Consider the following 144,179-nt stretch of genomic DNA (forward strand, 5'->3'; position numbering starts at 1 on the left):
AGGGGAGACTGGGTCTCAAGTTGTGCCGAGGTCTTTATCACCTCGGCACTTTAGCCCTTAGGCTCTGGGAGCGAATTCATAGTCCACTTTCCTTAATATTATCTGGCTAATGTGCGACCTAACCTTTCCGCCTACGCAGGTGGTCATTCTATAGTAACTTCTCATATGGTTGCTTCTACGTCATCCCGTGAGATTATCTTCTTGGTTGAGTACTTGTGAGACCACGACATACATGTTCTGCCCCCCTTGCAAGGGCATAATGTTGTTGTTGGTGTGAGTGGGCAGTTCAGGGCCATGGCTACACTGCAGCAACCTCGTAATGACACTGGTCGTCCACTCCTACAAGAAGCCATAGGGAGCTTGACCTGCGGGAGCAGGTCTACTAATTGTAGGTTGCCAACTCACTTGGGAGCCTTGAGGGGCTCGACCCGCAAGGGTGTTCGCATAGTTCGTTGGCCACTAACTCCCACGGGAGCCGCGAAGGGTTCAATCTGTAGGGGAGACCTCGCGAAGAGGACTGATGAGGCTTATCTGGGCTAAAATAAAGTTGGTAGAGCTGCTTGGTCTGTTGGCCATCAACTTCCTTTGGGAACCATGACTGGCTCGACCTGCGGGGATAGCTTTACTTCGACATTCTTGTTGCCAAACTGCTGGCTGTTAAGGTCGTTCTACCGTTGCCTATTCTACATCGACATGAATACGTCGAGCTGCTCCCATGCTCACATCTGAAAATGTATGCTTCATCTCATGGAACTGCCGCACTTCAATCCAACAGGAACTACTGATGGCTCTACCGTGGGGAGAGGGGCATTCACATGCAGTAGCAGGGTATTTATCTAGGGCACTAGGATGCTAAATTCAGCTTGAACTTGTCTGATTGTCATAGGGGAGTTCTCCAGGTTCATCACAAATGTTTTTGCCCCCTAGTAATCGGTATTTGTTCTGAATGTTGATGCTGCTCAAAAGTGCCTTTGAGTTCATAAAAAATGGAAATTAGAAAATGAGAATTTTAATTTCTAAAAGGTGAGATCTTAGCTTTCTAGAAGATAAGGACTTAGCTTTTTAGAGGTGAGAACTTACCTTCTTGTAGCGTTTCCCACAGACGATGCCAATTGATGAAGGGTTTTTTGGCAGCACCCTATTGTTCGGAATACTTCCAAGTGGCCGACGACTCAGAGCCCGAAGTGGAGGATTTTTGCTGGATGAGGACTTGGATGCCGAGCTGGGGGTAGATTGGGTGTTGAGTTGGGTTGATTGTTGAGATAGGTAGCTCTTCAAAGAAACCTGCAAGGAATCAATGTTAGAGGACCTGGGGTGGCTAACCTGGCGAGGTCACTTCGATGATTAAGTTAGTAATCTCGTAGTAGATCGCAAGCTAAAAAATCATAAAGTATGACAGGTAGAATGTGCTTACTTGCATCTCTCTTGTGTCATTGGGGTTGGTGCCTTTATATAGGCATTGTTTGATTTGGGCCAAATGCACATCATCCAAGATTTCCGAGAGGTCGTGCCTAACCGGTCCGAGATCCTCAGAGGTAACCGCCATGCACGTTGACCATCCTCCAGAACATTTGGCACATGGGCTAACTTCTGAGAATCCTGGGAGCGTCAAGATATGCGTGCCAAATTTGTTGGCAAGCACATCTCGCAGGTCACCGCTTGGTCCCCAGTCAGGTCAGCAAGCCCTCGAGGGAGGTCGCTCCTCGCATCAAGGTCACTTCAGCCAGTGACGAGGTGCTACAACCCGACCCTGGACAAAGTGCTACAAACTGACCTAAGTTGTGGTCGAGGTCGCTAGGTCGGCATAAAGGCAGGTCACCAAGTCAACGGTGAAGGCAGGTTGCCAGGTCGGCGGTAAAGACAGGTCACCAGGTCGGGGTAAAGACGAGCCACAATCTAGGATTTCAAATCATCACTTATGTGGTATCTAGGTGTCATCTAACTATTCTGATATGCCATCTATCACAATGTTGTTGGAGGGCCAAATCCGCCCTCATCACTTTTGTTTTAAATTCAACAAAACCATATACATTTGGCAATGGGGAACACCTTGATGGCTAAAAGAGAGTTTTAGAGGGGGCAGGGAGTATCTAAGGAGGGAAAATAGTTTTGGGTGGGAGGAAGAAAGTAGGTGGCTTAAGAATTGGAAACAAGTTAGGAGAGAGGTGGACTATAGTGGTTGGTAAAGTGGTAGAAAATAAATACAAAAAAAAGGAAAAAGTAAGGAAAAAAGGGTACGCAGACCTTGGGATGTAACGGGATCAAATTTAGAGTGGATCCAGCTACGTATGCATTTGGTTCTGTGGGCATTTATGGATAGGGCGTTTATTTGCACTTTTTCACTTTAAACGTTTCCTATTTTTGTTGTTTAGTTGAATTTCACTTTAAACGTTTTTTATTCTCCACCTCAGATTAATACCCATTAAAGTGTGCCACATCAACACTTGGTTTCAATAAACGCTGAGGCCTTGGGAGAAACAAGAATTTGACATTTCCCCAAGTGCTCCATGCACAAAAATCAAAACATTTCAGTTTTCTACCATTTATTTGATAATCAGTGAAACCAAACAATTGTTTTATTTTGCTTCATCTGCAATAAATGCCAACGCCTATATGGTGTTGATGTGGTGGCATTTTTTCAATAAACACTAATGAAACCAAACATCCCCTACATCTACATTCAATCTGATTATCAAATCTTTGGATCTGTGTTCAATATATTGCATTTGGATTTAATCCATATCTACCTTATTTTGTTTAAAATGACAAAAGATTTTAAAAAATTAATTACTTTTAATTTATACATGTATAATAAATATATATAAATATAAAATATTAAAGGTATGTTTGGTTCAAAATTGGAATTGGAATAATCTATTCCCAAAGTCTATTTGGTTTAGACAGTAATTGGAATAGGAATTAGAATCAACTGAAACGGGATTTCATCTCCAAGAGAAGGAGACAGAATGGCCATTCCCTCAAATGTGGGAATGACATTTTGGTTCCACCCAACCAAACAGTTGGATTCAGAATGACCCATTCCAATTCTAATTCTAAACCTCTATTTCTGCAAACCAAATGAACCCTAAACTCTTCATATATATACTCTAGGTAAAAGATTAATAACCTTAAAATTTTATCAACCCCTTTTTAAAAGAAAAATTAGTAAGTATTAAGAAAGGACATAGCCCACCTTACTCCTAAACCCAAGCTTACAAAGCCCTCCTTTTATCATCTCAGACTCGCTCAAAAAAATATAATTCCATTGAAAAACCAAACACAAACAACCATTAGGATCCAATATTTCAATATGATAATCTCTAAAGCTGTGATGGGTTTGAAGGAAAAAGTAGGGAAAAGGTAGGAAAACCTTCGTAAACTTTATATAGGTTTCCCTTTCATGCCTTTTTCCTTTAAACCAAGCATAGCCTAATTGTAAATGACTGATCGTTTCTTGATACAAGTATTTTCAGTGGATGAGTCAAATAGGTGCTCACGATAAGCTCATGTATACACTTATACACACTAAATCTTCCACGTGTGGATGATGTCATGCCAATGCGTACCAATCATGAGATGCATTCTCAACATGATGGTGATATCCACATGTATGAAGTTGATTTGGCATAACTTGATTGGCCCACTATTAAAAAATGTGGTTTTATAGATTGTAATGGCATTTGGCAAGTCTTTTTTTTTTTTTTGAAAGATCTGATGAAAAATCTTGACAGCCGATAGACCATTTGATTGAAAACGTGTTTTTTTGTGTAAAGACAAGACGAAAAGAGTCAAAAGGTTCCATTTGGATCTTCCCTAAAATATCTTAAAACAGACTTTTCACATCTTTTTGCAGCGAGTCTTTCGGCAGGTAAATCTTCCCCCCAACCAAACAGAAAAAAAAACAAGAACGTGGTACTACTGGACTTCTAAACAGCCAACAGCCAACGAGAGACACACCAAACAGGGCCTGCATCTACCTTGATTTTAAATTTAACCTCATCCGTCAGATTTGGATTTTTTAAGCCATAAAAATGGATGTTACATATCAAATGCAAATCTAAACCAGATACAAATTTTACACCCAGTTCAGTTTAACATCTATTTGTTTCTAATTTATAATCTTTGGCCGTGCAAATTGTGAATCTGAAAAACTGACGTAAAATTTTTACAAAATACATATGTTAACTTGAATCTTTAACTTAGCACACGTGCATAACAAGTGCCCTTACACCTCACCACTAAACAAATAACCCTCACACCATCTCCATTCTCTTGCATATTGCATAGATACAAGGTGGAGAGTCTGGAGACATCTTACTTCCTCTTTTTTCTCACAAATAAATAACAAAGTCAAAACTGAAGCAAAAGTAGACCGGAATTTAGACAGCAGCCCATTTGCACTCCATGCACATAAGCTTAATGCAAATGAAATTTGCACTGCAACCAGAATTGCAAGACTTTGAGCCAGAGAAAAACTTGAATTTAGGGGTGGCAAATGGGTGGGTTGGGTTCGGTGAGGGTTGAATACCAACCCAACATGACCCATCAATGCTTGTTGAAGGGTCAAAACCCACTCTAACCATGACCCACTCATATTGACCCACTTGGCCCATTCATATGACTCTTGCCCACCCTCACCTATACTAATCCACCTACCATCATATATAATTACATAAACGGGTCGACCCGACCTGTTTACCCTAAACAACAATTTTTAAGAGATTCAACTCTCCCGAGACTGTCAAGTGGTATACACGGGATGGATGACCCATGTACCTAGAATAGCATTTTTTATGAAACACCTCTCAATGATGCCACATGGAAGAAACGGGTCGTGTCAGCCCGTATACCCAAAAAATAACATCTTTTTGAGACAACTCTCCCGAGATTGCCGTGTGGTATAAACGGGTCAGGTTGACCCATATACCCAAATAACATAAAATACTAGAATATACAGAAATTAATCAGAAAATTCACGAAAATGCAGAAAATTGCAAAAAAAAATACAAGAAAATAGCAAAAAAATCAGAAAATAGCAAAACATAGCAGAAAATTGTAGAAAATTCAAAAAAATTGCGGAAAATTGCAGAAAATATCAGAAAATGCAGAAAATATCGAAAATTTTCAGAAAAAAAAAAGCAGAAAATTTCCACAAATAGCATAAAATTGCAAAAATCACAGGAAAATGCAGAAAATGCAAAAAAATCAGAAATTTGTAGAAATTTGCAAAGAAAATAGCAGAAATTTCAGAAAATACTAGTAAATTGCAAAAGTGCAGAAAATACAAGAAATTCCAGAAAATCACCAGAAAAATGCAGAAAAATAGCAGAAAATACTAGGAAGTTGCAGAAAATACCAGAAAATGCGGAAATTTTCAGAAATAGCAGATAATTACAAAAAATACCAAAAAGTAGCAAAAAATACAGAAAAATGCAAAAAATACCAACAAATGCAGAAAAATACCAGAAATTTGTATACCTAACTGTTGTTACACATTATCTTCTAGGGTTCTTTTCACAATATACTTTGTTCTGATAAATGGATTTCGCTGATTTTTTAGCTCAACATAGAAACATTAACCTCGAAAACGAACTTACAAAAACAAAAATGAACATCAATTTCAATTTCAGCTAGCAGAAACATATATTTAATGCTGCGCTTAATTTGATACAAATAAGAGAGACATATATTTAACCAAAAAAGTTCTTCACTGACTAAGATATGCCTAAACACGGCATTTAGTTATTTGGCTTCTAGTCTTTTCCTAAAGTTCAGCCTGTCACTTCAAACTCTTGTTGGTATCAGTCGGAATTTTGGTAGGCGAATAGTATCAAGCAGTTCAGGAATACCAGAAAAGAAACTTCAAATTTTTCTAAGTTGGAAGATACAAGTGGATCAGGAAGAACAACACCCAGATGCTTTGAACTGTTTAAATCCATTTACCAAGAAAGAAAAATGCACCCATCTAGTCACTAAACAGTCTTCAATGTTGAAGTACTACACTAGCTCTTTTCTAAGTTGGAAGATACAAGTGGATCAGGAAGAACAACACCCAGATGCTTTGAACTGTTTAAATCCATTTACCAAGAAAGAAAAATGCACCCATCTAGTCACTAAACAGTCTTCAATGTTGAAGTACTACACTAGCTCTTTTCAGACAATATACTTTAAATGAGACTGAAAGGGGAAAAGCCTGTTTCACAAACGAAGATATTCCAATGTTGGTCCCCTTGCAGACAATATACTTTTGTTCCACCCCTTGCAGAAATAGAAAACTTTAGCTATAAAAGGCCATTATTCAATGTTGGTCCCAGTGTTCTCATGCTTGTCAGATAAATTTCACTGTATTTCAGAAAAAAAAAAAACTGTGAATTATAATTGTAAGGTTATATATTAAGTGCTGTTGTAGAAACCAGTAAGATAACTATTGTCTAATAGGTAAAGCACTTCAGAGAAAATCTAGAATGCTGAAAGTGCCTTTTCTAAATCTTAAACCGTTTTTCTTCTCACTTGATAACACTCAATTGAACTTCTCCTCGATAATGGTTAAAATAATGCATATTTAGGTAGCCCCTACAAATGGATTTCAATGCCCATGGCAAGACCATATTCTTTTTGTACTTGTAAGTTAGGTCCAAGGAAACCACATGCAGAAATATAGTGTGGTCAGGATCAAACAGTTCTGCTCTGCATTGGTGTACATATTGGCAATACATCCATCTACTTATTTTATCAAGGAAAATGTAACAAATTGAGAAAATCGAAGCATAAACTCCTATCAACAATGATGTTTTTATTGTGAAGTAGGTGAGGGTGTATGTTTTGGTTGTACTTGTCCATGAAGCTGATCTTCTTAATTTTGACTAAAATATGGAGTATTTTGACTAAAACGAAGATATTCACAAACGAAGATATTCTTATTTTCAGGGGAAAGGAATAAAATGGAAAAGGGGGAGAAAAAGATTTCCTATTTTCATACACATTTCACATGTCTTGTTTTTCTAGAGCATATAAAACAATGATATAGCCTTTGTCTTAGCTTTTTTTGAGCTTCACTAGTGAAAGCATATGAATTCACATGTCTTGCTTCAATGGCGGAACTAACATGCTTCAATGTCAAGACTAGCAAAGCTTTAAAGAACTGCAAAAAAACTGATGGCGGAACTAACAGAGATTTACCTATCCAAAATCTCTTGGTTGCTTCAATGGCGGAACTAAACTGCGAAAAAATTGATGGCGGAACTAACAGAGATTTACCCATCCAAGATCTCTTGGTTGCTTCAATGGCGGATCTAACAGAGACTTGCGCTCCCCTTAGAACTGCAAAAATATTGGATGGCGAGTGGCTTGAAACCCTAACAACTTTCGACCTTGCACTTGATCTGATGACTGGAACAAAGAAAACCTTAAATGGATCTTTGATGGTGGAAGTTCATTCGACTGAGAACTGAGAAAAACCTAAGATGTTTGTTCGACAGCCGACTCTGCAACTCCACTATCGACCCTCTCCCCTTACCCTCTCCTCTTACTCTCTCTCTTGACCCTCTGCTCTTACTCTCTCTCAACCCTCTCCTTGACCCAAGTGACCCTAACCCTTTTGACCCAATGGTTACCCTCGACCCAACCCACCCTAACCCTCTTTTCCTTGACCCATATAACCCACTACTGAAATGGGTGAGTATGGGTGGGTTTTGAAGTGGGTGGGTTGGGTGGGTAAGAAGGGTCAGGGTCAAGATTGCCACCCCTACTTGAATTGATAATATTTTTGGACCAAAGGGTCCACCTTCCCTTTGTGATCGTTTGCCCAATGCTTTATCGTCTCCCTCTATTTATTCCTCTCTTCATTTTCTTTCTTTTCCTACATTAATATTGAATGAACATTGGAAAACACAAAGAACGTAACATAGAAAGGAGAAATAAATCTCCAAACAAGAGAAAGGGAGTGAAGGAACAAGGAAAGAGTTGAAAAATAAAAGGAAAGCAGGAGAACCATCAGCAGCTAGTCATGCTGCCACCATGCAACTCGTGCACTTGTTCTTGCCTGAGCCTCTGCTATTGAAAATGCCATGGCAAGCATCACCTGTTCCTCAAAAGTCTCTGGCAGAATTGGCGCCATGATGCTAGACTGATAATGGTCATCAACACCATCATGGAGAGGCAATGCACTGCCCCCTGCCTCCAAAGTGGCAACAGAGCTGGCATAGCTAGTCCCCATCTCAGCTACCTCCGAACCATTATCCATTCCCCATTCTCCATCCTCCCTTGACACCGCCCTCCCACTGTGTGCTGAGACATCAATCCAGTTCCCAGAAGGACCATTTTCTAATTCTCCCTCCTCTCTGTTGGGCAACCTACCAGACTCTGGAAGCATGGAAAAACCAGAAATGTTTCCCATGGTAGTGATGGTCAAATTCCCATCTATACGCTGGTGTTCGGCAAGTGCAGAAATTGCACAGGCAAGGCCACCAGAAGGGGATGAGGATTCAGATAATGGGACTTCAGTCAGAGAGGAATAGCGGTCTTCTGTCACAAATGGTTCCGAGTGTGCTGTATCACCATGAGCCGGAATTCTCTGGGCATCATTCTCCTGTTATTATTTTTTTTGGTTATCACACATGTGACTCAATCATGTAAATGAACAAAAAACTAAAAATGATAGAATCATAGCCTGTCAAGGAAAGTAACAGTAACTTTACAAGAAAAATTAACAATATGCCAAATCAATAAAATTTATTATAATTATAAAATATCACCTCCATACAGTATATCAACTACCGCAATCTTGCTGACTAGCTTTGTCAGTCAAAACAAGTTAACTTATCCTAAGCATTTTAAAACCTATATTGAAATACCATTTGGTCCCAGTGCATATTAACGAATAGAAAAGATTACCTTTCAGCAAGATGAAGACCCAAATTTTATGCAGGTTCAGACCCAAAATACACAGTTTTTCAGATTAGTTGAAATCAATAACCCCACCCACAGAAACTAAATAAATTAGTCAATTTGCAGAGAGAAAAGAGAAAATAACTGAAAAATATGCAGAGAGAAAGGAGAAAAGAAAACAAAGGGAATAGCAGGAAGACAGATTAGGAGGAAGAAGGGCCAGCAGATTAAAAAAGAAAAGACAACCACAAACTTCCAATGCACCTGTACAATTACACTAGAGAAACCTCTGGGCTTCATCCTATCCACCCCAACAGATGGATGGCAGCCAGGGTTTTTAATTTTCGTGTCCTTCAAATTATAAACCATAACACAAATCAAATATAAACTGCTAATTTAGTCTGTTAGAAGATCACCTGAATGGAAAGCCAGATTGCTTCCATGACCATTATGTCCTCAAGATCAAGGTCAAATTCATCTTCCCTGCAAATTGTAGTCATTCTTTCAGTAATCGTTGAATGAAAGTGGGAAAAAAAATTCAGATCATGTTTGCAGTGTCAAAAAAGATGCAGACGCAAAAGATGTCAAATAAATAAGAATCGATGTAATCACTATACATTATGAAAATCCACTTCAAAGAAAGAGGCAACCAAGTCGGTTTTTCCAAATGGCAAATCACAAACCATAGAATAAATGATAATTACTCCAGTAAGACTGAAAGTTACTTTGATACTGTCCACAAAATAGGAAAAAAAAAAAGGGAATGGTTATGTTTTCCCTAGCAAAGTTCCTTTCTTTCTTTTTTTTATATAAATTCTCTCCAGCCCCATAGACTAATTTGATTTACTGATATTTAGGTCATGTTTGGGAGTGCTTAAGTTAAAAATAAGTGCTTAAAAACAAGTGCTTATTCGAATAAAGACTTATTTGCATTTGACACCCAAGTTCTTCAAGTGCTTATTTTTTTTATTTTATATTGGACGTTTGGTAGCCTTTTTCTCTAATAAGCACTTAAATAAGCATTTGTGACTATTTTGTCCTTCATTTTTTTTTTCAAAATATACCCTTTGAAAGCACTTAATCTGGTCGGAAAGGAACAGAAGAGTCTTTAGCAACAAATCAAAGAGCACTGAGGAGATTGTGTGGCAGGCTGTCAGCAAGCTGATTCCTTGGGTGTCTGTAGCCCCTGATTTTAAAAATTTGAATGTTCCTGAGTTGTTTAGATCTGAATCCATTTGGGATCTGTATCCTGTCCTGTGATCTGAGTAGCCACTTGTGGTTAGCTCTCCGGTCGTAACGAGTCTTTTCTGAATGAATAAATTTCTTACTTTACCTTTCAAAAAAAAGCACTTTTATTAAATTACTTTTATAAAAACACTTTTATGAAAGTACTTTTATGAAGCAGTTTTATTTAAGTACTTTTACGAAATCACTTTTAAGAAAGTACCCTTACAAAAGCACTTTTACGAAAGTGCTTTCATAAAAGTACTTTTGTAAAAGTGCTTTCATAAAAGTGCTTTCATAAAAGTGCTTTCGTAAAAGTGTTTTTATAAAATTACTTTTATAAAATTCAACAAAGGATAATTTTATAAGTGGTATTTTAAAATTCAACTAGGGATAATTTTGGAAGAAAAAAATTTGAACAAGTGCTTGTTGTATAAGCACTTAAAAAAAGATGGAAATTTGGGCTTAAAAAATAAGTCCTTATTTATTTTTTATCAATAACAGTGCATTTTATTAAAATTTGAGAAAGTACAGAAATATGTAGCTAAAAAATAAGCCCTTATTTTTAAAATAAGCACTTGTTTCGGGGTTATTTCCCAAATACCAATAAGTGCTTAGTGGCCCAAATAAGCACTTATTTTTAATAAGCACTTATTTTTAAGCACTCCCAAATATGGCCTTAAAACGATTTCTTGTAAAACAGTAACATTTTCTTCCTTTGCTTTCTCATGCCAAGAGGTTAATTGTATTGATGCAGGATCTTTATGATTCAGAACTATATTTGCAACCCACTTAGGTCTAGATGTGTAGCGCACACAGAACTAAAAGAGAAAGAAGAGAAGAAGAGAGATGGAAATAAGAGGAAACCCTAGGCAATCACACCTAAGGGTGAGGGCAATCACACCCCCAAGTTGGCAATCACACCAAATTCTGTAGAGAACTTTCTTTCTTCATTAGCAAAAACTGTCCCCCAAATGAGCCTTACAAGTTTAATAAGAAGAGCTTCCAAAGGAAGAAACTTGCCCCCCAAGTTAAATTGCCCAACAAGCCACTTACAAAAACAAGCTAGATTAGACTAAGCCTGCCCCCAAACAATTACAAACATAAATCCAACAAAGGGAAATTACTAGACTAAGACCTGTTCCCAAACATGCCCCCCCCCCCAATGCAAAATTACAAAAATACCCTTACAGTCCAGAAACGTAAGAAAACTAAATAAGTCATGTCCAGCAGCAAGCTCATCCACACAAAGAGCACCTTAAGGTGGATTGAAGGCTCTAGGATCTTCCCAAGTTGACCCACTGCTAACCTAGCTCCCATGTGGGCCCCACGTATTAATAATGATGCTAAATGAGCATAGGAGCAGCTTTGGTTCTCTTTTGATCATATTCTAGAAAAGCCTCAATAACAAGAAAACCATTGGAATGACACCATAGGAATAGTTAGTCAACTACTCATGAATGTAATATTCAGGACCAAATTTGATGGGTAATTAACAACCTAGACAATGCTCTAATGTCAAAAGATATGCATTTTCCCTTATTTGTGTGCTCTTTGCCTAAAGAGTGGTAAGAATGCCAGCCACCTATTCCTGTCTTGACCTTTCACATCTAATGACATCAGCAATAGAAAACACAGCAAGAAAAAGAAAAAATAGCCTAGAATCACTTCAGTTTTTGGTAATCCTTAGGTTCAGCATATATCCATACCATTCTTGCAGTAGTAATAATCTCATAAACTCTGATTAATATTGAAAATCCCCCCCCAAAAAAAAATAAATAAATAATAGAGGAAAACGTGGAAGAGCACAAACTTGCACAAGTCCATAGTGCAGAATGGACTAAACAAGATCCAATCACTTGGACGTTTTCAGAAAACTAATAAACCAGAAAGTAAGAAACTCACATGCTGGACATGGAAATGTGAAGGCTTGGGAAAGGAGAGTCCCTCTACCACACAATTCCTGTGGTCTGTGACCATCTTTAGCTAACCTTGAAATGTGACCTGGCATAATTGATCCGGGTGCATGATCCCAGACGTGCAGATCTTTTGTTGTAACTAATAAAGTAACTCAAAAGAAAAGACAAAATGGGAACAACAATAAATAAAATCTTTTATCAGCTAGAAGTTCCAGAACTAATAATGGCCCAATAGAAGAGGAATATTTATCAGACACTTTCCATACAAGACAACAATCTCAGTCTCAAGTCTGGGAGAGTGAGAGCACTTTTCAAGAGAGAAACCCTAACGCTGTGTTTGGTTTGAAAGAAAAGAATTCTTTCAAACCAAACACTGCCTAACTGGTAACAGGCCTCTATTTAAGCTTTTACTGCTCAGCACACCTCCCTTTCAATACAGATTCAGGGGGAAACTCTTGCAATCTCTCCACTCAGTCTCCAACTTTCAAACCCTGACTGACCAAGCCAACCCTCATCCTCCCACAAAAGTGTTTTAGCAAGTATACTGCCACAAAATTAAAAGAAGGAAAATAAAGCTTAGCATTCTGGAAATGATCTCCTTTTTCATTCTCCTACTCCCTTGTCTTGGCATTACCAAACTTCCAAGGAACAAATCGAATGCCCTTTAACAAGATATTCTCATAAACTAGAAATGTTTTATACAGAAGCAGCCCTCATAACCACTAAAATAATGCCACATGCCACCTATATTAAAGAATAAAAACTTATTTAAGTAACATAATCCTACAAAATCAAAGACTCCGATTGTTGCACGTACTGAAACAAGGAAAGAATACATAGAAAAACTGAGAAACAAATCAGTTTTTCATTTTTTGATTGGAAACGGTGACTCTCATTAAATAGTAATTAATCACCATACACTGTCAACCACTGAATATGAGTATTGACCCCAATCAGTTTCAAAGAGTTACAATACAGCCCGAAAGAAGTTTTCCGTGAAAGCCCCCTGCTTTGCCAAACTATCAGCCACAGAGTTCGCTGACCTTGTTACCCATTTGAAAATTACCCCGGCATCCCTTGCTAAGCAAAGTATTCCCCTTAATTGTTGTCTAAAAGTCCATACGTCCAGATTTTTTTGTCTGCAGCAATCCTATTAACAGTTTAGAATCTCCCTCCACCTCAAAATTTTGAAATCCCCATTGCTTGGCTAATCTCAAGCCTTGTAGTAGAGTCATAATTTCAGCTCAGAGTGTCTCCCGCATCTATGGGACCAGAATATAGTGCCATTTTTTGAAGAGTAAAATATAAAATTTTATTAATTAAAAAACAGATACAAGCTGTTCACGTGTCAAGATGACACCTAACTAAAAGCAAAAAGCATACATCAAGAGCTTCAGTTCAGACAATCTATGTTTTGGGCTGTATTGTAGCTAGGAGAATGTTTCTGTTGGGTTACCTTTTGGGATGTGTTGTAATTAAAGGGATTGGTTTTGTTTCGGGCTGTGATGTACTTAGTGGACTAAGTGGAATGCTTGTCCACCACAACTTCTGGTGAACTTGAATTTCTAACTAATGAATTTTCTGTGTTGCTGATCAAAAAAAAAAGAAAAAAAAAAAGAAAAAAGATCTTCAGTTCAGACTGAACTGACTCATATTACATCTTTGAATCTCTAAGGTATCCCAAAAATTGTCAGCAAAGTCTGAAGGTCTAGTTTGCTCAAATTCTGGAAGGGACATAACCCGGCTTGTTATGAGTTTGCCAACCGAAGTCACAATCTCTTCAGTGCTCCGTTCCTTTCCTTCGAATAGGCTCCTATTTCTTTCCCCCCACAGATTCCATCATACTGCAAAAGGAATGCAACTCCAAACAATTTTAGCTCTCAAACTGCCTCTGATCTTTGGCCATAAGGAAAAGATCTCAGGCTCTCAGCTGAAGAAGAAGGTTGAAAGATGGACATTCCAAATAGGAAACAGTAGAAGCTCCAAATGAAATTTGCTATATGGCAGGAAAAAAACAAATGAATGAACAGTTTCCTCCTCCGACTTGCACATGTAGCAGTAGCTAGCCAAGCAAAACCCCTTCTTTTTAGGTTATCTGATGTCAGGATACTATCTATTGCAGCCAACCATGCAAAAGCTTCAATTCTTGGTGGAACTGGATTGCCTCATATTTCACACAGTCGATCACTAACTACCCAGTCCTTAATAAGGGCCATGTAAAATGATTTCACTGTAAACTTTCCATTCCTGCACTCCTTCCACCACTGACCATCTTTGCAAGCAGTAGAAATACTGGTCTGCTCCAATCTTTTCAGCAATAGAACACATTCATCCAGTTCTTGGTCACGCAGAGGTCTTCTAAACTTGGGGCCCCAAACCACCTTATCACCACTGACTTCATAGCATTGAGCCACAGTAACCTGATGATCTGTCAGCCTGTACAGTCTTGGGCACACACACAACTTCCTAGCCCCGCTCCATTCATCCCCCCAAAATCTCATTCTAGATCCAGCCCCTACATTGAAACTAACCAGCCCTCTAAAGTCCTAGTTAAAGCTCATTATCCCCTTCCACACACCCACCCCATAGGAGTTGGATACCTCCCTTGGTTCCCACCCAAATTTCACCACCCTGTACTTCCCTGCCACCACTCTTCTCCATAATGATTCCCTTTCCTTTTTCTAGTCCAAACCTCCATAACCATTTCCCCATCAGAGCTTTATTGAATAGTTTTATCCTTCCCTTAAAGCTTTCGGCCTACAAACTTTATCCAATCTTACTAGAAGAAACTTCCTTGAGCCCTTTGCCCCTTCCCAAAGGAAATCCCTCTGAATTTTTTCTATCTTATCAGCTGCAGAAGTTGGTACTTTCAGCAGTGCGAGATAACAAGTGGGTAGACTTTGAAGCACACTTCTTAGTAAGGTAATTCTACCCCCCAAAAGAAAGATATCTCGCCTTCCAGTTTTCCAATCTCATTTCCACTCTCTATGAGAGGTCTCCAAGTGCCATCAATCTACCCTCCCCATCCCTAAAGACTCCCCCATCTCCAAAGGGTCCTGGATTACCCAAGGAGCTTCCGTCAAAGTTTGATTTTACCCTTTTTTGTGCTGCAGGTGTCCAATAAGGCTGAAACACAGACTGTCTAGTTAAAGAATTTGCAAATGCTGACCACCCCCTTAGTATATCATCCATTGAAAAGTCTTTGAACAAGTCAGTAACTTTCAGCCACTGTATAACTTAAATGGCTATGCAGTCAATGGCTTGTTATTTTGATCTTTCTACCCCTTGGAAAATTCTGTTGTTCCTTTCCTCCCATAAAGACCAAAGGATGTCTGCTCTTGTTGTCTTCCACATCACTTTACTCTTTTTCTTTGGTAGTGTGAAGAACTTGAGTGAAAAAGGCTTGCCACATCCATGGGAGAGGTCCACCTACAGCCAAATAGGGAAGAAAACCAATTCCACACAAAAGAAACAAATGGACAAGATGGCAATAGATGTGTAATTGTCTCACTATTTCCCAAGCAAAGGCAACAAGCATGAGGAGAGAGACAGCAACCCAGTCTCCCTTTTTTGTAAATAATCCATAGTATTGATTTTCTGGAGAACCACCTCCTAGCAAAAGGCTCATATTTTTGGGGTACAACATTACACCAAACTTCCTTTGTAGGGAAGGAACCTACCAGGTGTGAGGACTGAAGGAGGGCAACGTAAAAGGAAGCATAAGTAAAAGAGCCAGAAGGGGACACCAAACAAATTCTAATGTCCCGACAAGAAGAGTCCAAGAAAGCACTACTAAGAAGGGAAACGAGATTATTGTAAGTATTCTTGTGATATTTTAATAAAATTGCTGAAGTTGTTATTGATGAAAAAAAAAAAAAAGGAAATGAGATCATCTACTAGGCCCATTTCAGATTCCCTTAACCCTCTCCTTAATCCCAGACCTTAGGAGTTTTCATTAGCATGCACAGAAGAAATCACTCTCCCTCTACTGAGGGACAAAGAATAGATAGGTGGAAATTTGTCTTTAAGAGGTGTATCCCCAAGCCAAACATCATACCTAATATACGAAAGGAAAGAAGGTGGCAAGTTGTGGATTGCTTTCCAAGGAGAAGCTCGTGATGCCCTAGGATCAAGACCAGCATCCCATTCGTTGTTTGCCATGCCATGAATGCTTACAATTACATTATGCCACAAGTTGTCTTGTTCCAAAGGAAACCTCCATAACCACTTACCCAACAATGCCAAGTTCCTAAGTTTAATATTGTGTGTTGAATGTTGTATTCAAAGTAGAGAAGTGAAGAAGAAAACCACTGGTATGCTGGAAATGTCGAACTGTACTATTCAGTCGACCAGCAATGATTTATATTAGAATGAAGTACAATGGTACAAGAATTTACTAGAATGCCCCTAATTAGTGATGGGACACCCAGTTAACTTAAAAACATTAAACAGGCTTAGGCCCATTAACCCAGGCCCAGTTACAGGATGATTTAACTTAAGTATGGGCTAATAAGACTCTTATCAGTCGAACACTCATACAAAGAGACTTCATTCTAACATTCTAACACTCCCCCTCAAGCTAAGCATGGATATCAATCATGTTTAGCTTGCCAAGTAGGTCTCTGAACTTTGTTGCTGTCAGTCCTTTAGTCAATACATCTACAATTTGCATCTCAAATGGTGTATAGGGTACACAGAGTTCTCCTGAAACAATTCTCTCTCTGACAAAGTGTCAGTCAATTTCAATATGTTTTGTCCGGTCATGTTGCACAGGATTGTTGGCTATGTTGATAGCTGCTTTATTATCACAATACAGCCTGAGAGGGCCCTCAGCCTTAATACCAAGCTCGTTAAGAAGAGTTCTGAGCCATATGAGTTCAGCAACCCCGTGTGCCATAGCTCGGTATTCTGCTTCTGCACTTGATCTAGCCACCACATTCTGCTTCTTACGCCATGTGACCAGGTTCCCTCCTAAGAATGTAAAGTAACCTGAGGTTGACTTCCTGTCTCCAATAGAACCTGCCCAATCTGCATCAGTGTATGCTTCAATTTCAAATTTGTTGCTTTTCCTGAATAAGATTCCTTTCCCTGGGCAAGTCTTTAAGTACCTGAGAATTCTTTCCACTGCTCTCATATGAGGGGTCTTTGGCGAGTGCATGAATTGGCTGACAACATGCACTGCATAAGCAATGTCTGGTCGAGTAAGGGATAAGTATATCAGCTTTCCTACCAATTTTTGTTACCTCTCTTTATCACAGTATTCCCCATCCATTGATTCTTGTAGTCCGTGGTTTGGTTCTATTGGATTGTCTGCTGGCCTGCATCCCATCATGCCTGTTTCCTATAGGAGATCTAACACATATTTCCGTTGACATATGTAGATTCCTTCTCTTGATCTAGCAACTTCAATCCCAAGAAAATATCTCAAATTTCCTAGGTCTTTGATCTCAAATTCTGAAGCTATGAACTCTTTCAGCCTCTTCATCTCTTCCAAGTCATTTCCGGTGATCACCATGTCATCCACATAAACAATGAGTGTTGTAAGTTTGTCATCCTGTCTCCTTGTAAAAAATGTGTGATCTGCACTACTTTGAGTGTACCCCACTTTCTTCATAGCCATACAAAGTCTCTCGAACCATGCCCAGGGAGACTGCTTCAAACCATATAATGCTTTCCTTAGTTTACATACCTTCTTTCCAACATCATAGCCTGATGGGGGTTCCATGAATACCTCTTCACGAAGATCATCATTTAGGAAGGCATTCTTCACATCCAGCTGATGAAGTTCCCAAGATAAATTTGCTGCTAGTCATAGTAGGACCCGGATTGTGTTGAGCTTTACTACTGGGGCAAAGGTTTCTTTGCAGTCAATTCCTTCCTTTTGTGTAAATCCCTTTGCCACAAGTCTAGCCTTATACCTTTCGATTGACCCACCTTCCCTGTGCTTTACTGTGAATACCCACTTACACCCAACAATGCCTTTCCCCTCTGGCAGGTCAACCAATTCCCACGTTCTTGCTTTCATTAGGGCTTTCATCTCTTCATTCATGGCTTCTTTCCACCTTGGATCAGATGTTGCCTCTGAGTACCTGGAAGAGACACGAACAGAGGAAAGAGATAAGTGTGAGTAAGAAACAAAATCAGCTATGGGATGCCAGGTAGTACAAGAACGAACAGGCTTACGGAGAGCAATAGGAATATCCAAATCTGAAGTGTGAGGGTCAGAATTACCTTGGATTGCAGAGACAGATTGATCTGAGTTCAATTAGTTGTAATCATGAGATTGAGGGCCCTTCTTTCTTCTGTTGTATGTAAGTATCTCTTTCTCTTGCTTGCTGGAGCCTTCAGGAGCATCTGTTGTATCAAGGGATGTAACTGGCACAATGGGAGCCTCACTAGATTGACCCGAAATGTCACGGCTAGGAATGGTGGAAGGTGATGAAAGGGGAACAGAAAAGAAAGGAGGATGAGAATCCTCTTCCACCCCATTTGTCTCCCCCTAAAGAGGATTCTGAGAAGACTAGAAATAGGGTTGAGACTCAAAAAAAACTACACCTCTAGTGACATACTTTCTCTTGGAGACAGGATCATAACACTTGCACCCCTTTTGTATAGAAGAGTACCCCAGAAATATTCCCTTTGTAGCCTTGGGATCCAGCTTGGTTTTCTTTGGATCCTTCACATGTATGAAGCATGTACAACCAAAAACCCGTGGGGGGAGAGGAAATTCGGGAAGAGTGGGACACAAAACAGAGAAAGGGGTCTCTATACCCAATACCTTAGATGGTATCCGATTTATCAGGTATGATGCAATGAGTATAGCTTGAGACCAATATTGCTTGGGCACTTTGTGCTGAAAGAGTAGAGCTCGAGCTGTCTCCAAGAGGTGCCTGTTCTTGCGCTCAGCAACCCCATTTTGCTGAGGGGTGTTAGCACAAGAAGATTGGTGTAATATGCCTGCATCTTCTATGAATGTGTTCAAAGATCTTTCAAAGTATTCAGTCGCATTGTCTGACCAGAATTGCTTAATCTTCTTGTCAAATTATGTTTCAATCATCTTGCAAAAGGCCATAGTTATCCGTGGCACTTCATCTTGTCCTTTTAACAGATAAATCCATGTACAACAAGAATAATGATCAATAAAACTGATAAAGCAACGGAAGCCATCAATGAAGACAATGGGTGAAGGACCCCAAACATCAGAATGCACTAAATAAAAAAGAGCTCGAATTTCATTACTGGAAGTTGGATACACACTTCTACATTGTTTTGACATCTGACACACATCACAAATTAGACTCTGACTTGGAATTCCCTTAAACAATTCGGGTAACAACATTGCTAAAGAAGAAAAAGGCACATGACCTAGCCTAGCATGCCACAGGTGCAGCCTAACTATTGACTCCACACTTTCTAGACTAGTAGTAGCAGAAGCTTGTAAGGCTAAGCTGATGTCTGCATCAAAATAGTAGAGGCCCCCATACTCACGACCACTCCCAATCGTTCTCCTCGTCAATCTGTCTTAAAAGACAATGAGAAGGAAAAAAGGTTATACTGCAGTTCAAATTTTTTGTAAGTTTTGAAACAGACAAAAGATTTGAGGTAAGAAGAGGAACATGTAGGACAGATTTAAGAGAGAGGCCCTTGCTTAGGTCAACCACCCCCTTTCCAGAGATGGTGGAGAGAGACCCATCAGCCACTCTCAACTTATCCTGCCCAGACAACAAATGGTATGAAGAGAATAAGGAGGACATATGTGTCATATGGTCAGTTGCTCCAGAATCAATCACCCATGAGGAGGAATCAATGAAACTAGTTGTACTGAAGGCAGAGACTATGACTGATTTGGCAAGAAAGGTGGAAGCTAAAGGGTTATTCTTCAGACGGGCTAATGCCCGACTGAGAATCTCTACCTCACTAGCTGAGAAGCCCAAGGTACATGGTCCAGAGGAGTCGGTGACCTGCCTTGTGATGGAAGAGGACACAATTGGAGTATTCTGTGATTTGTCACTGCTGTTGTTGGTGGCAAGATTCCCACTTGCTGTATGCCCCCTATGTTGTCTTTTGTCCTTTTTCAAAGCAGCTGGCTTCAGATGAGGATACAAGACCCAACATTTTTCCTTTGTGTGTTTCTCACCACCACAATGAGTACACTTGAGGGACTTCTTGTCTGGAAGTCTATTTCCCATAGTGGAGACTAGGGCTGAATGTTCTCCAGATAGTTCTATTAACTGTGTCTGGGAGTCAACTTGCATCTCCTTTCTACTTACTTCTTCATTCCTCACCAGGTAGTATACATGGTGGATCTCGGGTAATTCATCTCTCCCTAGAATCTGTGAACTTATACCTTCATATACTGGGTCTAGTCCAGCCAGAAACTTGAAGGCTCTGCTCTCCTCAATCCGCTTGCCATGCCTCTCCTTATCCCTGGCATTTTCCCAGTCCAAAATCAAGTGATGGTCAAGCTCTTCCCAGAGGCCTTCCAGTGTTGCAAAGTATGTTGCTACGGACATGTCTCATCCTGGTTCAGCCTGTAGATTCTAGCATTGTTCTTTTTCTGGCCGTATGTCTTGAATACTTTCTCCCAAATCTTAGCAGTTGTAGGGAAATGATGAACAGTTCTGGCCACCCGATGAGTCATGGAGGCCAGCAACCAAGACATGACTGTGGCATTTTCCTTGCGCCACACGATGTATTCAGGACTGCCAACATCTGGTTCTTTCTTGTCTCCATCCAAATAGCCTATGAGTTCACGAGAGGTAATGAACAGCCTTGCTGAGATGGACCACTCTCTGAAGTTATATTCATCCAACAATACGTTAGTGATTTGCAAATTGTGCAGATTAGGGTTTTCCAGGTTGGGTGACCTTGCGGCAGGTCTGATATCCCTAGAGGAAACTTCTCCGAATAGTGAATACATGCTGACTTCAATCTTAACTGGTCAAAGAGTTCAGTGCTGGGCAAACTAGAGCTCACAGCCCCCTAGGTAACTTCACTTAAGCTGAAGGAGCTCGGGTACAGCAGTGGTGAGGGGGTTTCAGACTGATAACCAACCTGAACTTGGAGCTGTTTACCACTGGTTTTGCTGGGGCTTCGAAGCTGCAGTTGTAGGGAAGCTCTCCCCCTTTCGGCTAGGGCTAGGACTGCAGAAATTAGTCCTCAACTAGGTCTGTCCTATACAGACCTCACTTAGTAGCCAAATAGATACTATCTTGCTGAAGGAGAAGCTAGTAGGACATCCACTTCTGGGCCTTACCTCCCCTGAGCCCTACAACCAAGGGAAACCCTAGGTTCAAATCTACCTTGTTCTCTTACAACCCTGTTTTTTTCAGCAACCCGGAGAAGAAGAAGAAATGAGAAAAGAGCAGCAAAAGAAGAGAGAGTAGAAGCTGGTGTGCCGGCTGAAACCCTAGGTTCGAATCAGCTCTGATACCATGTGTGCTGAATGCTGTATTCAAAGTAGAGAAGTGAAGAAGAAAACCACTGGTATGCTGGAAATGTCGAACTGTACTGTTCAGTCGACCAGCAATGATTTATATTAGAATGAAGTACAATGGTACAAGAATTTACTGGAATGCCCCTGATTAGTGATGGGACACCCAGTTAACTTAAAAACATTAAACAGGCTTAGGCCCATTAACCCAGCCCCAGTTACAGGATGATTTAACTTAAGTATGGGCTAATAAGACTCTTATCAGCCGAGCACTCATACAAAGAGACTCCGTTCTAACATTCTAACAAATATTTCCTATCCCTAAGCCTCCACTATCCCTACTCCTTGACACCACCTCCCACTTTACCAAATGATCCTTTTTTGCATCCCCTGGCTCCCACAAAAAATCCCTCATCAATTTCTCCATTTTATTGGCCACTTTTGTGTGGATCTGAAAGGTAGATAGATAACAATTGGCAAATTAGTCTTTTTTATCAATAATTGGCAAATTAGTCTTTTTTATCAATAATTGGCAAATTAGTCACGGTTGACTTTACTAGAATTATCCTACCCCCTAAAGAGATATAACTTCTCTTCCATCCTGCAAACCTTTTGTGAACCTTTCCACTATTGGATCCCAAAAGCTGTCAAAATTTGGGTTCCCCCCCACCCCCCAAGGGAGTCCCAGGTGTAAAGGCCAATCTCCTACCTCACAACCCAACATTCTAGCTAAGTTTTCTACCTCCCCTCTCTCTTATCTCAACCTACTATGCAACTCTTGTTCCAGTTTACTTTGAGATTGCAAACCCTCTCAAAGTGTGTTACCATCCTTTGTAGATTAGTCATTTCCTCCCTTTCCCCTTCACGAAAGATAACAATATCATCTACAAATTGTAGATGGATAACCACCACATTATTCTTCCGACTCTCCAACCTCGATGTGAGTTGTTAGCATCAACCCTTGAAATCAGGTCACTAAGCACATTTGCTATTAAAGTGAAGAGGAAGGGAGATAGGGGGTCACCTTTTCAAAGGTCCCTTTTAGCTGGAAAGATATCTCTAGCTACTCCATTGACCAATATGGATTATGGAATAATGATAGGAGGAAATACAACCCTTTATCCATTTACACTATCTCGCTCCAAAACCTCTCAATCTTAAAACTTCTCAAAGAAAATCCCAGTCCACTAAGTTATAGGCTTTCTCCAAGTCCAACATACAAACTAGACCCTTATCCTTTCTTCTTTTTTTGAACTCCAAACACTCATTAGCAATGAGGATTTGGTCTATTATTTGTCTTCCAAACACAAAATCCCCTTGATTTGGAGAGATTAAAGAGGGAAGGACTTTTTTTTATCCTCTCAACTAACACCTTGGAGACAATTTTATACATGCTACCCACAAGGCTTATAGGCCTAAAATCTTTTGGATGAGAAGCATCTGCTTTCTTAGCGATTAAGGCAATATAGTAGCATTTTCCCTTGAGTTGAATTTGCCCCTTTCAAAGAACTCATCAAATGCTTCTACTAGACCAACACTCACAATTTCCCAACAGTCTTGACGAAAAAAAAGCCATCGTAAAACCATCTGGGCTTGGGACTTTGGATCTCTCCATAGAAACTTCCTTAATTTCTTGGATTTCAAAAGCCTTTTCTAGGGTTTCCATCAAAGCCCTAGAGCCTCTTCTCCAAACGAGGTTTTCTAAAGATTCTCTGATTCCCCCTAAACAACAAAGATGGCTTTGAAATGATCCACAAAGGCTTGTGCAATATCCTCTTCCCTAGTTAGAGTTTGCCCATTCCACTCCAGTTGAGAGATAGTATTTCTTCTTTTCCTCCCATTTGCTACTAAGTGGAAAAAACTTGTACTGCCATCACCTTCCCTTAACCAACAACATCTAGACTTTTGTCTCCAACTTATCTCCCCTTTTCACAAAATCTCTTCCAACTCCTGCTTTAACCTCCATCTTTATAAATGTCTTAGTTTTATTAATTGTTTTCTAGTTGCAAGTGTCTCAAGGATAGGGTTTTAAGTTTTCTAGAAGTTTACTGTTATTTCAAAATTACTATTTATGGTAGCTTTTAACTTACTATTTATGGTAATTCCTGAAGCTTACTATTTTTAGTAATTTTTTGTGTCTTTACATTAAATTAGCTTTAGTAGGATTAGGAAAGTTGTTGGAAAATGTGGGGTTACTGGTGCAGATCTATATTTGGTAGTTGTGTAAAAATAGAATTGTATATATTCCTAGGATTGTGGAAGGATTGATTTAGAAAGTTTTCTTTCTATTCTTGTACTTTCTATTTTCTTTTCTTTCTATTTTGTTCTTCTTTCTATTTATTGCAACAGCTTATTGTATAAATATGCCGATTGGCAATAGAATGAAATACATCAGTATTCTACCATTCCAAAACATGGTATCAGAGCTCTAGGTTTGTCAACCTTGAGATGTTTTTTGGCCTTCATTGTCAGTTTTTCGTGTTTTTCTTCAGCCTTCAGTGTTGACCTGTAACCAAAAGTGTTCCTTTAATCCAGCTAGTTCTTCCCTCCTTTATTCTCCTTTCCTGCTGGCCTTATTTTTCCTCCATTAACAATGTCCAACATGACTGCAACAAGTGTTCCCGTCCAAACCAATGAAGGAGCAACAAATTCTCATCCTCACACTAGTGATTTGCAGAATATCCAGCCAACATATAGACTGAATAGCCAGAACTACCTAAAGTGGTCACAACTAGTGCGTACCTATTTGAAGGGAAAAGGAAAAATTAGTCACCTTCTTGGAACAGGGCCAAAGTTGGGCGAGCCAAATTTTGATGCTTGGGACGAAGAGGACTCCATGATTATGTCATGGTTGTAGAGTTCAATGACACCCAAGATCAGTGATACTTGTATGTTTCTTCCCGCTGCAAAGGCTATTTGGGATGCTGTCCGACAAACCTATTCCAAAGCCCATGACGCTGCTCGTGTCTACGAGGACAAAGTGAAGACAGTGGCGGCCAAACAAGGGAGCAGAAGTGTTACAGAGTATGCAAATCTGCTGCAAAATTTATGGCATGAGCTTGATCATTATCGGATTCTTGAGACAAAGTGCCCTGATGATGCTGTGATCTTGAAGAATTTTATTGAAAGAGATAGGGTGTATGATTTTTTTGTCGGACTGAATGCTGAATTTGATCAGGTCCGAATACAAATTCTTGGCAAATTCAAGGATGGACTGCAGCTCGTGCCTCTCGTTGGGATGATGTATGAACTCACTCTAAAGTTGCTTCTGAATCAATAAACTTAGTATTATTCATCAAAAAAAATACAAATTCTTGGCAAAGAAGAAGTGCCTCCATTAAATGAAGTCATAGCCCTTGTTAGAGCTGAGGAAAGCCGATGTGGAATCATGCTTGAGCCCAAAGATCCCGAAGGCTCAGCCATGGTGGCAAGGGGAGGAAGTTACAGTGGTTTAAAGGGTGAGAACAATCACAACTTGGCTCGTGACACAACTACCCATGACTCTACGATAAACTCTAGTGCACCTATTGCAAGAAGCCCAGACACACAAAAGATCAGTGCTGAAAACTTCATGGGAAACCTCCCACATCCAGCAAGGAATGGGGAAATCGAGGAGTTTCAAAAGAAGTTCAACAGGCCCATAATGTCTCCACAACCCCACAGCAAGAACACTCAAGTCAGGGACCATTTAATGATGAAATTGAAAGGCTAAGGAGCTTCCTAAAATCCTTGAAACCAAGAAGTGGTTCTACCTCTCTTGCTCTCTCAGGTGAGTCTTTATCTCTAGGATTACATGCCTCGGCTAGTGTTTTTCCATGGATTCTTGATTCTGGAGCTACTGACCACATGGCACCCTCTTCACTACATTTTCTCACCTATACACCCTGTCCTAGTAATAGAAAATTTTTTGTTGCTGATGGTTCTTTCACCACGGTGGCAGGGATTGGGAATATTCAAATTACTCCATCCCTATTGCTTAAAAATGTTCTTCATGTTCCTAAGTTATCCACTAGCCTTATCTCTATACATAAACTCACCCAGGATGTGAACTGCAATGTTGTGTTCTTTCCTTCTTACTGTGTATTTCAAGACCAGGTTTCGGGGAAGAAGATTGGACTTGCTAAGGAAAGGGATGGACTCTACTACCTTGAAGCAACCAGCAAACCATCTCACGTTGTTATGCATGTCACACGCGAGTCATTCTTATCTACCTCCAATAAAGATTTAATTTGGCGTCATCACTTCCGTTTCGGTCATCCTTCATTTCCTGTTTTAAAAACAATGCTTCCTTCCTTGTTTAAAGGAATTGATGTTGAAACATTTCATTGTGATGTTTGTGAACTTGTTAAGCACAAAAGGGTTTCTTTCCCAATCAGCAATAAAATATCTTCAACTCCTTTTTATTTGATTCATTCGGATATATGGGGCCCTTCTCAAATCCCCAACATTACTGGTTCTAGATGGTTTGTCACCTTTATTGATGATTGCACTAAGGTCACGTGGATCTTTCTTCTTAAGTCTAAATTTGATGTGGGTACCATTCTTCCCAACTTTCATAAAATGGTCCAAACTCAGTTTGGTGTGAGAATTAAAAGGTCTCGATCTGATAATGCTACAGATTATTTTAATCAAAATTTGTCCCCATTTTTTCAGAAAGAAGGCATTGTGCATGAATCCTCCTGTGTTAACACTCCCCGACAGAATGCGATAGCTGAGAGGAAAAATGGCCATCTTTTGCAAACCACCCGAGCCTCTCTTCCAAAACCGGGTGCCAAAACAATATTGGAGGGAAGTTGTCCTTACTGTTGCATACACCATAAATAGACTACCATCTAAAGTTCGAACCTCGAATAATCTCACACCAAGAATTTTTGGCTGCACTGCCTTTGTTCATGTCCATAATAAGGAAAAATTGGATCCACGAGCAATCAGGTGTCTTCTTGAGATATTCCCCAACTCAAAAAGGTTATAAATGTTATCATCCAGCCACTAGAAAATTCTACACCTCCATCGATGTCACATTTGAGGAGGGACAATCCTTTTTCACTCAACCTTATCTTCAGGGGGAGCCCTCATTAATGGAAGATAAGGCATCGGATCTACTCTCCTTAGATGTATTACCCTCCTCACAGTCATCCAACCGTCAAAAATCACATCCCTCTGAGTCACAATCCTCTGAGCCCCACATTCCCGAGTCTCAACAAGAGTCAAACAACCCGACCATTGAACCAAATTCAGACACTGTTAACCCCACCAATGATGTGCATGATGATGTGAGATATATGTAGGTTTACTCTAGGAAAAGAAATCCAGATCCTCAACTTGTGCAAGTCCAAGATTCAACTCCTAATCCTGGAACTAAGGGATATGCAGAACCTGAACCTGCACCTTCATAGTCTGTGTATGACCTACCTATTGCATTGAGAAAAGGAACCAAAGAATGTACCAAACGCCCATTGTACCCTTTAGCCAAATTTGTGTCGTTCCAAAGATTCTCTAAATCCCATAAAAGTTTTCTAGCCAGCCTTAACACCATTCAAATTCCTAATACTCTAACCGAGGCACTTTCTAATAAGGAGTGGAGAAAAGCCATGAGAGTGGAAATGGAGGCACTAGAAAAGAACAACACATGGAAAGTTGTGGATCTACCAAGAAACAAGAAGACTGTAGGTTGTAAATGGGTGTTCACAATTAAGTACAAATCTGATGGGTTGTTAGAAAGGTACAAAGCACAACTGGTAGCCAAGGGATATACACAGACTTATGGGGTAGATTATCAGGAAACTTTTGCCCCAGTAGCTTAAATGAATACAGTAAGGGTGTTGTTGTCTTTGCCTGCTAACTATAATTGGAATTTGCAACGGTTTGATGTAAAGAATGCATTTCTCCATGGTGATCTAGAAGAGGAGATATACATGGACATTCCACCGGGTTTTGGAGAAGGCATTAAGAGGAACAAAGTTTGTAGGTTGAAGAAAGCACTATACGGCCTCAAACAATCTCCGAGAGCATGGTTTGGAAGGTTTACAAAGGTGATGCTTAGTACAGGTTACAAGCAAAGTCAAGGTGACCACACATTGTTTATCAAACACACAGCCTCAAGGGGAGTTACTGCACTATTAGTCTATGTGGATGATATAATCGTTACTGGGAATGATAAAAAGGAGAAGGAAGCATTGAAAAACAGTCTTTCCAGAGAATTTGAGATAAAAGACTTGGGGAGACTAAAGTATTTTCTTGGAATTGAAATTGCGCATTCTAAACAAGGCATCTTTATCTCTCAACAAAAGTATGTTGTTGATCTTTTGAGAGAAACAGGAAATATGGCATGTAAACCAGCTTCCACGCCTATAGATCCCAATCATAAACTTGGAGAAGCCAACGAGAATGCAAGTGTAGACAAAGAGATGTTCCAAAGACTGGTTGAAAAACTCATTTATCTTGCACATACACGGCCAGATATTGCATACACTGTAAGTGTAATAAGTCAGTTTATGCATAATCCTAAAGAAGTTCATCTGCAGGCTGCTCATCGAATTCTGCACTATTTGAAAGCCAATCCAGGAAAAAGAATTTTATTCAGAAGAAATGGGGGACTGACTCTTGAAGCATATACAGATGTCGATTATGCAAGATCTCCAGTAGATAGATGGTCCACTTCCGGTTACTGTACCTTCTTGGGAAGAAACTTAGTCACTTGGAGGAGTAAGGAGCAAAATGTAGTGGCTCGGTCAAGTGTAGAGGCAGAATTCAGGGCTATGGCACAAGGAGTGTGTATTGAATTACTCTGGTTGAAGATAATTTTAGGAGACCTAAAGATTCCACGAGAAGAGTCTATGAAACTATATTGTGATAACAAGTCAGCCATCAATATTGCTCACAATCCTGTTCAACATGATAGGACGAAGCACATCGAAATTGACCGACACTTTATAAAAGAGAAACTGGACAGCAAGTTGATTTGCACTCCCTATGTGTCTACAAAAGGACAACTGGCCGACGTACTTACTAAAGGACTCAATAGTACAGACTTTCGAAGAATTATAGCCAAGTTGGGAATGGAGGATCTCTATTCACCAGCCTGAGGGGGAGTGTTGGAAAACGTGGGGTTACTGGTGCAGATCTATACTTGGTAGTTGTGTAAAAATAGAATTGTATATATTCCTAAGATTGTGGAAGAATTGATTTAGAAAGTTTTCTTTCTATTCTTGTACTTTCTATTTTCTTTTCTTTTTACTTTTTTCTTCTTTCTATTTATTGCAGCAGCTTACTGTATAAATATGTCGATTGGCAATAGAATGAAATACATCAGTATTCTACCATTCCAAAACAAAAGTGTTGCTTAGGAATTCAGAGTCCTTATTTGAGCTGTCCCTATTGGTTGCCTAGGAATATTTCTTGGTTCTAAGGCAATTAGAAGTCAACTCAGGTCAGTTTCCTAGAATCCTAGTGTAAGTTGGAGCTTGTACACGGTCATCCAAGTTCATAAGTTGAGTCCATAAATAGAGTCATTGTAGTTGTAAGTAGAGAAAGAGTTTATTTAATGAAATAAAGTTTGGCTTAGTGAATTCTGATTGTTGCTAGAAATTTTTCTTTTCCCCCCTCTATCTTACTAATTTCTTTTCTCATTTTTTTCCTAAGTTATTAATCATTCTTTGACAAAAAGCAAGCTGTCTACTTGCATTCCCACCCTTATTCTTCATCCTTGATTACCCAAAGCCCCTCCTTTACCCCCACAAAGCCCACCACCAGATCTGGAATTTGTAAGATTCCCACCCTGTCCTGCATCACTTTCCTTCAAATCAGTAATGCTTGTGATAGACTCCAAAGGAAACAAAACTTGATGCATTTCCCCACATGTGTGCATTCTTTGTCTCAAGAGTGGAGAAAGCCCTAATTACCTTTTTCTGAGTTGCCATTATACATACAGGTGCGGAACTGCTCTTACTTAATTATCGAAAAAAAATCTACCACTGTTTGGGGTGCCACAAAATATTAAGGATCTATTTGGGCTAAACTTTATGATCAGTCAAACAAGAAGAATGAAGCTGTTACGGCAGAGTACAAGGGCAGCCATCTTATGGAGCATTTGGGGAGAATGAAATGCTATAGTATTTGAAAATAAAGAACAAAGTCTGAAGGATGTGATTGGGTTTAACCAAGGTCCATAGTTGTCAAGGCGACGCCTAGGCGACAAGGCACCCTTGGAGGCTCGCCTCACTCAGTCACCTAGCAGTTTTGTGCACTGGGTTATAAAATACTTTTATATTTTTAATTTTTTGACATTATAATTATAAAATAGACATTATTAAACTAGAATATTCATTTTATGTGTTTATATACTAATTTCCTTTTATTATTTTCTTAGGGTTTAATCAATGCAACATTGCTAACTGTTGTATTGAACCCATGGTTCACAGTATTGATACACCTGTGTATTGGTAGAGGTGTATCGGTACTTATAACGATACTCCCCCTATTTTTTTATTTCTTTGGTTTTCAATTTCATTTTTAAATATATATACTATTTAAAAAAATGGGTCCCCCCAAAACACCTGTAAACAGTATCGGGACCCCAAAGATACAATACAATACACCCAATATGGGGCGTATCATATCAAAATTTTGATCCTTGATTGAACCCTCAAAAATTTCACCTATAAGCAAAGGAAGAACTTAAAATTTTGTCTAATCAACACATTTTCTTCTTCCATGTCTTCTTCTTCTTCTTCTTCCACCTTTTCTTTTCTCCTTTTTACTATAACAAAAGTAGGGGTTCAGCCCCTATATTTTTTGAATTTTTTTTACTTTGTTTTTTTTCTTCTCATAAAATGTTGATTTTCTAGACTTAAACATGAAACTTATGCTTTTCTTATAAAAATTATAAATAATTATTAAGGAAATATGGTTATGGTACCTAGGGAACTACCCTAGGATATATGGTTTTACTTAAAAAAAAAATCATCACCTAGGACTAGGTGCCCCCCTGTGCCTAGCCTCGCCTTGGCGCCTTGAAAACTATGCCAAGGTCCAAGGTGAGAATAGGACACTGGGTTTTGGCCTGTAAGAAATTTAAAGATGTTAAGTAGGATGATTTCGTGAGAGGATGGTCAATTGTGGCTGGTAGTACATAGTGATAGGACATTACCAAGATCTGTCAGCTGGGAACTGCCTCCAATAGGAAGTTCAAAACCAAACTTTGATGGCTGCTGTCTTGGTTTTGGGGCCCATGGAATTTGGAAATTCCTTTAGGGATGAGATTATAGCTGCAATTCAAGGACCGAAACAATCTAACCAGCGAAAGTGGAGAAATATGATTATAGAAAGTGACTGCCAAGTGGTTATTTTATGGCTTAGATCAGAAGAAATTCCACAGAAGATTTGCTTTTAGTGAGAAAATCTAGAAACTGAGGAAAAGAATCCAAATTGTTTGTTCATGTGGATTTCTAGGTCTGCAAATGGCTTTTCTGATAATCTAGCAAAAGCAGGTGTAACAAAGCAAGAACTTGAATGGGGTCTCCAGGGACTGAATTGTAATCTCTGTACAGTGTACACAAAACAAATATTGTTTTAGCATGAGAGCTAAATGCTGTTTTTGTATTGCGCATGTTGTCTGTTTCTGACATTATGGTACCTTTTCATCTTTTACTTTCATTAAAAGTGGAAGCCTCTGCTCAAAAAGCAGCAGGCAAAAGCAAAGTACAAATAGGCTTTCACGAAACAAAACAGCTCCCAGAGGCACAGAGCACTAACATCATGAAAACGTACGAGAAAAAAACAAATATTACAAATCATCACCCAGTCTTTTTCTCTACCCCAGCCCTAGATAAAGAGTCGGCCAGGCCATTAGCACTCCTAGGCACCCAATTGGATGAGGAATTCAATAAGGAACCCAGTGGAAATTTGCTGAATTAAAAAATATGAAAGAAAGTAGTTTCTTGAAGAGAGAAGGAAGAGAGAAGGAGAAGAGAAGTTGAAAGAAAAGAGAGCAAAACCTGGCCCCCTTCACTTATTATTTATACTAAAATAATAGAACAGTACAAAGACAATTATGCCCCTATAGGGCGGCAAAACATAAAACAGCATATATAACACTCAAAAAACATAATAAAATTTGGACTCATATAACTACTGTGGTCCCCACCTCCTATCTAACAACTAACATAAAACATATACTCAGAAAAACATCATAAAACTAATTAATCTTCAACACTCCCCCTCAAGTTGGGAGTAAATGTCACACATTCCCAACTTGCGTAGATCATGTTCAAGCTTGTTCCTTGCCACCCCTTTAGTGAGAACATCAGCCAACTGCAACTCTGAAGAGACATAAGGCAAACAAACTTCTCCGATTGTTACCCTATCTCTTATAAAGTGTCTATCAACTTCAATGTGTTTTGTCCTATCATGCTGAATTGGATTGTGGGCAATATTAATTGCAGCCTGATTGTCACAGTATAACATCATAGGTTCCTCTGCTTTCACCCCAATCTCACTCAAAAGAGATCTAATCCAAAGAAGTTCTGAGACACCATGAGCCATGGATTTATACTCAACCTCTACACTTGACCTTGCCACAACCGCTTGCTTTTTACTCTTCCAAGAGATCAAGTTTCCACCTACAAAGGTACACACTCCTGATGTAGACCTCATGTCATCTAAGCATCCTGCCCAGTCTGCATTTGTATAGGATTCTAGCTTCAAATTCTCATGATTTGAGAAAAGAATGCCTCTGCCAGGGTGCTTTTTCAGATATGCAAGTATTCTCTCAATAGCTTCCCAGTGTTGAACCCGAGGTGCATGCATTTACTAACTCACAACACTGACAGCATAAGAAATATTTGGTTGTGTCATACACAAATACAGCAGTCGGCCCACCATTCTTTGATATCTCCTCACATCCTTTACCAATTCACCATCCACACCATTAATTCTGTGATTTGGTCCCCAGCTTCCCAGTCTCTCGTAGTAGGTCAAGTACATACTTTCTCTGTGAAATGAAGATCCCATGCTTGGATCTTGCAACTTCAATCCCTAAGAAGTATTTGAGCTCACCAATATCTCTGATCTCAAATTCTTGCTGCAATGATTTTTGAGACCATCAATCTCCTCCAGATCATTTCCTGTCACCACTATATCATCCACATACACAATCAGAATTGACACCAAAGCATCTCTCCTCTTCACAAAGAGGGTGTGATCAGACTGTGTCTATGTGTATCCAAAACGGATGAGTGCCCCTCTAGACCTGTCAAACCAAGCCCTAGGTGATTGTTTCAGTCCATATAGAGATTTTCTGAGTCTGCACACCTTTCCTTTACCAACATTTTCATAAAAGCCTGCTAGAATGTCCATATATGCCTCCTCCTGTAAATCACCATTGAGGAAAGCATTTTTGACATCAAGCTGGAACAAGGGCCATGAATAGGTGGCTGCTAGAGATAAAAGGATACGAACTGAACTCATCTTAGCTACTGGTGCAAAGGTATCCAGATAATCAACACCATAGGTCTAAGTATACCCTTTTGCTACCAACCTTGCCTTGTACCTCTTTATCTTGCCATCGGCCTTATACCTCACTGTGAATGCCCATCGACATCCGACTGTCTCCTTGTCTGGGGGGAGATCAACTCCCAACTTTGGTTTTTGACCAAAGCATCCATCTCATCTTGCATGGTTGTTTTCCACTTAGGTTTGGAGAGAGCCTCAGTAACATTTATGGGTATAGACACAAAATCTAGGGAAGAAAGAAAAGCACAGTAGGAGGGTGATAAGGCACTATAGGAAATATGGTGTGAAATGCAGTGGGTTGTACACTTTCTCTTCCCCTTACGAAGTGCAATGGGAAGATCAAGGTCAGTGGGATCAACTGCAACCATGGTGTTAGGGGGCAAAAACATTATCATCAGAAAACATAACAGGCTCAGGCTCAAGAAGAATACATGGAACTGTATCTGCTGAATCTGGAGTTTTAGAAGGACTGACAGAGAGTGGTGTGGGTCGAGGATGTGTGGAGTCAACCATCATCTGTCAGCGTTGATATTGCTATGAGGTTGCCCGTAGTGGCTCAGGTAATGAAACTGGAGGTGCAGGTGATGGCTGAACTGATGGTGCAGGTGCTGAATGAACTGATGTAGATGCTGGCTAAATTGATGGAGGCACCACAGAAACAGGAAAAGAAACAAATGATGGGTCATAACATCCATAGTGACAAATCTACTCCTCGACACACGGTCATAACAGCAATACCCCTTTTGGTTCTGAGCATACCCAAGAAAAAAACATTTCTTGGCCTTAGGATCCAATTTCTTGCGATGAGGGCCAAGAATGTGAACAAAAGAAACACAGCCAAAAACCCTCAGAAGTATATGAAATATCTCTTCATCTAGAAAAAGGAGGCTAAATGGCACCTTAAACCCCAAAGTCCGTGAAGGAACACGGTTAATCACATGTACGGCTGTAAGAACTGCATCTCCCCAGAATTGCACAGGAACTGAAGCACACACCATAAGTGGATACAAGATTTGCAGTTGCATATGAACTACCTGTATGTGCAAAGGAAGTGGTGTAGTTGGCTCCTGCATTCTGTTGTCCATCTGGAAGGCTAGAGTTAGGTGAATCTTTCTTACTCATAAGCTGTCCAAACCTCTCCTTCTTTTCTCACTGCTGCTATTGCAATGGATTCCCAATCAGTTTGGGAGAGAGGGGCTGAAGAGTCTCCTGTAGTGGCTACATTTGCATTTCCCTTCTTGTTTCTTATCCGAGCAGGCATAAGATTTGTATGAAGCTTCCAACAAGTGTCCCTAGTATGCTTGGTCTTCTTGCAATACTCACACACCAAGTCTCTCTTATCTTCCCTTCTAGTCTCACTACTCCCCCTGTCTCCATTCGGCTTAGGTTTTGTTATACCAACCATAGCCGACTGGTCAATCCCAGGCTTTCTCAGCATTACACTCCTCCTGCGCTCCTCTCCAAAGACAAAAGCATTGGCCTGAGAGAGTGTCACACCCTCCCTAGAAAGAATATGCTGCCTAGCAATGTCAAATTCAAGGTTCAGCCCTGCCAAGAACTCAAAAACCCTATTCCTCTCTACCAGTTTGTGATAAGTTGCTGTTAGGGACTCTCTCATTCAGGAGGCAAGCTCCCTCGAAAGAGTCCCTGAGTTAGGCAATCCCTAACAAGTTGGTATCAGAGCCAAGATGCCAAGCACAAGGTCATCCGCAATGGAGAACAGAGTCGACAACATGGAAGGAGAAATGCAAAGAATATCGGCTAACGTTAAAGAAATCAAAGAAAGCTTCACATCCTTGCTTGAACGACTAGCACAAGCACCACCTGCACCGAATCAGGAAGAGTGTAGTGACACCAGTCACCGAAGCGGATCAAGAACAACAAGAATCGAGTTTCCCATCTTCGCAGGGGGAGATCCCACATCCTGGCTTCTGCAAACAGAAAGATACTTCGATTACCACGACACACAGAGATCTGATTGTGTCCCATTAGCTTCTGTACACATAGAAGGAGAGGCGATCGTCTGGTACCAGTGGTACTGGTGACGGCACCGAAGAGCCACATGGACAGACTTCACCGACACCTTAACCATGCGATCTGGAGTCTCAGCCTTTGAGAACTATGATGAAAGCCTCGCTAAGCTACGACAGACCAGCTCCGTCCAAGATTATCATATGGCATTCGAAAGATTAGCTGTGCGCATGCAAGGCTGGCTAGAAAACGCGCTTGTCGACAGTTTTGTTGGTGGACTCGGGGAAGAAGTGCGGCTAGAGGTAAAAGCCATGCAGCCTACCACCATTCTTGAAGCAGCAGCATTAGCTCGACTACATGAAGACAAACTGAATCGGGCAAGAAGGATTAATCAACCTCTGGGAGTTGCGATCATACCAGGTATACCGAACCCAAAACCAGGTACCTTGGGTAAACCGGAGCCCAGATCAGGAGTAGGAATCACAAGCAAGGACGCCAACTCTGGTTCAGGCCCCAGCTCATCCAAGAGGTTAACCTGGGCTGAGATGCAAGCCCGATGGCTAAAGGGCCTTTATTATGCATGTGGAGACAAATTCAGGCCGGGCCTTCGCTGTAAGACCCCTCAAGTTTTTTTCCTTCAACCTGAAACCGAATATGTCAAGCAATCAACAGACATTGAAGAGCTAATGGACAACCAAGAATGGGGGCAATGGACAAGGGAACACCTGGAAGTATCCCTACAAGCCTTGACCGGCCTTGCTTCTTCTCAAACTATGAGAGTAACCGGATTGGTACAAGGGCACCATGTGTCAGTTCTGATAGATAGTGGCAACACTCTCAATTTCATTACCCAAACATTGATCAGATAACTAGGGATTCCGGTTCAACCATGTACAGTCTTTCGGGTGCACGTAGCTAATGGGAGCAACCTGGTGTGCGACAGTATGTGCACAGAATTAAAGATGAAGATACAAGGACATGAGTTCGAGGAAGATCTGCACCCCCTAAAAATCAGTGGAGCAGATGTAGTTCTCGGAGTCCAATGGTTAAGGCAACTAGGGCTGGTGATATGTGATTAGGCCCGCCTCACCATGGATTTTCAAGTGAGTAGCTCACAGGTGCATATTCAAGGGCAGTCGTCCAAGTCCAGGACCCATTAGTCTCGCCTCCCTAAGGAAACAGGCAGCAGACCCAGCCCACATCATATTAATGCAGATAGACTCCCACGGGAACGGCCCCATTCTAGCCCAAGGAAGCAGATCCGAAGAAGGCCGCACACAACTACAGCAGCTACATCAGAAGTTCTCAGTGATCTTCCAAGAACCTCAGGAACAAATTTCAGGTGGATACGCAAAGGGAATCACATCGAACCAAAGGCATTGGTGGTATGGCCAGTTCTCCCAATTGAGGATGCAACTTGGGAACCTTACTTGGATTTACAAAATAGATTTCCACATCTTGACCTTGAGGGAAAAGTTGCTTTCAAGGGAGGAGGGACTGTTGAGACACAAATAAAAGGAATACAACTGTACAAGAAAAGGCCACGCCAGCCTTTAAAGAATGTAACTAACAGCCAACCACTAGAACAAACTAACTAACATACTGGACAAGTTGAGAGGCGGGTGGTATAACAGAATTGTAACAGTAGTATATAAATAAGGAAAGGAAGCTAGGAGGGGATTATCAATTTGGGAATACAATCTCTCTCTCTCTCTCTCTCTCTCTCTCAGGAGGCAGGCTCCCTCGAAAGAGTCCCTGAGTTAGGCAGTCTCTAACAGTTGTTGCATCATTTACACTTTCCCATACCACAGTTTCTAAGTGATCTATTTCCTGCCATAGGGTTTTCAGCATGGAGAAATACACAACAAGAGGTTTTTCTCCCTATTTCATACTTATCACCTGATTTCTTCACTAATAAGCTCTATCTTCATTTTTCTTCTAAGAGTAAGTTTTAGTCACTCCATCCCAAATCTCCTTAGCAGTATTAGCCCATAAGAAATTTTTTGCAATATGAGGTAACATAGAATTACACAACCAAGACGTTACCATGTAATTCTCTTGCACCCATCGGGAAGAGTCTGTATCAGGTTTCTTCTCCTCCCCAGTGAGATACCCTAATTTTCCACGGGCACCAATAGCCATCTTAGCTGATTGTGCCCACTCCAAAAAATGTGTACCATCAAGTTTTACTGTAGTAATGATCTCAAACCCAAAAATATCACTACTACCTCCAACACCCAGTCCCATAGTACTAGTAGATTTCATCTCGGTATTCCAACTCTCCATTTTACTTCAAACAGTTCAACAATAAGAAAAAATAGATTGGAGACCTTCAAAAAATAATTTAATACCATACATATAGAAATCAACCCTTCCAAAAGAAGAAAACCCTAGCTAGAGGGAAATCTCTCTCCTTTCCACGCCTCCCAACAGAGAAAAAAGTGAATCGATCACTCCGGGAGGCCTAGAAAATTTCAGAAACCAAACTGCCCTCTTCAAAAAATCAAAAGAAAACTAACAATACTTGGGCGCCCAAGATCAAATCAAAAACAAAGAGTCCAACTTTTCTAGGACTCTTCTCCGTACTCCAGTTCTTCCTGATTTTGATGCCGAACAGTAGATCACCTTTTTGATGTCTAGATCCCACCAAAACTCCAAGAACTGGGCAATCTATAGCAGACCAATCAGCCCTTTACTACTTCATGCAGTCGGCTGATCTAGGGCTGCATGAGAATGCTTCAAGAAATCCTAGTTGATGCTCTGATACCAAGTAGAAATCTGCTGAATTAAAAAATATGAAAGAAAGTAGTTTCTTAAAGAGAAGGAAGAGAAAAGGAGAATAAGAGAATAAGAGATGTTGAAAGAAAAGAGAGCAAAATCTGGCCGCCCCCTTCACTTATTATTTATACTAAAATAATAGAACAGTACAAAGACAACTATGCCCTTATAGGGCGGCAAAACATAAAACAACATATATAACACTTAAAAAACATAATAAAATTTGGACTCACATAACTACTGTAGTCCCCACCTTCTATCTAACAACTAACATAAAACATCTACTCAAAAAAACATCATAAAACTAATTAATCTTCAACAAAACCCAAGTGTTGTGCCTGTCTCACCAATGGCCTAACCTTCCAAGGTGTCAGATCCTATTTCTTCATCCAACAAATTAGAGTTTGACAATCACCTTCCACCTCCACGTTCTTTAGGTCCTTTAACCTCATCAGTTCCAGCCCCTGTAATAGAGCTTTCAATTCAGCCCTTAAAGAGTTACCATACCCAATACTGTCCAGCTATCTTTTTTTTTTTTTTATCAATAACTCGGAAAAGATTCCATTAATTAGAAAACTTTAGGATACAATACTGTCCAGCTATCTATGAATTTATGGTTAGAAGTTGTTTTTGGCCACTTCACTAATTCAAATTGGAGCCTATAAAAGGAGATCCCCAAGTCTTTATGTTGAAACTACAACTATTTTCTTTTGTAAATTGGCTAGTAGAGAATTGATTTATGAAATGAAAAGTTTATTTTGAAGTTTGGGTAGGACTCTAATCTTCTTTTCTTACTTTTTTTTTATAATTGATCTTCTTCTCTCTTTCCACTCTCCTTTTATCTCTACAAGTACAACCTTTTTTTCTCTTTTCTTAACTATTTCAGAAGTGAATATTTTTCTTTTCCTATATTCTTCTTCTTTATGCACCACATATATCTTTATGGGACTTCCCCTTTCCTGTCCAAAATCAGATGTGTATGATGATTTCAAGGGAAACTTTCCACTGAGACCAACCTTCCAAAGCATCACAACCCTTTAAATCTGGGAAAATAAGATATTTCTTCAACATACTTGCTCACCGAGCAGGAGACTTCTAAAAATAGGACTTCTAGCCTCCTTATCACCTTGGTATTGAAAGAATAGATAAATGGTCTAAACCACTTGCAAGAAGACTCCATAGAACCAAGGATACAACTCAAGAAGAATACTGGGAACATGATTCCTTCCAAAAATAGACTCCATAGGAACACTCTTCAGAGGAAAGTAGTTTTAAAGGCTCTCCCAAAATCTGATTCTGTTTCCTCCACCACCTTAAATCCTCGAGAAGCAATAAATCTTAAAGGCCCTTCATGATTCCCTCCAAAAGTTGATTCCATAGGAACTCTTCACAGGCCCAGATGCCCCAGCAGAAGGAGATTCTCCATACTCAGCTACTTACCATGGTATGACCTTCTAAGTTCAGAACAGTAGCCAGTTATATTTTGAAGGAATGAGTTAAAAGAAGTTCAGTAATTAAACACTTTTCTTGAAATATGAAAACTCATTAACAGAAAACAGAGGGTTTAAATCTTTGTAGAGCATCATCAGATCTGATTTGCAACTTACTTTGTAGTTTGTACAACATAAACACTAGAATTTTTAACTAGCAGAACTGAAGCAATGTCACTGATATAGAAGATATCAAGAGGGTGGGAATATCATATACCTGTTCTGCCTAGAGCGTGAGGATTGTATATTTATAGGCCCAGCACATGAGCTCTGAGAAGACATGATATTATCACCTTCTACAGGAAAGCTGAATGATGGTACTATGCAAACCAATGAAGACATATTAATTATACCCAAATGAGAGGCAAAAGAAGGAACAAATAAAGAAATATAAATCATACCAATGCCATTGCTTAAAGAAAATTGAGCATTAATAACAAAACCAGAACTTCAATGCAATCAAACCTGGTACAGAGATTTCTGATGTATCCTGATACTCAACTTCCCCTGATGTCATAACTCTGCTACAGGAACTCATCTCTCGTTTTTTCTGCATTCTCTCTTCTTCATCCTTAAGTTCTTGTTGTTGCATTCTTATTTTAGCTTCTATAACTCTCTGTTCTTCCTATAAACAAAGGCAGTAGAAATAAAAGCATGATCCATGGGCTGCACAGAGACTGAAGGAAAATTTTCATGCTTCCTACAAAAATACAAGAATCCATAGTAAAGAAGACCTACAACTTGTTCCATGCCCTTTTCCTCTTTTGACCTCACTCCACGATACTCCACATCATAATTTGATGTTTTACAAAAGGGGCACCTTTTATGGTCAAGGAATCAACAGAAGCAGCAAAGAATAAATGAAACAAACAATTCAATGGCCAACATGAACACTTATCAATCAAACAAACAATATAAACTCAATATGTGAAGGATACTGTGTGGGACGAGTAGTATGAAGTGGTTTCATCTGCAAAAAACACTCTGGCAAAGAACATACCATCAAAAAATATTGGCATAAACAAACCGTTTAGAATATGGGTGTTAATAAGTACCTGTACAAATGCCTTTCATGCAACATCTTGAGCGGTTGAGACTTCGATAATACTAAAAGAAGACAAATATGTTTAAAAATAGTACTATTAGTGCTGTCATACTGACACCCATACGAATTCCCAAATGCAAAACACCATCTAATTCAAGGTCTGCAAACCATGCTGAAGTATTCAGAAAAATAAATTGACAAATAGAAACATAAACAGAGTGATAACTGTATCTACTAACCAAGAAGCAGATGGGACATTCTTCAAGATCGAAAGCATATTCTTCATTTCCGGGATAACATGGAGCCAATTTCGAGTCAAGAATGAGCTTCCTTAACTTCTTATGATCCACATCTTTGTTCTGATACAATCCTTGAGGCCTTGTATACTTCTCATCCACCACCTGCCGCCTCCTTACCAACTTATTCCCCATCAAAGCAGCAATGAAAAATCAAATGAATAAACCCTTCAATCTTCCCTTCCTTATTCCTTGAATTTCAGCACTAACAATACACAACCATCCCTTCAATTGCTGATTTCTTTACTAAATCATCCAAAACACTCCATTAAAACAATGAAATCAACTGAAGCAATTCAAACCAAATCATCACACCACATACCCGAGAAAGAAGCAGCCATCAAGGCTTCAAAATAAACCCTAATTCTTACACCCCAACAAAGAACACCACAAACCCTCTTCTTGCACCTCCATGGATTAAAACCCACTACATCGAAACCAGAATATCGCCACAACCACAACAAAACCAACTCAGCAATTACATCTCTAGTCCTCTCTTTCCCTCTCAACCCAGTTTCACTAAAGCAAGAAAACAAAGAACCAAACTAAAAGATTAAACAAAAACCACCTCGCTGAGCTTCAAACCAAACGAGAAACGACCCACGAATCAAGCACGAAATCCAAGCAAAGAATGTACAACTACAGAAGGTCTTCGAACACCAAATTTCATCTTGAACCGTAATCAGAAACCAATTCCTGAGCGAGCTTTCTCGGTTCGAGAGAATCGAATAAGAGATGATTTCAACGATGGAGAGCACAGTACAACTGAAAAATGAATGGAGATTGTGATAATAATTTCCAACATTAAGTACAGAAGCAAGATCAGAACTTTCTCTGATACACGAGACGGTCTCCCTCTCCAGTTATTTTTTCCTTCCTTTTTTTATTTCACGATTCTCTCCTGTTTCTTTCGTTTCCGGCACTCGCTTCCTCGGACAGCTTAAAAAAATGGAGAGAGAGAGAGAGAGAGAGAGAGAGAGAGAGAGAGCAGGACTCAGTTAGTCAGGTGGCGAGAGAGATTGGTCCAAACTGTACCACTGACTCACTGAGTCTACTACTGTAGGCAACGTTGGAGTGGTCGACCACTCGACCCGGTAAGAATCCCGGGCGTTGAAGGGAAAATAGGACCTCGGAAACGATTTAATTACGAGAATGTCATCGTGCAAGTAAACCATCCACGTGGAAGGACGATACATCGATGAACCACGAAACGCAGGAGAGGTGTTTGGTTGTGGAGTTAAAGCTTGTTGGTGCTCATTTAATCATGATTCATGAACAAAATTGTAGAGGCGTTTGGCAGCAACCTGATAGCTGATAGTTATGTCACTTTGATCGAACAAATGGACCCCACACAATCACCGTTAGCCACCTATTCAATCTCCTATCCGCCTTAGCCCTCTATACTTGATTTATTATTAGTCTACTAATGGTATTCGTGTCATACACAAGTTTTGTTAAAAGAATTTGAGGCAAATGGAACTAGGGATGGGCTTAACTGAGTCTAATCCAGCTCAATTGAAGCTTTAAAGCTTTAGTTTTCAAATTTCAAGATGGGCTTGAGCTAATAAACTCACGCCTAACCTAAACTTAGGTTAGGTTTGGTTGAGGTATCAAATAGCCTAAATTGGACCTATTCAACCTGAGTCCATCCAACATTTTATGATACACATATTTACATATTATCAGTCTATTCTATTTGGAAATTGGATTACAAAGCTAAACATGCCCAAGCCCAATTTGAGATATTGGGTTAAACATAGGTTGGTGTTGAGTTGGTAAACTTGAGCTTAACCTTGAGTTGGGTCAAGCCTGAATTCAAAGTTTGAGACTTATGTTGGACTTGGGCTGACCCCCAACCTAACCCAACCCAGGCAACTTGCACCCCGAAGGAGCATCGTGACATTCCTAATGGAATAGAGGATTTTAAATTAATAATAATTAGGTTTAAAACTAATAATTTTGTTATTTTTTTAATTTCGTCAACAAATTCTTATTTTTTAAATGAAATTTAAATGGATGTCAAATTATAAGATTTTTTTAACTAAAATTTCCCCCTTTTGTTGTTTTATTAATAAATATGTTAGGTTTAAGTCAGGTAAAGTCACTAAAAAGCTTTTGTATAGTTGGGTTAGGCTCGAATTAGTATAATGCCAAGTTGGGTTTAAGTCCAAATAGACATGTTCATGGGCCAGGTGGCCCAACGGGCCAGCCTGGCCTGGCCTGACCCTCGGACGGGCTTGAACAGGCTTTTTGGCCCGTAGGCTTAACCACGGGCCAAAAAGCCTAGCCTGCATAAAATTCGAGCCGAGCTCAGGCTTTGCCAAAATAGCCCGGCCCATGAACAGGTCTAAGTCCAAATAACCTAGAGGCTAGTGCCAAACCCAACACCAAAAATTGAAAATATCCCATGGTTTTGGCTAGGGGTGTCAATTGGACTAGATTTTGTCCAATCCGATCTAGTCCAATGTGAGTCCATTATAAATAGACCAAGTGAATCCAATTTAATGAATATTTTGGAGTGATCCAATTCAATGTCTAGATCGTCCAATCTGTTCAAATTCATTTTGATTTAGATTGGTTTCAACCCAAACGCGGCCCATTGACACTTATATTCTCATCTTATATCAATGGACCAGATATTGGCTTAATCCAACCCAATACAATATAAATTTATTACAGATGGACCAAGTCCAATCCAATCTAATAAATATTTTGGACTGAATTGGTTCAGCCCAATATGTTTTGTGGGTCCGTCCAATTCATCTAAATTGATTTTGGATTGGACGGGGTCCAACCCAAAACCGGTCCATTAACACCTTAGTTTTGGCCCAAGCCCAACCTAAGGACCAAAAATAGTAGTCCAATCCATGCAAAAATGCAGGTTGGATTGGTTCAAACTCAAGTTAGGCTTGCCCAAGTTGCATTCATATTTCCTTGCATGGTAACTAGTAGGGGTGAGCATGGGTCGATTCGGTTTGGTTCCATGGCAGAATTTGGAATTTACCCTATAGGGGTCGGTTCCAAGTTTTTGGAATTGAAACCTACCTTGTGAAGGTCAGTTTTGGCCTTGGCAGTTTTTGGGTTGGTTCCAAGGTCTACCTATGGAACTTATTCCATCTTTACTCTTCCCTTTCAAGAAAAAAATGAAACATGTCCTTCAAAAAGTTGATTTGTGAATGATGATAATATATAGTTTAAAACTTATATTATCCTTATTGATTAAATTGAGTACTATATTAATATATGGTTGAAATTTTGTCATTATAATTTAAATTTTGTAAATAATACCTTTTACATTATTTATTATACACAAACAAATATTAAAATGAAAACAAATTATCAAATCACTTAAGTAACCTAATGGTCAAGTGAGACCATGGCTTATGTAGCCATGAATTCTTGGGCTCAAATCTTCACACCCTTAAAAGTATTTTGGGGTTTATTTCAAGGCTTCGGTTCCAAGGCCAGTTCATCAGGTGGGTAGACCTAGTCCCTAGAACCGACCTAGGTGGGGGTTGGTTCCAAGAATTTGGAACCATACCCTACCTTATAACAAATCAAGTACGGTTGGTTCAAGGCCAGTTTAAGGTCAGTTCCATTCGGTTCTAGGTAGAACCTACCCATTTGCTCACCCCTAGTAACTACATAGTATTATACACATATACAAGCCTTGTCTCATGCTATAGGGTAATTTGCAATTGGGTCACAACAATCACAAGGAACCTTAAGATATTCGCATTTGAGCCCAACCCAAAATTTTTTAAATGGAATCTAAATGGATTTTAAATTTTCATTCATTTTTATTTTTATATCATTGTTAACCGGTCCTTTGCTTTTATAAAAGTCTCTTATATGGTATGTGCACTACACAATAAAGGACCCAACTCATATAAATTATTAATTTTAATAACACTACTAATTCATTTAAAACGCATCAATACAAAGTTATCTAATAAAATAAAAAAAATAAGGGAAAATTCCCAATAATTACCCTATACTTTAGGTTAAGCGCCAATTTAATACTTAAACTTTAAAACACGATAATCTAGCATCCAAACTTTTAAAATGCAACAATTTAGTACCTACCCAATGGATTGTCAGTTATGTATATCACGTTACTTCATCTATGATTTAAGACTTTTAAAAATGTCAAAATTATCCTTAAAAATAAAACACATTGGTCATCATCTTCGCCCCAAACAATGACTCTCAGTCGTTTAGCATCTATTCGTACCTGAAACTTTGGTTCTGACAAAAGCCTTCTTAAATCTATTATGAGGATGTATCAAGTTGTTTCCTCCTTTGAGCAAAATTGTTGGTAGACTCTAAATTTTGGGTTTTTTTATTTTTTTCAACCGCAAATTCATCTTTGTGATTGCAGTTTGTGAGCTCCAAGGAAGTATCTCACACAAGATTTTAACATATTTAAATATATGATTCTACTTTGGTTGAATTTCATTTATTCCCTCCTGCCTTAATTGTTTAACGTAGGTTTACTTTGGTGTATGCTTGGACTTTCTTCTATTCACCCTACTGATTTTAGGTTTTCATATAGAGTAATTGTACAGACTATACCAAGCAAATATCTTGTAGGAATTCTCGTTTGCACATTTCTATTATCTTACAGTTGTGCACAATGGATTGGGTTTCCTGGAAAGCCACAGAGCCATGGTTGGAAGAAGTAATATATGTGCAAATGAAGCTTAAAATTTCTATCGTTGATGTTTAGCGAAAGTGTTTTTTTTTTTGTGATTATTTTTTAATTAAATGCATGGATGGGAGAGAAGCCATGGCGTTGTCTGCTCTACATGCAACAACGAGGGGTTGCAGGATCAGGGCCGGGAGCACAGACTGGGTTACATGGACCACCGGGCATTTGCCCGCTAACAAGTCCTATTATGCCAATGCAATCAAATATTGGTGGCAGTTCATTTGGATCAACATTCCAAGTAGAGCCTTCGTCTACGATTTCGCCTCATGGTGTTAATGTGAGTATGCCATCGGGGGCTCCAGCAACAACTGTTGAGACCAAATCTACTCCATGGATGATGTATACAGAAAAACAGAGGAGGTTCAACCAGTTTTTGCTTCGGGTGGTTCACCTCCGAGCAGATATAACCTTGTGGAAGATTACAGCCTCACAGGAGAAAAGGTGAGATGCAGCATTCCTTTGTATACCAAAGAAAAAAAATAGTAGTAGCAAAATGAATCTTCAGACTGTTGGGGATCTCAATGACAATAAAAGACTTTGTGAGTCCACAAATAGAGGATGTGAAACATGATAGGCTGAATGAAGAAATCCTCCATGTCTAGTTTGGTTTCTCTTTCTTTTCAGAATCCTGTTGCTTCAGACCTTTTTTTTTTCTCATTGATGTGGGCTGGCTTTCTTCTCTGTTGATTTTGTGTGATTAAAATGCTTTGAAGCTGTTTATGCAATTGTGCTTTGAACTGGTAATTTGTAGCCAGACTCTTCTCAATATCTTCCTTGGTCACTATAAGTTCAGTTTTCCTTGACTCTGCTGCAGCTATTTCTGAATTATTCAAATATCCATTGTTTCCATGAAGTTCTTCAAGGCATGACTTGAGCTAAAATATGAAATAAAGCAACCACCAAAACATTAATTCTTCCAAAATACAGTCTATCATCAGAGAGTGCTAATTATTCAATTAATCAGATCAGACATGCAAGTAAGAAAAATGAAAAAAAAATATTAATATACCAAATAAAATATGGAAACTATCATGGATTCTATCATAACATTAAGAATCTAATTTGGTTTACATAACCCACTTACATTTACTGCTGAATTTTTCCTTAGGAATCTATTACAATATATGAAAATGGGAGATTTGGTTACTTCTCTTATCCATCTCCTCCCAATAACATTTGTGCTTTTTCTCTCACATGCACTACCCTAATCATTGTTTGCTTTAGTCACAATGTAAGACTTGTTAATATTATGAGCAAAAGCAAAGTTTGCCCCAAATATTCATGGAAAACAATTGGGTTTAACATCTATGCTCAATATAACTATTAATCTTCTAATCTTTTGTTTTCTTTGGTTTTTTTTAAATGAATTTGTATTATTTTGAAATTAGACGAAAGAAGTGCTCATGAGAGAATATAGGATGACATACTAACATCTGAGCCTATAGTCCTATCCTATCCTCTGTCAAATAGTACAACTAACCAACCCAATCCTTGAAAGGAACTCCCAGGAATTTGGCTACAAAAAATTGCACTATCCAAGCCTAGGCTAGCTAAACCAACTAACTGTTGCATTCATCTCCATGCAATCCATCCAAAAATGCAAGAATTTCCTTAATTTTATTAAGATAATGAGCCTCCATTGGAGCTGTCAACAGACCAGATTTTGGTCCAATCTGATCCAGATCCAATAAGGACAACCCAATTCAGTCTGAATTCAAATCTAAAATCAAGAAATCCAATTTGGTCCATTTAAGTTAACTACAATCCAATCTAAGTGGTGCCTTTCTGTTACATGGTTCCTCCCATGACCTGATTAATGCCAATAGAAAACTTCAAATATGAATCCTATACCTGTGCATTTCCTCCAGATCATCTTTAAGACAATACCTTTGAATTGGAATTTCTCTCTTGTGATTTGATCATTGATGCACTTATATGATTGAGGCCCTACAAACTATAATCCAGCACAAACAGAATAAAATGATTCAAATCCAAAAAATTTTGAGAACTTAAAAAAGTTATTCATAACGTCATCAATAATGATGTTTTCTAGAAAACATGAGGGGGCATGTGTGCTTCCCTACCTTGATAGAAGAACCTCAATCCTCCTCAATGAGGTTTTCCTTCCCTCCATTCTAAGCACCTGAACATGGACTTAATAGCTTATATTTCATCTTTAATGGTGTTAAAGAAAAAAGGAAGTCAGAGTCTTTTCCTTTCAAAGCTCTACTTGAAAAATAGATTTCCTTATGCTTACAATGTGAGTAACATGGTATTTAATGAGTTTAGTGGGATCTGGTATGATAAAGGAACTCCACAAATTAAAAGGAATTAGGTGTATGATTTATTTTCTAATTGATAACAACAAAACATTAGAATTGAGCCAGATTATTAGCAGGTCCAAGTTGATATAGATCCAATCCAATAACATAATGAATTTGAGATCCAATCCAATATAAGAAGCATAATAGATGTCCAAAATCCAAATTAATTGAATTGGATTTGGATTGGATCCAATCCAAAAATGGTTTGTTGACAGTCCTAACTCCAATGCCCCTACCCAATCTTTTACTCAATCTGAAAGTGGTGGCTAAGCCATAACCCTTGCTTTGATTGCATCTAGATTCTAGAACACCAATGGGGCCACTGAAGGCCCACTAAAACGTTCTTATCCCTCTTAAAGAAAATTCCACAGAACTTAGCAATTAGCATATCTTGGATCCCTTGAGAGTTTCTACAAAAGTGTAATGTGAACTTCGCATCAAATGCTGGGGGATGTAGGCAGAAATACTTTATATTTGTTAGAAACAATCATATATGAACTAAGTAGAAATACAATTAGTCTCACTATTAATCATAATCAAGCCAGATCATTTTTGTTTTCCTTAATATGATCTTACCTTTGCATATTCATAAAATATTATGGTATAGATTCAAAAAAGGACCTTTCATAAATGGTGTAGCATGATCGAGCAATGCATCAACACACCAACGTTCTCCATCAAACTGAATGGATGGGTGGAAGAACATTTCAAATCTCATTTTGAACTCCGGAAATGGGACCCGCTCTCACCATATCTCTTCATCATAGGAATGAATGTCCTTTCCACAATGCTCCAAAAGGCATTAGAAAGAAATCAAATACATGGGATCAAAATCTCAAGGAAGGGAGAAGCACCAATTCATCTACTTTTTGCAGATGATTGTATACTGTTTAGCAAGGTTGATATTGACCATCTCCAAAACTTGAAGAGCCTCATAAGGGAATTTGAAGAGATGTCGGGGCAGAAGATAAATTGCAACAAATCGGGCATCTTCTTTAGCAAAAACATCCCAAGACTCCACTAGAAGCTCATAAGCAAGTATCTTGGAGTAAATGCCTTAAGCCTCAATGATAAATACCTAGGAGCCAAATTCTGGATTGGGAAAAATAAAAAAGAAGCTCACAAAGACATAGGTGATAGAATAGAGAAAATAATGGAATGATGGCAAGCACAAGCTCTCTCACAAGCTGAAAAGGCCAACCCTAATAAAAGCATTAGTACATGCCATACCTCAATACAGTATGATGGTGGACATCCTACCAAACAAAATCCACAAGAAAGTAGAGAAAACACAAAGAAGGTTTTGGTGGAAGCACGATGGAAAAGGAAATAACAACATCAGATGGGAAGACATATGCAAACAAAAACACCTAAGAGGCCTCGATTTTAGAAGAAGAGTGAAGGAAGCAAACAAATCCCTCTTTTCGATACATATCTGGAGATTCCTAACAAGCAAAGATAGCATGTGGGCCAAACAAACAAGAGATAAATACTTAACAAATAGCAAAAGCTTCTTTGCATGTAAAGCGGCACATGGCCACTCGGGATGGTGGAAGGCAGCCTTAAAACTCAAAGAAGAACTAGTCAAGAGCTTCTGCTAGTGCTTAGGAAACAGAAAGCAAATTGACATTCTTGAGGACCCTTGGGTACCATGGATCGAGGATCACAAACATTGGTTGAAGCAACAAACAACAATACTTCCAAATGAAAGAAAGGTAGAACACTTCATTAATCCAGATCGAACATGGAACCTTGAGAAGCTAAACCAATTCTTCGAAGAAAAAAGCGTGGCAGCCATCAGGAACATGCCAAATCCCACAACATAAGAAAGATGAGCTCCTATGGAAAGGAACACAGAATGGCTCCTTCTCGGTTAAGTCTACATACCAATAATTGATCCAGCAAAGAGGAACAGAGGATCGAACCTCCACCAAATGGTCCAGAATATGGAAAATCAAAAGCCCCTTCCGATGCCAATTGTTCTTGTGGAAATACATGAAAAGCAAAATAAAATGCAAGGCAAACATATGGCATATAAGGCAGTTAGATAACACTAACTTCTCCTTCTGTGATGAAGCTCCAGAAACATAGTAGCACCTCTTCCTAGAATGCCCTCTAACAAGAGTAGTATGGCTACCTCTTCCTCCTCTCTCTACTAACCCACTTAAATCAGGCCACCTGTCCCTATCCATCTCTCAATACATTTAACCTGTCCAACCTCCCAACAAAGGTCCAACAGAGGTTAACCCTTCGTTAATTATTAATCTTTTTTCAATGAGTAAATCAAAGTTTTCTTCTGAGAATCCTTCTTATTAATCCATTTTCAATGGAAACTGGCAAACTGCAATGCGGGAAGAATCAATGATTTCACTCTTTTTCATATATAATAGTATCAATTATTGATAGAAGAAATCAAATGTGAGAATCAGTAACTTTGTTGTTATTTGTTTGTGGGATGCTCTGCCATGTAAGTGATAATCAATGGAGATGAGAGGGATTTTATTTATGGAATTAAACGTGTGGTCCATCCCACCAGGTGGCTCCGCTGAGGGTTAACCTCTGTTGGACCTTTGTTGGGAGGTTGGACAGGTTAAATGTATTGAGAGATGGATAAGGATAGGCGGCATGATTTAAGTGGATTAATAGAGAAGAGAAGAGAAAGAGATGAGCAGGAAATTTGGCTTCTGGAGGATAATCCTTCGGGCCCAAACATACATGACAAACACCTTAGCCAGAGTCAAACATAGCTCCCCAAAATGACATGCCTTCAGATATTCAAGTCAAACTATTCACAGAAGGATAATGGGCTCCATCAACACGGTTAGCAGCTACAGGTCACCTCATACTCACAAATGATAATGATTTTGTCATTGCAGAGGGAGAACTGTTGGAAAAACGTGGGATTACTGGTGTAGATGTATATTTGGTAGTTAGCATTTATATTTGATAATTGTGTAAAAATAGAATTATGTGAATATGTATTCATAGGATTGTGGAAGAATATAATCCCTTAAATATGGGGATTAAAAAGGTTAGTCCCTTAATTATAGGGATTGATTCCCTTGATTATAAGGATTGATTTAGAAAGTTTTTTTTTTTTATTGAAGCAACTTACTGTATAAATATGCCGATTGGCAAGGAATGAAGCAGATCAGTTTTCTACCATTTCAAACAGGAACCATGCAAGCCACAACGTCAGCAGATGCTGAAAGTTGGGCTATTCTCAGAGGCTTGAGGATAGCAAAAGAAATGAGCTATATAAAGGTTGTGGTCTTCACAGACTTGTGCCAGGTAGCAAACCTTTTGAAACAAAGCCAATCGTCCATTGGACGGAGCATGAAGGGAATCATCGAAAAAATCAAGCAATTAGCTCTCTCTTTTGTAATTTTCAGTATATATTATGTAAAAAGATCATAAAACACCAAAGCTGATCTCCTAGAAAAAAGATCAGCTCAGTGAAGAAGATTGGCTCCTCCACCCTTGGCCATCGGGGGGTTTAGCTCTTCTCTGGCAGCTTCGCGGGCTGACGACTGAGCTGTTGCCGAGGTGCAGCCCTCGACAATTGATCCTCCAACGATTACGTGGATGGTCCCTCGGACTGGTCTCTCGCCTGGAGGTTGTCTCTGCGATTGCATAGCCTGTTTGATGGACTCAGAGGTTTCTTTATTCTGCTCCCTATGCCGACCTGCTTTATTATTATTATTGTCATGCCGTACAAAATTTCTCAAATATTCGCGACTGATGAGCTCTTCTATCTCATCGCAGAGGTTATTACAATTTTCGGTGCTATGACCGTGATCTCTATGGAAACTACAGTACAAGTTCTTGTTCCTAACATTAGAATCGACCTTGAGCCGAGGTGGCCACTTTACATACGGGGCGTCCTTGATCACCATGAGGATCTCAGCCCGCTTCGTGTTGACGGGTGTAAACACCCTTTCTGTTGCTGGACATCGGAAAGGCTGAACTGGCTTTGCCCCCCAAGCTTGATCCTTCTTCTTCTTCTTGTAGTCATTAGGAGCCGGGGGTTCTGGTTCCCTTTTTCTTTTTTCGAGGGCGTGCTCGCCCTTCTGGTTGATCTCCTCCTCTATTCCTATGAACCGATCTACGAGCTCAAGGAACTCGATCACGATTTTGGGCTGGTTGATGACCACGTGCCATTTGAACTCTTTGTGGGTGATACCTCGTTTGGCCGCCATAAGCCGAACTACAGGGTCCAGGTCGGGTATCTGTAGGCAAGCGTCATTAAACCGCTTGATATAGTTCCAGATGGACTCCCCATCTCTCTGGACTCTGCTGAGGAGGCTTTCTTGGGTCCTCAGGCATCTCTTGCTAGTGACGAAGTGGGAGGTGAAGACCTTCAAGAACTGCGCCTAGCTCCTTATTGAGCCCGACGAGAGGTTTTGGTACTAGGTGTAGGCCACTCCTTTGAACGTAGTGGAGAGGCCACGCACATGCAAGATTCACTCGCCCTAGCCAGATGCATCTAGGACTAGAAGACGTCGGCGTGGTCGTTGGGGTTGAAGGACCCATCATATTTGTCCAACGGTGGGAGCTTGAAGTCCTTGGGCATGGGGATTGCGAGGAGCTCAGGGGACAAAGGAGAGGGGACTGAGAGAAGTGGCGCAGCTCTTACCTCTCCCGAGCTTATTTCTATTTTGCCCTTGAGCTCTGGCAAGTTGTGGGCGGTGGTAGTTTGGCGAGCCCGACGACATCTTCGCTGCTTCTTGGTTGTCTCGGCGTTGGTGCTGCTGGCTTCTGTATTGTTGAGCTCGATGGGCCCAGGGGGAGGCAGGGATGGCTGCCGGTAGCTGCGGACAGAAGGACATTGCTCCAAGTCGTTAGCTAGCACCTCGAACTTGTTCTCCGCGAGCAGAGGCTCGAACTGCGAGTGTTGGGGTGACACTGGCCTAACCGGATGGGAAGCCCCCGACCTGACTACGGGTCGTGTGGCGGGGGTAGGGAGTCTTCCCTTCCTTCCGTAAGATGATGCCGAAGTCTCTCCCCGACGGGAAGGGGGTTCACTGCGACGCTGAGGCTTAGATGGCTGTGCCGCCAGATGCTAGGGAGGGAGTGAAGGGAACCGTTGCTGGTATTGGTACTAGGATACTTGGTGCAGCACTTGTTGCTGGTGAAACTGGAGTTGTTCAAACTGTAGCATCTAGGCTGCGGCGCTGAGGCTTAGCTGGTTGCGCCGCTGAGGCTTAGCTGGCTGCGCCGCCAGATGCTAGGGAGGGAGTGAAGGGAACCGTTGCTGGTATTGGTACTAGGATACTTGGTGCAGCACTTGTTGCTGGTGAAACTGGAGTTGTTCAAACTGTAGCATCTAGGCTGCGGCGCTGAGGCTTAGCTGGCTGCGCCGCCAGATGCTAGGGAGGGAGTGAAGGGAACCGTTGCTGGTATTGGTACTGGGATACTTGGTGCAACACTTGCTGCTGGTGAAACTGGAGTTGTTCAAACTGCTGCATCTGGGCCTGCATGGCCCGCATGCATTGCACTAAGTCTTCAAGTTGGCCTTAGCCGGCCACTGGAGGGAGAACGATGGGTTTAGCGGAGGTCATCCCGACTGCAGGGGGCAGTAGGACAGTTACGGGTGCCACCGTTGCAGGCACGTTCAGGCTAGGAACCCCGTCCACCGAGAGGGGGACGGTGAACTGCCCAATGCAAACGACAGGCAGTTAGAGTTGCTCCTCTGGGGTGTTCCGGCGTTCGAAGTTGCTAGAAGAAGCCATGGGTGTCGGTGATGCTGGTGAGTAAAAGAAGGAAGTTTCGCAGAGATCAAAGGGAGGCTTTTTGAAGCGTTTCCCACAGACGACGCCAAATGATGTTGCACGATCTGGGCACTCCTAGCTGACTGTGACTTAGCTTTGGACTGGAACGAACGACACCTGAGAGGAAGGAGAAGGTGAAGGGTTCTCGGGGAATTATCCCGATGGGAACACTCCAATGGCTAAGTTAGAAATGGGGAAAATCTCAAAGAAAGAGTAGAGAGTCAGAGTGCTGAAAGTGCTTAAGCTTCAATACCTTTTCCCCGTGAGAGTTGGTCATACCTAGCATAACCGCCACCGCCCTAGTCGTTACTGCTAGGGCAAGTGTGGCAGGCGCAGGTTGCTGCTACAGGCTGCCATCGCCAGGTACGAACTCGACAGGCTTGTTATGCTTTCCAGAGACGGCAAATAGAGCGGCGCCTGGCAGGCGGAATGCCGCCTGGCAAGGGGTCAGAGCCCTGCCACCGGGTCCGGAAGGTATGGATCTCAGGCAAGCCTCCCTACAGCCTATTGAGCTACTGTGCACTGGACTACCTGGGGCAGGTTTGTCTCGGTATCGAGGTGCCGAGGTGCCTGCGTTGGAGGCGGTGCTGCTCCGAGGTGCTTCTCCCTCGGGACACTTTGCCAAGAATCGGGGTGCTCCCATCTTAGGAAAGGAGAGCTCAGAGCACCTTAGGGGGAGCTTGGGTCCTGGGAGAAGCTCGGGACCTCCCACACTTGATGGGAGTTGAGGCTGGCCAGGTGTTAGTTCCCGGCAAGTTGCTTAGACCACCGAGTGGCCAGCGTTGGACTCGGCGTGTCTCTCCCGTCGAGTCGCGGTCGTGCTATCAAGCTGAGCTGTTCATTGGGCCAGGTCACGCACACGTGTCCCCGTGCTACGAGGTCGGGCCAAATCATCCCCATCATTGCGAGGATGTGGTTCAAAAAAAGGACCTTGGGGCAATGTGCAAGCATTGCGCATTGCCCGGATCAGGTTCAAAAAAGAACCTCATGAAGACTAATATATTTTTTTTTCAAATAATCATCTAGCCTGGTTTGCATCCTTCCATTCTAGCAATTAGTTTCCATTACAAGTATTTGATGCATCAAGTGCAAAGAAACCAAAGGGGTATCTTCTGCACTGACTACAGAATCTATTAATGAGAACGATTCCATCCATAATGGTTTACAAATGCCTAACTATTTTCCAGCTTTTAGATAGATGAAACGAACAGAGAAGCAATTAAAGCCAGACAACCAGGAAGTTAAGGATTGATCATCTCTGATTTCTTGTAATGCCGAATGAGAATTAGCAATCAATGTCGAAATAAAAATCGATTAATGTAGAATTACAACCATAGTTCCCCTCACCTCTTCTAAGCTGTTTCTCATCTCCTGAACTTGCAGACGAGAAGCCAAAACTCTCCTTTCCACCTGTCTCCTGAACTCCTCCGTTTCATACCTCTTCGACTCATAAAACCTATCCTTCTGCCTCTCGGATTCCTCAAGCTCCTCCACCTCACTCTTCAACTCCCTGAATTGCTGCGCTGCAACCAGGTATTTGGCCTCGAGCGTCTCTATCTCAGTCTTGTGAGCTAAGATCTTTAAGTTCAGCACCGCGTTCTTCTGCTCAAGGACGAGACACCGTTGCTCCATGGATCTGATCTTTTGGATCTTCGTTGTCAACAGAAGAGATTTCTTGCTTTGAAGTTCTTTCTCAGCCTGAGGCGAAGAAGAAGAAAGGAGGCAAAGTTAGGGTTTTCATAACGGGAGAGAACGAAGGTGAGGGAGAGGTCCTAAACCTGAAGAAGAGAGAGGCGTTGGTTTCTAGTTTCTTCCATCTGTTGGAGCCTTTCTTGAAAAGCAGACGAAAGCGCCATTGCCATCCCAGACGGAGGGGCTTGACACCGGGAATACTCAGATTCAGAGACAGACAACTTCTGGCGGGAAAATAACTGCTTGCACTTAAGATGGACTGGGCCTACAAGTGAATAGGCCCATTTTCAAGTAAGGTAGCACTTAGATATCTAGGCTCAGTTTCTCCCATTCTTCAAACTCTCTAATCTCTACACAACAAGAGGTGTGCCCAAGCCCAAAAAGAAAAGAGCATCTTTAATTTTATTTATATTTATAATATTAAAATATTAGTAAGCTGCTAGTTACTTTTGGATAGTGAAGAAAACAGATATTTGCTTTTATTTTTCTTTTTGTATTTTCTCGTTGGAATGCTTTTTTTTTTGGATTTTTTTATTTTTATCTAGGGCATTGGGTCAAAATCTAATAAAATAGGAATTATTAAGTCCAAAAAATTTAAAAAGGGAAATAAGATCTAAACAGTTGGAAGAATATTTACACACGCATTTTGATTCACATCTAGAGATTAGGGTTTGGAGATATCATTTACATTAAAATCTACTTGAATAATTCATCATTAATAAATTGAATAGATTATAGAAAAGCATATATTATTCAAAATTATGAATTTAAAAATGTAAATGCTTCAATAAAATTATTTTTAGGCTTTGTTTGATGTACTTTTTTATAATGTTCATTGATTATTTTGGAAATGAGGCAAGGGTAAGAAATCTTAAAAAAAAAAAGAATATCACTTGGCTGAATGGAATTGGCCAAAAAATTGCATAATTTTATTTATTTGCATTAGAATCTGGAATATATAAACCATATTATTTATATAATTATTGAGAGATAACTTATTTGCATTAATAAGTATATAAAGAATGAGGTTTCTTAGTGACACATTTACCTTAGTCAAGCAGCTTGTATTAGATTAATTTGAATTTAAAGGCCTGGTATGTTTGGAGTGCAGTTTTATTTGTACTGATACAAAAGTATGAGAGTGCAAATGTTTTGAGTGTAAGCTCCCTGTTTCAGCCTTTGCCTTATTTTTCTTGTTTGCGTTGAAAATAAAGTAAAACAAAACCTGAAGCAAAACCAATTAAAACCCGAAACAAATGGGAACCAGAAATTGCATTAATCTTCTCATTTGCACTCTCATGCATTTGTAGTGATGCAAAAGAAATTACACTGCAAACAAATGGAGACTAAACGGCTAAACCTTTACCTCTTTGAAGAGACATGGCTAGTGGAGAATTTCTTTCAAAGAAAGAAACCCAAAATCTCAAAAAGAGGTATTTTACTCTTCTACCGAATCTAATCTTAATTTTCATGTAAACATAATGATATGGGATGGGGGGCTTAGCTTTACACCAACTAGGTCTATTGGGTTTGCCTTATTTTCTGAAACTAAAATCAATTACTATGGTTGTGTTTTGTATCATTGTTGTTTGTAAGTGAAACTTTTGGGAGTAATCAATACAAATTGGTGAGGAAGATGTTTTGCCACAGCTTGGGTGGCAATTTCTGACCCAACCCACTTGATCCATATAATCTACCCAGTACCCACTTGTACCCCACCCAAGCCCATTTACGGATCAAATTATCCATTCGGTCAAGTAAAAAAAAAAAAAGATTGGTTAGGGTGGGTTATGGGTATTGAATTGTTTCAGCTATATGAAAAAAATACCTTCTCACTTTTTTAACCCTCAAAATTTACTCCCGGTAGAGGTGTGTCCACCAAATCTTATTGATGCATGAGAAAAAATACCCCTTCCATCGCTGTGAACAAGTTGCTGAAATGGTAGTGGAGATCATTGTTGGATTTTAATTTTATTAGAGATTAAATTCAATGGGGTTTGATTGGTCAATTACATGAAAAATAAAAATAAAAATACACCTGCACACATGTCTTGGAAAATAACTTTTTCTTTTACTAAAACCAGTTTTTAACTTGTCCCATATTGGAAAATTACAAGAATTGTTTTAAGTTTTTTAATAGAAACTGATTTACATTGCTTATATATAAAGAGGAGAGTATGGAAGCTTGCTACTGTGCAATACATGTGTGTGCATGTGTGCGGCACAATGAGGCGCTTTAGAGGCACACTTTGCTCACACTTTGCACGGATAGTGGCTGACTTTTGGTTCGAAGTTGACTGTTGATGAGATCAACGACCATGGTTCAATTAAGTGTGATCAAGAGGCACCATTCAAAGTTAATTGTCATTAACTATTAACTACCTTTTAACAGTCACAATTTCAATGAGTCTTTTCTGAACCAGCACCTACCTCTGCTCCATGACTCTTAAAAATTATTTAAGGAGCGTGAATTAAGCACTTGTACACACAATTTCGAAAATCACTTTGTCTCTCTCTCAGTCCAATTTGTCATTGTCTCATAAAATGTTTCTTTGGAGACTCTTCAACTTTGCTAGTTGCAGATTCTCAACCAAATTTCTATTGAATCTTGGAAATGGATTTGCCTGTAAACCAACAACAAATTCAATGAAACTAAGTGGGGGCAAATAATGTTCTAAAGACAATATCTTCAGACATGCCTCAAAGCTTTTCCTCCAAATTTCAGTGACCCCATTTCCCAACAATCCTCATAACTGTTGTAAAAGTCACAACCAAGCTTATCAAGCATGTTATCTATTTGGTTTGCCTCTCTAAAAACATGAGTAATTTTCATCTCTTGATATATGCTCTAAAATAGTCAGTAATGTGCCCTTCCAATACCACAATCTCCACACCAGGGAAGATAAGTCCTTCACTATGTTTTGCAAAATTTGAGAATCTATCTTGAGACCATAACAATTGAAAGACCCAAGGCCTTGACTAGATTTAAAGTTTAAACCATCAAGAAGTGCTATAGCCTCCACCATAAGATTGGTATTTATGCAATAAAGATTGTAGAAAGCATCAATTACACAATTAATTTCCATCTCGGACAATACCACAACACCACAAGCGCTTGAATTTCCTTTCCCTTAACCAAAAGGATTTTAAACCAGAAAACAAGTGGAGAGAGAAATGACAAAAAGTCTTCATTTGGATCTGGTGTAAAATGTCAAAGTACATTGATGACGTTTTATATCGATAAAATTGATGTAGTATTTACATTGACTATCGATGTAAAACTTTATGCTTGATTGGGTAAGGTTTTACATCGACTCACGATATTCATGATGTAAAACTCCACTCCATCCAAACGCCAACAATTCTAAATCGGAGTAGAGTTTTATGTCGATCATAATTACACGCTCTTTCCAAATGCCTACAAAACCGAACCGCTGTAAATTTTACATTGGTTCTTGATTTACATCACTTCCAAATGCAGACAAAGGAGAGAGAACCAGAGAGATAAAGAATAGGGTGAGGAGAGAGAGAAACATAAAAAACTTGTTTCCAATATGGGGATATTGGAAACAAGGCGGGAAACAGAGACAGTGCTCTAATAAGACAAACAACCCAGCTACAATTTCTCATCATCTCACTAAAGACCCGCTCGTTTTTTAGAAGTTACTTACCCGGGTAAATACAATTACCTGGGTAAGTTTTTCTAGAAAACACTTACCCGGGTAAGTGCATTTACCCATGTTCTTTTATTTCTCAGGTAAATAAAGTAATGGCCATTTTAGTCATAAAAATCCATTATTAAAATGGGCATTTTTGTCCCATTCAAGTGTTAGCAACTTTCCTCCTAGGTGGGAAAGTTATTTGCCCACCTAGAAGATGGGTACCCAGGAAAATAAACTTTTGTTGATCCCCACATTAATCTGAAAAATGAACATAGGATTCTTGGTCAATGGAAACCAAAATCCCATTGACCAATTTCCCCCCCTCTCAAAATCCAAAAAAAGAACGCCCCCTAAATCTCTCTGATATGAATATGTTATTCTGGAATGCAAGAGGACTAGGTAACATTCCCACCACTTGTAGGACAAAAAAACTTCAGAAAACTACACTCTGCAATTTGGATCCCATAGGCACACTTGGTAAGCTTATATATATGGAGTAAGCACATGATCAGTATATATGTGTTCCATATGCATAAAGTGTGGGTCCAACAAACAATTGTATGGACCATTGGGAGGACACAGGCAAGTCATCCTTGCCTACCAAACAATTTCTTATCTTCATGTAAGACCTTTCTTCCTCTCCTATTTCCTCCAACGCAATGCCTAGGCTGAAACTCCTTTTGACCATCTTGGTTACTGGAATATATTCAGAGACCATTTGCATATAATGCTTATTCTACTTCCAAAAGGTCTAAAATCTAGAGACCTAATGTTGGTCTCAACCACTTGGGGTCATGGGAGGGGTGCATTGGATACAGACTTGGCCTCTGACACTGTTTTTGCTCAAACTGGCCACTCTCAGATTCGAAAAGTCAAATTCAAAGTGATAACATGACTCATGATGATTAATTTTAGAACTTTGAATGAGTTTCTCTAATAGAATCATTCTGCGTTACTTACATATTTTGCACAAGAAACATAATTATGAGAGCATTTTTAGGACTTGATTGAAGCCTAATTACCATTGGGGTATGTTTGGTTTGGTGCAAAATAAGAGAAGGAGAAAGTTGAAGGAATGTTCTTGAGGAATTGTACAACTTTTGTTAAGAACTTTTCCAAAACTTTCTCTCTTATTTTCTATGAAACCAAACATATATAAGCCTTAAGGGTAGGTGCATGATAATTGGTACCAATCATCCCATTTTATGACTAATCCAAAAAAAAAAAAAATCAACCCATTTTATGACATATGATAAGTTATTAGACACTAAACGTGTCACTAGTAATTGGTATTCAAGGTGTTTTGAACATAATTATGAAAAACAATATTACTTTTTATGGTATAGAAATTTTATGATTTTCTATATTTTTTTGTAAACTTTTTGTGTATTTTTTTATTTTTATTTTTTGTAATTTATATTGTTTTCTTCATTTTGAGTAGAAACGTGCATTAGTGCATAAGATAAAAGAGACGTCATTTCTACTTCCTCCTTCCTACTGTGAAGTAGGGGGGAATACAAAGAGGGGTTTGAAGGAGAGAACTGGGGTTTTAGAATTTATGTCTTCACTTCATGTGTGAACGATGACATTTGGCTTTTTGACTCTGTTGTTATACTAGTCAATGGTGGGGCTGTTATTCGCATATCTAACGATTAGTGTCTAGATATAGGTTGATCTTGATTCATTTATATTTGGATTCGAATCGAACATCCGTCTGATTTATGTAGAAGAGTTCGGATCTCCTGCCAACAGAACACATTCCAAACCCCTGCGGTATTACGTTGGTAGGGTGTCAGATTATTGGACTATCCCGATGATCGTCAAGAAAAAACACCATAAAATGAATCAATATAATGAACTTGAAAGCATTTCCCAATCAAATACAACTTATTATGTTAACAAAGACAAAATAGAGGGGAAATGGGAAAAATACCTGAAAAATAGGGAGAAAACAAAAAAAAAATATTTCATTTAATCATTTAATTAATTGTTCGATGATGAAAACAAAGAGGTTGAAAAAATTTCCTCCTTTCAATTTGAATTCATGGTTTAGGAAAACCATCCAATACTTGACACATGTTGACTCTATTCAGTGAAGAGGTTCGTCAAGTAGGTGCTTTGGGAGAAGATTGGATAAGACCTAAGGGGAGAGAGGAGTAGGTTTCATAGTGGTTTTATTATTATTATTTTATTTGCTTTATTCAATTACAAGTGTTAATCGTTAATTAAATAAATAAAATTGGAAAAATAAAAAAAAATAAAGGGTAAAAGTGGAAAGTAGAAATTAGAATTTTTTGAGAAACATTGTTATTGTCCTCATTTTTATAAATGGTAAAGACTTAATTAATATATGATTCAATGAAAGAATGGAAGTTAATACCCTAAATATAAGACTTAATTAGAGGGAAATTAATGAGGAGAAAATGTAGTCGTTTAAATTACATTTTGTACCCTCACAATTAAAGAGGGACCAAATTCAAAAATAGGGGTATTGTAGTGAAGAATAGGATTCAATGATTGTTAATAGAAGTTAATACCTTAAAAAAACTTAATGAGAGTGATTTGAATGAGGATAAAAGTGGTTGTTCAAATCATATTTATGTCCTTACAAATTTTATATATAATATATATGTTATTTATATTGCATTTTTGTAAACTTCTTATATGAAGAAAATAGTTTAAAAAAATACTTATATTTTTTTCTTTATTTCAACTATTATATTTTCTTTTCCTTTTAATAATTTATTATTTTTTAAATTAAATTGGGTCGTCTTAGATTCGGATATCCAACATATTGATTGGATTTAGATTTGAATCAATATTTATGAAATCTCATCAGATCTTCGGATCGAATCGAATCGAATTCAAATATACATGAATTCAAATCTGATTCGATCTATTTGTATCCCTACCAAACCACTTACCAACAATGACCTATCTAATTAAATCATTGAACCATTTGACATGGTTAGTGGGGTCACGTATTAGACATTAGTGCCCTTTATTTTTTATCCTAAATTTTATGCCATTTTTATCATTAATGAAATAATTCTCATTAATCACACTTTTTATATGATGAATATATAATACTATAGAGTGTACCTAAAATTATCGACAAATTTCTACATTTCCTAGAATTTTATGTATTTTATTATTTAATAATAACATTCATTTGACATTGATAGTTTAACCACTAACCCATCACTTGGATGGAAATACCATTTTGCTTTTTTGGTTGATTTTAAATCATGTATTCCATTTTCATCATCAATAAAAGTAATTCTTATTTTCACATTTATTTTTGTTTAATATGATGAATATATATATACGTATGTATGTATGTATGTATATATTTAATATTCACTACTTAGTCATGACATCATAGATTGACTCATTTGACTTGAAATGTTAGATCATTGACCTACCTACCATCTAGATATGGAAATGGTATCATTTACAAACTAGTTTTAAATTTTGCATTTCATTTATATCATTGATAAAATAATTATTATTTATATATATAGATGTGCCCAAAATTGTTTATATTTTTTGTACTATTCTATTTTAAAAAATAATTTTTAATTATACATCATGGGTTAACCTATTTGACCTAAAAGGTTGAACCACTAATCCACCCCTAGATAGGAAGATGGTTTAATTTCCCATTGGTTTTGATGAGGGCAGAATTGGCCCTCCACTGACATCATGACACATGGCATATCAGAACAGCTGGACTACATCCCAGCATCACTTGGGCAACAACTTGCCTTAGCTAAAATGGGGTCCCAGCTGGTGACATGCCTCTGCCGCCGACCCGGTGCCCTACTTCAGCTGTCGACCTGGCGACCTGCCTCTACTGCCGACCTGGAGACCTACCTATGCCGCCGACCAGGCGACCTACCTCTATCGCTGACCTAGCGACCTACCTTTCTAGAAGCTTGCCAGTTGTCTCCGAACCTTTCGAGATAACGCCATGTAACCGTAGGCCTTATCCTCATCCTGCCCCAATTGAAGGGAAACGATAAACCTTATTAACACATTGCTCTCCTTCAAAAATGGAACAGATCTTATCCACACAGCCCGGAGATCCCAAAGCTCTTTCATAAGGCCCACGGCTACTCCATTATATAAGGACATAAAACCCCAAGGCAAAGGTATGCGTGATTATTTTACTCACTAGCATTCAAGCACTCAAATATTCAGCTCGCATCCACAGTATAGTACTGACTTAAGCATCAGAGCGACATTGTCGGATTAGCTACCCCGGGTTCTCTAATCTACCATTTTCCAGATTGATCCAGCTCGCCACACAACTGGAGTTCCGATCGTCTTTCAACTAGGAGTATCTAGATCACGCACCATCAATTGGCGTCGTCTATGGGAAATGCAACACAAGGCTATGTTCTCATCCGATTCTTTGAGCCTTAAGTAATAACATCTTCAAGCAACAACAACAACGCTTGATCGAAAGAACCCCCTAGGGGGCAAAAACAAAATGATTAGCCCAAACGAGTTCTTGCAGTCTTGCCCAGATAGAATCTCCCTAATTGTGAGGCCACCCCCATATGTCGAGCTCTATGTGCTTTCTGCCGAGTTGGTGGCCAACAGAATGTGAGGCCACCCAACAGGTCTAGCCCTCCGTGGTTCCTATAGGAGTTGATAGCCAACAAATTGTGAGGTCACGCCGCAGATCGAGACCTCCATGCTTTACGTGGGAGTTGATGGCCAGCTGGTTATGGAGTTGCCCGCACAGGTCAGTCTTGCCAAGGTGACAAGGTGCCTGTAAAGCGAGGTGCTGAGAGCAAAACTCGATTATCAAAATTCCAACGACTTGGCGACCTAGAGACCTGCTTATGAAATAGCAACCTGCTTCCGCCGACCTGGCAACCTACTTCCACCGACCTAGTGATTTGCCTCTGCCGCCGAGATGGCGACCTACCTCCGTCAACTTGATGACACACATAATCAGCCCAGACGAGCCTTGTTAGCCCTGTTTGCGAGGTCGCTCCTACAAGTCAAGCCCTTCCTGGCTCCCGCAGGAATCAGTGGCCAACAGACAGCAGCCGCTCTTGTGGGTTGAGCCTTTCAAGGTTCCTATGCGAGCTGGCAACCTGTAGTTAGTAAAGTTGCCCCTACATGTTGAGCTCCTTGTGGCTTGTCATAGGAGTAAACGACTAGCACCTTAGAGGACTGACACAATGCAGCATTGACACCAACCCGCAAGCCATAAGCCACAAGGACCCCTAAGCCGACCTCGAAATATGTTGGTAATAGGCCAAAGGACCTACGATGAAGCACGAATCTACTCCCTTCGCTGAGCTGATCTCAGCTCGGGAGTGGGGGGCAATTGATGAGGGCAGCTTTGGCCCTCCATTGACATCATGACACATGGCATATTAGAACAGCTGGACTACATCCCAACATCACCTAGGTGACAACTTGCCTTAGCCAAAATGGGGTCCCAGCTAGTGACCTGCCTCTGCCGCCAACCTGGTGACCTGCTTCTGCTGTCGTCCTAGCGACTTGCCTCTACTACCGACCTGGCGACCTACTTCTGCCGCCGACCTAGAATGCCTCTGTCGTCGACTTGACGATCTACTTTCTATTGCCGACCTGGCGACTTTCCTCTATCGTCGACCTAGCGACCTGGCAATCTGCCTCTGTCACCAACTTGGCGACCTACCTTTCTAGAAGCTTGCTAGATGTCTCTGAACCTTTCAGGATCACACCGCAAAACTGTAGGCCTTATCCTCACACCACCCAAATCGGAGGGAAACGGTAAGCCTTATTAACTAGCATGTTATCCTCCTTCCAAAGCGGAACCGACCTCTACGTCGTGGGCTGAGGATTCCGGGAGCGTTTCACAAGACCCACGTCAACCCAATTATATAAGGGCATCAACCCCCGAGACCCAGGTAGATGCACAATTTTTAGTTCTCGCAGCTCTCCAGCTCTCTCACATTTATCTATTTTAAAATCTCTAATTTAGTAACTTAAGTATTGGAGTGCCCACCCCGAGTAAAGCAACCTGGGCACTCTAACATTGTTTCCTTGCAGGTTGCATCAGAGCCACATCTCCAGTTGTCACTACTCAGTTAAGCATCAAAGCCACCTCTCTTGCTCGTCACCATTCAGCTAGGCATCAGAGCCACCTCTCCAGCTCGTCACCATTCAACTAAGCAATAGAGACACCTCTCCAGCTCGTCACCATTTAGCTAGGCGTCCAAGCCACCTTCCAGGTAGGAACCTTTCAGTTAGGCATCCAAGCCACCTTCCAAGTAGGGATTATTCAGCCAGTTATCTGAGTCACTAGCCAATCGGGAGCTGCCAAAATGCACATCATCAGGTTTTAATTATATATTCAATGTCCATCATTAATAAAATTATGTCTATTTTATCATAGTTATTTTTTAATATGACAATTATATAATTATAGAAACATGTCCATTTTTTCTATATTTTTTGTATTTCTTATATTTCTAAATTTGTATTATTTATCTATCACATCATAAAATTATCCATTTGTCCCAAAATGGTTGAATTACTTACCCAAGACCTAGATGGAAAATATGATTTCACTTCTAGGCTTATCTAAAAAATATTAAACTTCATTCTATTAATAATTATTGTGTATGGGTTTATTAGTGGAATTTAATGATGATAAATAAAAGTATTTCTTATATTTCTAAATTTGTATTATTTATTTATGACATCACGAAATTATCCATTTGACCCAAATGGTTGAACTACTTACCTATCACTTAGATGAAAAATATGATTTCAATTCTATGTTTATTTTAAAAATATAAAATTTCATTCTATTAATAATTAAGGAAATTATCTAAAACTCACCATGAGTTTTCAACATTTCCCTTAAACTCACCACAACTTTTCAAAATGTCTAAAACTCACCATGTCAGTATGTTTTTATTTTCCAAAACTCACCTTCCATTAGTGCACCATTAATGCTTCTTAACAGAGGTGTCCATGTCAGCATAAATAACAATTCTCGTGACCAAATTACCCATGAATGGTAACGAGTTAGAGGGAAAATGGTCTTTTTAGTTTTTAATTTTTTTAGTTTTTTTTTTTTTGCATTTTTAGTGTTTTGTTATAATTTTCAATGTCTTTATAATTTTTGTTTTTTACCATGTTCTATTTTCTACAATCTATAAATTTTCCTCTATTTTTTGTTATTTAATTGTAAATTTTGTGTTTTTTCTATAATATATGGTGTTTTTTCTACAATTTTTATTTTCTGATTTTGTTTTTCAATTTATATAGTTTCTATAATTTGAAAATAATTTTTTATTTTTTTAATTTCTATATATTTTTATATTTTTTGTATTTTTTATTTGAAAACATTTTTTGAACCTTTTTCTTTTTTTCATGTCTAAATATTAAAATTGTAATATATTAACACTCGTTAATTTATGTTGTATATATTTTATATTTTTCTATGAAGGTTAAAATGGTAATATATTAACACCCGTTAGTCCATTTAACATCAAGTTAGTGACATGGTAAGTTTTAGACATTTTGAATAGTTGTATGTTTAAGAGAAATGCTGAAAACTCATGGTGAGTTTTAGACAATTTCCCTAATAATTATTGTGTATGGATTTATTAGTAGAATTTAATGATGATAAGCAAAAGTATAAATATTGGGTTGAATGAGAGAGTGTGATTTACTTAATGACTTAAATGTGAGACTTAATGAGAGGTAATTGAATCTACTTAATGGTATTCTTTTAATTACATTTTATGCCCTTTCAATGGAGATGAACTAAATTCAAGAGGAGGTGTATTTTAGTAAAGAAAAATTCCAAAAGTCAATACCTCCTCATTCACACTTTTATAAGTAGTATAGATTTATTAATACTATTCAATTTATGATTGCAATCTGAATTCTTTTGCAGTCATAGCCTAACCTCATATATGTAAGGTACTCAGGCCTCAAGAGTTAGATAGCCAAGTTCATCTCATATACAACCCTAAGTCCCTAAGGCAGTTTTTGGTCTAAGGATACAAAAATGCGTGTATTTAATGTTTTACTACTTGCAATTAGACCTGTTAATGACCGGGTTTGAATTGGACTTTTGCCGAAATTTGAATGGACCCGGCTTGAACTTTGAGCCCGTAGCAGTGTAAAATGTTCATGGGCTGAACCCAAAGCCTGATCCATGAACATATTTCTACTTGTAATATAATGTTACAAGTCCAATTCACCATGGGATAGTTCATCTGTATTTTACGACCAAAAGATTAGTTAAATTAATGGATTTTGAAAAATGAAATCTTTTCTTTAACTTTACAAAGATATAAGATTTGTGATTCACCCAAGTTTTAAAGTATTGATACACTTGATGCGCACAAACAGGCGTATCAGGTGTTTTTAAGAATTGGGTTGCTCCTCACAAAGGAAACCTCACACCAACCTCACAGCCCTATCTCACCATGTATTGGGAATATCTCCCAATGAATAACAATTGCTGATGTGTAGCTGGGATATGTTGTGAGGTTAGTGTGAGAAGCGCTTTGTGAGGAGCAAACCTAGACTCGTGTTTTTGATACCACAAAACATCTTTTTTTTTTTTCCTCAAATTTGGTTAGAGGGTCAATCTTAGGCCTACCTATCCCCTGAAAATTCCCAAAGTCTCAAACCCTTGTATTTGCAGTATTGGTAGCTTGATGATATAATATACACCCCATATGAGACATACCATGCCAAAGTTTTGATCCTTTGGATTCACCATACAATCGCTTAAGGTATTTTATTAGCAAAAAAACTTATTCGTTTAATGTATTTTATTAGAAAAAATTAATTAATAATAACATCAAATGTAAATCCATCATTATTACATATGCGTGGATATAAAGGTGTAGGGATTGAGATGTTTGCCCTTGGGCCATGTTTGTAAATCCATCATTATTACATATGCGTGGATATAAAGGTGTAGGGATTGAGATGTTTGCCCTTGGGCCATGTTTGTAAATCCATCATTATTACATATGCGTGGATATAAAGGTGTAGGGATTGAGATGTTTGCCCTTGGGCCATGTTTGTAAAAGTTTCTACCTTTCCTTTCCTTTTCTTACTTTCAAACCAAATACAATCTAAAACCTTAGTGTTTGATAGATGGAAATTTAACTTTACTTTTCCATTTTTTTATAGGTAGACCGTAGAAGTAATAGGGCTGCAACTTGGTTAGACTGGGATTGTGCATTTGAAAAGGTTTGAATGGGCCCAGGCCCGATGCTATCCGAATTCTTTAGGTTGGGTGCCCGACCCGACTGCAATGCACCCCTCGGATGTCATTAGGTTGTGTTTGGAGTGATAGAAAGAAAAATGGTAATTAACAGCGAGTTGAGGAAAAGTTCTAAAGATTTTCTATTAAACCTACCAAACATTAGTCACTCTCACAAACATATATGCATACCCGTGGGCCTAAATATTATTTACTTCTAGGGTTGACATGAATCAGGCCTTGGACCAGGCCAAATCTGGCTCACTAATGGTAGTATATATATAACCTGGAATAATGCTACCAACCTAATTTATCTCATATAAGCATGGTTCAAAGTATCGATACGGAAGGGGTGTATCGGTACTTAAAAATATATGCTCAATGATTTTTTTTGTGTTTTTTTTTTAAATATGATTTTTAAAGATATTTTTTAATAATTTTTTTATTGAAACAAATCAGGGTCCCGAAACACCTATAAATAGGTATATAAATAGGTATACGATATGATATCGATACTTTGAACCTTGAAAGTAAGATGCCTCTTAGAGGTAGAGAAGAGAAGAACATAGAAATGTATAAAATGCTTACCGAAACTAGAAATCTAAATGAATGCTAAGCAATTACAGTCAGAACTCAGAACTGAAACACTATAAGAAATGATCATATGCATGCATTTCCTCAATCATCTGTCTCAGCCTTACCAGTAGTTGAGATGGATGGCCCAGTGTCTTCAACAAGGAAGAAACAAGGTCTAGCATGAAAGATAAGATGCAGTCAAGCTAGCCAAGGAACTTGCCTATGAATCATGAAGAAGGATTCCAAGACAGTTCTAGAGCTGTGTGTGCCTCTGAGACCCTCTGGAGGACATAGGCAAGTCATCCTTGGCTACTAAACAGAATCTTACCTTCATGTAAGACCTCTCTTCCTTTAGGATGCGTCTTCTTTCCCTCAATATCATGCTAATACTCGATTCTTGACCCTCTATTTATAGCAAATCGGGAGATTTGGAGCCAAGTTGCAGAACCAGAGCGCATGTATTTCTTCATCCACAGGTTTAAAATTTTCATGCAACTACTTATCACTTGCAGTTGTCTGGTGCCCATTAGAGAATATATTCTCTTTGTTTGTGAAGACCACTTGCTTGTGTTAATGTCCGAGCCAGTTGCAATATTTGCGATGGGTCTCGTTGATGATAGCAAATATTCAGCATAGGAAAAGAAGGGAAAAAACCCAGAAAAAAAATTCTCTCTTCTAGCAGTTTTTCTACAACCTACGTGGCTCACAAAGCTTTTCCTGGCCATTCAACTTGCATTGAATATAGACGAAAAGCTTTTTCAAGAGCTGTGACTTGGTTCGAGTCCTGTCCGTATCCTTTTCACGTTAAGCCCATCTTTATGCCTGAATTCCTGACCCCATGCGGTTATGCCCACACACTTGACAGAGGAAAACCCCAAGATCTGAATATGTTTGACTTTAATGAAATACTTGATGAGAATGCATGAACCAGTTACTTGTTCAGATGATATACCCACTTCACTTTATGGGGTCTCACATTATTCCACTTTTATTCTATGCCGACATCATCTGTATCACCATAAAGAACAATGTTTTGTTCTCCAAATTGAGATGGTTGATTTACTAGTTGTGGTTTTCCACATATACGACCTTAGAAGAATTGCAACACCAAGATGGTCCTTTGTAGAATGAGAATGTTGATCTTTAGGGATGGAAAAGGGTTAGGTTTGGTAAAGGTTTGGCTTAACCTGAACCTGGCCCAAAGTCACTCTAACGCAATTTGGCTAAGGGCCCCTTTGGGAGTGATTCTGCGTTGATTGGCCTGCATATTGACTGAACTATTTCGAGGAGCCACGAGATAGCTTCATTAGAAAGTCAATTTTGTAGCTCATGAGTCATGAACAATAACTTTTTGCGATTAAAATGCAGCCTAAATGAAATAGGATTACCAAACCTGTCTTGTCCCGTCCCGTGAACAATAAATTTTTCCTTTTTAAGAAAAGGCTATATATATATATATATATATATAATTTTTTTCAATGTCGCCATGACAAAAACAAAGGTAACTTAACCAAAACTTGTCCCAAAGCGCAATCCTAAAACGTGATTAAGAAAAACATGAACACAAAATGATAAGATGATCAATGTGTGTTTATCAGTTAACCTGACCCACTTCTACTTAAAATGAAGTCGCAATTGAATCAGTTTAAAAATAATGACTAGTGATGAACAAATGGGTAGGTTTTAATCTGAAGTTGCTCATAATTAAATTTATGAATATATATATATATATATATACACACCTTTAAAACGAAAAAGGTGGTAGATTAATATGATGTCAACTTCAAATGAAAAAAAAAAAAAAAAATCTATGACAGGATTAAATGATGATGATATATATATCATGGTACCTGACCCATTCAATATGGACAGTCGAACCCACGGTGATCCATAACAAAAAGGGAAAAATGGTTCAGCCGGATGGATTTTTAAAACATTGTAAAAAATGATACTACTAAATATGTGATGTTTACCTGCAAAGAAACTCCAGCCCTAGAACCACTCCACCATGAACACTATAGCTTAGTTTTGGAAGAGTGTAAATATAAATATGTCTGGTGCAAATACAAGGTTTAGAAATACTCTATATATATATATATAAGGTTTTGCACTATGATATTTGTATTTGCACTCTTCCAAAACTGAGCCTCTAGGTTTTGTTTGTTTGTAGTGATAATTTCTTTTGCACTGGTGCAAAAGTATGACAGTGCAAGTGGATTAAATCACCAATTGTGGTTTATTTTCTCTTACATATTTTACTTTTGTTAATTTGTTTGTTTGCAGTGCAAACAAAATAAAATAAAATCCAAAGCAAAATAAAGTAAAACCCAAAGCAAAAATGAATCAAAATTTCCATGTATTTGTACGAGTGCAATTGAAATTGCACTGCACCAAAAGCAAATATAGCCAAATATAGCCATAAGTAGGGGTGTCAATTGGACTGGATTTGGTCCAATCCGGTCCAGTCCAATGTGAGTCCATTACAAATGGGCCTGGTCCAATCCAGTCCAATGAATATTTTGGACCGGTCCAGAGACTGTCCAATCTGTTCAAATTCCTATTAATTTAGATTGATTTCAACTCAAACCTGGTCCATTGACACCTATGTTCTTATCTTCTATCAATGGACCAGATATTGGCTCAATCCAATATAAATTCATTATGCACGGACCAGGTCCAATCCAATATATCATGTTGGTTCATTTAATCCGTCCAAATTCAATGTCTTATCGGTCCATCCAATCCGTCCAAATAGATTTTGATTTGGGCAGAATTCAACCCAAAACCGATCCATTGACACCCCTACCATAAGGTCAAACCAGCATATATAAGACCTTCAATATTTTGCAACCATGGGAACTTTGGAGCAAAGTAATATATTAAATAAGGATCATGTAAGCCAGCGGGTAGCACATTAAATGCACTTGGAAGGCTTTTCTATATTTGTGTGTGTACCAATGTTTTAAAACCAACCGAGTAGACCGCATAGATCATCGATCGGGTGAACCAAGAACAATGATAGTCTGTTTATTTCACTCAAACTGTATCTATATTTTTTTTAAGGAAAATGACACTTAAAATCATTTAACAAATTTTAATCCCTAAAAATGCAATAAGTTAAATGGGGAGACGCTGCAAGACTCCTGATGTTTCAAAATCCCTGTGTGCTCTCCCCTCCCCCACTCAATACACATTCCATGTCATCTTCTATAATTATTTTTTTTGGATGAAATTATCTCCAAATATTTCGATCATATCTCCACGGTGGTTATGTCTCAAAATTCATTGTCTGAGTTCGAACGTTATACACCAGATCCCTCCAGTTCGAAGCTAATTAACTGCCAGCGTGTTCCGCTTTTACAGTTTTCAGTATTTATCCCACAATAAGAGGCAATAAAGAGTTTTGAGAATGTTTCAATTGATCCCCTCTGTTATATGCCATTGTCAACAGCCTCTTGGTTCGTCATTTTCAGTGTATCTTCCCACAACAAGAGCCAACAAAGAGAGAGATAAAGCCCTCCGTTGTCAATCACATTCATCGTTTTTAATGTTTGCCGGTTTTGATGTTTCTTCCTAGAATAAGAGGCAACAAAGAGATAGTTCATCTTGCAGGTATCTTGATCTTCATTGGACTCCCTCCATTGACAACAACCGTCACCGTTTTCAATGTTTGCTTGTTTCAGTGTTTTTTCTCAGAATAAGAGGCAACAGAGAGACTTAGTTCGTCCTACAGGTATATATAATACGCTTATCCTTTTGAAAGTTTTATCTCTTTCTTATTTTTTTCAATTTGAACTTCAAAACTTATTGGGTTTGCTAATTTAGAATGCTTGAATTGATCTCTTGTTCCACCATTCGAAGCCAGATTTTTCTGTCATCAGTGACGTTGCTCAACTCATTTGAATTCCCACATTCATCCACTACCTCTGAGAACCAAGGTTTTGTTCTATATCTTGTTTGAAAGAAAGCTTCAATCATTCGGATCTTGAAAGAACCCCATTAGCGAGTTGGCACTGTGCTTGAAAGAATCCATTCGAACTCAATCATATGTTCCCATCCAATTACCTTGTTGTAGAGGTAAGACACATAAACCCTAGAGTTTAAATATTATTTTATAGTCTGTACTCTTGATTAGAGACTGTTGTGCTTTGACGTATGCCTGCATGTTTGCTCTATTTTTTGGCATTTGCACCCAAAATTTTCAGACTATTTGCAAGCGTGATTTGTATGAGCAAAGAAAAAGTATCTCCTTAAAGCATAATTTGCTAATCAGTCCCACTTAGAACTCGCAACAATAAATTGACCAACATAATTGTAGCATAAAAGAAACAATGTAGAAAATGCTTTAAGACAATGATTACTAAAATAAAAAAGGGAAAAGTAGGGACAGGTCTAATGCAGATTTCTGAATCCTCCAGTAAATCTATAAATATTCAAAGGGTCAAAAGCCCACATTCCAAACACCAATATTAGATCATGAATTGACATCAATTTCGAACTAACACCAACCCCAATTGTACTTGGGCCTATGAATTCTGACCCTGGGCTGAAGTGTCATTCTCCCTAAAAAACGATGAATCACTTCCTTCTTACTACTTTGGAAAAGTAAATTGCCACAATGATTGCTTTTCTTGTTAGGACGATTGGTCTTAGGAAATGTCTAACCAAGGACAAACTCATGAGAAGAAGGCTTCAACTCTCTACTGTTCCTCTGTTACCCCTTCACTCTTCAATCTAGGCCCACTTATCCAATTTGGGAGTATGCTGGGTTTTCCCTCAATCTATTTTGCAACCCCTTGGCATTTGATGGGTCTGAGCAACAATGGCACCCTTGTTCGTAGGTGGACTCCTGTAGTTATAATGTGGTAGTGGACAGAAAGGAACTCTAAGGACCTACCAATTATAATGTGGGTAGTGTGGACAGAACGGAACTCTAGGAAGCAGCTTGTATGAAGGCAACCAGCTTCTAAAAATACAATTTTCTATACAAATGAACAGAACTTTAAGAATCCTTAAGAAAGTTTACAGCCACACAAGAGGCCACAACACCCCCCCACCCCTTCAAGAGCAAATTTGTACGTCATTTACAAATAAGTTTATCATCCTTTCAACCTGAAGCTGCTTTTGATAAAAAAAATCCTCCTATTTTTTCCTGCAAAGTGACCACAAATTAAACTGTCAAAGGAATTGCTTTCTACACATGATCCTACCCTTTCTACTCGTACTGCCAACGTTTTAACTTTCAAGAGAATATTGAATAGCTTTGAGAAAATGTGCCCAAATCCATTATGAAAACTTGTAGTGGAGAAAGGTGGTTGGAGGTCTTTTCTCCCTTACCTCACAAAACACAAGTTACATTTGACAACACTAACGTACCCTTTTCTAACCAACATAACCTTCGTCAAACACTTTTCTTCAGCAGCCACCCAAACAAAAAACTTCATTTTAGAGGGGGCTAAACCACCCCAAACTAATTGAGTGGGGAAGGAGCCTAGGGTGGAGGGCTCCAAAAAACAACAAAAAAAATTTCACTTAAAGAATTCAAACTTTGACCAATGATGAACCTACAATTTATCTATATTTTATGAGGTTTTTGCATGAAATTTTATGATGGTTTAATTAAATTTTGCCCTATTTTAGCTTGATTGCAAGAAAGATTTCAAGGGAGCCAAATCAACAAAAAGAAGGCAAAAGCAAGAAAAGAAAACCCAAAATTTATCAAGATCAGCCCGGCCCAGCCATGAGAGCAAGAGAATTTCATTCGGCCCAAGAAGAGCAAGTGAAACTCTTTGGAAAATCCAAGGGAAGAAGCCTAGCAAGAAGGAAATTTCGGCCCAGCCCATTTTTAGCCCAAATAACAGCCTAGAGTGTAGCCCACATGAGCTCAAAAGCAAGCTAAGTTGTAGCCCAAATAGCAGCCCAAAGGGAGCTAGGGGCGGCAACTTCTAGGAGTTTCTTGAAGAGAAGGAGGGAGCACTCTACAGGTTCATGAGGGATGTAATACACCCCATTCTAGAGGCTTCAAGAAGGGGCAAGAGCCCCCTTGAAAAACTATATAAGGAGGCCTCTAGGAGGGGAGAAAGTTGTTCAATTGCTTGAGATGAAGGCTCTCCCACTCTTAGAGGTTCGGCCACCTTGAGAGAAGAGAAGAGAAGAAGGCTAGGCGCAAGGAAGAAGAAGAAGAAGGGCTGAAGGAAGTTCAAGACAAGCAAGCTAGAAGAAGAAGGTGAGTTCGAATTGAGGGTTTGTGATTCAAAGATCTTTTGTAATAAATCATTTGTAGTTTCATTCTCTTTTGATTTGAATTCAGTTTCTTAGTTATATGTTCTTTCTTCTTTCTCCTTGTTTCCATTCTTCCTTTATGTATTTCAGCTTGTAAAATTTCAGTTCAGCAATCTAATTCTTTTTTATTCATTCAAATGGTCATGCATTGTACTTGAAGTTTCTTGAATAAGGGTGTGATTGTGGAGTAATTCGGCCAACTAACCTTCAAAACTCAGATCTGAGATTGCAAGATCTGAATTGCTTGAAAGAGAATTCAAATCTGCAATTTTCAGATTGGGCGAATTAATCTACAGCTTGGAATTCCTAGAGTGCTTGAAAGAGACTCTAGGAATTCAGATCTACTATTCAAGAACTGAATTGAGTGCAAGGTTAGAGATAACTTGCACAATTCGGTTGGTGATCAATTCAGATTTGAATTGATGCCTTAGAAGTGTTTGAAGAAATGCATGCATGGGGATTAGATTCTTGCTAGAGATAGAAGAACCGTCACTCATGCATAGGATGAACATGCGCTTGAGAGAGGCTGTTCATGACCTTGGGGTTTCACCAAACCAAGGCTCAATCATGATTTATTCGAATGATCCAAATTGATAGATTGCTGAATTCTGAGATTGACATTTACTGCTTACTCTTCTAACCTGAATTGAAGGCAATTGGGCCAATGATTTAGATAGATTTTAATTTAGGATTTCTTAGCTTTCATTAGAGTTTTGATTTATTTGTTAATCAGATAAGAAGTGCTCAATTTAGTATTGGTAATTGTTTTCTAAATCCTCGTGGGAACGATACTTCACTCTCTACTTTATTACTTGAACGGCTAGTGCACTTGCTAGTGTCACAATGAGCAACACACCAACCAACCTCATCAACGTTGAGGAAATGAGATAATGAGACCTCTGGTGGCGACTATCTGATTGGTGACGACTTGGTGGTAATTGAGAGATCTGAAAACCCAACAAGTATCTTTGCTGCTGGCTATTCAGACACATAGCCTCGTTTTGGTGGTTTGCTAAACACATGACCTGCCAGCCAGCTAATGAAAACCTATCAAGTAGTTTTGTTGCCCAATATGCCGCCGATTTAGCGGTTTGCCCGCTGAAAAACTCAAAACAAATTATGGGTTGCAGCTAAGTTCTAGATGAACTATTTCATCTATATAATGACAGATTTTTAAGTCACTTTCCTACAAAATACAGTTCCAATTATTAGATAAATGGTTGAACTTAAATCACTAAATAGATTATTTATCAATGCCCATTTGATCAGGTTTCTACGTAATGCGTACCTGTAGAATACCTATTGGGTTTTATGGTCTTGAACTTTGGATTTAATGTGAAATGAGTTTCAAGATTAAAATGACTTTAATCAAATGATCAGAATTGGTTTCGATTTTGGGTCTTAGAATAAAGGGATAAACAGTGTTGGATTTGGGTGATCTTAATGTCGTTAGATTTGGATTTTTGGGTTCTATATATCTATGATTTTGGATTCCTGATTTGATATGAAATGAGGTTCAAGATCAATATGATCCAGATCGAATGACCGGAATCAGTTTTGACTTTGGGTGTTAATATGAAGGGGTAAACGGTGTTGGATTTAGGTCTTGGTGTCATTAGATTTAGATTTTACCCTCTACGTACTTGTGGTTGTGGATTTCTGATTTAGATCAACAGTTTGAACTGACGGTCTGTTTTGATAAAAAATTAAAAACAATAATTAAAAAACAACCAAAAACTGTTGAACGAGACAATAGATCAATTGCCTAGGTCAATGAGTCATTGACTAATTCAACACTTTTGACTAAAGACCAAGTTTAGAATAAAAACAGAATCAATTACCTAAACGATTCCTAAACCGAATGGTACAACCATCCGGGTTAACAGGGTTAAAAACATTGGCGAGTGTAGCTAGAGTCCAGTGCTTTGAAAATGATTAAGATATTTGGAACATCATCGAACATACATGCATTCTCTACCGAATTCCGGGCCACTTCCTTCCCTACTTAGCACCTCCGGGCAGTAGCCACTGCCACCTAAGCTGACTTGTCTTACATTACTGAGAACCCTTTATAGCAAATTAAGCCTTAGTAAAGGAAAATTAACATGAATCCACACATCTATATATATATATACAACTCCATAAGTCAACCATACAATATCTACTACAAACTTAGTGGGTTCCTTATTTATACATGTCAATGAGAATAGTGGTGGTTCCTTATTTATGATAGAGGGGAAAGGCCCAAAGGAGATTGCAGAGAGAAAGTCTCCTTGCTACTCATGCAAGTTTTAAGAGTCAACATTGTCAATAAGAACATGATGTGGTAATGATGTGAATTTACTATAATAGATACCAGTATTAAAAACAGATATGAAATACTAATACCAAACAGAAGGTATTGCTGTTGCCTCAAGAAATGTTCTACTTGACAGAAACGTTTCCAAAGAAAATAACACTATTTTCTCCAATCTGACACATAAACAGCATATTTTCATGCTATATGTGCAACATCAATGCCAAACATATATTATAACATTAAAATTGGCACCTATATTTATAGGCCAATTGGATGCAGTACAAGCTTCATGGGAACAGAGCTACAGCCCATAAATCCAAGCTAACTTTATTTTTCAACAAAATAAGCTCTAGAAGGATACGCTTTTGACCATGCTTATTTATAATTCACCTAGCTAGTCTTATCCAAGATTTTTAGGCCAAATAAATTGGTCGGTGATGGGCCCCTTCCAAGCATGGATTCAGTCAGACATGGGACAAGACCAAAACTAGCCCATTACCCTCATCAAACTATGGATGAAGAGGGGCTGACCAGATCAAATCAGTCCCATTGTCCCACATTGAGAAAGTTGTCTTAAAACAGTGGATTTGCTTTAGTTCTTGCTTTTGATGTGAGGACCTCTTGGGTGTAAGTTATGACCCCATCAAATAGTGGTGTCCATGTGCTCCACGTTCTGCTGATACAAAAATCAGCAGACCAACCGTGGTGTCTACTTCAGATGAGGCCCATAGTCCTTGTATTTCTCTCCCGATCACCCAGAAAAAGGATAGATACATAGTGGCCATTAATTGCTAGCTGACGGTAGGTTATGGTTAGAGAATAAAGCTGTTCCGCCGCTTGCCCTAGTTGAAGAAGAATCAGCCAAGTCTGAGTCCTTACACTTTGATTTTTTTCGTTTTATATCTTCCCATCCTTGAAAAGCTCTAAACTATACAAAAGCAAAGAATTAAAAAAAGGTGACCAAAACATATAATAACCCTTATGCATTCCATGTCCCAAAGTGGATAGCTTTCTCCTCATCCAATAAATATATAATAACCCTTTATCCTCACTAATAATCTCCATAACAATGAGCCAAAAATAACATAAAATTACTCAAGGACATATAGTTACAGAATAGATAGGGAAAGTGTTCTGCGGCCCTTCCCACACCTCTCAATTTTGCCGTATAAGATGAATAAGAGAATCTTCATTAGCTTATTCACTAGGCTGTGTGCATGTTTCTGTCCCATCTTTACCGACAATTGGCGCATTTGATGATCGATCAAGACAATGTTGTCACAAATAATGGGTTATTGATCTCCTTTGGGTATTTTGTCGAACAGTACTTGTACCCCTCGAATGACTGATTATTTGGAGTTTGGATTCTCATCATTTTGCATCTATAAAGTGTAAAACAAGATATACAAGAAAATCCCATCATCAATTCCCTTGCCTAGAGTGAGAATGGTCTTCTCATTAAAACTTGGAAGGTCATGAGTAGATGTACAAATATCCAACATCCCAAACTTTCGAACCCCTTGTTTGTTGCCTGCTTCATAAATAACGCCATTTAAGAAAGAATTAGACAACTGATGATGATAATTAATTCATTCTGAAACAACATATAATTGCATTAATTAATTCTTAATTTACAATATATATATATATATATATATAAATCGCGGTCTAAGTGGTCTTACCCGAGTGTTAGCTGCAGAGGAAGTGAGGGAAATGGTAGCTGAAGAAGTTGATGAAGTACTACTCGCCAATGCAGAAAGGCCAACATTGTAAGTCATGGTTCCATCTGGTTGATAGAGACCATAGTTCCTCTCTGATGTTGGGCCAGGCTTCATGTCCTCATTAAACAAAGCAAACAAATAAACTTCTAGCCTCTGACTAGGTCTCAAAGGGGTGCCCTCATTCCCCAACTGTCTTCTCAATAAATTCCTATTATAAACCTCAGCATTTTCCATAGTTGCACCAACCTCATCTGGATCTCCTTTTGATGGCCACCCAGTCTCAGAAACTCTAACTTCCAACCCACCATAACCCATCCTAGAGACAGCAAAAACAACTGCATCTACCTGTGCATAGAGCATGTTGTCATAGCTCAGCTTGGTATTTGGATCAACCATTCCTGGATTAGGGTTGAAAAGCGCATAGTCCAGAGAAACCCTGAATGGGTCATCCTTGTAAGAAAGGTATGGGTAAGCATTGATCCAAAAGGGTGCTCTTGTTCTAGCCAAGAACTGCAAGTATTGTCTCATGACACCAACCAGATCATCTCTGAAGCTCCCGGCCGAAGGTGGGTATGAGTTGGCGAGAACCGCAAGAGAATTTGCAGTCGAGACCTGGATATATTGGTCGAGACCCAGTTGAACAAGTGCTCCATGTATGTTGATCATTGCAGGAACCAAGTTCGCCATTAATGTCGGATCATCGCTTGTGAAGACCTCATTCCCAACAGCAATGCCACTGATCCTTGTTGCAGGAAAATAAGGTCTAATGCGTGTAGCCACCCATTGGAGGGCCTGATGTGGATCGATTAGAACGTCAAGAATCTCATTCTCTGCAGTCACCATGAGATCGATGCCCGAGTTTGCAAATGATGTCAGGATTTGGGGATTGGTGTCATAGATCCTTGCTTTGCTGATCCTAAGGGATCTTAAAAGCGCAAGCACCTTCTCTGGCGAGGGTAGATTGTTTCCAACTTGACCGTAGTTGATACCCAGTGCTGAGACTCCTCGTTGGAAGCCAAGACCTGTAACATTACTCAATATCAGAAGAGCAAATTCACCATTGCAGACTAGAGATTTGAAATTAAATGACACTACTTAAAGCTGAAAGAGAAAAAGAAAGCCACGACAATACAAGAGAGAATACCTGAGATTAAGATAGAAACCAGAAGAAAAATGTGAATTATACCAATTTTGATAGCCATGCACAGAGAGAGAGAGAGAGAGAGAGAGAGGGATTTGGTTGCAGGGAGAGAAATAGGCATAAGCTAAGCTGGGAGATAAGCTAGCCATGTGTGAATTCTTTTCTTTACTTGTTTGCACTTTGTGGGGGTTGTGGCAGTGGCTTGCCTTGTCAAAGTTAGCTTAGCTCTTACCTCTAAATTGGTTTTTAAATGGATTTATTTTCCTTATGTTCTCTCTTTAGACGGCTCCTTTTTGGTGTCTTGATTGTGTATTTCCTAAGGATTCTATGTAGACTAGTTTCTCCCTGGGCCTAAAGATGAATGCTTGGATGACAATAACCGTACCCCATCACCAATATTTAATTCATTCAAACAAAAGAAAAGACGAAACCCACAAATATGTTCAAGTATACAGCAGATATAATTCATGTTAATGATGAAGAAGTTAATTATTAGATAATTAATCCTCAACAATGTAATTAAAAAGAATAAACTGACTGAAATTAAAGTCTTCACTCTTCATCGTTATCATGCATATGGGTGGGTGGTAGGAGCAGCACCCCATAGGGATACCTTACAGAAAAAGGCAGTTCTTTTTTTTTTCTCTTTTTGAGAAAGGCAAGTATTGTATAGATGACAGATGAGATACTTCTTAAATGTTCTCTGATAATTTCTTAAATGAACTGCTTTTTGTTTTTTATCGGATATATAACATAATTAAATAATAAAATATTCAAAGGTATAGCCGTTTACCCAACTTCAATTTTAAACATTCAGGATCCCACAATCTTGAAATTAAAACTTTATTCAGTAAATGACAAATCAATATTTTTTTCGGTTCATCAGTCATTCCAGCTGTTACTAAATGACCCCCTAACACGATTAAACAATAAAGGTTTTTGAAAAAAAATATTAATAACCTCCGATATATATCCATTTTTAGCGGTTGAGAAGGGTAAGTTACCATATCAAGAAAATCGGATTTGGTAGTCACAAAATTGTGTTCATACTGGTTTTACAGTGATCATGCATTGAGAATATCTCCCCTTCAATAAAACTATATGAGTATAAAAATGTTCTTACTGAGTGGCTGAAAAAGGCTATGAGAATGGTATGAGCACAATTTTGTGAGGATTAAATCTGCCCTCCCTTTGATGATTGCAAAATGATTTGGATTAGTTTTCAATGAAATGATGCCCCAAATTAGAAATGGCAACGGGTTAGAGTGAGCTGGGTCAGTTCTTGCATGCCCCGTCCCTAACCCCAAACACATGTAGAGCTTTGTTCGTTTCTTAGCTTGGATTCCTACATTAACTTGAGGTAAGGGTGTCAATGAACCGGTTTTGGATTGGACTCTGTCCAGTCCAAAATCAATTTGGACGGATTAGACGGACCAACAAGAAATATTGGATTGGACCAATCTGATCCAAATATTTACCTGGTCTGTCCGTAATAAATTTATATTAAATTGGATTGGATTAAGCCAATATCTAGTCCATTGATATAAGATAAGAATATATATGTCAATGGACTGGGTTTGGATTGAAATCAATCTAAATCAGAATGAATTTGAACAGATTGGATGGTCCAAACAATGAATTGGACTAGTCCAAATTGGTCCAAAACATTTATTAGATTGGATTGAACTTAATCCATTTATAATGGACTCACATTGGACTGGTCGGATTGGACAAAATCCAGTCCAATTGACACCCCTAACCGGAGGGGTTCCAACTCTAAAAGCTGATAACCAGAGTTGGAATCAAAATTTGAAAGTAGCTGACTGAAGGCTGCAAACAAGAGGGTTGGGGCATATAGAACTTCATACGTTGTTTGACAGTAAAATAATCAATCACATTTTGGAAATACCTTTGAATGGTGATGACCAGGACGACAGGTTAATGTGGAAAAGAAATCACAAAAGGAATTTACATGGGTACCAAATATGCTTCCAAATGCTTCCAGTGTCAATATAAGTGTTCATATGGAAGTTTTACAGAGGGGTGGTATCTTAACAAATGACAAAATCAAACCTAAGCTCAAGGAGGAAGAACAGATGTGCATTATGTGTAAACTCCAAGAAGAAACAAAAACCATCTTTTTTTCAATTGCCCCTATGCAAGGGCAATCTAGTGTCAGGCTCAAACAGGAAGGAATAAATCCTGAATCAGTTTCAAATCAGTCCATTCACATGGTGATAGAGGAATGGTGGAACAATACACCACAACTGCTAAAAGTAGAGAAACTTCAAGTCCTAGGACTAATTTGTATAATTGTAAGATTAATTTGGGACAACAAGAATAAGGGAATGTTTTAAAATAAAATAGTAAGTCCAGAACAATTAATTGCATAGATCCAGAAGGAGACTTCCATTTTAGTTTTGCAAAAAAAAAAAAGTGTGCACCGAGGAAATTTTGTTGCACTCAATCTGTTCATAATTTTTCTCTCTTGCAAAAAAAAAAAAAAAAAGTCTGAAAGATGCATGTTTGAAGTAAAAACTCTACAAAGTCTAAAAGAAAATACTTATATGATATATAAAAAATAATTATATATATATAACTTAATTGGGGCAGATTCGGGGATAAGGATGGCAATTTTTTCCATCCTCGACGGGTACCTAGCTTCTCCTAAACTAATGGGGTTGAGGATAGGGATTGCTTTAGCGGGGTGGGGGTGGGGGTGCGGATGGGGATGGGGAATGAGATCCCCACCCTGTCCACACCCCGATTATGTATATAATATTTAAAATATTATTTATATTTTAAATTTTTTATTTATTTTAAGTAAATTTATTTTTCAAAAAATAATATTTACTAAAAAAGTTCAGGGATTTAGGTCCTCACAGGAAACCCATCCTGCCATCCCTATCAGGAATCAGGGATGGAGGACAACTTTTATCCCCAATGGGGATTTATTACAAAATCAGGGTCGGGGATGAGAAATATGATCTCCATCTGGTTGCCATTCCTATTCGGGGCTGAAGGTGGTAGACAAATACCACCCTTGCACGCTCTCAATATTGTACCAATACGACACCACAGCCACACATTGGGAACATCTCCCTTGTGTGACTGTCATGGTTAGTTGGGACAGTATTGTGAGCATTTGTTAGTTGCAGATCTGAACCCCCTACCCATCCCAATATGCATCGACACCCCACAAAGCACCCCCCATAGGCCATCCCAACCATGTATTGGAAACATCTGCCAATGACAACTTAAGGAGATGTTCACCATGTGGGTTACCAAGGTAAACTCCACCCAGCCATCCATCTCTTGTCATCGAAGTTTTGGATTTCCCCAAAATCTGTCCCAATCAACAGAATGGCTACATTGCCATCTCTGGCCAAAATTAGCAATTAGAGCGCAAATGAGATTACACAAACTCAGCAACGAGCCAGTGATAAAGGGTCATAACGGCCAAGAAATTAAGTTCAAACACTTGGGAGCTATATAGGCCTTGGCCATGGCATGCTGACACCACAAACATCAAAACTGGTGCATGATAGAGCCACACTTGAATGAGACCGGATCTGCTCCTCACACCTGGCGCCTCATGCGCATATTCTACCATGCATTGGGAATATCTCCCGTACTTATTAATTATTATTCATGGGAGATATTTCCAATGCACGGTGGATATGCATGTGAGGCACCCATTTGTGAGGAACAGATCCCGTCTCTACTTGAATTGGGATCTGCTCCTCACACAAGGCGTCTTACATTGATCTCACAGGCACATCTTACCATGCATTGAGAACATCTCCTGTGTATAATGATGTATAAATATGGGAGATATCCCAAATGCATGGTGGGATGTTCTTGTGAGATGGTGTGAAGCACCCTGTGTGAGGTGCAGATCTGGTCTCGCCCCACTTGCATGCAGTAGGCACCAAGATAATATAAGGTACAGGCGAAAGTTTTAGGATTTTTGCCTAAAGAGTCCAAGAAAGAGGTGTATTGCCTTATGGAATTGATTGTGCCAAGAAACGTCAATAGGGCTGCAAGTCAGGCTGGGCAAGGTCGGGTTGAGGCCAATCCTATGTTTCATTAGTACTTGTTTGTTGACGTTTTTTTTTTTTTTTTTGTTCTTTTGGTACAAAATTCAGAAAAACAAGTGTCAGAAACGACTATAGTTTATTCTGAGTTATGACTTACTATAGATCTTTCTTAGGCAACAAATAACATAGAGGAGATGAAGAATAAAATTTTCAAAAAACATAAAATAATGTTATTTAAGGTTTTGGTCTTTCTTATTAGAATTAAGTGAAGCGATTATCTTAAAAGAAATACATGATACTATATGGTGGGGGCTATACAAATATCATGCATCTTAAAAGAAGTACATATATGACATGTACTATAGAGTCTGATTCGGGTTGGGTTGGGTTGGCTAAGGGATCTACCCTAACCCAACCCGAAGTAAAGTCAGGTTCATGAATTTCAACCCTAACCCTAACCCGAACATCAGCCCGACTCAACCCAATCCAACTGTTTCGGATTGGGTTTAGGTGAACCTGGCCCAAGTTGCGGCCTTAGAAACGTGGTTGTTTTTATAACATCCATCGGGTAGATTCCTCTCAAGTCTGATCCTTCAGTTAAACTAAGTCAAGTTCCACTTACAATCTGAGACACCATACCTGAAGCTGCATTTGGAAATGATGCAAATATGTAGAGTGTAAAATGGTCCATATAAATTGCAAAGTTGGGTTAGTTTTGCATTGACAAATTTACCTTCTTATCAAACAAACTTTTTAGTTGTAATAGATACAAATACGAATTCCAATAAAGCATATGCCTTTTTTATCAAAAGCCCACTTGATGCAAATTTACTTATTTTTTATTGATGTACTTTTACATCTTATTATAAATGTAAATATGTATTGGAAAATGTATTATCATTTATCAATGCATAAATCTAATGTTGCCAAATACAGGCAAAAATGAACTAGAGTGCAAATTTACCCTGAACCAAGATTTACACTCCATTTGCATCGTTTGCAAACATCTAGTTGTCATTGATGGGAGATGTACCTAGTAGCGGGACAGCCTAGCATGCTACGCACCACTAGCAGAAAATTTCTTTGCTTTTTTTTTTTTCATTTCTTTCCAACCAAATGTTTATAAGAAAATAAAAATCTTCCATTTTCTAATCCGTTTCTTTTTTCATCCATTTTTCTTTTGCTTTCTTATGTATACTTCAAAATCGGACTGGAAACATGACCATTTTGGCCACCTGTTTTTGGGTTAAATGGTCCGACTATTTAGAGGTGTAAATCAGGCCATGTTGGGTCGGCACAGCACGACCCGCATGCCGAGTCGGGCCACTCTTCCCTCCCTTGGGATACTTTGGGGGGTCGGCCCAACACAACCACAGCTGCAGCCCACGCGGGCTCGTGCCGTGTCATGGACTAGGCTGGTCCACAAGCCAATCGAGCCTTGGGCTAGGCCATGCCAAACCATGTTTTTTTCTTAATTTTGAAAAAAAATAATGTAAATTTTAACATACATAAATAAAAAAAGGATCTTAAAATTTTATTTTATATGAATTTTGATGTATACAATTGTTTATATATGCAATAATAAAATAAAATAATATAATAAAATTTATATATAAATATATTATATACATATTATATATTTTATATTATATAATGGTCGTGCTGACACGTGGGTTGCAGGCAGCATGACCCGCTCAGTCATGGTAGCCCATGGACTTAAAACCCTAGGCCCGACACGGCCCGTAGTCCATTGTGTTGGGCCAGCTCAAAATCATGTTGGGTCACTGTCAGGCATGACACAGCCCGATTTACACCTCTACGATTGTCCAGTCCAACCTTGGGTTGGATGGTTTTTGGACCTAAAACCAGACCTATGCCCATGACCAATTCCCAAGTCAACCACTCCGACCATCTAGTCCAGTCCAATTTAGAAAACCATGCTCTTGGCGGAGCCTCAAGGAGCAATACATAATTCCTTCACTGCTATGAAGGGCCATTCGGTCACTCCTGAATTGGCTGAATTGAACAACTTATATATGTAGATATTTGATCAGTAACAAGAAAAATTATTAATAATAAGGAAATTTAATTTCAAGAGAGGGGGAGGTAAACTTTCTTAACTCCCCCATTTTATCCAAAACAAAATTACAAGATTAGAAATGAGCCTAAAAGAGAGATCCCCTATTCACCCCTTGCTTGAACCCATCAGCAAGTGAGTTACCAGTTCTCTTTACCCAACTGAATTTCACCCCAACTTCCCTAGTCAGCCACTCAATTTTTTTCTTTTCATTGCTATAGTTCCAGATGCCAGTGTTATCTTCCTTTAGGCATCTCACCACCACCTCTGAGTCATCTTCAAAATCCACTTTTCTCAAGTCCAACTCTCTTACTCTTTGGGAAATTTCCAGGGTCGCAAGGATCTCAGCCCTAAGAAAGTCTACTGCTCCAATAAGGCATGAGAACATGGCTATAATAAGCCCCTCTTCATTCATGAATACTCCCCCTATACCAGAGAACTTTGGGTTCCTTAAACTACTTTCATAAAAATTTAGCTTCATGAATCCGTGTGGTGGAGATGTCCAAGAGAGAGAAGAAACCCTGGGCAGAATTAGTTATCTCTAACCGATTCCTCATCAAGTCAACCAAGAAAAAAATTGTAAGTAGGTTCAGAGATTTCAGCCAATGAGAATTGAACGACTTATATATGACCTTGCTTTTACTCAATATGTTATCAATGTTCCCTTTCACCAAATATATATATATATATATGAATGTGCCCATAACCTCCTTAAATGACCGAAGTTCTCCACTAAGAAGCAACATAAATAAGTTGTTCATTGAGTCCGGATATGGTATATGATGAGGGCAGATTTGGCCCTCCAATGAAATTGTGACACATGGCACCTCGTGACAACTAGGCAAACACGCAGGCAACAACTTACCAAGTTGGTGTCCGACCCGGGCATCGGTCTGGCTGGCCTGGCGCAACCTGCAAACGGCCTACGGGCGGCCTGTGCGCCGCCTACGCATGACTTGGCGCGGCCTACACGTGACCTGGCGCGGCCTGCACGACCTAGCCGGATCAGCCTGGCACATGATCTGACCTGGCCAACCTGGCAACCCATAAGACGCCCACCGATGAACCATAACGGCATACCCCTCGAGCTTGGTAGCTCACCAAGGAGCTTGGTAGCACACCAAAGAGCTCGCCAAGGAGCTAGGCAGCTCTCCAAGGAGCTCGCCACCAAGGAGCCAGGCAGCTCGACAAAAGTTTGCCACAAGCAGCTCGGCATAGCTCCCCCGGGCAGCTCGCCACTTGTAGGGTAGCTCAATACAGAAGAGTAGTTTGGCGTAACACAAGAAGATCGCCTGCCTGACAACCTGGCCCAGACACCGACCCGCCAACTGACACAGGCGCCGACCTGACAACCTGGCCCAGACACCGACCCGTCGACTGACACAGGCGCCGACTTGACAACCTGGCCCAGACACCGACCCACCAACTGACACAGGCGCCGACCTAACAACCTGGCCCGGACGCCAACCTGGCCGCCTGACACAAGCGCCAGCCTGACAACCTCGAGGAGTTCACCACCGTACCTCGGTTCTGATAGGATATGACGAGTCTTACCATTTGAAGGCTTTTCACCCACCTAACCCACGAGGACACCACTATATAAGGACTCCAACCCCCAAAGCCAAGGAGAGGAAAAAAAAGGATGGTAACCTCTGCTCTCTAGCTCTCTCATTTCTCTCGAAGCTCTCTGTAATCAGAATGCTAACTTAGGCATCGGAGAGTCCCTGTCGGGAAAATTCCCCCGAGTCCTCTGATTCAGTTCTCGTAGGTCCCTCAGCTCCCGCCGCCTACAAAGGAGAGGAAATCACCTCATGCAAAGGGCAGTCGGGTTGCACTGCACCAGGGAGCTCCACCATCCTCTAAGTTGTAGGCCGCCTAGGAGCAGGTCAAATGACGAGTCCACCAGGCAGTTCTCCCCCAGGCAGTTTGCCACCAGGCAGTTCGCCACCAGACAGTTCGCCACCAAGGATTTTGCCACCAGGGAGTTCGCCACCAAGTAGCTCTCCACCAGGGAGCTCGCCACCAGGCAGTTCGCCACTAGGGAGCTCGCCACCAAGTAGTTCTCCACCAAGGAGTTCGCCACCAAGTAACTCATCGCCAAGGCACGTCACCACCGGGTCAAATAACGAGGTACTTAGCCAAAAAAAAAATTTATACATCACAAAAAATTGATACGTGACCAGAAACGGTTATATCAGTATGTAAGTAATGGGGTGTTGAGAAACATAATTGCTTTTGGTTTTTGAAAACAAAAAAAAAAAAACTGTCACATCAGCAAAACAATATAAATTTGCTGATGTAGAAGTTGTTTTCGTTTCCAGAAATAAAAGCAACCATGTTATTGAACGCTCCCTATTGCCATTCATGGGGAGATGTTTGTTAAGTATAGCTGTAGTGTCTAGTGGGCCCGGGTAAGGTCCTTGTGGAATCAAGATCTCCTCCCAACAAAAGCACCATCCTAACACGTCCCATTATGTTTGTAAAGCATGGCTGTAGTGTTTTGCTGCACCCTGCATCTCCAAGTCCAAGTTTGCAGATGTGAACTCCATGCATGATGGGTCCCGGTCTTATGGTGAGAGATTTGTGAACACTGATCATGTTGGAATTTGTTGGAACATTTTTTGTTGGAAGAAGATCCAGACTCTTAGTGGGTAGCAGATCGCAGCTCCGTTCAGTTCAGCAATTTGAGCCACGTTGCTGCAATGTGGACCCATTGACAACGAACGTTCTTGGACCCATATAATATAATTTTTCTGGTTAGCCAAAATGCAAGTAGACCCCTTACATAATGAATGCACGAGTGGCAATGCTCCCTTCATTTGATTTGGTTTGGACCCATATAATCTCAAAAATGGACCCCCCCCCCCTCCCCCCTCTCCAGAAAAAAAAAAAGTGTTCTCATTTTCTAGCATAATTGTTAAAGGCCACATGCTGCAATGTGGCCCAAATTGGCAATTGCAGTTCAAATCAAAGCAAGCAGCATTAGCTTTGGCCTAGACGGCTCTATGAAGCAATTGGTCCCAGCTCTCATTCACTGGGTAAAACGGCCTTCTTCTAAACGAGAAATAGACAGGCCAAATTAAGATCTCACGTAGCTATCCCCAGTGTTTGTCAGGGTTGTACCTTTCAGACTAAGACTCTTTTTGGGATGGCTTGGCTTTTTATTAGCTCAGCTTTGGTTCAGCTTCCTGCTTTGAAGATACTAGTTGTACCAATGATCAACGATTCCATTGTTTTACGGGTTTTTACTGTCCAGTTCATTCCAACAAATGGTAGCTCCACCATACAGTTGGGTAGGTGTCAGCTCAAATATGATGCCAAGCGGGTATTGGTGTTATAATGGAATTATTTGAAACTTTGAAATGTTGTAGATCTGCCGTGGAATTCGGAATTTTGAGGTGGGGTACAGTCTAATCATCCCTTGTTTTTATCAAACGTTGCATTCAGGGATGTCAACGGGTCATCACTTCAACCTGACCCACTGACCCCACTAGTTTGAAATGTGGATGTCAACCAGCCTCTCATTTCAATGTCATTATGTCAACAGATCAGAGCAGACATTGGGCTAACCCAATCAAAATCTGGCCCGAAACCCGATTAAAAATTTGAATCAAATCCAAGGTCAAATCCACACAGTTTACTACATAACCCGACCCACTGACATACCTAATTATCCCTAACTCAGATTATGGCTGTATAACAGTATGTGGAACCAATGATGACACCCCATGCTAAGTCATAAAATACATGGGACCTATAACCATCAATCTCTCACTGGGGGCCCTGTAATTCATGACTGGCATTGGATGCTATTATTGGTTCCACAGACCACCACAGCAAGGTTCAAGGTTCAAAAGGTTCTAAATATCTACACGGGCTGATATGCTAGTAGGGCATATCAGCCTGTGTCGGTGCTTCTTTTATATGTTTTACTTTTTTTTTTTTCGAAATTGATTCAAGGGGGTCAGTTTAAGGCCCGACTACCCTCTGAACCAATGGCTGACCCTATACAACCCATGTAAGGGCAGGAAGCCACCAGCACGATACATATAGTCCGATACAATACTTCAAACCTTGCCGTTCAAAGCATCGGATACATATCAGTGTGTGTCGAGTTTTTAAACCCAGCTATAGGCCTAATACTAGGAATTAAGGCATTTGAACACTTTTGCAAGTAATACCCTTCCTAGAGACGTCTTAGCAATTCTTTAATTTAAGAGTATCGCCCCCTTTAATTTAAGAGCATGAGCCCTTTTAACCTTGATTGAGTTCAGTCCAGCGTTGGTCAAAATACATCAGCTCACGTTTTTTCTGTATATAGAACTTACAATTAATAAAATCATTGCTTTATCTCTATATGAATTGATTGTGTATAAGTTCAAAATATGTGGTTAATTTTTTATTTTTATACTGTTTTAGTTTTTTCTTTATTTTAATAATCGTGAATCAGACTCTAATTCGAAAAACCTTAAAAAAAAAAAAAAAAAAAAGCAATAGGATTTAGAATTTAACCCACACCCCGTAGATCCAATTGGTTTTTAGATTGAATTCAGACTGGTAGAGGTTTCAGATGATTGGATCGAAGTTGGGAGTGGTTGGTTCCAATCCAAATCAGACCCAATTAAAGACCTATATATGATAGCAAGATTGTTCTCTTGCAAACATTGCCTCTTCTATTAACTGAATCAAGCACTCCAAAAGTCAATTAGAGACGTGAAAAAAAAAAAAAAAAAAAAAGCAATAGGATTTAGAATTTAACCCACACCCCGTAGATCCAATTGGTTTTTAGATTGAATTCAGACTGGTAGAGGTTTTAGATGATTGGATCGAAGTTGGGAGTGGTTGGTTCCAATCCAAATCAGACCCAATTAAAGACCTATATATGATAGCAAGATTGTTCTCTTGCAAACATTGCCTCTTCTATTAACTGAATCAAGCACTCCAAAAGTCAATTAGAGACGTGAAAAAAAAAAAAAAAAAAAAAAAAAAACAAGAAAAAACAATATGAACATTGAAAGCTAGAACAAGCTAACTCTGTTACAACTTGAAAGCTTTAAGGTTTGGATGCAGGAAATGTTGCCACGAAAAGATGGTTATATACTGAAAAAATGAAGTTTCACCACCCCTTCAACACAACATACCTCTCTCTCTCTCTCTCTCTCTCTCCAGGGAACGCAACAATTTACGCATAAATCTTGATCCCACCTTGTCATTTGTTAGTGCATTGTTGCCCGAGGAACTCGAGGCCTCACTGGTGTTTTTGAAGGACTAACTCTACATAAACCAACACACTCAAGAAAGTCAGTGGCATAGACAACCCAAGTATCCAACACAGATTGAAAGAAATCATAGCTAGCTGCTCAGACACCATACCTAATAGGGAGGGATCCCAAAAGCAACCCACTGCAATTTAGTGCAACAATAGCGCTTTCTGCCTGTATCATGAAGAGGAAAATTTAGTCCAGGTGAACAAGGAAAGAATTTCCAGTATATAAACAAAACAATTCTTTTACTGGATTCGGATTAGCTGAACGTATTAGCTGTGTAGCCAGCTGTGGAACCAATGACAATGCTCCACACCGGACATAAATTCCAAGAAAGAGTGACTGGCATGGGGTGTTGTCAACTTGTCATTGGTTCCACAGGCTGCTAAACAGCCATTACATTCAGCTAATCCGACCTTGTTTTCACCCTTGTTACTCAGGCCATTTGATAAGCAAAAGATTTCAGAAGAGAAAAAGATCAACAGCATAGAAAAGTGCCCAACATACTAATACAGCATAGAAGACTACAACACAACAAGCAGATTATTTTCCTCCAAAAACAACCAAGTTACAGCTCAGGAACCTTACCTATCTTGATTAACAACCCTAATCATAAAATGTTTTGAATCTTTGAAAACACTATAAGAAAATGTTTTCACCCAATAGTCAGATAATTTTAGCCACCTTACTAAACGGCGTACCTTTAAATAAACTCTGGATAAAAGATATGTCCCACCTTACTGCATGAATTTTGTTTTCCTCCTGCCAACTACAACCAAAGGAAATCTCTTTAAATCTTCTCACTCATTTCTGCAATCTTTAATGAGACATGGAAGAGTGACAATAGGTATGATTCACCCCGTCCTTTGGTTCTTTTCTGCTTCTTTATATCTCTATATTTTTACATAAATCCCCTTATCTCTACTCATTCCTTCCTCATCTCTACCAATCAACTATACACGAGTCCCCTCACACCCACCCCAAGGGGATGAGTTCTACATTTCATCTATTCCCCAACCATCAATCTTGTAATTTCCCTTCAACCTTGTAATCTTGGAACCACCAAGATGTTTATGGGCAATACGTCCTTAAATTAATTTTTTAGGAGATTGATTGCAAAAATCGACTTCCCAAAGAAGAGAAGAAATTTGCTGGTGTGGAAAAATCTTCCAAAGAGGGTCACACCACCAAAATCCTAAAAGGAGAAGGCATTAAGGGGTACCTGTTACGGGAACAGGTAATCCATTAGTGGCGAATGACTACTGCCTAAAAGGAGAACAAGGATGAGGAGGGAACTGCTGATGGGGAAAATAGGTAACAGTAGTAGTTTGGCAACAAGCACAAAGTCCATTATGTGAGATGCGAGGGAAAAAAACTATTTTCCCTAACCCTCATCCCTTCAAGTTGTATAAAAAATATAGCTTTCATCAGTAACAATAATGGTGTAAGACATGAAAAAGTCTCTCTTCTAGTTTCTGGCCATACTCTTGTTAGGGCTGCAACTTGAGCAGCTCAGGTTGAGCATTTGTAAAAATTTGAATGCTTGTATAAATTCCTTTAACCATGTACCCAATTTGTACTCTTAATTCTTATCTTATTGCATTGAAAATAGATCCAACTTCGTCCATCTTTATTTGATTTCCAAAATACATGGCTGATTTTTGGTTTTGAAAAATCAAAGCTGACAGCAGAACATGAATCTAACTAGGAGAATTAAAAGGATAAGCTATTTTCTTTAACCAAAAGTAGCAAGCAGAAAACAATCATACTGTTCAAGGCATCTTTGCACATATAGAGCTTTGAAAATCAAAATAAGCTTTAGAGATTTGAAATAGAGGATTAAACCATTTTCTTTAACCAAAAGTAGCAAGAAGAAGATAATCATTCTGGCCAAGGGCATGCTTCAATGCATCTCATAAAGAACTTGGAGAAGCAAAATGCTCTAGAATATGCTAAAGATGTTTCTTGGGAAAAAGTTATTTGTCTTTACGGAAAAGGATTACATTGATAAGAACCACATTGGCCAATTTGCCCATGTACTTTATGTATATTTTTAAGATGCCAGTGAGTGTCAGCATAAAACTGAAAAAGTTGATGAGGGAATTTTTATAGGAACCGGTAAGTGACAGCAGAATTTGGACACTTCCTTCAGGGTCCTTCACTTGTGCTTCCTTCTTTAAAACCCTAACTCAACCGGCTGTTCCTCTTGGATTGTAATTACCTATTAAAGAAGTTTGGTGTCAACCTATCCCACTAAAGGTTAGGAGCTTTTGTTGGGAAGCTTTCCTAGAAAGAATCAACAAAGGAGATTTGCTTCAAAGAAAGATACCCAATAGATGTTCATCTCCTCACTGCTGTGTTCTTTGTAAAGCTGATGGAGAGTCTGTTTACTACTTACTAGTATCCTTTCAATTTGAAAAATCTATTTGGGAATGGTTTACTTCTTTGTTTGGGTGCAGTTGGAATCCACCACTGAATGTGCAAAGCTTGTTTACTTCCTCTTCCGTCAATTAGCCAACAAAAAGATGAAAGGTTGTGCGGAGATGTGTTTGGTCTGCTATTTGCTGGACTATATGGGAAGAAAGAAAGTCAAGGATCTTTTCGGATAAGGAGATAAGTCTAGGAGTTGTAATACAAGTGATTCACATAAGGGTGATACATTGGATGAAATCATTTGACTTGTTCACAAATTTTTCAGTGGATGATTTACTAAGAAAATGGAAAGAAATTGCTAGTTTAAGTCTCAGCTAAGAAGACCTTAAGCCCTTGGAATTCTCCACCTTAGGGTTATATTAAGCTGAATTTTGATGGTATAGTATGGGAAACCCAGGGCCTTCTGGTACTAGGAGAGTTCTAAGAAATGAAAAAGGGAATGTAATAGCAATGTTCTCTGGCCCAACCGGAGTGGGAGATTCTCTGAGGGCCAAGGTACTAGCAGCCTTGGAAGGGGTACAAAGAGTTACAGACCTGAATATTAATAAGCTGGTTATAGAAGGAGACTCTGAGACTGTAGTGAGATGGTTAAAGGAATACAACTCTAGGCTCCGGAACTACAGCAGCAGAAAGAGACAATTTAAGTGGCTGACCAAGGACATTGAAGTTAAATGCACATGGGTAAAGAGAAGTGCAAATTCTTTCGCAGATGGGTTAGCTAAGCAAGGGGTGAATAGGGTTTTATGTTTTATGGGCTCAGATGTAACTGTTTTTTCTTCTTTTTTGGGTGTTTGTTGATTCTTTGGGGAGTTAAAATAGTTTAGCCCCCCTCCTCTATAAGTTAAGATTTCTCCCTTAATGAAATTTCCTGTTATTGATCAAAAACAAATGAGGAACCAGGGAGGATAAAAAGGACCATAGGGTGAATTGGGAAATGGTAAGTAGAAGCAAGAAGTTTGGTGGGTTAGGATTAGGCAATTTACAAAAGAGGAGTGTAGCTTTACTGGGGAAGTGGCTTTGGAGATTACCTGGGGATAAGCATTGGGCAGCTAAGATAGTGGTCAGCATTCATGGGCTTGCAATTGATGGTTGAGATGTTGGATTATTGACCATGGCTACCAAAGCTTCCCCTTGGAATGCCATCCATGCTATCCTCCCCTCTTTCCTGCCATTTGTCAAGCATGCCTTTGTTCTAGCAATCCTATAAAATTTTGGGAACAGGTTTGGGTGAGTAACCTCTCCTTGAAAGATAAATTCCCCTCTATTTTTGTCTTACAAAGATATAAAAATAAATGTGTCTTCTTTCTTGGATTCTCCAAATTCAAGAATTGACTTTGATTGGGATCTGAGATTGAAGGGGTGTCAGACATTTGGAACTGAATGATATATTGGACTTCATATCCTTGACGGGGTCTATTTGGATTCCTCCAAACCTGATAGGACCCTTTCTTTATCAAGTGCCTATTCCTATGCTTCTTTTTTCAAGGCTCTTACTCAACCTTTTGATTCACTAGAGCCAAGGTTTAAAATGTTGATGTCAATGGAAATGTTGGTTACCCAAATATAGGACGTATGTCGGAAATGTCAGAAATGTTGAATAAAAATATTGTAAAAAGTATAGACATTGTGCAAATATTGTGAAATTTGTGGAAATATGCAATAATATTTTGTAAAATGATAAAAGAAGCATTAATACACCTTTCTAGAAGGTTATCCTACCTTTGCTTAAGTTTACTTTTGATTTATTATAAATTTTAATCAATAATAAGAATTAAGTCATATATTCATAATCATATCTACATTTAATATTTTTATTATTATGCAGAAATAATTTATATTTGCACATCTTTTTATTCTAATAGGTAATTAGTTTGTTCTTTTGTTTTTATTTAATTAATTCCTTTTATGAATATTTTATTTCAAATATTAATATTTTTTTGTGAAGAAATATTTTATGTAAATGCATATCTTTGTATTCTAATAATTAATTTATTCCTTTTTTTGTTTTTAATTCCTTTCTTGAATATTTTATTTCATATATTAATTTTATATTATAGGAACTTATACAAGCAACTTATATAAATATATTATGCATTAATATTTTTAATACATATTTATTTATTTGTAGTACATTGATATAATATAGTAATATATTATATATTAATGTTTGATTGGCATTACAGCGAAGGTCTAGAATATTACTATAGACCCTCATGTATTATAACATATTCAATTATTCTATTAAACATTCATTTTAAGTGTTTTTTGTTGTGATGGTCTATGGGTTTTTCATAGATCATAATGTATCATAGCAATACCTTTATTAAGTTACAATATATAACTTAAGTGTTAAGACAAAAAATCACTTTTCGTTTTTGAACGTAAAGGGTTCTGTTCAAACACTCGACTCTGGAGTCTGGAACTTGAAGCACAAGAGGAGTGCATCTGATCGATTGAGCAAAGGAGAAAAAGAAATCTCCGTTTTGTTCCTCCTCTTTCATTCTTTTTTCTTTTTTTTTTTTTTCTTCCCTTATTTTTCATTATGGAAGTGGGTTGGTGGGCACTACATACCTGAATGGAGATGAATCGAGATGAGAGCTTGGAGCTTTAATTTTTGGGGGCATGGTGTCTTGGTTTTTGCTCCAAAAAAAAAAAGTGTTTCAGTGCTCTAATGACAATAGAGCTGCCTGATTCGAACCCTAAATTTGCATTTTCACACCTCAAGCTTCCAGGTAAGGAAACAGGAAACCGTTATTCTTTTTTCCCCTCCATAATCTCATCTCTTGATGCATGATTCCTTTCTTTATTTTGAGCTTGTCTTCTTAATTTTTCTTCATTTGCTCTGTTTTTATATGAAACAAGAGCAGTGTCATCTGTGTTTAGAAATATTTTGACATGTCATTCAAAATATTAGGAAACAACTTTTTTTTTTTTGTTTAGAAAGACTTAGTTGACGTTTGTCCAAAATATGGGAAATGTCAACTGAACTGACATAAGGTATTTTTCTCATTCATCTTAAAGTTTCTTTCAATGGGTCTCAACCATTTTCGACATTTTGCGACATTTTAAACCATGATTGGGGCTACCTTTTCTGATAAAGGAGGTTTGGATCAATCCCATCCATCCAAGAGTTAGAGGTTTTTGCTGCAAAGTCTTTCTAGAAAGAATTAATACCTATGATTTACTCCAAAGGAAAAGAAATAATTGGTGTTTATCCCCTTACTAGTGTGTTATATGTAAGGCCAATGGAGAAACTTGCTTTCGCTTATTAATCTCTTGCCCCTTTGTAACTTTTATTTGTTTGCTTCTACTTTTTTGAGGTGGCCAAAGAAAAGGGGATGAATGTTATGGAGATGTGAAAGGGCTACAGTGAGCTGGACCATTTGGGAAGAGAAGAATGCAAGACTGTCTTCAGGCAAGGAAAGAACTAGAGAGGTTGTCATAGAAACAATCACAATGAGAGTGATACATTGGGTAAAGTCTATGGAGTTGTCTAATGCATTCTCAACAGGTAATATTATGAAAAATGGAAGGAAGTGGCCAGTTCTGACTGTCACCAATACAAGCCCCATTTGGTCTCCACCAATGATTGACTACATCCAGCTAAACTTTGATGGGAGTAGTGCAGGTAACCTGGGTCTCTCCGGTATTTGAAGGGTGTTTGGAGATAGTGAAGGCATTGTTAGCCTATTTTTCAGACCCAATTCGACCAAGTGAGTCATTATGGGGTGAGGTTATGGCTGTCATGAAGGGACTCCAAAAAGCAAAGGACATGAATGTATGGAAGCTGATTATAGAAGGTTTTGAAAGCTGGTAATGGAGTGGTTGCAAAGGGAAGAAAAAGGATTTCGGTTTTTTTTAACAATGAAAGAAGAGATTCCAGTGGCTGACACAAAAATATGGATGTGAAATTCAGTTGGGTTAAAAGAACTGCAAATGGGTTTGCTGATGCATTAGAAAAACAAGGGGTTGAAAGGAATCAAGTGTTTTGGGCTTAATTGTAATAGCAAAATTCTTCTGTGGAGTGTTAAAAAGCAATGGTAAGGAGCAAATCATTGACTCCAATAGTTGTTAGGGTAATACATTGGCTGAAAGCAACTGATATGCCCACAAATTTCTCAGCTGAGGGTATCCTAAGCGGATGGTCAATAGTGGCAAACTCTTCAGCTGCACAAAGTGTGGTTCAAGCCCTTTGGACACCTACAGCACAACAAAGAGTAAAATTGAACTTCGATGGAAGCCACTGGGCACCCCGGGGCCCTCTGGAGTTGGGAGAGTTTTTAGGGATGGGGAGGGCAGGATGCAAGCACCTTATTCCGGCCCAATAGGTGTGGGAGATTCCTTAAGGGCTGAAGATTGGCCAAGCAATGGGGATATCAAAACCTTGAGGTAGAAGGGAGACCCTAAACTTCTAATAGGATGGCTGCAGACAACAAGCTTGGGTGTATGGACCCTTAGACAACTTTTTTTTTTGGCATTTGGTGCTATGCACCATTAATAACTTCCCCCTGACCCCCTTATTTTCCCAAAGTTCTGGTTGCGGGATTTGATTCCGCGTCAATGCTGGAACAAACCAGCTAACACACCAACGAGCTAGCAAGGGATGTGGGAGTAATCTTCAAATGGTTAAGGAGATCAGCCAATTCTGTGGCTCACAATTTGGCAAAGCAGGGGACCTCAGGGAAATTTTGTTTTGGGCTGTATTGTAAGATTTGAGATTTGTATGGGGTCAACACTCATGCTCTAAGTGGTTGACATTCTTATATTTAACTGTCATGTTAATGAAAGTTGTCATTTCCAATCCAAAAAAAAAAGAATGTTTGTCCCTCCTAATCATTTTATAATTCTAACGAAATTCTGTTATTCACCAAAAAATACGCTAATCCTGTTCTGAATATTCTAATCAAAGTTACCATTTCCAATAAAAAAGAATGTTTATCCCTCCTAATCATTTTCCATGGTTATAGGAACATTAAAGTGCAAAGCAAAAGGAGGATTTATTGACTAATCCTGTACCGAAAAGCGTGACTAAGGCATACAAAATCTCCCTTGTTTACTTTTATTTACATTTAATGAACACAACCAACCATATATAGTGACATGGAGTCATTGAGCATCCTAACATAAAATGAAAATAATATCTGCCAACCATGATAAGCAGTGGAAACACAGACTGCAAAAGCTTACCACAGTAAACTCAACAAATGCTATGCGTGTTGAATGAACATTATCCCCCAAAAGCCTCAGGCGGGAAACCTATACATAAAAAATATACCATTTAAGAAAGCTTTCTTTACAGCTAACCAAGAAAATACCAGTTTTAGGGCATTGTGCTGACCTCACCACAAATTGATTCAAAGAAGTTCTTTACATCAGTTTGAGAAACCTGTGACCCATATACAGTTAAGTGATCAATGTATGCAAAAGCACAAGATCATAATGACCAAACAAAGTTGCATATTAAAGATTTTCAACTTGAAATGAAGTAGGGATGGCAATCTGACCCACCACCGTCGAGGCCTGCCCTGCCCTGCCCCAGCCGAGGTGGATTTTCTGAATATTGACCGGGGTCGGGATGGGTTTTAGGCAAACCCAAAATTAGTCTGACCAATGATGGGGCGGGGATAGTATTTATCCACCTTGCCCCGATCCTTGGCCCAATATACATATATATCAAAAGCTACTTGATAACTGATAAATCAAACCATTGGCATACCCTTTAAAAATTAAAACATAAAGATATTGAACTTTTGGAAGAATTTACCAAAAAAAAATCAAATTGGACAAGAGAAAAGTTCAAGTCCAACCTAAATGTGAATGAAACCATACTGCCCAGCAATGATTGGGGTGGGGTGGGGCAAATTCGGGGATCCCCGTTCCCCATGGGGACGGGGATGCAACTGGGATTTCCAGCCCAACTGGGGTACAGGATGGGTATGGGGTGGGGTATATGTTTTTGGGGCTGGGGACAGGACATGTAAAACCCGGCCCCACCCTGCCCCATTGCCATTCCTAAAAGCAAAAGTCATACTTAAATGTAAAAGTAGGAAAATACCTTCTTGTCAATATTTGTACAATAGACTGTCCGGGCACACATTTCCCGTTCATCTTCTGACTGTATTCAATCACAATCACGAAAATAATCCATAAAAAAATGAACCTCCAAAGCTATATGTTTAACTATGTCGAATAAAAAAGAACCTGACCATCATGAAAGATAATAACTAAAAACATCAAAAATTTATTGAAGGTGTACCCTGGGAAGGAATGTAGGATTCACAGGCAGGATAGCAGTTTTTGAAGGTAAAACCCTGACAGGATAGTATCCTAGCATTGTCCCAGCAAGGTTCAGAGCTGCCCTTGCACCTTCTGCCAACAGATTCCACATTTAGGATGTGCAAAATCAGAAAGCAGGTTCCCAGCATAGACCAAACAAGAAAGATAAAATATTTATAGACCAAATAAGAAAGATAAAATATTTTCCTAGATAACTAACTTACGCTCATCAGCAAACTCTATAAATGCAAAGCGAAGAACCGAATGGGGATCGCCACAAACACGGCAATCAACTACCTGCAAAATAATCATTTCAAAAGTTGCACTCATTAGATTTATCATCCACCAGTGTAACATAGTGTATGGGTCTCGAAGCAACCATTTCATTTCTTCATTTTCTATTATAACTTAAGTATTCCCCTCTAAATAGAAAAATATATCCAAGAAAAAGAAACAAATAAAAAATAGTCTCAGCAATGATAATACCATATGGAATTTTATAAAAAATTTAATTAAAAGTTCAAGAAAGAGAAGCCAACTGACATAGTAAAGGAGAGCATATATGTCATAAAGCCCCAGCTTGTTACAAATATATCCATCCTTAATTGACCTAAGCTTTTGGTGAAGATATCTGCTACTTGGTCTTTTGACTTAATGTAAGGTGTTATAATATCCCCACTTGTCACTTCCTTTCTCACGAAGTGGCAGTCAACTTCAATATGTTTAATTAATTCATGAAACACTGAGTTGGAGGCAATATGTGTAGCAACTTGGCTGTCACAAAACAGTTTAATAGGCTGACTAACTAGAATGTTTACTTACTGAAGGAAATGTTTCAGCCAAAACAGATCACAGGTAGCATGAGCCATTGCCCTGTATTCAGCCTCAGCACTATTCCTAGCAACCACACTTTGCTTTTTGCTCTTCCAAGTAATAAAGTTTCCACACAAAAAGGTATACTAACTTGTAGTAGATTTTTTGTCCATTGAGGACCCTGCCCCATCTGCATATAAATACCTTTCTAGGGACAAGTCTCCCCCTTTCTTATACAACAACCCTCGGGCTGGAGCATGCTTTGAATACCTTAACACTCTCATAACACCATCCCAATGAATAGTTGCAAGGTTGTGCACAAACTAGCTTAGCACTCCAACACTAAAGGAGATGTTAGGCCTACTGATAGTTAGGTAGATCCAATGTTTTAAAATGCGGAGGTGTGACGCAAGGCGTGAGGTGTAGATTAGAATGTAAGAGGCGTAAGCCTACTTAAGAGGTAGGGGGTGAGGAGGAAGGGGAGGAGGAAGAAGAGGGAGGATGAAATGTGCAAAAGGCACATGAGGCATACGCCTCTTGCACCTGAGGTGTATGACCAGCACCTCTTGCACCTGAGGTGTATGCCTCAGAGGTACCAGCACCTTTGGCATACGCCTCAGGGCGTTTTGGGGGTGCCTTGCCTAGAAGCGTGCCTCCAGGCGTACGCCTCGCACACCTTTTAAAACACTGAGTAGATCAGCTTGCCCACTAATTTCTTGTACCTTGTAGAATCTTCCAATAGCTCCCCTAACTGCTAGTCATCTTCACATTGGGATCCAAGTATCCATTGGCTTGGATCCCAACAACCTAGTTTCCTATAGTACATCCAAAACATACTTTCTTTGTGAAAGAGAGATTCCCCACTTCGACCAGGCAACCTCAATACCCAAAAAATAGTTCAAGATCCCTAGGTCTTTGGTTTGAAAATGTTGTTGTAGGAATTGCTTCATCTCACTGATCCCATGTGCACCACTACCAATACGAACAATATAATCAACATAAAAAAGGCAACATGATATTCGCAAAAGAAGTATCCCTGTCAAGCACGAAGTAATCAGGACTACACTGTTTCAAACCAAAATCTTGCACCACACTATTGAATCTACCAAACCATGCCCATGGGGACTGCTTACCTAATTCACCCCTAAGCAACATACCCAGGAGGTTGCTCCATAAACACTTCTTGAAAGTCACTATGGAGGCAAGCATTTTTTATATCAAGCTGAAATAAGGACCAATCAAAATGACCAACTAAAGAGATGAGTACCCATATAGTGCCTATTTTAGCCACCAGTTAGGTCTGAATAATCCACCCCATAGGTTTGTGTATATCCCTTAGCAACAAAACAGGTTTTAAATCATTCAATGCTAGCATCTTGGTGGTGTTTAACTATATAGACCCATTGACAACCAACTACCTACTTCCCAGGGGACAAGGACATAAGATCCCAAGTATGGTTGGATTGAAGAGAATGAAATTCTTCATCCATCACCGTCTTCTAATCACGAGAGGAGAGGCTTCCTAGACAGAACATGGAAAAAACACAAAGGACAAAAGGGAAACAAACCATTAATAATGAAAGAGATAAGTGAGCAAAGGAAACATGGCAAAAAATAGGATGATTTGTGCAAGCACGCATACCCTTACAGAGAGCAATAAGGAGATCAAGGTCGGATGGAGTGGGATCTATCTACGGTGAAGACATAGGTGGAGGGGTCAGATGTTGGAGTCAAAGCAAGTTAAGCAACTACTAATGATAATTCTAATTGTCAATCATGTCTTAAGTACACCTTGTAAACCGATGGCCGAAGAGACTCCTCAATAGTGGGTAAGGTAATAAATACATCACCAGAATCAAAAGGAAGAGGAATAGAAGGAAATGGTTCACACCCGAGAAATATGGTAAGTGCTCAAAGAAGATAATATCCAGAGCAATAAAGGCCTTAAGAAGAATAGAATAACGACATTTGCATCCTTTCTGAGTACAAGAGTAACCAAGGAAATGCATCTAATAGCTTAAGAGTCAAGTTTGTCATAGCTCGAACCTAGTTTATGAATAAAGCACATATAACCAAATACCCAAGGAGGAAGGGAAGAAGGAGAAATAAAAGTAAACAATATAGAGAAATGAGACTCACCATTAAGAACTAAGGAAGGCATACGGTTTATGAGGAAGTAGGAGGTGAGAACTCCATCACTCCAATAGGCTTTAGGAACAAATATTCGGATCAACAAAGCACGAGAAGTTTCAATCACATGACGAATCTATCGCTCTGCCACTTCATTTTTCTAAGGGGTGTATAAATAGGAGGACTATATATTATACTGTGAGAATTAAAAAAAAAAAGAAAAAAAACTGAAATTGACTATGAAAATAATACTTAGCATTGTCAGGACGAAACACCTTGATGCATACACCAAATTGATTTCTTATCATAGGATAAAAAGATAGAAAGTTAAAGAACAGTTATGAACATTCCTTCATTAAGTAAATCCATGTCATTCTTGAATGATCATCAATAAATGTTACAAAATATTTGAACCCAAACATCAGTATGAACCAAAGCAAAAGGAATTGAAACATTCTTGTCTTCTCTAGGAAGAAAAGATACTCTATGATGCTTACTAAGTTGACACGACTCACACTCCAACTAAGTTACAAACTCTAAAGGTGGGAACCAATGACTTCAAAACACACAATGAAGGATGGCCAAGACAACAATGCCACTAATGTGGGGTAAGAAAGGAATGGAGAGCCTTTTGTTGACCATGGTCATCCAAATAGTACAGTCCCCCTACTTCACAACCACCACCAATCATCTTCCCCATCTTGAGATCTTGAAACACATAGTAAGAAGGATTGAAGGTTATGGAACAATGAAGATCTTGAGTAAGTTTACTCACAAAATAAGACCTAAAGGGAAACATAGGTACATAAAAACAGAATGTAAATTAAGGTTAGAACTGAGAGACACATAAGCAGTATCAATAATGGAGGAAGAAGAGCCATCAACTAAAGTGACAATCCAAGACGTTGAGGGAGGAGACAGAGACATAAACATCTCTAAGGATCCAATCATATCGTTTGAGGCTCCAGAATTAATTACCCAAGGTGAGGGTTTGGAACTAAAAGCAAGACAAGTTGTACTTGATTTCAGAAGTGGAGTAGTAGTAGTACCAAAAGAGATAGATTGGCTAAGCCTCTCATACTCCTCAAGTGTAATGGAGATTGTCTCTTTATCCTTGCCAACACTTAAAACAAACAAATCCTCAGTGATACCACAGCTAACAAGATCATCTCCCACCATAGCATGGCTAGCCCAAAAGGATGAAGGGCCATACAGGTCATAGTAAAAATTAACTGTGTGACCCTCTTTTCCACAATATTAAGCCACACCCACCACCACCCCTTACACCTCCTACTTCTCTCCCCACACCAATAGCCACCCCTAGGCCCATGGTTGAAACCTCTTGCAACACCTCCACCTCTTCCCCATACTCCTCAACCTCTGAAACCTCCTTTTGTCCAGAATAAAGTTGCTTGGCATGACCCCAATCTCCTTAGTAGTGTCTAGGAACATGAGATTCATACTTATATGGTTCTCCATGCCATTCCATAAGATAAGGAAACCATGATTTGAGTATTCTCTTGTGCCCATTTATTATATCCTTCTAATCCACTCTTCAATGGGCCCTCCTTAATGTACTTCAACTTACCTCTTCCAATGAGAGACACCTCAACCGACTTGGCCCATGGTGTATAGTTGGTACCATTGAGTTTTACTATAATTTATCTGTGAATTCATTAAGTCTGATTATACAACTATAACGGGTTTAGAGCTACCACTTCATGAGGCCATGAGTAAAAGGTAAGTTACTGATTTACTACTTCAATTTATCAAACAAGTATTGTACACCTAGTGTAGCACTAGTTACAGCTCAAGAAAAACACCAAAAAAACGTCACCACACTTCTGCTTAAATACAAAGGGAGCTTCACACACTTACCAATAATCCACCAACATACTACAGACCACGAGACATTCACCATATTGGAGGCTAATCACAACTGCAGTCAAGACATTCACGAAATTGCCCTTCTTCAAACTGCCAAATAGAGGGAGATTACAAAACCATCACCGCACAAATAGCCACAACCTGAGGCATTAAAGCCTCTTTTCCTAAGGGGTGATCAGTTCTTTTGTGTCCTTTTTTGCTTTCTACAACGAGAGAATGTTCTCTATGTCTAGGGCACAAAAAAGTAGAGGCATGAAGTACCAGTCAATTTTTATTGCTTTGATACCATGTGCCGAGGGAAGATGGAGAGAAAGAGAGAAGGGAGAACAGCCAAGAGAAGTCAAGACAAGAGAACTCTCTTAACAGTCAACCCGGGATTAATTTTCATTCATTGACACGGTCAAATTACAACTATGCCTCCAGTTAAATAAGTTATACATAGGAGAGAAAAAATAACAGGAGAAAGACAAATCTGCCCCTTCTGACTAACTTTAACATTTGCAGCTAAATAGATCCTAAGCCATTTCCTATGGTAAATTATAACTTTTATAAAAGTTAATAATCTTTAGCTGTTCATTTTGGTGATGAATCATGAAACCAGATAGTTTTCTGTGGTAGTTGAGAACTACATAAAAGAATGGTATTGTAATTTGTAATTGCAAGTAACTGACACCAACATGCCACACCCAGTATAGGAATAGAAACATGAGTCAAAATACCATAATGCAAAGGAGCATAACTTGTCAAAATGTGAAAAAAAAAAACACAAAGATTACAGTGACTCATGGAGAATAAAGAAAAGTTGTTTAGTTATGATCATTAAGTGGTTGGGTATATCATGAATTTTGAATTTTTACTATTCTTTACCTAAAGAAACTTCTACAGATAAATGTAAAAGCTTATAATAGGCTGCCTAGGAAGGTTTGATAAAAAAGATGGAGTTTGTAACATATTTTAGATGTGCGGTCATCTCAAATAAGCAAGGAGTGAAACATGCCCAACATACTTCCATTCAGGAAAGCCCATGCAACAATGGGTTGTCACGCTTTGGAATCTCACAACTGCTCCTACTCTCTTATGCCAACATGATACATTGAAACTTCAATATCTTTGTTTTTACTGTTTGTCATAGTAAATAAAAAGAAAAATCACTAAAACAGAAAAAAGATAGATTCTCAGGAGATGAGGCATCACTAAGACCTGCAAACAAATACCCCCCCACTCCACATCCCTATCAAGATACCAACACATAAAGCAAAGACAGCCAACAAGGCCTTCCCAACCATCTACCTAATCCCCCTGGAAAACAAGCAACCAAACCAAATCCAAGAAGCAAAAATCAATTCATGTTTCCTTGGCACAACCTAACCAACCTCCAAAACAAAGAAAGACCCTCCCTCCAAGGTCTTTTTTCTAAAAGCATTACTATTAAGATGAATAAAACATACAGATTACTAAACATCGTACTCTCACCACCCTCCTCCAAACAAAAATTCATCCTACCAACCATTAAACACTACTTGCTGGATTCTACAAATGGATTTAAGGCTTTTCATTCCCTTTTCTATTTCCATGAAGACTTTCCTGGCATGGTACTCTCCTTCTATGAAAACAGCTCATTTTTTCCCAGTCTACTTCTTTGTCAACCACTTTCCTAGGATGCATTTGCTGGTCTACCTTAACAGTTTGATGAAAAGTTCCAGAAAAAACTCCAACCTCCTCCTTCACAGACTCTGACACCATATTATCCACATCTCCTAGGAAATTCTAAACAAAACATCATAGAAATCACAAGCTAGATAAGTTTTCTATTCCAGCATTTGAGATCCAAACTCTATTGGTGGTGTGGGGATTCACCACCACCTCATTTAAGACAGCAGACAAAATATTTGTGGCAGTTTCATGTTTGTAACAAGTCCTAGCACCACAATGATAATATGATATTATATTAATAGATAAAAAATTCTACATTAAGTGTTCGAGGTTTGGCTGCTTTAGAACCTATGTTCTTATAAAATCCACACCACCTTCTGCTGCAGTATCATGCAATTAGGGATGGATAACCTCTCTTAAGCTCATTATTCCAATTCCTATTCTTTCTCTTCTGCTTTATCCTACAACTCAGCCATCACCCAATTCCGGTCCCAGCTATCTGAGGTCTTGGCAGGGGTAGACTAGATATGGACCTACTTTGGCCCTTTTTTGCACAAAGTAGTCACTCTCTACAAATTCAGTCCAAGAACCAAACTGCAGTTCATTTTCATAAGTTATAGAAAAGACTAAGCTAAAGAATGAATCAACAAGATGAGTAGAAAGGTGGGTTCAGAGAATGGCTTCAATCGATCCTCTTCCCTTGGAATATCTCCCTAAAATGGAATTAACAAATAGAATTCCCAATGACTGAAATTCATCACAAAGAAAATAGGAAATTATACCGCAAATGATATTAAGCGTAAATTAAATTAAACACTGGCAAGTAATCGCAGGTATTCCTGTAAATTTTCCATAGGATAGATATTCCCTTTAATAAATTGACAAGTCACCTTAACTTTTCATTTTTAACATTAAAAAATAATAATTGATGGTCCTATGCACTTATTTGGTTTGAATATTACTAAGAATACAGGAGAAACAGCCTCAATGTCCTTGCCAATTTTCTTATACATAACACGAATTAATGGCCCTGCTCCACATTGGATCTCATAATAACAAATTAGTCCTTTCTATTCCAAGTGACCGGGTTATGTAATAAAATTGTAAACCAGAAAGTAGATCCAATATCTGGAAGCCTAGAGCATAAAACTATTATCTTATCCCCTTCACAGCCCAGGTGAATGCTAAACTGTTTAAACCCTCAAATCAATCCTATTCTTTAAAAATAAAATAAAATAACCATCTTAGATGGTCAAATTATCAAGTCATCCAACAGGGCTTTAGGATTTAAGTCTGTGGGTGCATGCAAAAATCTGGTCATTGCTGCTTAAAACCTTTACCAATAAATTCTGAATTCCAGCAATATGAATAACTCTGAAATTGAAAATTGATTTGGCAAGAATAAAATGCGGCATTCATCAACTTTTCAAGGAGTAGTAAGGTGGTTTCTACAGATCCCCCATCAAGATAATATTAAATCAAAGAACATCAGATTAGATCTTATGCCATAAAAAGGAACTGACATTATAATAGGCAATATCAGTGAAATCAAAAGCAAATCCTAAAGGGAACCAAATAACATCATCAACAGATATACAAAACAAAACAAGAATTGGCTATTCAACTGATCTATTAATTCCCTACCAGACTTTTTTTTGACAAGTAGAATGAAAATTTTATTAAATAAAAAAAAATAAAAGATACAGCCCAGTAGGTGACAAGGTGACACCTATCTTGCAAAACAAAACAGCTCTGACCTAAACAGCATGTACTGATACAAAACTGACACAAGTTACAATGACTGAATTTCAAGTACATTCCGAAATTCTCCCCCAAATTTGATCTACTAACTTGATCAAATTCTGGAAGCACCCAGACCTAATCTGCTACTAGATTGCCCACTAGAGCCACCAGAGTTAGAATTTTTTTTATTTATCTTCAAAAGTCCTTTTATTTCTTTCATTCCACAGAGTCCAGCATACGGCAAAGAGAATGCAGCTCCAAACTATCCTTGCTTTCCTGCTTCCCCCAAGTCTTGGCCAAGAAGAGAAAATTTCTGCTGTTGAAATTGGCTGACACACTCCTTGCCCAAAGAGGGATGAATAGAATTTCCAAATGATGTTTACTGTCTTACAAGAGAAGAATAGATGTCAAGCAGACTCTTCCCCCGAGCAGCACATAACACAGATGTTTGCTCGGCAGAATCCTCTATTTTTTAAGTGGTCAACTGTTAGTATACTATCCAAGGCAACCAAGGCCACGACTTCACTACAATGTATAACCAAGGCCAAGAGAAGTATTACAGCAGAAGGTGTTACTAACTGCATCAACTCAAGGTATTCATAGAAACTCCAAGACCTTAAAGAACAATGGGGTTCTCATCCTTGCTGGAGTCTGATTCCACTAGACCCAAATGTATATATACTTATACCCCCATGATTCCTAATGAATAAAGATAAGCAAGAAATCCAAATGGACAAGTATTCTGAAATAATCCTTAAACAAGTTAAGCTTCCATTCCAAAGGAGGAAAATGGAAGCCAGAAAATACAGGGAACTGATGTTCACCAAGCCATTACAGAACCCGAAAAGAAATCTGATCAGTTAATCCATTATGATGCAATGTTTAATAGGAGAGGACCAAACAAAATCTCCCCAACACCTTCTAACAGTTTTTCAGAAATATTCCTTCTACACCATTATAATTTAAGACATATAAATCACCATAAATGTTTCCTTTATCAATGTGCTAGACGCACTAAGGAGGTTATATTAATGAAATATAAAATCAATGCATTGCAGGGGCAAGAAATATCAGATGAACAAAAGACAAACAATTACTATGAATCTCATCCCAGAAATCCTACAGCAGAATAAGCACATTCTCAAATGGCAAACCCCGCAGCAAAGCAACATAAGTGGAAAATTTTGCACTCACAGTTGGCGTTCTTTTGGGTAACAAAGCAACCCGAACATGTGAATCAAATACAAACATTCAGCCTAGAACAGAATTTATCATTTTAGGAGAAAAAAAAAATCAGTCAGCAAGTAATAAACCATGCTTTAAGCGATTCATATAATTAGGTCTCCATTCAATAAGCAACAAATTTACCTGTCCACAAGTAGTAAACAATGCCGCAAGTCGTTCTTCGGTGACCTAATGTACCAGATTAAAGAAATCCCATTGATGCAAGCAATATATAAAAAATTAGAAAGGAAACGAAGTAAAAGAAGTAAAGGAATTTAAGGCTCAATTAAAAGAAGAGAGATTAAAATTTCTACTAAATATTTACTTACGTGCTGATCAATATCAGAAACATATACAGTTCGCCTAATGCTATCTTCTCTCTGAGCTCTAAGCGTCCTCCCATTCAACCTCCTCTTACCCTGACTGTAGTTGTTCTTTTTCTGGCAAATCCAGACCCAAAAAAAAAATCAGAAAAGCAATCCACCTTCTTCAGAAATCGAGTTCAACATCAATGAATATAAGGATAGAAAACAAAATAAACTGAATGGACTAGTCGAATACTCTAAAAAGGTTAAAAAATAGAAATGGTTAAAACCCAAAAACTCCATAATTTCAACACTACAACATATTATCATGATTTTTCAAAGCAAAACTAGAAATTAACCAAAAAGAAATCTTCTTTACATAAATTTAATCCCCACCCTACCCCAAAAAAAATAAAACTAAACAAAAAATTAACATGAAAAAAAAAAAGCAGGTTAACTCAAAGACCAAAGCTGAAAGTACCCTCCGGTAATTAGAATTCCCATCATCACTAAAATCCTTAATCACCCCAGATAAATTATTGGGCGGCGATTGAGAATGTGACAGACGATCGGGCGAGTAAGAAGACGGGAAGAATTCTTTCGCCGACGGGTTCAATTTCGAGAGCAAATCAACGAGCTGCCGAACGTCTCGTTGAAACTCAGACTTGGGATCAGACGCCGGAGCAGCAGCAGCAGCAGCAGTCGAGGAAGCGCGATGATGGATGAACTGATCATCCGAACCAATCGCATTCTCCGCAACAGCAGCCATGGTAATCAAACCAAAAATAAATGAAAAAAAAAATAAACAAACTAAACGAAACCCAAATCTCCCTATATGCTATATCTCTCTACCTAACTTCTCTATCTCTACACGCAAAATTAGGTTTTTTGGATTTTCTAGGAGAACTGAAATGGAAAGGAAATGGATATGTGGATATCTTCTTCTTTATTCCTTTCTCGTCTGCAATCTATAAATTGACTTTCATCAGGGAGAGTCAAAGAAATGAAAGGAAAAAAAAGGAAAGAAAAATGGAATTTGGGTTTTTCTTCGAGATTTTAATTCTACAAAGACAACTGGTTTACTGTTCTTCTTCTTCGCAACAAATGGCTTTAGCTTTGGTTCTGGTTTTGGCTATGGCTATGGCTTTGGCTTTGTCCTCTCTCTCTGAAACAAGAGTTAAAAGTCTACGAGCGTGGCGAATTAAATTAGCAAGGAAAGCGAACGGAAGCTAACGTACGCAGTGGTGGTTGTTACTTTCGTAACAAGGGAAATGTCACGTGTAACTACTGGAAAGGATCTGTTGGGATTATGATTTTTGTTGTTACTTCTCTGAGATCTCTCGGGTCTCGACGGACCAGTGGGCCACCCCTAAACCTACTCTGGTCTGGACGACCCATCGTTCTACAGCAAGTGGATCCATCATCGATGAATTGGCCAATCTTGGCCGTCCATCATATACATGGGTATATCATACGATCAAAATCTCGATACACGCATGTCTGATTCTTTGCCGACAAGGGAGAATGGCTGAACCGAATGATTTATTATTTTATCTTAACAGAAATAATATATCTAACAAATAATCCATCAGTTTCACCAACAAGTTGCTTGGGACATCACAGATGCGCATTGAAAATAATACATGATTCATGGGGAGATGTTCCAATACATGGTAGAGGTGTCCTATTGGTAACGATGTGGGGATAATTTGTGTTTAATGGGTCGGACCGGGTTGGGTTAAAATAATAACACTTCACACCAATCATAAAATAAAACACATGGGTCTCACAACCATTCAACCTTTCACTATGACCCCATAGATTTTATTATTGTTGTGGAGCATTGTTATTAGTTCCACACCCTCCTACACATAGAGGTATAAATTGAGTTGGCTCGTATTGAGTCAAGTTGTGCTTCCTATACTTTGGGGGTTGGCTTGATACAGTCACGGCTCAAGCTTGTATAGGCCCATGCCATGCTGTAGGTTGAGCCTTGGGCCAAGCTAAGCTGTAGACTAGGTCAAGCCATGTTTTCTAAAAATTTTGAAAAAAAATGAAAATTTTAACACAAATTTTAAAATAAACAAAAAATAAAAAAAAAATCTTAAAACTTTATTTTATATGGATTTTGATGTATACAGTTATTTATATGTGCGGTAATAAAATGAAAAATATATAATAAACTTGAAAATAAAATTATATATTAATATATTATATGGATTGTGTCGACACGCAAGTTGTGGGCAGCACGACCTGCTCGGTCATGCCATGTCGTGATGAGCATTATGTTTTAGAACACATGCTTAAACAAATGTCATTTTGTGTATTATGTTTTAGAACGGATCGGGATGAGCATTTGCCATAGTACCTCCCAAATGGGTTATAATAGGTAAGGATGTTAATGGGCTGGATTAAACGTTAAACCTGGCTTGACCCGATTGTTTTGGGGTTAGATATAGATATATTCAGCTTTAACGTTGGGTTAGGGTTTTGATTCTTTAACCCAAGTTGGATTCATTTCAAATTCGGATCCTGGCTAAACAGCCCTGCTCATTCATAATACCCCTAAATGTTATACATAGTATTCTTGTAACTTTTTGACCTCTAACTCAATAACCTTAAAACTTATGATTTTTTTATACATTGTTTTTTGTTTTCTTCTTTTTTTTTTAAATAGAAAATGTCACCTTAGGATCTATAAAACAAATTCCTAACTTAAATTAATGACCTTTTAGGTTTTCAAAACGTGTTAAAAAATACAATTGAAATGTTAGAGGTCGGGTCGAAAAAGGGTCATGTTAGGGTTGAGACAAACCTGTGCCAAGCCTGACCCATTGACATCTTACTAAGAGGTCTGGAGCACATCGATTTATGGTTTTCTGAGATGGGCTCCACATAGATAGCCTATTAGTTAGCCACTTGAAGAGTTGTCCAGTTCAATCTCTTTAAATAACTTGTTCAAAGTGCTTCAAAGTAATTAACTAACTTTGATAAATCTTCAATTGGGCCCTCCAAAACAACCCCTAAATAAAGGGCCACCTGAATTGGCCATGGGGGTATCAATCAACCAGTTTTGGATTAGATCCAATTTGATCCAAACCTTATCAAATCAGATTTGAACGGTCCATTATAATTATTGGACTGGGCCAATCTAAAATAAATTTGTCGATATTCTTATTAGTTTTGAATTGGACCTAAACTGAATTTTCAATAATCCAATCATGTGATATTCATTTGTTGGACCTAAACTGAATTTTCAATAAACTGAATTGGACCTAAACTGAATTTTCAATAATCCAATCCAATCCAATGTGAGTCCACTTACCATTTCAATAAACTGAATTGGCCACGTCGATATTCTTCATTATAATCCAATCCATTTACATTTTAATGGATTGGATTGATTTAATTTGGATTGGATTGGGTCCAATCCATTTGTAAGTAGACTCACATTGGGCAAGATCAAGTTGGACCAGATCCAGTCCAATTGACACCTCTAATTTGGCCAGTCACATTGGAATTCACTTGTTTACTCAATAAGTTAGTGTACCACATGAAAGGCATCCATTTGGCAAACAATTGTGGCATAAAGCAATGGTAAGATAAGTTGCCACTTGTATGATTCTCTCTATATATTTTCTTTAATTTATAACTTACCTACATTAAAGGAGGGGTTTTATTGATTCCTTATACACACATGGTATAATAATATTTTGACTTTTAGGCTCAGTTTGAAAAGAGTACAAATATTTATATATACAGTATAAATACAAAGTTTTGCACTCTACGTATTTGTATTTATATTCCTTCGAAATTGATCCTTTTGTGTACAATGAATTTGACTTGCTAGTTTAGTATACTGTATTAGATATTTAATTGGATAAAGAAGGAAACATTAAGAGTTGTGATTGATTGGAGCAGTTGAAAGTTCTGGCCTTTATAAGTAGTCTTTATTTTGTAGAACCCAAGAAGTTATTTTCTTTTCTTTCCTCCTTGCCTTCCTATATTACACCACCTTAGGCTCAGTTTGGAAGGAGTACAAATATAAATTTGTAGTGTAAAACCTTATATTTTGTATTATTTTGCATGTATTTATACTGTACATATTTACATTTGTACTCTTTCCAAACTGAGCCTTAGTTGAAAAAATTAAGGTTGTGTTTGGTTGCAATGCAATTTTATTTGCACTATATGCATGAGAGTGCAAATGAAAAAAAAATGCAAATTCTCATTTAATTTTATCTAAGGTTTTATTTTATTCCGCTTTATGTTTTAATTCACTTCATTTGTACTGCAACCAAACAAAATAAGCTAAAATTTGAAACAAAAATAAGTCCTAATTTACATTCAAATCATTTGCACTGCCATGATTTTGCATTAATGCAAATTTATTTGCATTGCAACCAAACACAGCCTAGGGGTTTAATGTGGACAAGATGTAAATTTGACCATATTTATCATCAAGAGCTGATTTAGGGCTGTAATTGGATCGAATTCAACAGCATCCAAAGTCCGATCCAATTGATGAACATTAAAAGCCAAATCCTATCCCAAACTCAATCGAATATGGGGATCTCGGATTGAATTTGAATCCTATTCGACTTGGGATCGAATTCAGATTTAATCCAAGTATGCTTTATGGTTTTAAAATAAAGAAAGAAATTAAACAAAACTAATTACTTTTTAACTCATATATAATAAGCTCATAAAAACATGAAATGCTGAATTTATTATATAAATGAAGATTTATATATAGTATACCATATAAATATATAAATATATAAATTTTATATACTAAGTATTCTGAATCAATACATATTATAAAATAATTTGGCTTTTATTTTAATCTGATTGGATATTGTTACACCCTCATTATATCCAATTATTGATTGGAGTCAGATTTTAAATCTCAAATGCAATTTGATTATATTAAAGGAACATCTGATCCCAAGATTAATAGATCATATGTCAAATTGGTTTCAAACTTTTGGGGTCCATTATTAACAGCCCTAATGATTATTGTGTAATTACCTATTTAACTATGTTATTATCCAGTAATGATTATTCTATTATTTATTCAATTATTTAATAACGGTTATTTTAATTAATTAATATTAACTAATTAATAATTTTTAATTATTAATAATGATTTCAATTAATAATATTAACTAGTTATTAATAATTATTTGTTATTTTAATTAGTGGTTATTATTAATAATTGTTAATGATTATAAGAATGATAAACAATAATAATTATTAATTATTAATTATTAATCATTTGTTAGTTAATTAATTACAATGTAATTATTTATTTTAAATACTTATTAATGAATTAATGCGCAATTCTCATATTTAATAATTTATATTTTTATCAATTCTACTATTTATTAATAATCACATATCCATTTAATTAATTGTTAGTTATTTGTTAAATAATTAAAAAATATCATATCCAAGGTAAAAAAAGTTAATTGTCTAGTCCAAACAGATCAGTCCATGATGTTTTGGAAAAAAATAAGAAGGGAAAATTCCTGATCAGTACCCTGTAGTTTGGTTCAAATGACAATTTTGTTCCCAAACTTTAAAATGCGACAATTCAATACTCAAACTTTCAAAATGTGACAATCCAGTACCCGAACTTTCAAAATGTGACAACCCATTACATGCATTAATCAGTCCGTTAATCAACCGTTAAGCGATATTTGAAAAGTCAAAAATTCCATAAGAATGCCATCCAATTATCTTTATCAACCATCCAAACATTGACAATAAAATGAATAGTCCCAAATTATAGTTTCTTCTAAACAGCCACCAACTTTTTAGAATAGAAGAGGTTAGGATTTGAGACTATTCATTTTTTTTGTCAACGTTTGGATGGTTGATAAAGAGATTTAGATGGCATTCGAAGGGCGTTTTTTATTTTTCAAATGTCACTTAACGATTGATTAACAAATTGGTTAACGATAAGTATTGGGTTATCACGTTTTGAAAGTTTGGGTATTGGATTATCACATTTTAAAAGTGCAGGAACCAAATTGTCACTCGAGCCAAAGTACAGGGTACTGATATGGAATTTTCCCAATTAAAAGAATTAAAATAAAAATGTCCTGAAAACCATTCATTAGGTTGAACAGTTTAGCGGTTCAATCATCTAAGTCAACAGTTTTCCAACCGTCACTTTTTTTTTTTTTGGAAAATTGAGGGTCAAGTATAAAATCAAATTAGACAATTGAACAGATCCTTGGTCAATGACAAATTTAAAACCATGCAATTAAGTGAATTTACTGATTGATTAAGTAAATTAAGGTAAGTAAATAGAGAAATTAAAGAAATTAAGGTAATTAAACTAAATCTATATAAATATATCAAGCTGAAATGTGTACAAAGGAAAGTGTGATAATGCAATAAATGGAATCTAATAGTAACTTTTGCCTTTTTTTTTTTTCCTTAGAAATTACAAGAATGGCACATAAAGACAAAACCCCTTATGTGATTGACTTGTAATTGCTCCTATGTTATTAAAAAATTACATGACTACTACATATAAGATAAGCCTTCAAACTTGTAGTTGCCTCTATGGTAAATGACAATTTAATTAAGTGAATTTACTAATTGATTAAGTAATAAATTAATGTAAGTAAACAGAGAAACTAAAGAAATTAAGGTAATTAAACTAAATAAGTAAATTAAGTCAACAATGAATTAACTATTTGATTAAGTAAACTAAGCTATGTAATTAAATAATCAAAGTTAATTAAGATAAATAAGTTTACTATTGATTAAGTTAATAAAGTAAGTAAAGTAGTTAAGCTAATTAAATTAGTGTTTAAGCAATAATTTACTCTTAATTATTATTAATTTAATGGCTCTAATTTGATAAAATCTTTGACAAATATCCATTTTTAACTAATAGATTTTTTTACACTTAAAGTGAGATTTTCAACCTTGAAGGTCTAAAGTTGCTTTTCAAACTTAAGCATTGTCATATAAGCATGCATTATTATTTTATTCATCGTCTAAGAGATATGTCAATGACATCTCTAACATAGTCTGTCTTTACCTTAAAGCAGCTTTTGCATGAGGTGAAAATGGCTTTAAATTCTTTAGGGTCTAAAATAGTTTTGGCAAAGTTCAAGGGTTGTTATCAGAGAGAAAAATCCAATAGAAAAATGATATGATACTGAAAATGGAAAACCAAGTATAGGATAAAAAAAAAACTGCAACAAAATAGAATAGAGAAGAAAAATTAAGAAATTATGAGATATATCAGATTAATAATTAGTTCTAAAATTCTGGAAGCATTTATATCCTTTTTGTTCCTTTCCTTTCATATTTCAACCCTTTGCTTGTAAGTTTGTGGTAGATAGAATGAATAATCACAAGGCTGGTGGACCATAATCCCGGTTTGGGTAAAACTAACCTGTTATGTTACAAATTGATCCGGATGGTCCAACCATTGACCCAACTGACCCATTTAGTGGATAACCCATTTCATGTGATTTTTTTTTTATATTAATATGTCACATTGACCTAAATGTAGGAATGGCAATGGGTAGGGTACCCGTGCAAATTGCCCTACCCATTCCCGAACCCACCTATATATCCCTGATTCTAAAGTTGTTTAACTTTTCCTCTCAATTTTTCAAGCCCGTCCCGTCCCAAACCCATTAAAGCCCCATGACCAAAGGTTTTCTACTAAAAAAAACTCTTAATGCTTATAGTTTAACTTGAACCGAGATCAATTAATGATAGCACCAAATCTCTTAACATTACTTTAAGCCACTAAATCATCACACTTTTTGTATCATTTAATGAAATGAAATAGATTTTATTAACTTTTGTGTTCATCAAAACAATCAATATATGTATATGATTAACAATTCCAACTAAAAATTAAGAGAAATAATACTTAAAATTAGCATTTTATAACTAAATGAAATAAATAATTTATCAAATCCGAATTTACATCAAATGATGATTTTAATCCCAAAAAATTTATACAAATAAAATATTAATAATAGAATGATTATCTTAGTACTTAAAATTTATAAATTGTGCATGATATATAATATAATAGGTTCATATTTATGCATCCCGGGTATCGGATATCAAATACCCTAAAAACCATCCCAAACCCTATAGGGTTTTGATAAACAGGTCATGTTAGAGTCGGAACAGGTCAAATACCCGAAAATTCCCGCAAAATTGCCTATCTCTACCTAACATGATTGAACGGTTGACCAGGTTAAACCTCCCAACCAGGTTTAAAAAACCCCTCTTTGGTTTAATGTAAAATGTAAATTGAAAAACAAAAAACACACACACAAATCATAATATTGAGGAATGAGGAAGAACCTAATCTAATCTTAGTTACAACAAGAAAACAAACTGAAACTCCTGTACTTGACCTAGTTTCTATACCCCAGGAGATATGACATGATAGAACATTTTAACAGTTAAGGGCTCTGACATTTTCAACTTATATGAGGCAGAATCTTCTCAATCCCTGTTTTTATTCTTTATGTTTTACATATAATATATAAATTTATTCAATTGCCTTTAATTTTGTAGGCAAGTAAAGCACGTACATTATATTTAATTATTTACACCTTTTTTAAAGCAACTCCAAATAACCCTCCATTTATTTCTTTCCAAACCACTCCTTTTTGGAATCTCTGGCACAAAATTATTGTTCCTAAGCCGCCCTCAGTCAGTCTGTCTAAAGTAAGTCGTCCTTTGTCCATGGCCATTTTCAAACCAGACTGACTTATGCTCACCCATGTGCTATTGGACAGTTTAAACAACTATTAATTTCCTATAAATGGTTCATGGGCCGGGGGTTCTATATATTGACACAGTTTAGGGGACCATCAAATAAATAAAGTATTGGATTATTGGTGATGACTGATGAGAAATTAGTTTCCAAACAAACCCATTTGCTTCAAAATATATATCCGTAGCAGTTGAATGTTTCATGATGTGTATTATTTTATATAACATATTATAACAAAAGGGCGGATGAAGTGGTAGACAGGGGCACAAACAACATTATGTTGTGGCCAATAGTTCTGACTCCATCCTCTTGACTTTGAGCCTTCTTCTAATCCTTCTTTCTGACATTTTCCATGTAATGCGGCTTTACCCCCAACAAGAGTGTCATTTGCACCCATTTACAAATAGGTTGAGTTAAAATTATGTGGTTTGCTTTTGTTTTAGATTTGACCTTGTCTTGTTTGATTATGAAAAGTAAAAATAAAAGAATGTGGCCCCACCTTATATGCAAGAAAATGGAGGCTGAACGAACGAAGGTTACTTGTTTGTTTGGGAGTGAAGTAAGAAACAAGATGATGTGGTGTGGTCTCCACCTTTACCTTATACAAGAGATGATTGATGTACGAAGAAGGTAGTGCAAATTTAACATCAATTTTTGAGATACGAAAGTTATACTTCTAGTGAATGCAAATGAGACAAAAAGTACAAAATTTGTATTATGTAGGAGTTCAAATCATTATTACAACCAAACAAGTACTAAATTTGGAAAAGGACCCAATTATAAGTTTCTTTATTACAAAGTGGAAAAGTTTAGAGCGGGATAGAAAAATAAGCAAATCTGATAAATAAGTGTTAAATAAATGGACACCTGTAGATTTTTTTTGGTGTTGTTGATATAACTTTAACCTCACGAGGGCCACGTGTCATAGAGTAGACCTAGTCAGCGGGTTAATGACAAGGTGGGCAGAAGAAAGGCCCGTTAGCAAACAACATGAAGAGCCTACTGCTACTATCCGCATTTTAAACATCAGTCCTGAAAGATGGTTTAACCTTTGCAAATCTTGTATTGGTTTTCCTGTCTTTCCCTTTCTTTCCTTACCTTTTCCTTCAAACCAAACATGGCTTGGCTTTAGTGGATTGTCAATGACTTTAGTTGCACAAGATCTTAAACATCCAATGGGCTGGGCTGCATTTAGATGATCCACATCAAAGGAATTCTTAGTGCAAACCATTCCAGCCAAATTTTACAAGGTAGAGAAGAAAGACCAAACTGCAATAGTATAAGAAAGCCTAGCTATGTGTAAATGATAGTGGTAATAGCAGTAATGTTGGTCCCAACCATGTGGGGTCTTGGGAGGGCTGGGCTTTATATTAATATGAGATCATGGGTTGAGTCAAGCCCAACCCGAGCAAGTTTTCTAGGGTAGTAAGGCCATGTTTGGGAGTGCTTATTTGGGCCGTTAAGCAATTATTGGTATCTAGGAAATAAGTCCAAAATAAGTGCTTATTTTAACAATAAGGACTTATTTTTTAAGTCTAATTTTTCAGTTTTTTTTAGATGCTTATACGATAAGCACTTATTCAAATTTTTTCTTCCAAAATTATCCCTAATTGATTTTTAAAATACCACTTATAATATTATCCCCAGTTGAATTTTATAAAAGTACCTTTTACTTTTATGAAAGCACTTTTATAAAAACACTTATAGGAAAGCACTTTTACAAAAGTACTTTTACCAAATCACTTTTATGAAAGTACATTAAAAGTTCTTTCATAAGGGTACTTTCTTAAAAGTGCTTTTGTAAAAGTACTTTTATGAAAGTGTTTTTGTAAAAGTAACTTGATAAAAGTGCTTTCAAAAGTATATTTTGAAAATTTGAAAGAAAATGAAGGACAAAATATTTACAAATGCTTATTTAAGTACTTATTAGAGAAAAGACTACCAAACACCCAATATAAAATAAGCGCTTATGTTAAAAAATAAGCATTTGAAAAAGTTGGGTGCCAAATGCAAATAAGTGGTGATTTGAATAAGCATTTATTCAATAAACACTTATTTTTAACTTAAACACTCCCAAACATGGCCTAAGAGTATTTTGAGCCATCTCAAGCATGATAGTATATGGCCATATTAGATCAGGTATCCGGACTTTCCCACGTGAATTAATAAAAACCACTTTTTTTAATAAAAAGTATTAAAATTTGAATAACTTTATACTCAAGATTATAAAAAAAAAAAGTATATATGAGATTTTATGATATACACATATATATTATAAATATTATATATGTATTACAAAGTCCCACCAGCACTTTGTGCAGGCTTGGTGCGGACCGAGACTCCACCAAGGCTGACTTGAAAGAACGTTACCCAGATCTGGACCAGGCAATGCAAGATTGGGCTGAACGCTACCTACACCTACCCACAACACATTACAACCAAATATCTTATATATTTATCGCACTTGTATGCTGTCATTGGGGAGGAGATTTTTCAGATTATGATTTTAGTATTACATCAAACAATGGCCCCTTAATATTAGCAATAATAGTAGTATTGTAGTAAAACCCCAAAATCCATTTTTCAAACAAAAAACCCTCCCCATGGGGATGGGTATGTGCCGAGTAGGATAGAAATTGTCATCCTGAACTATAATGAATGAATATATAACAAGTCTAAATATGAGGATACAAACATGAGAGTTTTCCATTAATTTGGACAAAAAAAAAGCAATTATCAAATGTAACTCCTCTCAAAATATGTTATTGACTAAGAAACTTGTTTATGCATACCTATCAAAATTGTGAGTGGTGTTCAGGCTGGCTCTATGTATAAGGATAAGGAATACTAGATTTGTTGTTGTACACAAACAAAAGAAATAACAACCTAGTTATCTACATTTATTGAGAATGGCCAAATTATTTTATCACTTGATCAATTCTTAACTTTCTTATAAAAACATTATTATTAGCCAAAAAATGAATATTCATCTCATTAGGTGAATAACAGCACATGGACATTGGAGGAAGCCTTGACAGACATTGTGAGAATATACTACTACAGTCACCATATTTTATTTCCTTCAAAAGCCCATAAAGTGAGTTTTACTTGTTCTATTTTCCTGACGTCAATGACATTTATCGTTTTTAGCAACGGTTCCAAACAACTCTTGCTAAATTCCGCTTTGTCTCTGCTTTAACCACGTCCACCGTGAACGTCGTTAAAAATCATTTCCGCCACCGCCAACATTTCGCGCCAAATATTTTTATGAAACGTCGTAAAAATCTTAACTTTTAATGACATTTACTTTATATTTTGGTGACATTTATGCTAAACGTCACCAAATGTAAATTGAATCCCATTCCCCACTATTGCTTTAGTATATATATAATTATTATTATTGTTATTATATTTCTATCATTAACTTTAAAGCTTTTATCAATTATTTATGAAATGAATTAATTATAAAGTTAAGTTATAGCTAATTTGAAAATAATTATAAAAAATACTTATATAAATGAATCTTTTAAATGCTTAAATATTTAAATTGTTATTATTATTAAGCAAAAATTTAATTATTAGTATTTCATTTTAATTTTATTAATGTAGTTAATAATTTCAAATAATCAATTATATTCTTGTTTTTAATTAAAATTTGAGTATTGAAATAAACTTAACTATTTTATAATTAATTATAATTATACTTATTAATGGAGGTAGATTTGGCCCGACCCCTTGGTTGTGCGACACGTGGAGGAAACCGAGGTGACCTGGCAGGAACGTCAACTCGGCACGGCGACAACACGCCCATATCTCAAATAAGAGGCCCGAGCTCCCGAGTTCCCCAAGAACAGGCCTGAGCTCCCCAAAAGGAACCTATACTTCCTTGGGAGGTGAAACCCAAGCTCTCCCTAAGAATCCAGAGGTTAACAGAGAAGCCCGCAAGGGGCAAAGCCTGGACTAACCCACCTCGGGTCAGTCCAGACCGAATATCGGCACCTCGGGACAATAGGACACCCATTCAAACTCAAGACTTCTCCTCACACACCACTCAGGCACCTCAGCTCCAGGTTGCACAACTGTGAATCCGTACTTGACAGGTCTGTACTCTGAGGCAGCACACCTGACTGGTCTGGATTTGACATATGGCAATCATGCCGTGACGGCTACCTCCTACTAGCATCCCAGTTGTGGTAGAGACGGCCTTGACAGAGAGGACAATGGCAGTTATGTCTGCCCCCCAAAGAGGCGGTTATACCTGACTTGGTAGAGACTTGGGAGTGAGTGCACCAGGTGGTTATAAAAGACCTTCTTCCCTAGAGAAAGAGGTATGTGATATTTGTGTTTTCCGGCCTTAAAATCCCTTATTTTCCTTGCCTTCTCAAGAATATTAACTTGAGCTTTGGAGTGTTCCTACCGAGTTCCTCCCCGGAAATCTCCAGTTTCTTCCTTGTTTCAGGCATCTTCAACTCCGTCAGAGGCAAGGATACCGGCAGCTAGGACCGACCGGATTGTGCATCATCAATTGGCGACGTCTGTGGGAACGACTTCAAAAAGCCACCCCTAACCTTTCACTCCCTTCCAAAGAAGACTTAGCATTCATGGCTTCTTCCAGCAGCGACAGACATAACGCTGACCTGAATGCTATAGGTGAACACCCTTAGCCCGTTATTGTGTGCATCGAACAGTTCATCGTCCCCCTTTCAGCAGACGAAATCCCTAGCCTCAATGCGCCATGAACAGTGGTGCCTGTGAACGTTCCCCTTCCCCTCCCTATTGAGAAAATCTTCGCCGAACCGATCGTTGTCCCTCTAGCGACCATCCAGAATCAGCTTGATGACTTGATGTAATGCATGTAGGCCATGCAAGCCGAAATGCAACAGTTCCAGCAATATCAACTCCATCAGCAGCAAGTACTACACCACATTTCTCAGTATCACTACCAACAATAGTTCGCCCAACTGCCTCTAAACCAACCGCAATTCCCACCTCAACACCCTGTTGCCAAGCCAGTCAAGCCCTCTCCTCAGGGCGGGCGCCTTCACCAAGGGGAAGCTTCCCAGCCTCAGAACCCCTCCAGATGCCAAGCCTCATCCCCGAGCAAGAGGGAAAGACTAACTACCCCTGCCTCGCAGCTCGCCGGTGGATCAGAAACCTCCTAGCCAATCAAGTCGGCACCTCGACACTCTAATTTCGGCCTCCCGCTCGCAGAGAACCATTTTGGCGTCCTGGCCGCGGACTACTACCAACGGTCCGAACCCATTGAGCTCGGCAACACTAAGGCAAGCAGCGCCAATACGGGGCCTTCCAAGCAGCAGCGGAGGCATCGACGAAGTCGCCAAACTACCACTCGCGTGTTGCCCGAACTCCGAGGTAAAGAAGAAGCAAGCTCGGACGAGGTAAAAGTTGTCCCTATCCTTTCAGTCCCTTCCCCCTGTCATCAAAATTTCTCGGGGTTCCCATGCCCAAAGATTTCAAACTCCCTCCTCTAGACAAGTATGATGAGTTCTTTGACCCTAGTGACCATGTCAATGCTTTCCAGTCCCAAATGCACCTAGCGAGGGCCAGCGAGTCCTGCATGTGTGTGGCCTTCACTACCACCTTCAGGGGAGTGACACGCACATGGTACAGGAACCTGGCCCCCGGGTCGGTAGGGAGCTGGACCCAGTTTGTGCAAGTCTTCACCGCGCACTTTGTTACTATCAAGCAGTGCCCCCGAACCGAGGAGAGCCTCCTCGGGATTGTCTAGAGGGAAGGATAGTCCATCCGGGACTATATCAAGCGGTTCAATGACGCGTGCTTGCAAATATCGTGCCTATACCCCGCAGTACAGCTCGCGACAGCCAAGAGGTGTGTGACGCACAAGGAGTTCAAGTGGCACATGGGGTCAACCAACCCGCGACCATAGCTGAATTCCTCAAGGTCGCAAACAGATTCATATGGACAGAGGAGGAGATCAACCAAAGGACTGAAAGCGGGATTGAAAAAAGGAAGAGGGAAGGCGAGCCCTCCAACCAAGATTATAGGAGAAAGAAAGACTCAGCTCGGGGGATGAAGCCAAGCCAGCCGTTTCGAGCTCCCATAACAGGTCAGGTGGACTACACGCCCTTAAACACAAAGCGGGCCGAGATCTTGATGACAATCAAAGACGCCCCGTACATGAAATGGCCGCCTCGTCTGAAAGGGAACCCGAACGAGAGGAACAAAAACTTGTACTGCAGTTTTTATAGAGACCACGGTCATAGTACTGAACATTGTAATAATCTCCGCGACGAGATAAAGGAACTTATCTGTCGCGGGTACCTAAGAAATTTTGTACAACATAATAATGATAATAACAATAATAAGATAGGTCAACAGGGGGAGCACAACAGAGATGTCCCCGAGTCCAATAGCCGGCCAGTGGAACACTCACAGAAAGTAGCCCTCGGAGGAAAGGTCAGTTCGGGGAATGATTCATGTGATCGTTAAATGATCAATTGTAGCAGGATGCACCTCAGCAACAGCTTGGGCATCAACCCATGAGGCCGCCAGAGAAGAACAAAATCCCCCAAACCGGCCAACAATGGAAGACCCCATAATCTTCACCAAGGACGATGCGCGCGGGGTTCACTACCCCCACGACGACGCCCTCATCATAAAGGTAAAGATCAGTGACTTCGAGGTCAGGCGCGTATTGGTTGACTCGGGCGGCGCGGCAGATATTCTCTTCAAAGCCGCGTTCGACCAGCTTCGGTTGCAGGGAAGTGACTTGAAACCCGCAAACACTCCTTTGGTGGGCTTCAGTGGAGAAGAAGTCAGGCCCCTTGGGAAAGTGACAGTACATGTGGAAGTTGGCGCATGGCCCTGCGAAATCAGATTCAACCACGACTTCCTGGCGATCGCAAACCCCTCCCCATACAATGCCATAATAGGTCGGCCAATCACCCATATCCTATGAGCGGTGGTCTCCACTTATCATTTGGCAATGAAGTTCCCTACAGACTTCGGTGTGGGGGTAGCACGGGGCGACCAGCTCGAGTCCTGCAAGTGTTATCTCGCCGCCCTAAAGGGAAAGACCAAGGTGGCCGGCGACCTCGAACTAGAGCACCCTACAGAGTAAGGCGAAGAACGAGTTGCGCCCATGGAAGAAATAGTCGTTGTTCCGACCTCAGCCACAGACCCAGCTCGGACGCTTCAGAACCTTGTAGCAGTATAGGCCGAAATCGGTTATGAAGGCAAATTTTTCCTCGTCGGCCGGGTCCATCCTGATTTGGTTGTAGCCAGAGTAGGCATCCAGAAAGCTTAGCAACTCGTGTCCACTAGGTGGTCGATTCTGAGAAGGGGAAGCAACCTTTCGGGCAAGCTCGGTTCAGGTCAGTGTAGTCGACGCACATGCACCACTTGCCATTTGCCTTCTTTACCAGAACAGGGTTGGCCACCCAGCTCGGGTAATGAACTTCCCTTATGAAGTCTACTACGAGGAGCTTCTCGACCTCCTTATTGACCGCCCTCCAGCGCTCTGGGGCTAGGTTGCGTTTCTTCTGTCTAATGGGTCAGTTTGGTTCGTAGGGGTTCCTGGACGGAAGCACCCTCTTTAGACTAAAAAATGCTGGGGCAACCTTTTAGAGGCTTGTGAATAAGTTGTTTCAACCCTTAATTGGCACAAAAATAGAATGTTATGTAGACGACATGGTCGTCAAGACACAGTTTTCGCATGAATTAATACAAGATTTGCATTATGTCTTTCAAATCCTACGTCAATTTAGCATGAAACTAAACCCAAACAAGTGTGCCTTTGGTGTCACATTGGGTAAATTCTTAGGGTACATCAACAATTGGTGCAGTATTGAGGCCAACCCGAACAAAATAAATGCCATCCTAGATATGAAACCACCCCAAAAAGTAAAAGAGGTTTAGAGGTTAAATGGTAGAATAGTCGCTCTTAGTCGTTTCATGTCCAAATCGGCAAACCGCTGCCTGCCCTTTTCAAGGCAATGAATAGCAAAGGGTTCGAGTGGAACCCAGGATGTCATCTCGCGTTTGACGAGCTCAAAAGATACCTCCCAAATATCCCAGTTTTGACCCGACCCGAAGAGGGCAATATTTTGGAACTATACCTCTCGGCAAACGACAAAGTGGTCAACTCAGTACTGATAAAGGAAGTAGATTGGGTCCAACGGCCCATCTATTATATTCGTAAAGTATTGCAGGGAGAAGAGACGAGGTATCCAGAGATAGAAAAGCTAGCCTTAGTGCTGGTCATTGCGGCCCATAAACTTCGCCCGTACTTCCAAGCCCATACCATTATCGTCCTCACTGACAAACCCTTAAGGCAAGTGTTGCTCAGGCCCGAGGTCTCCGGTCGATTGACGAAGTGGGCCATCGAACTCAGTGAGTATGACCTCCAGTATAAGCCACGAACTGCTATCAAACCCCAAGCCTTGGCAGATTTTGTTGCAGAATGCACATTCAACTCCGAGGTCCTTAACCCGATCGAGCACAAGGCTCCCAGTTCGGGTAAGCTCAGTGCTTCCAGGCCGATTGAGTTCGAGCATCGTGAGGTCGCATCTAGTTCAATATCTCTCCTGGTTAGGCCAAGTGCGAACTAGGATGAAGAACCTTGGATCCTTCACGTAGATGGCTCCTCAAATCAGCAGGGCAGCGAAGCCGGTGTAGTTCTCCACGGCCTGAGTGGCATGAAGTTAGAGTACGCATTACGTTTTGAGTTCGCGGCATCCAATAACGAGGCAAAATATGAGGCGTTGATAGCCGCACTAGCCCTGGCGCAAGAGGTAAAAGCGAAACACATAGTTATCTGCAGTGATTCCCAGCTTGTGGTCAACCAAGTTACAAGCGAGTATGAAGTCCGCGAACCAACTATGATCACCTACTTAGCAAAAGTAAAAGAGGTTCTGCTTAACTTCCAGTCACACTTCATCAGCCAAATCCTGAGATCAGAGAACGCTGAGGCCGATGCTCTGTCCCGGTTAGCCAGCACCAGTGACAACACCATGAGAACCATGTACAACACCAGTTACAAGTAGGCTGATGCCCTACCTGCGCTGCTTGCGGCCTCCCGAAGCCGAGCTCGTACTCCACGACATTCATGAAGGCTTGTGTATTATCGGCCAACAATGAAAGCAGATGCCGTTTAGCTAGTCAGGAAATGCGATAAGTATCAAAAGCACGCCAATATTCACCACCAGCCCACCGCCGACCTCAAGTATCTCACCAGCTCATAGCCCTTCGCACAGTGGGGCATCGACCTACTCGGGCCATTCCCGCCAACAACGGGAGGGAGAAAGTTCCTAGTAGTGGCAGTAGATTACTTCACAAAGTGGGTTGAAGCTGAAACTCTCGTAACAATCACAGCTCGAAACATCCAGAACTTCTTCTGGAGAACATATTGTGCCGCTTCGGGCTACCTCGGGTACTGATCTCTGACAATGGCAAGCAGTTCTAAGACATCAAATTCCAAGAGTGGTGTCAAGACATGGGGATCCAACCAAACTTCACGTCGATCGTGCACCCACAAGCAAACGATCAGGCAGAAGTCACGAACAAAGCTATTCTTCGCGGACTAAAGGCCAGGCTAGACCGAGCTAAAGGGTTATGGGCAGACGAGCTGCCCAGCGTTCTATGGGCATACCGAACTATAGAGAAAACTGCCACCGGAGAAACTCCCTTCAACCTCACCTATGGCACGGAGGCAGTCATCCCAGCCGAAATCGAAATCCCCTCACTTCGGTTGGAAGCATACAACAACAATACCAATAACGATGAGCTATGTACCAACCTCGACTTGCTTGACGAGGTGAGAGACCTCGCATACATCAAAACTGCAACATATTAGCAAAGGGTAGCTCGGTACTACAACGCCAGGGTCAAAAGACAAAACTTACCGTGTTGGCGACCTGGTTGTCCGCAAGGTCATGGTACCTGAGCCCGACGTTGGCAAACTCGGGCCAAACTGGGAAGGACCCTATCGAGTTAAGAGAGCACTCGGAGGAGCGTACGAGCTCAAGACCCTGGAGGGTAGGCAAATACCCCAAGCTTGGAACATCGTCAACCTAAGGCGATATTACCTATAAGCCACCGAACTAGGCAGACTATGAGGCACTCTCAGAGCCTAAGGGTCAGAATGCCGAGGTAACAAAGACATCGACACTACAAGACCCAGTCGCCTCTCCGGCATGGGCAAAAAATCTAGGAAAGCATCCTAAGGGCTAAAGTGTTGAGTTGAGGATGACCTCGGGACCTCATCAACACAAACTAAGTGTTAGTGCCAAAAAGAGCAGGCAACACGGGTATGAAACCCGGGGTGTATAGCTCGCTCCAAGCCAGGCCTACTAAACTGTTTCCTCTACCCAGGCAGAGAACAGATCGGACATATAGCCTTACTATGTTGACCCGCCTCAAGGAATCCCCTTGTTTTGGGGACCTAATTCTATGTATCCCGGCAATATAATCACTTCGGCAAAAGAAGAATAGTTGCACAACACTTGAGCAGAAAAAGTACTTCATTTACTAACGTTCGCTTTGCAGTGTTCAAAAAAAAAAACAGAGCTCATAGGCTCGATACATATCACTTTGGGCTCATAGGCTCGGTATACATCACTTCGGGACTACATCCCTCTTGCCTTAAGAAGGGACCTCGGCAACACTCGGGGGGTCAACCTCGTCGTTAGAGTCCGGATCTTCATTAGCCGCAGCAGCCATCTCCGGAGTAATACGCAAGGTGGTGATGGCACGAGTATCAAGTTCGGGGTAGGCATGCCTTATCATCCATCGGCTCAGTTTGAAGCCCCTTCGCTAGGAGCCCACCATTAGGTCGTCGAAGCGCTCTGATGCTATGCAGTCATTGATGGCCTTCACCTTGGTATACTCAAGGGCCTGCAAGAATATCTTGGACTTCTCCTTGATGTCGGACTTGAGGTATTCCACCTCATGCTCCAGGCCACCTTTCGAGGTCGCGAGGTGCTTCACGACGACCCTCAGGGCGCCATTCTCCCTCCGGAGTTTCTCCAGCTCACTCCTCTGAGACGAAGTCTCACCCTCAAGACGTTGGACCCGCTCATGAGCTAATCGCAAAGCCTCTTCGGCAGTTTGTGCCTGCTCCCGAGCTGATTCCATGGCCTCCTCGGCAGCCTATGCCCGCTTTAGGCCCCTTTTTGCTTGGATAATTAGGGCATGGATGGAGGAATTCGCCTGCCAAGCAAGGAGTCAGTTCAGCAATAAAGTAAAGAATGAAAGAAAAAGCACGAAGGGAAAACCGCGTCAACTTACCACCATAACATGAGACGCGGCACGTGCGCCAATGTGGCCGGGAGGAAGCTTGGACCATGCGGCGACCTTGCCTGGGTAAACGGCCTTCTTACTCTTCCGAAGAGCACAGCTCGGAGTCAGCACACTACCAACTCCCTCTTGGCTCCCCGAGCTGGAAAATACTGTTGGAGTTCGAGAAGCCTCTGTAGTTTCGACTTTCCGAGCCTCTACAATGTTGGGCTCCGCTGCCATCTCGGGGATAGGCCCCGCCGCCTCGGGTTCCCTGGGAGAGTCCAGGTTGTTGACCAGAGGCTGGCTCAGGACTTTAGACTCTACGGCCTGAGGAGACTCCACGCGAGCAAGCTTGGTGACCCACTTCCTACTCTTCATTCCAGCAAGTAGGTTGGCACCGCGGGTCTTCTCTGCCTCCATGACACTTGCGAAAAGAGCTCGACATCAATGCAAAAAAAAGGAGAGAAAAGAGATTAAACTAAGTAAAGAAGCCTACCCGGACTCAGATCGGCCTAAATAAGTTTAGCTTCCGAGAGGTATTCTTCGCACTCGAGCCCGACTTGGGCCCAGGACTGAAAGGTCTCCGCCATGTCTTTATCCAACATGACGCCGGGGTCAGGGACAACTGCCCTCCATTGAGTAGGAAACGGCGACCCTGTAGCACTTCGGACCACAAAGTAGTCCCGCTTCCACGCCGGGACCTTGTTAGGGAGTTTGTGAAGAAGTTTGAATCTCGGGCGGGGAGACAGGTAGTAAGCCTACCTGTGCCCAGGAAGGTAGCTCGCTTGTTTTTTGAGCATGAGAAGAGCAGAAAAAATTTCCAAGTCCAAGGGGATTTAACATATTCGCAGCAAAGGGATATGGTCCCGACAATGTTGCGAATAGAGTTCGGGTGAAGCTGACCAACTGAGACACCGAAGTGGTTCAAGACTTTGACGATTAAGGGGTGAAGAGGAAGGCGCAGCCCGGCAATGAGCTACTATCGGAAGACCACGATCTCATCTGAACCATGCTCCCAAGGGAAGTTGCCCGAAGATAAGCTATATGCATACTCCCTAGGCAGGTTGAACTGACGAACAAGGGACCGGAGTCTCTTAGACGTCATAGTGGAAGGTCCGAACGTGTCCGGCATCTGAACCCAATGCAAAGTGGACTCTAAGCTACCCGGGGTGACCCGGGTTGAAGGCCCTACCTCGGGCTCATCCAGAAGGCTGTCAAAAGAGTCAGCCCAGCCCGAGGTCTCCGCCTTAGGCGCTTCTAGAAGATTATCTAAGCTACCCGAGCTACTCGAACTAGACATCGCAAAAGGAAAGGAAAGGAATTTGAAAAGGCTAAGGGGACTCACCAAGGGAAACGCTACCCAAACTAAGGAAAGTGAAGTGAGCTGAGGACCTTGGACGCGAGCTCAAGGAATGATCGTTGAAAATTGGTGAAGGAAAAGTGACTAGGGACCCCACTATTTATAGTCGCTGTACCCGCACATCAGCGGTCAAGATCAAAGCCATCCAACGGCTCTCAGGAAAACCGACTACATGACCCTCGAGGTGAAATCAGTTTAACGCGAAATTTTGACGTCCGATAGTTGATAAATCGTTTGACGTCTGCGCGTGAGCTGTACGCGACCCAGACTGACTCTGGTCAAGCCGCGTTGATCCTGGTCGAGCCAAGAGCATCGATGGGTCAAACTGGGAAATCTCTGGGCTAGACTACGCACGCCACGGAGCAAATCCACTCGTCAGTCCGTGAACTCCCCACGCCGGGTCAAGACCCCGGGCACGGGGAGTGGGGGGCAATTGATGGAGGTAGATTTGGTCCGACCCCTTGGCTGTGCGACACGTGGAGGAAACCGGGGTGACCTGGCAGGAACGTCAGCTCGGCACGGCGACAGCACGCCCATATCTCAAATAAGAGGCTCGAACTCCCAAGTTCCCCAAGAAGAGGCCCGAGCTCCCCAAAAGGAACCTATACTTCCTTGGGAGGTGAAACCCGATCTCTCCCTAAGAATCCTGAGGTTAATAGAAAGCCCGCGAGGGGCAAAGCCCGGACTAACCCACCTCGGGTCAGTCCAGACCGAATGTCGGCACCTCGGGATAATAGGACACCCATTCGAACTCAAGACTTCTCCTTGCGCACCACTCCGGCACCTCGACTCCAGGTCGCGCAACTGTGAATCCGTACCTGACAGGTCCGTACTCTGAGGCAGCACACCTGACTGGACTGGATCTGACATATGGCAATCATGCCGTGACGGCTATCTGCTACCGCCATCCCAGTTGTGGCAGAGACGACATTGACAGAGAGGACAATGGCGGTTATGTCTGTCCACTAAAGAGGCGGTTATACCTGACTTGGTAGAGACTTGGGAGTGAGTGCACCAGGTGGTTATAAAATACCTTCTTCCCTAGAGAAAGAGGTATGTGATATTTGTGTTTTCTGGTCTTAAAATCCCTTATTTTCCTTGCCTTCTCAAGAATATTAATTTGAGTTTCGGAGTGTTCCTACTGGACTCCTCCCCGGAAATCTCCAGTTTCTTCCTTGTTTTAGGCATCTTCAACTCCGTCAGAGGCAAGGTTACCGGTAGATAGGATTGACCGGATTGCGCATCATCACTTATAATTTATAATATTTTAGAATATAAAATATATATTTTTATATATAATTTATACTATATAATATAAAAATATATTCTTTTTTTTGTGCCATTGAGTCAAACTTAAGCTCATAGAATATTTAACAAACGAATCTCGAATCAAAAAATAAATTTTGAATCAAACTCAAACCCATGAGTATTTATTTCAATTGAACTGTGTCGACGCATGTTGAGGTTGGACTTGGCTTATCTTGACTACACTCCTAATTAAATTAATATTAATAAATTATATATTTAATTATTATTTATTGATTATTAAATTTTGCATTATTACTTAACTATCTAATTAATTAGTTATTTAACCAATCCCAAACCAATTATTAACTGGGACAGTCGAGACAAAAACACAAGCCTAAAACCAACTTGATTAATAATTTGGACAAAATTATAACCTTTAACTATATCGATCAATAACCCAAAACTGTCGAGATTATTTACACAAATAACAAATTTACTTTTATCAGAAATGAAAAAAAAAACTAAAACTAAAACTAAAACCAATATTTTTTGAACCATCGTTGACTTAGATGGTCAGACCATTCGATTTGAGATCTATCTAAGCATCTATTTATGCTTTCCACCCTAACTTGTGTTTTTGGCCTAAAACTATTGACTTGGTGACCGATTATTGACTCGGGCGGTCAAACCGTCAACTCGTTGGACCCAAATAATGTTTTTTGGATATTTTTTATTTTTAATTTTGAATGGGTCATCTATTCGGATGGGTCAGTTGAACCATTGACCCAAAAATCAATGGCCAAAATGGTTATGGATAATGGGTTGTTTAGGTGTCCGGTTCCCGAGTCAAACAAATATCCCCTCAATTTTAGCATATCCGTATCTATCAAACCACATCATTAAACTCTAGATACATCAAAACATCTGTACATAAAGTTTTAAACCTAGATTCCCCCTTTTGTCTTTTCATTAAACCAATATTCCATTCCGGAATGCCTCGTTTAGGGGTGCTAATAGATCATATCAGATTCAGGTTAGGGTATATTCGAATTCGATTCGACACTATTCATGTCGGATCCGATCATATCGGATCTGATAGAAATTGATTTTTTGCGATGTTACTTTTGTGATGTTTAAATAAAACGTTGCAAAAATTCAAATTTTAGTGACGTTAATTATAGTATAACATTTTAGAATATTTGATTGAATATTTAATCAATTATATTGTTGTTTTTAATTTTTTTTGGCTATTGAACCAAACTCAAACTCATCGAATATTTAATCGAATCAAGCTCGAAACAAAAAATAAAGTTCAAATCAAATTCGAACTCAAACTCAAACAGCATGAGTATTTCAATTGAGCCAAGCCAACACATGCTTAAGTTTGGCTTAACTTAGCTTGACTACACTCCTAATTAAATAGTTGATTGATTTATATTAATAAATTAATTATTTAATTATTATTTTATTGAATATTAATTATTTTTTATTATTTAGTTGTCTAATTATGTAATTGGTTATTTGATTTACTTACATACTTAGTTCACTAGTAATTAGTAATTATTATTTGTTAATATTTTTTATTAATACTTATTAATAGTTGACTTGCAATTTCCATTGAACTCACCTAGGGTTGTCTATGGATCAACTCTAGGTCGGGATACATTATCCTTTATCTTAGGATTGTCAGTAGAATTGTTTGCGTTGGGCGTTGTAATATATTTAGGCCCGGCATGATCAATTGGCCTAGGTTATGAGCCCGGTTGAGCTATCAACCCATTGATTCGTTTAATCATTTTGAGCATTTTTTTATTTTTAATTGTTTTTTAAATTTTATTGTCATAATGGGTTATTCATTCGAATCGGACTGTTGAATCATCACCTAGAAACTGATAATGGTTCTATTTCTGGATCTTTTTTTAAAACAATGGTTGAACCACTCACCCAAAAACCAGTGGACAAAACAGTTCTGCTTCGGATCAGTTTTTAAAACATTCATTAAAACTTCAATTCATTTATAAAAAAATAAAACTTATTTTTTAATATAAAAAAGGAAAAATTGAAAATTCTAAACCCGCCCAAAGTCATACACTAAAATTTCATTCTACTTCCCGCGTTGTGCTTTCTGCTTCTCCCTCTCTCGCTCACTCTTCTTCTCTCTTTCCCTCCCAAAATGCTGTAAATCATTTTGGGGCTGCTTCAACCTCATTTTCTAATTACGATTCGAGTTCAGGTATTTTTTATTTTTATTTTTTATTTTTCCTCTTTGTTTTGCATGGAAAATATTCTATTGGAAATATTCATCAAACCTAGAAATTAGTGGTGTGCATATGTACATTTATGTTTCTGCGGTCTTCTTTTGGGAGCTTCTCTTTTTTGCTTGTGGAAGAACGTTGCTTTAGGAAGCATTGCTCTTGGTAAGGGAGCTTATCTTTTTGCTTAATTGGTGCTGCAGTCGATCTTGGAGTAGAAGACTGTTTACCTTGGGGGAGTGGAATGCAAAATGAATTCTGTTTCTCCTCCATTCCCAGAGATGAGAAAATAGAAACATTAACTCTATATAGCGGCCTTTCACAAATAGGTCTCCTGCCCAAACCCACAAGTCCATAACCCCATGAAGGAAACTCGAAGACAGAAAAGTAAAAAACAAAAATTATAATAGATTATCCGTTCTGAAGGAAACTAAAAGTTCTATAGATTTTATTGATAGGTCAGTTGCTTTAATCTAAGAGGGTCTTTTAACTGATCATTTTAACTAATTCCTTTGCATCTCTCTATTCCATTCATTCATTTAAATTTTAAATGTTTTCTTCCATCCACTCTCCCTTTTTTTGGTTGTTTTCTATTTTTCTTTATTGGGGTTCATGGAAATGGATTAGTTTGGCAACTTCTCCAAGTATTGTAACTTAATTACCTTGTATTTTTGAACTATGAGAAATAAATTACAGTATGCATGAGAGCAGACATATTCCAGGAAGAGTTCGAGTGCTTATAATATATGCATTTGCCAAATTTCTTTTTGTAGTACCCAAAAGAAAACCGTACTAAACTACTAATACATTCTGAAGTTTTTTGCTGGTATCTGTTGTGCCTTTGTTTTATCTTACTTTGTAATACAATGGAGTGTTTTGAGCTGAAGATTTTTTTTTTTTCTTTAAACTCATTCTCTTTTCTGTTGTTTTTGTTTTTTTTTTCTAGCCCAAGGATGTTCCCTGATGCAGGACAATTCCATATTTTTTGACACCATCATCAACAGCAGCCTGAGGCAGAGCTAATTAAATTCAATGCCTCATACAACACCAATGGTTGTTTCCTCTGTGCAGGAACTTTATGAGTTTGCATGCTCAGGTTCTCTTGTAGAGAAACTGGGTCTGGCCCCAAAAATAATTGCAGAGACTTTTCATAAGTGGTTAAAATGTGGGCTTTACCTCTGCAAATTATTTCAATTCAATGAACTTAACCTATCAATCCCTCAGAAAGCCAGATTTTATCACTTTTATATACTGGTGTTCTTCTGGTGTGAAGATCAAATTTTCCATCACAGGTCAATGTTCAAGGATGCAGAAGACATCCCTCCTTTAGTGGTATAGATATCCTTTTGGACATATCATTTTCCTTATTTCCTGATCACTGTCCATAAGTATGTCAATGCATAAGCAGCTCATATAGATAATTTCTGTTTGTGGTATAGATTGGTTTCGCTGCTCCACATGGAAGTGGGAAGACTACACTTATTTCTTTCCTAGATTATCTTTTATGATGCACTGGAAGGTTGGTTGCAAACTAGTGCAATATTTTATATAAAATTTCCTTTTTAGAGTGAAGACTATATGAAAAATATGGAGTTTCTGAGAGCTATAATTAAATCTTAGGAAATCTGCAACAATATCAATAGATGATTTCTATTTGACAGTTGAGGATCAGGTAATGATCATTTGTAGTTCATTTAAGTATTTTCCCCCTCTTCAACTCAAACTTTTGTTTCTGGTTTGATTTTATTGTAGGCTGAACTGCAAGAAGAAAATTATGGAAATGCACTTTTAGAGGTAGCAACTGAAATTAATGCCTTTCGTTTGATATTTTAATTATTCTTCTCCTTAACTTGTTAAAAGTAGATATAAGGGATTTGTTCTTTCAATTTTTGTCAATTTCTGCCTTCATCAGCTCTGGGGGAATGCTGGAAGCCATGATCTTCATCTCTCTGTTGAAACGCTGAAGGACCTATGCAGATTGACAAAAGAAGGTATGCATGTCTCAACAGTCTGCATTACTGCCTTCGATGATTTTTAAGGCTTGGTTTGGAAAGAGTGCAAATACAAATATATACTGTACAATGCAAAATTGACACCGTACATATTTGTATTTGCACCCTTCCCAAACTAAGAAAGCACTGATTTATTCATGTTTCAAATAATGGAGTTTTCCTTTCTTCATAAAAACATGGTATCCTGCCTGTAACAATGGGTTGTAAACCATCTAGGCATGAGGATGAAACTTTCACGTTACAACAAAGTAAGCAGAAAATTTTCATTAGCCCTTTTCTTTTTTTTTTGAAGATTTTTTATGAGTTTAAGATTGTATATTGATAGGATATACATCTCTCTGTATAGTCTGCGTATGGTGGAAGAGGTGACAGATCTGATCCTTCAACATGGCCAGAGGTTGAAGGGCCACTAGCAGTAAGATAGTGATCTTCAGTTTTTTGATTATTAAAGGTTATGTTTGGATAAGCTTCACATTTGAGTTTTGGGCTGTGGGAAACAAAAATGTGACAAAAAGTGTTTTAAGTTTCGGTAAGTATGCCTTTAAAAAAAATAATCTAAACTCTGTCTCATTATTGTTTTGCCCTCTGGATGGTTCAGGCTATTTTGTTTGAAGGTTGGTGCTTAGTTTTAAACCTCTTGAAATGGAAGTAATCAAGGCCATCGATCCACAGGTTTGGACTAGTCAATTTGTTTGTTTCAATTAAGGCCGAGTTTGGAGGACTACAAATACAAATATATAGAGCGCAAAACCTTGTATTTTGTATTATTTTGTATGTATTTGCACTGCATATATTTGCATTTGTACTCCTTCCAAACTCAGCCTAATGTTTTATTTCTAAGGCTCTCTCATTTTGTATATAAGTTTGAAGATTTTGGATCTAAGATGGTTTTAGTTGTGTGCAGCTAGTGGTTGTTAACAAAAACCTTGAGGCTTATTATGATGCATGGGACAAGTTTGTTGAGTCATGGATGGTAATCAAGGTCAAGGACCCAAGTTGTGTCTATGAGTGGTGATTGCAGGTATATGTGTTATCCATGAAAATTAATACTGCAAGGTCCGAAAGCATCTCTCAAAGTACAACTTCCACCACATACATGACAGTTGGAGCAAGAGAACCAACAATTTCGGGCAAAGGTGGACAATCTTCAATCGAACTTGGTGAACCTGAATTCACACGTGCTACATTTGCAATCCTTCATGGAGCGGATGGCACAATAATATGGCATGCCTATGCCTGATCCATTCCCTACACTCAACACAGTTCAGGTACGGCTATCACAAAAAACTATAGACATTTCCCAGAAATTTATCTTGTTTCTTGTGGACCTAAGAAAACATTGAATTGCACAAACTACCAATTACATGCTAGAGAAGAGATTACTACTACTACTACTACGAGGAGCATGAATGAAGCCTTTTAATGGGTCCTAATGAGCTCATGGGAAGATTTTTTTTTCTTTTGATTTCTGTGAATGACTGCTTATAACCATATTATACTGCAAAATAAATAGACTATTATAAGGTAGAAGTTGAATCAAACATAAATCAGAATTTGCACCTAAATCAATTAACGCACTCCCATGCTTTTGTACCAATGCAAATGGAAACAAGCGAACATGATTTATCCAGATGGGGTGAGGAGAAAAACCTATAGAAATCCAGCATGAGATAACTAGGAAATTTTCGTAGGACTATCTATGTAAATAATTATGATGTGTTTTATTTTTGATAAATAACATCAATTCCATTAAAATAATGAATAGATACAAGAAGATCCCCTTAGAGGCGCTGGGAGCAGCCTCTCCAAACAGCAAATACACAAACTACAATAGAGAAAACATGAATGTTGAAATTAAAAGAATAGTTACAATTGTGCTAGAAGAATGTTTCCTTATTTATCCCTTGTTTTGCCAAGACATCAGCAAAAACATTAGCTGATCTCCCAACCATTTGTACTGTTATAGACATATTTCTTGTCAGCCATTTGAATTTCTTTAACTCATTTTTGTAGCCCCAATTTACATCCTCCGGATTATTTAACCAGTCCACCACTGTCTTAGAGTCTCCTTCAATCAGAAGCTGCTCCACGTCCACTTCTTTTGCAAGAAGTATTCCTTGTATTGCAGCTAGCAGTTCTGCCTGGATAGAGTTCCCAACTCCTAAAGGGCTAGAGTAGATTAAGACAACCTCTCCAGCCTCATTCCTCAGTACACCTTCCATCCCAGAGGGACTCGGGTTACCCTGGCTATTCCCATCAAAATTCAGCTTCAAAGAACCAAGAGGAGGGGGGGACCCAGCTAGTCATTGCCCTTCCCTTGTAGGAGGAACAGCTTGTTACCAACTTCCAATCCTTCCAACAATCAGCAAAAGTAAAATGGTTAAATAATTCTAGAGTCTTTAACCAATGTAAAGACCTGGACAAAATGCAGTCCTTTAAGGTTTGACTGGTTCTTCCTTTTTCTTGGAAGATTCTAGCATTCCTTTCTTCCCATACTGTCCATAATAATGCTGCTCGTGAGCATCTCCACATTTTCCTTCCTCTTTTATGGGGCCAAGAGAAGAAAGAAGGGTTAAAGATTGTGCTTACTTCTGTTGGCATATCCCAATTAGACCCAAACAAAGATAGAAGCCAAGCCCAGAGCTCTGCAGTGACACTACAAGATAAAAATAGATGATTACAATCCTCACCATGAGATTTCCAAAGAATGCACCAGTTTGGTGAAATAGATGATTACGATGTGTTTTTCTATGTGCCATTATAATTTCAGAAAAGTACGGACAGGCCCAATGTAGATTTCTGATTTCCATGGCAGAGCTATAAACATTCAAAATGTCCAAAACCCTGGGCTGAACTGTCATTCTCCCTTATAATTTTCTTTGCTACTCTCTCTTTTATTTATTTGGTTTACAAATTGTCTCCTGAATTTCGGTTTTCTTCCTTTCTGTATTCATCATTTTGTGGCTGGATTCAAATAGTTTGGTAGGATTATCTTATTTGTTTTTATTTTTCAAAAGTTCTATCACAGCTTTAGATTCAAATCTTATTTGCTATGAAGGTTTCTTTCTATCTACCAGACCTCAAGTGAGCTAAGTAGTTTTCTAATAGTTATAGGCTTGTATCTAGCTCATTTCATAGTAAGAAGGTTGTTTTTCTTTTATATTTTTTTTATTCTTTTCCTCTTTTAAGAGAAAACTATTTCCTCGATATCCCCTTTTCTAATTATTTTATTACTGTTGTTTTATAGAGGCTTCAGCTGCATGCTAGATAGTACCATGCATAAACAGTCAAACAACCCGTCATATATTTTCCCTTACTCATGCTAGCTGGCAGGCGTATCCCTGCAGCAAAACACATCCTCACATTGACAATCTTGCTTAACTGTTTATATCTGTATACCACGTCAAGTCAAGCCTTTCAGGTGGGTGGGGGACCAAGGTAGTCCCGGCCCCACTTATGTCTCAATCTCTGCCCTCTAATGGGGTCCTCACCCAACAAATATATCTAAGAGAGAGAGAGAGAGAGAGAGAGAGAGAGAGAGGTCCACGCCACATTTCTACAAAAATCCCATAGTGTTTTGCTAGCTGCCTCTCATAATCTCATCTCACCTATCCAACCAAGAAAATACTACAAAAGAGACAAATTTGGGGAGGAATTTGAATTTCTTCCGCCATTAACTGTCCCACTCAAGGAATTTGAATTTCCTTTTGTATTAAACAGTTTACATCAAACCAGTCTCACTCACAAAGCACCCTCGTTCAATAAACCAGTCCTAGGAAAACAAATACCCACCCTTCCCTTTCTTTCTCCAACATTCTTGGCTCACTTCTCCTTCCAAAATCTGTTCCAGATTCAGTTGGGGACTTGGGATGGATGGAAATGGGTCGGGTCAGGTCTCATTACCACAGTAATAGTGAACAATTTTCACAACTCTACAAAGCATCGGTACCACAAGACATGTTTCTATACGGGAATATTATGGTACCCAATATCATGAATTAAGTTGGATTGAGCTGTAAATTTTGCATTTCATGTTTTAGTGGAAGTGAGAACAACATTGATCCAGCAACATCACTTCCAGCTTTGTATAAAATCTCACAGTTCTATGGTAGTTCACCAATCTGCTATTCTTGCTTTTTATCTGTGAATCATTATTTGGAGCAAAAAACCAGCATGATTTAATTGATGATCTCAACTATCTATTCTTACCCTCTTTATTTGAACCCTATGTTCATAATATTTAATTGATAAGAATGTTTGAATACACTATGCTTTTTTTTTTTTTTTGTGTAGAGCCATGAGTCTGAAAGCATTCATTTTCCACTTAGAGATTTTGATTCCCTTCATGCAGGTCCATCATCAAACCTAGTAAGATAAGCCAAATTTAATTTCATATCAACCAAGAAAAATTATGTTTATACTTTCACATCTTTTAGCAAAAGTATAATATAATTGTTGTCTTTTGCAGGACATTGAACTAGCATCTGGTAGAGGGTCCTCTTGTGCATATGTAATAAGGAGGGAGGATAATGCGAATGCAAAGGGGAAATCCCTTCATTTTGGATGTTATTTTATCTTCTTTTTTGTATATATATTTTTTTGTTTAAACATAAATGTTTAATTGTAAGTATTAAAGTTTTTTATAATATTTTGATATATGTTTATATTGTCAAATAGGAGGTTATATGGATAAATGTGATTAATCAGGTGTAGAGTAGTTGATTTAAATTAATTCGAATAACTGCAAAAATGAGGTTACAAATGTCACCAAACGTCGCCAAAGGTGTGAATCTTTCATGACGTTCGCAAACGTCACTGAAAATCACTACAAATGTTGCGGAAGCTTTTCCAGATTTTTATAGGTTCGAAGATTGCGCAAATGTCGCGAGAAAGTTTCTTTGACGTTTATAGCGGTTTTGACGACGTTTGTCTAATGTCACCAAAACCCATATTTTTTGTAGTATAGTGGGTGTGCCCTTGCATTGCAGGGGTTATTGATAGAGGTGAGCAAGAAAAAAAAACAGAATCAAACTGAAGAAAGTGTTGGAAACTAAACAGAAAATCTAGTTAATCGAATTTGTCGGTTTGATATTTTTAAAAAATTGAAGGTATCAGTTTGGTTTCGATTAACCAACATAGAAAATCAATGGTTAACTGAAGCGATAGGTATGCATATATTTTATGTATATTATATATATATATATATATATATTTTCTATATATATTATAAATTTATAATATATTATTATATATATGTTTATAGTTTTTATTATATTTATATTATTTTTTTTGTAATATATATTGTAAATATAACAACTAATAGCCGACAAACCGAACCGGTCAACCAATTAGCCGATTAGTTTTGGTTATTGTTAATATAATATAATATAATCATACCTATTAGCTATACCGGTACAATAAGATCAGTATATTCAAGATAAAGCTATAAACAAAAAAACAAAAGCAGGTTAGTGGGTTTAGAATATAAAATAAATAAGAATAAATAAAATAAATGAATGAATACATTTGGCATGCATCATTCGATTAGTTTTGAACAAATAAACTAACGAATATTGGTAGAAATAGAGAAGCAAAAATAACTGAATAAATAAATATGCAATGTTAAAATCAAAATAATAAAAAAGAAATAAATGTACTAAATTAAACATAAAATTAGAATAATATAAATGAAATAAATGTTAGCAACAACATAAAAACACTAATAGTAGAAGAGGAAAAAAATAGCAATAGAGAGATTTCACCCCAAGTACATAATGGCATCAACCGCATAGCACCTATCATCTTCACTCTGCAACGCCAATATCTCAAATCTCAACTTTTAAGGTTTTTGTTTTTTTCCTTTAATGGCCAAGCATCTTGGGTTTCTCTGGTTTTTTATTTTTTATTTTCTTGTGGAACATGGTTTTTTTCCCAGTTTGACGAGATCTTCTCTGGTGGATCTAGCTAGTGGAGTTGGCATCAACATAAATTTGAATGGAGTTGCCCATATCCGGAACGATGGGATTCCTTGATTAACAAATAAGATGAGTCATTTTGTGGGTCACGCCTTCTACCCATCTCCTCTCCGGTTCAAAAACTCCATTGATGGCACAGCTTTCTCTTTATCTACTTCTTTCGCATTTGCCATCATCCCCAAGTATCTGAAGCTTGGTGGGCATGGCCTCGCTTTCATGATCTCTCTAATGAAAGAGCTCAAAGGAGAACTTCCGAGTCAGCACCTCAGAACCAAATCGAACGAATGAGCTCAAAGGATCGGAACTCAAATCCGACTAAAGAGTTCAATGTTAGCATGTCAGGAACTTCTCCAACCATGTTTTCACTATGGAATTTAACACAGTTTGATCAAGACTTCGAGTTTGACTTCAACGACAATCATGTCAAGATCAACATCAATGACTTGAAGTCGAATGCGTCTGTTACCGTCGCTTATTATACCGATACCTCATCAAGGGAAGATCTTAATCTCAAAGGTGGCAAGATGATTCAGGTGTAGGTAGATTATGATTCAGTTAGTTTACGTTCTTTTTCTTTTGCTCTGAAAAAGGACTATAACAAGGCCTAAAAGTGTTGTTGCTCGAGTGTGGGCAATTCCAATATTTTAAGATATTTTTAATGACGCGCTGACGATTAGTCAGGGGCAACTTTGTAATTTACAGATTTTCTGTCTACTTCAGTAACGGAAGGGGAGGATATTTTGTTGAGTTATTTAAAAGTTTAGGGGAGGTTTTTGTTAAAACGAAACTAAAGGGGAGGTTTTATGATTGTCAGAAACTTCAAGGGAGGTTTTTGTATTTTACCCTAAAAATAATGTACTTATTTTAATTAATTAATGTTAATTACAGTTTAAAAATAACTTGATTGCAGCTTAAAAATAAATAATGTGAATTATAATACTGTTAATTACAGTTTAAAAATAATTTCATTACATCTTAAAAATAAATACTGTGAATTATAATTACTGTTAATTAGTAATATCTTAAATTATTATGTTAATTAATTAATACTGTAATTATGAAAAATACTATTAGTTAATATTACTGTTTTTCAATAAATACTGTTATTATTATATTACTGTATTATTTAAAATACATTAATTTCTGTAATTTATATTGTTAATTTCTTGGCTAAAACTAATTCAATATAATTTTCTGATAGCTACGTGTAATTTTATGCTATTTATAGCTTAAATTATAATTACTGTTAATTACAATTTTTTGATAATTATTTAATTAAATATAAATACTGTGAGTTATATTATATTACTGCTAATTAATACTATCTTACATTTTTATGTTATTCAACAAATACTGTAATTATTAATTTCTAGTAGTAATTACGTGGACATTTCCATTGATGTTTTTTACTTTTCTTATTAGAAATGCTTTTTTCGTGGAAGAGGAACGATCACTTTTGATTGGCTTTTTTTAGTA

The 144,179-nt window shown here is 38.7% G+C and overlaps 4 protein-coding genes, 2 long non-coding RNA genes and 1 pseudogene across 9 annotated transcripts; 3 read left to right on the plus strand and 4 right to left on the minus strand.

The window, feature by feature from the left end:
- Nucleotides 1-5,842: 5,842 nt before the first annotated feature.
- Nucleotides 5,843-41,646, minus strand: LOC148862112 (E3 ubiquitin-protein ligase DA2L-like). Of its 3 annotated transcripts, none has more exons than XR_016094792.1 (9): nt 40,497-41,646; nt 40,268-40,319; nt 40,151-40,196; nt 39,951-40,032; nt 39,678-39,837; nt 39,430-39,532; nt 9,303-9,369; nt 7,180-8,587; nt 5,843-6,342 (listed from the first exon to the last, which is right to left on the minus strand). XR_016094792.1 is itself a non-coding variant. In XM_088940948.1 (8 exons), exons 1-8 carry the CDS (start codon nt 40,686-40,688, stop codon nt 8,000-8,002), a joined length of 1,290 nt encoding a protein of 429 aa, XP_088797074.1. In that variant the 5' UTR covers nt 40,689-41,646; the 3' UTR covers nt 6,954-7,999. The 3 variants fall into 3 exon arrangements, 1 of the variants encoding a protein (XP_088797074.1); XR_016094793.1 differs by having other exon boundaries at nt 40,268-40,417; nt 40,497-41,579; XM_088940948.1 differs by lacking the exon at nt 5,843-6,342 and having other exon boundaries at nt 6,954-8,587.
- Nucleotides 41,647-45,606: 3,960 nt separating this feature from the next.
- LOC148862113 (cytomegalovirus UL139 protein) lies at nt 45,607-55,328 on the minus strand. Its single transcript, XM_088941573.1, has 3 exons — nt 55,138-55,328; nt 54,707-55,057; nt 45,607-46,139 (listed from the first exon to the last, which is right to left on the minus strand). Exons 1-3 carry the CDS (start codon nt 55,219-55,221, stop codon nt 45,885-45,887), a joined length of 690 nt encoding a protein of 229 aa, XP_088797699.1. The 5' UTR covers nt 55,222-55,328; the 3' UTR covers nt 45,607-45,884.
- A 13,260-nt stretch (nt 55,329-68,588) lies between these two features.
- LOC148862114 (uncharacterized) lies at nt 68,589-69,661 on the plus strand. Its single transcript, XR_016112374.1, has 2 exons — nt 68,589-68,870; nt 68,952-69,661. It is a non-coding gene; the product is annotated as an uncharacterized LOC148862114 (long non-coding RNA).
- Nucleotides 69,662-72,397: 2,736 nt separating this feature from the next.
- LOC148862115 (uncharacterized) lies at nt 72,398-74,674 on the plus strand. Its single transcript, XR_016112392.1, has 2 exons — nt 72,398-72,613; nt 74,177-74,674. It is a non-coding gene; the product is annotated as an uncharacterized LOC148862115 (long non-coding RNA).
- Nucleotides 74,675-78,066: 3,392 nt separating this feature from the next.
- On the minus strand, nt 78,067-80,171 carry LOC148862116 (glucan endo-1,3-beta-glucosidase 14-like). The gene is made up of 3 exons (XM_088941010.1): nt 79,983-80,171; nt 78,800-79,860; nt 78,067-78,648 (listed from the first exon to the last, which is right to left on the minus strand). Exons 1-3 carry the CDS (start codon nt 80,098-80,100, stop codon nt 78,553-78,555), a joined length of 1,275 nt encoding a protein of 424 aa, XP_088797136.1. The 5' UTR covers nt 80,101-80,171; the 3' UTR covers nt 78,067-78,552.
- Nucleotides 80,172-91,107: 10,936 nt separating this feature from the next.
- Nucleotides 91,108-111,003, minus strand: LOC148862117 (polyadenylate-binding protein-interacting protein 9-like). The gene is made up of 10 exons (XM_088985758.1): nt 110,306-111,003; nt 109,849-109,959; nt 109,664-109,708; nt 100,294-100,366; nt 100,050-100,162; nt 99,849-99,908; nt 99,132-99,179; nt 98,981-99,049; nt 91,470-91,531; nt 91,108-91,370 (listed from the first exon to the last, which is right to left on the minus strand). Exons 1-10 carry the CDS (start codon nt 110,591-110,593, stop codon nt 91,313-91,315), a joined length of 927 nt encoding a protein of 308 aa, XP_088841884.1. The 5' UTR covers nt 110,594-111,003; the 3' UTR covers nt 91,108-91,312.
- Nucleotides 111,004-134,538: 23,535 nt separating this feature from the next.
- LOC148862118 (D-glycerate 3-kinase, chloroplastic-like) lies at nt 134,539-141,402 on the plus strand (annotated as a pseudogene). Its single transcript, XR_016112462.1, has 11 exons — nt 134,539-134,697; nt 135,663-136,048; nt 136,156-136,235; nt 136,469-136,510; nt 136,629-136,707; nt 136,945-136,976; nt 137,075-137,143; nt 137,327-137,400; nt 137,633-137,996; nt 141,022-141,096; nt 141,197-141,402. The product of XR_016112462.1 is annotated as a D-glycerate 3-kinase, chloroplastic-like (transcript).
- Nucleotides 141,403-144,179: the final 2,777 nt, after the last annotated feature.

The sequence above is a fragment of the Nelumbo lutea genome, chromosome 4, assembly GCF_056320005.1.
Source record: "Nelumbo lutea isolate HS-2025 chromosome 4, American lotus-T2T, whole genome shotgun sequence".
NCBI classification, from domain to species: Eukaryota; Viridiplantae; Streptophyta; class Magnoliopsida; order Proteales; family Nelumbonaceae; genus Nelumbo; species Nelumbo lutea.

What these genes read in the sequence shown, in the direction of transcription:
- LOC148862112 (XM_088940948.1), bottom strand. Translation starts at nt 40,688, where the DNA reads ATGGGGAATAAGTTGGTAAGGAGGCGGCAGGTGGTGGATGAGAAGTAT. An exon ending in ATCAGAAATCTCTGTACCAG is followed by an intron (nt 39,533 to 39,677) that starts GTTTGATTGCAT and finishes TGGTTTGCATAG; the next exon opens with TACCATCATTCAGCTTTCCT. An exon ending in CAATCTGGCTTTCCATTCAG is followed by an intron (nt 8,588 to 9,302) that starts GTGATCTTCTAA and finishes AAATAATAACAG; the next exon opens with GAGAATGATGCCCAGAGAAT.
- LOC148862113 (XM_088941573.1), bottom strand. Translation starts at nt 55,221, where the DNA reads ATGGCAATGGCGCTTTCGTCTGCTTTTCAAGAAAGGCTCCAACAGATG. An exon ending in AACGCCTCTCTCTTCTTCAG is followed by an intron (nt 55,058 to 55,137) that starts GTTTAGGACCTC and finishes TCTTCGCCTCAG; the next exon opens with GCTGAGAAAGAACTTCAAAG. An exon ending in TGAGAAACAGCTTAGAAGAG is followed by an intron (nt 46,140 to 54,706) that starts GTGAGGGGAACT and finishes TTCATATTTTAG; the next exon opens with CTCAAGTCATGCCTTGAAGA.
- LOC148862116 (XM_088941010.1), bottom strand. Translation starts at nt 80,100, where the DNA reads ATGCCTATTTCTCTCCCTGCAACCAAATCCCTCTCTCTCTCTCTCTCT. An exon ending in GGTTTCTATCTTAATCTCAG is followed by an intron (nt 79,861 to 79,982) that starts GTATTCTCTCTT and finishes GTAATGTTACAG; the next exon opens with GTCTTGGCTTCCAACGAGGA. An exon ending in CCTCTGCAGCTAACACTCGG is followed by an intron (nt 78,649 to 78,799) that starts GTAAGACCACTT and finishes TTTATGAAGCAG; the next exon opens with GCAACAAACAAGGGGTTCGA.
- LOC148862117 (XM_088985758.1), bottom strand. Translation starts at nt 110,593, where the DNA reads ATGGCTGCTGTTGCGGAGAATGCGATTGGTTCGGATGATCAGTTCATC. An exon ending in TTTCTGATATTGATCAGCAC is followed by an intron (nt 109,709 to 109,848) that starts GTAAGTAAATAT and finishes CTGGTACATTAG; the next exon opens with GTCACCGAAGAACGACTTGC. An exon ending in ATCCTACATTCCTTCCCAGG is followed by an intron (nt 99,909 to 100,049) that starts GTACACCTTCAA and finishes GATTGAATACAG; the next exon opens with TCAGAAGATGAACGGGAAAT.